The sequence below is a fragment of the Capra hircus genome, chromosome 19, assembly GCF_001704415.2.
Source record: "Capra hircus breed San Clemente chromosome 19, ASM170441v1, whole genome shotgun sequence".
Taxonomy (NCBI): Eukaryota; Metazoa; Chordata; class Mammalia; order Artiodactyla; family Bovidae; genus Capra; species Capra hircus.
Window position 1 is genome coordinate 53,906,716 of NC_030826.1, and position 143,851 is coordinate 54,050,566.

Consider the following 143,851-nt stretch of genomic DNA (forward strand, 5'->3'; position numbering starts at 1 on the left):
TCGCAAAGAGTCAGACACGACTGAGTGACTAAGACGTTCACTTTCATGATGTCAGTGGAGCCAAAGTTGATGCGGGTTGTCCAGATGACAGGAGAGGACCGAGGCCAGCCCTGGCCGAGCAGGACTCAAGTGGGGAGGTGGAGAAGGCCTGCTGCCTGGTTCTTCCCCCGTCCTTGAAGCTGTCCAGGGAACACAATGACATTCCAATGGGCTCCCTTTGGCTCTGGGAACAGCGGAGGTGTGAGGAGGCAGCGGCCAAGCCTGGAACTTGTGACTGCGAACCCTGGGAACTCGGGGTCAAAACGTCATCTCAGGGCTCCGCAGAGTGTGGGGTGACTGAGACCCAGACCCGCCCTCTCTGCTCCACCCGCCTTCATTTGTTCATCTCCTCGAAGCTTCAGAGACAGGCAGGCGTCCCTTTAACCTGATAGATATTCTCTGCCTATTTCCAGAGGCAGTGGAACCAACATTCATCTTCATTTACAAAAATCTGTGTTCCCCTTTCAGATCTGTCCTGGAAGGCGACTCTGCCCAGGAGATGGCCACCCACTCCAGAAACCCCAAACTGACCCCTAGCAACTGACCCCCAGCAAAGCTGAGCCGGATTCCAGGGAAGAGCCAGGCAAAGCTTTCCCCACTTGTCTCTAGTTTGTGTTTTCTCTTCAGCTTCCTCCTGTGATTTCTAAACTAAACAGTGCCGGGAGCCAGTGTGAGGAATCCCACCCGTGACAAGGTCATGAGGAAGGAAGCTGACATACGCAAGGCGTGCTCAGACTTCAGGGACCCCTCTGGAAATTCCTAAGCATGTACCCCAACAAAAATCTGCTGGCTTTTGTGCTCTGCTTTTCCACTCTTCTGACATTTTCTGGAAAAAGTCAATTCAGGGCTTTAGTCTTCTGCATTTGAAAGAGTGTTTCAATCCAAAAACCCCTCTGATGGCTTTCTAGCCTGCCTGCAGGACTCGTATGGCTGCGCATGTGATTGTTTGAGGCCTCCTGACCAGGAGGCACAGGAAGCTTAAAACATCCTAGGAATGTAGGAGCTTCCTAGGAGTCAAAATCTTTAGAATAGGACTGATTAAAAGTTTCATTTGTTGAGTCAATGCTTGCTGCTGAATTTTCATATCCTTTATTTTTAGACATAGTTGGTATATAGGAAAACAAGCAGTAGACCTGGTATTAGCAACATTAGATCTTTGAGTTAAGTACCTTCTTTGTTATAACCCACTGCACCTTTGTTCTATAGAGATGTAACTTTAGCGCTTTAAGGAGATGTAGATTAAAGAAAAACACTTCAGGGGAAACAAAATTAACATTCATTAAGGAAGAGCCAAAAAGTGTTAACAAGCCTCTTGGCCAGAAGATAATGTAAATCACCTGAGACCTTTTGTATACAAAATGATGTATAGAAAGAGTCTGGGCTGCGAACGCTACATAATTTTGTGTTACCCATTGATCTCCATATTTTATCAAAAGTATAAAAGGCCTTCTGAACAATAAAGGATGGGACCAGCTTCTCGGACCAGTTTCTCGAACTAGTCTCTCGGCCTGGTTTCTTGGGAATCTGGCTCCCCCCGTGTCTTTCTCTCTCTTTCTTCTTCTCTCCCTTTCCCTCTCTCTGCTCTTTACTTTAACTTCAGGCTGACTCTCCACCTGGGGCGCGGAGGCTCGCCAGGTCTACTTACTTGCCCTGGCTGTTAAGACCCGCGCGAAAGGGAGCTTAAGGCGAGGCACCCTTAGATATTCAAGCGGGCGCCGGTGGCCCAACGTAGATGGTGCAAATTCCTTGTCTGGAATTTTATTGGTCTCCGCGTAAACCAAGCTAGTCAGCCCTCTTCCTCCACTTAATCTTCCTACTACACTATAGTTTCTTAGTCTAATCTTACATTAATAGATAAACAAGTCTTTCCACGCCAACGCTGTCCACCCTTCGAATTCCCTGGATCCACCGGGGCTGGACCCCGGCAAAACAGCTTCCTAGGACGCACACTGAAGTGTTTTAAAATGAGGCAATGAAAGAAATCACTTGTTCTCTGACCACAGCTGGTTGGTTATTTTAACGCGGGTTAAAGTCCCGCGTTTTTTGGACTCAGCGCTGACTTGGGAATGCTGCCTGCTTTGTGTCCACACGAGGGCGCTCTTGACCGTGTCTGCTGGGTATGGATCGTGTCCAGGGTCAACACTGGAGCCCCTGGAATCAGGGCATCCATTTTCCCTTTTTTTCTTTCTTTGTAAACTATTTATTTATTTATTTGGCTGCACCAGGTCTTGGTCGCAGCAAGTGGGCACCTTGATCTTCACTGTGGCATGCCAGATCTTCAGTTGCGGCATGCAGGACCTAGTTCCCCGACCAGGGATCAATCCCTGGACGCCCTGCCTTAGGGACATAGTTTTAGCCCCTGGACCACCAGCAAAGTCCCAGAGCTGTGATTTTTCAACCCTGGCTGTTGTCTGATTGTCTATCAGCGGCTGCTCAGCTGACCCTGGCCCTCTGTGAAGACCTGCTACTGTCCACCTCTCTCTCCACATCCTTCCCACCCATCACTCGGCACCAGTCCCTAAAGGATTTCTCATAAGGGTTCCAAAAAGCTGGAAGTGAGCTTGGTTCTGCAGCTGCTAAATCTAGAGAGAGAAGATGAATCAAAAGTCACTACACAAAAACCAACATCGGGACTTTCCTGGTGGCTCGGTGGATAAGAATCCCCATGCCAAAGCAGCGGACATGGGTTCGATCCCTGGTCGGGGAAGATTGGACAGGCCGCAGAGCAACTGAGCCCATGCACCACACTGCTGAGCCTGAGCTCCAGAGCCCTCGAGCCACAGCTACTGAATCCACATGCCCTAGGGCCAGCAGCTCTCAGCTACTGAGCTGGCACGCTCCTGAGCCCGTGAGCCTACAGCCTGCACTCTGCAACAAGAAGCCACCACAGTGAGAAGCCTGTTCACTGCAGCTTGAGAGTAGGCCCCGCTCTCTGCAGCCTGGTTGCAGCAATGAAGACCCAGCGCAAACAAAAATTGCTGTTCAGTCGCTCAGTTGTGTCCAGCTGTTTGCGACTCCACGGACTGACTGCAGCACGCCAGGCTTCCCAGTCCCTCACTGTCTCCCGGAGCTTGCTTAGGCTCATGTCCATCGAGTCAGTGATGCCATCCAACCATCTCATCCTCCGTCGCACCCCTTCTCCTGCCCTCAACCTTTCCCAGCATCAGGGTCTTTTCCGGTGAGTTGGCTCTTCGTGTCAAGTGGCCAGTTTATTGGAGCTTCAGCTTCAGCATCAAGATAAACAAAAATAATTTAATTTAAAAAAACCAACATCTGATGCATCAGAGATTAAAGTATTAAAAAAAAAAGTAAAGCCATGAAAGCAACTTAAGAATGCAGCGAAATTTTTGTTGTTTTTGTCGTGTTGTGTGTGGCTTGCAGGATCTCAGTTCCCCAACCAGGGAGTGAACTCGGGCAACTCCAGTGAAAACTTGAAATCCTAATCACTAGGCCACCAGGGAATGCCCCCAAAATATAGGAAAACTTAGCATGGGGAAATCCTTTCTAAGCAAAATGTAAAACCCAGAAACTGTTAAGGAAAAGAAAATAGAGTTGACCTCATAAAGACTAACAGTTGCCCCATCTCATTCAGAGCTTAAACCAAAAAGCTGGTGGCCTCGCAGGACCCATAAGGCCTTTGGGGACCTAGCTGATCCCCCCGCCCCCGCCTCTGACCTCCTCCCTGTATCTGTCAGGACAAGCCCCTTTCTGCAGTAGTGACGGATAAACCCTGACGTCACGTTCAGTGGGGACTTACTCTCACTGTAGTCCAGTGAGAGGCAGGCAGAGGCCACTTCCCATGGTGACTCAGGGATGCAGTCCATCCTGGACATGGGCCATCACCCTTTGAGTTTGTCCAGGGGCAGCTCGTCTCCTCGGTACCAGGTCCCTGTCCCCAGCAGCCAAGTCCTGCGGCGGCAGAATCCAGGCACAGGTGAGGGAGGTGCCCGGCCACACCTGATGCCCGTCCTCATTCGGTTTGCTGAGCAGAACTCAGACTTTCTCTATTTCGCTTCTGAACACAAAGGATCTCCCGCTTGCTCGTCTATCCGTGGGTCAGCAGAGAGCGGTTCTGAAACCAGGTGACCAGGTCCCAGAGAGCTAAGCATCACCCCTACCCCTGCCCACTGGCCACCAGGGACCCTGCCCCTCCTCCAGGCTTCTCCCACACTGTTTATACTGCATGGATCCCCCAGACACCTCCGCAGTGTCAACACAGACCCAGCACTCACACACATGCACACATTAGCATGCCTACACACGCCAGTGCCCGAGGGGGTGCAAGGGTGGTGACATCCTGTCCGAGAAGCGCTGGCAGGGACAGAGCTGCCGGGCAGGGCTCAAGGCATACCTGTCAGTGGGCGGCTCCCGACCCAGGATTTCAGGAAAGTGAGCAGGTGCCTCACCTTGCCCTCGGGGCCACCCCACAGCTGGGCCAGGGCCACCTTCCCCACCAGGCCCTGAAGGCCGGCTCAGGATTCTTCTGGGGGCCAAGAACATATTTTAATTTCTCCTAAACTCAGAAGGAAACATGAGCAGTGTCCCTCGATTTCCGGGGTGGGGTAGCGGGTCCAGGCGCCCCTGTGGAGCCCTGATCCAGGGCATCCAGGGGACACCTGGGCTCCACAGCCACGGGTTTCAAGTCCTCAGATTCGCCCACCTGCGGCTCGAACCAGCCACGGTCAGTTGAATCTGTGGACGTGAAACCTGTGCCTACGGGGGGCTGACTGTCTCAGTGCTGAGTGTATAGTGAGTCCAGACTGCCTCTCATGCACTTTTATGCCTCCAGCCATGAAACATCCTCGCTCACGTTGTCTGATGGAGAAAGACAGCCTCCACCTGGAGCTTCCCCGGTGGCACTGGTGGTAAAGAACCCGCCCGGCAATGCAGAAAACGTAAGAGATGCAGGTTCAGTCCCTGAGTGGGGGAGATCCCCTGGAGGAGGGCATGGGCACCCACTCCAGCAATTCTTGCCTGGAGAATCCCCGTGGACTGAGGAGCCTGCCAGGCCTCCATGGGGTCTCAGGATCGGACACGACTGTGATGGCTTAGCACACACGTGAGGCCAGAAGTGAGGAGAACTCCATTTCACTCCATAGATATTTTGGGGTGTCTGCCCTGAGGCAGGTGCTGTCCTTGGCCCCGGCGGGGACAGAGCCGTGGGCCAAGCACACACACACCCACTGTGAGTGCGGGAGCTGTGCCCCCACCCCGGGCCTTGTGCTCAGCCCTGCACAGCGGGTGATGGGTGAGGGGTGGACAGAGAGAAGGTGCTGGAAGGCCCTGAAGCAGCTGTCCCCAGCAGCCACCTCCCTCCACAGCAGGCTGTCTGTCCTCCATTTCCATGGTCGGCCGAGCAGGGGGATAGTCAGCGACATCTAACCACCCCCGTGGCTCTCATTTCCTCCTTGAAATGGGAGGAGACGGTGATGCAAAGCTTTCTTGTTTTGTGTGCCCTGCCTTCTGATCTCGCCTTTGGCAGCTTGTCCTCATCCCAGAGGACCCTCCCCGGCAGGTACTGGTGTCTCCTCAGACCTGGGCCCCGGCTGGGTCCCCAAGTCCTTGGAGCGTCCCAGCTGTCCTGCACCCCTACATTAGCAGACCGGCTCTGATAACCACTTACTGGCTGTATCTTGACAGCAACCTGAGGAGATAACCTGCTTCCTCCCATTTTATCATCAGCAACAGCATTTTATCATCAGTGACAGCAAGCAGGTGAGAACCGGGGCTGTGGGAGCTCCTGGCTGGACTCAGGGCCGCTGTTCAGGGAGCACCCCTTCCCTTCTCTGAGCTGCACCTTCTTAAGCTGTAAGAGCTTGTGGCTCAGCCGGTAAAGAATCCGCCTGCAATGTGGGAGACCTGGGTTCGATCCCTGGGTTGGGAAGATCCCCTGGAGAAGGGAATGGCTACCCACTGCAGTATTCTGGCCTGGAGAACTCCATGGACTGTATAGGCCATGGGGTCGCAAAGAGTTGGACATGACTGAGCAGCTTTCACTTTCAGATCAGTCTAAGCTCTTTGCCCAGCTCTGACAGCCTGGAATTTCATTCTACGTAAAATAAAGAAGGATAAACCTATAGAGGGGAAAACCCAAATCAAAACACACACACACCCCAAGGAGAGATGATTCCAGATAAATCAGGCTTTTTGTTGTTGTAAGTGGTAAATGTCAAAGGCTTTGCAATGCCAGGACTGGAGCAAACTTTCTGCAATCTATCAAGTTTCCACAGGATGTATATACATAATAGGATGTATTTGTACAGAAAGAGGCTTGGCGTTAGGAACTGGCTCATGTGATAATGGAGGCTGACGAGTCCTGGGACCTGCAGTGGGCGAGCTGGAGACCCAGGCGAGCTGACGGCCTGACTCCTATCTGAAGGCAGGCAGATGGCAGACTCAGGAAGAGCTGGTGCCCACTCCAAAAGAGAAATAGCCAGTGTCTCAGATCAAGGCCACTGGGGAGGAGGAATCCTCTCTAACTTATGGGAGGGTCAACCTTTTCGTTCTATTCAGGCCTTGAGCTGATTGGATGGGGCCCATCTGCTTTCCTCAGTCTACCCAGTAAATGTTAATTTCATCTAAAAAAAAAAAACAAAAACACCCTCACAGACACACTCAGAACTGTATGGTGACCAAATAGCTGGGCCCCACGGCTCAGCCAAACCACCCACAGAATTAACCATCACACCTCTTCCAGGCAAGATTTTAGCAGACGTGGGAGTTTTCTCCCATAGCTGGGACTCCAGGGGCAGAGATGAAAGCAGAGACGCTCGCTGCCACCTCGATGACGGGCATGCACATCTTCCTCATGGCCACAAGGTGGCGCCCACGGACGCAATTCCCTGGATGGAGCTGTGACTAACCTTCATCGGCCGGAAGGGGGCTCCAGCTGGGGGCTGAGGATGGGTTTTGCTCTCTGACTGTAACGCAGGGACTCTGAGCAGGGATGCAGACCAGCCTGGCAAAACGGAAGGAGCAGGACTCGGCAGCCCGACAATTCCATGGGAATCTGGATGCTTCTACAGGAGCAGCTGGGAGGGTCCTACTTTCTGGAGCTAGGCACTCGCCTCTCTTAGGTTCCCAGAAAGAGCCCAGAGACTCCCCTGCCCTTGTGTCTCACTTTGACAAAGGGCGTTTGGGGCTGGTGCACAGAGGCTCAGTAATTTGGATACCCCAGGGCTCATAACTGGCTCTCTGTCGCTGTCAAAACAGGTCCCGGTGACCGACCGCACTCTTAAACCCAAAGGCAAGGTCAGAGTGGGAAAGTCTGGTTGCTTCTATTTGAAGGAAGAGAAAGGGCAGGTCATAGGCAGCACTCAGCAAGGGGTAGAATTTTACAGGGACCAGCCTCCGATTTTCTCCTGGAAGACCCCAGGGGCCCGGCTGTCACTTGCTGCCAGCTGGCTGGCACTGCTTTGCTGTCCTGGGCACAGACACCACAAATGCAGGGTACGTCCCCGGGCTCGAAACTTGGGCCGTGGGTGCCAGCAGCCCCCACCTTGTGATCTGGGTAAAAGGAAAGCAGAAGTGTTAAGTTGCTCGGCTGTGGCCAACTCTGCAGCCCCATGGACTGCAGCCCACTAGGCTCCTTTGTCCATGGGATTTCCCAGGCAAGAATGCTGGAGTAGGTTGCCATTTCCTTCTCCAGTGGAACTTCCCAATCCAGGCACCCAACCGGGGTCTCCTGCATTACAAGCAGATACTTTACTGAGCCACCAGGGAAGTCCAGGTAAAAGGAGGAGATTCCCAATGAAAGAACCAGCATTACTTTCCTTGTGGTGAAAACAACCCACCTAAAACCCTAACTAAAAAACAACAATAAACCTTACTATAAAACAGAGACATGGAAGAGCATAGTCGAATCCGCAACTCGGTGGAAAGACCGCCCCACGCCGCCCATAACCTGGGCTGCATCCCCAGAAGGAACCATCACTTGGCTATGTGCATCTCTAGGTAATACTGTTTGGTCTTGCTTGTTAAGTGAAAATCTCTTTAATTTATGGGACTCCCCCACTTCCATTCCTTTCTTCCCCGCACAATTTATTTGTTGAAGAACCCGAACCTCTTGTTTCCCGTAGTGCAGTTCTGCTGTTGCCCATCTTCTATACTTCCTACAAATCGGCAGCCAGACCCAGAGCCTGGCTTAGGCTGAAGAACCCACAGGGCTGCAGTTCTCCAGAAGACCAGAATATGCAGTTGTCCTTCTGTGACCTTAGCAGCTGAGCACCGAAGAACTGATGCTTTTGAACTGTGGTATTGGAGAAGACTCTTGAGAGTCCCTTGGACTGCAGGGAGATCCAACCAGTCCATCCTAAAAGAAGTCAGTCCTGAATATTCATTGGAAGGACTGATGCTGAAGCTGAAACTCCAATACTTTGGCCACCTGATGTGAAGAATTGACTCATTGGAAAAGACCCTGATGCTGGGAAAGATTGAAGGCAGAAGGGGATGACAGAGGATGAGACAGTTGGATGGCATCGCTGACTCAGGGGACGAGTTTGAGTAAACTTCAGGAGTTGGTGATGGACAGGGAGGCCTGGCGTGCTGCAGTTCATGAGGTCGCAGTCAGACATGACTGAGCGACTGAACTGAGCAACTGAAGATGCTGAACACTTATATCTGTTCACTCATGCAAAACGGCATTGTTATTCCTTTAATTAATTAGCTTGGTTACTTTCATGGGTACTGCTCTCCTGCTTCTGTCCATTTAGGAAAGGCAGGATAAATTCACCTTGTTTACTTACGAGCTTTCAAAATTGGTTCCTTATCGTCCTCCAAAGGGGATCAGTTCTATATGAAAATTACTTAGAATTATGAATTCATGGATTTTAACAGTCAGGGGGTTGGAAGTTGATTGCAATCTAAAGTGCTCCATTCTATTTATTTGGCTGCACCAGGTCTTAGAAGTTGTAACCATAATCCAGATGCTAGGGATTCTCCGTGTTTATGGGCTGCTCATGGTTTCAAGCTTGTTTATTATTCCCACTGTCCGAAAGTACAGTGGTCCTATGAAACCCTTCGTGAGTCAAAATAGCATTAAGGGAAGAAGCAATTACCTTAGGGTATGCTCTGGTAACCGGTTCAAAGAATAAACTGAGATAAAGCACAGATACTGAGACAGGGTTCACAGCTGCGGTGGCTGCGTGTTGAGATGCTAAGTGTGGTTTCTGGGAAGGAGCCTGGGGGGCCCTCCCTCACTACTCAGGAGCACTCCCTCTGTAAAGGCTGCTGCGAAACCAACACTGAACGCTATTCTCACTCCGCCTTTCACACAAGCAAAAATCCTCTTCGGATTTCTGTTACTGAAAATGGGTGTTAATGTAGGTCTTTCATAAAAGGAAAATGGTGTAAGGTGCATTTTGGAAAAGCAGGGGATAAGTGTGTGTGTGGGCACCCGGGCGTGCTCAGTCACTTCAGTCGTGTCCAACTCCATGGCTCCATGGACTTGGAGCCCACCAGCCTCTTCTGTCCATGAGATTCTCCAGGAAAGAATCTTGGGAGTGGGTTGCATGCCCTCCTCTAGGGGATCTTCCCAACCCAGGTCTCCCGCACTGCGGGCGGATTCCTTACCACTGAGTCAGAGGAAGAACCTGGAGTGTGCGTGCACACTATATATCCACGTTATACATGTATTCACACATATGTAACATCAATGCAGATCAATGCATGCTAACGACTTGCTGGCCTGATACAAACACCCACCTCCCACTGCTGATGCCCATTTCCCAGAGGCTGAGGACAGGGACGGGCGGCAGGGGCAGGTGCTGCCGGCCGCATCCGCTTTTCCTGTTGCTGCAGCCGCCACCAGAAGCGGCCGCTACATTAATGGCTTGTACAGTGGGCCCAGGAGACAGCAGAGCAGGAAGGAATCCGTGGCAAAAGTCTTCCCTCCCCTCGGGGACAAGCTGGCCGAGTGAGCCAGCAGTACTCCACTTGGTGCTGCTAACTGGAGCCTGTCTTGAACGCCGGGGGGAGGGGGAAGGCAGGCTCGCAGCCCAGGCCGGGCTGCGGGCGTGTGGGCCACCTGCAGGCCTTACCTGCTCCCGCCCTGAGGCCTGGGCAATCTGTGTGGGCACTCCCACTGAGCAGGCCTCCCGCAGGGTCAAACGCAGGCGCTGGCGACCAGGCCGCCCAGGCTTCTGAAGGGACCCATTTTGTTACTAAAGAAATCTCCCAGTTTCTTCCAAAGCCTTTGTAAACTTCATCACAGATGATAAGTGAAAATGCAAAGTATCATATGTGTCTTCTTGCCTGTCAACTACGTAAACATTTTTGTACAATGAAAAATACTGGTTTGATAGTCCATGTGAAACTATCGGCATGTTCAGTTGCACCACGTGTAATGTAGACAGAATCCATTCAGTTGCATCACGTGTAATGTAGACAGGATCCATCTGATCGTGCGTTCTGGGGAGCGATCTTTAGCTAACAGTTTTAATCTAGTATATATGTAAGAGAGAAACATGGTATCGGGTGTCCAGCCTGAGTCCTGTTTGACTTCCTGGAGTTTGAAGAAAACTGCAGCCTGTTCCCCATGGCGGGGCGGGGCGGGGCGAGGCCACTGAGCCGTGTGTACTGGGCCTCGATCCGCGCCAGCCTCTGGCTCCAGTATCCCCCCTTCCTCTAACCTCTAGTCTCCTAAGAACGTCATACTCTTCAAAGGAGGTTGCCATTCACAATGAGAAAAAGACTTTTTTTTAAACAGTTCACATTTATTATTGATAATAATAAAAAAATCTTTTAAAGACTATCAGTATTGTATTACCAAGAGTGAGGTAATATGTTTACAAAACATTTACAGAATTTGATACGTAAATAATGACATTAGGAAAGAAGGTGAATTAAGACACTAGTAACAGAGGGGAAACCAGAAGGACCGTTAGTGCTGGAGAAAGGTGGCATGTCAGCAGCATCTGAAACAGGGCGCAGGGCGCTGAAGGCGGGCTGGGCGCCGCGTGAGCCTGCCCGCCTGCCCCACAGCCCCTCCCGAGGAGACCGGGCGGGCGGGCGCTCCGGAGGGAACCCTGGAAGGTGTGTGCAGGGATGTGCTTTGAACTCTTAAAGTTACAGTCAACTCTGGGGATAAAATAGTGCCACTTCTGAGTCAACTTAAAAAGAACTGGTCTTCAGCCTGGGGGAAGGGGTGGCTGCAATTCAAATAGTTCTACAAACATCCCTGGGCTGAGGTGGACTGTCGAGTGAAGCGTTTTCTTGGCAGCTGTCAGCAAAATCGCCATCTGAGACACAGAGAGACAGAGAAAGAGAAAGAGAGAGGGGACCATCTTCAGGTCCTTAGAATCTGGAAACAGGAAGCACCGACAGCAAGCAGCGTGGATCCACTAACTAGCCCTCCTGTGCTTTCTGGAAACAAGCCTCTAGGTGCCAAGGCTCGGCTGTGCTCCACACAGGCCCACGGCCCTGGGAGCGGCGGAGAGTCTCAGCGCGCGGCACCCACTGGGGCACCTACTGGAGAGCCGCGGCCAGCGGAGCGCGGCTCCGCCCCTCCCAGCCCTCCTGACCCCGCCCCCCGGCACGCCGGGTCCACACAGCAATCCACCCAATGCCTCCAGGGCAGATTCGTAACAATGCCACTCTGAGGCCCGGATTTCTTCACGCTGAAGATGGCGCCTGGCTCCTGGCCCAGATTCTTAAAAAGCACAGCCTCTGCCACACACACCACCACGTGACACGCCTTCATTCATCGTGGGGACTGACCCAAAGCAGCAACTGGACAGACTCACAGAAAACCTGCTTTTCCCATAAAAAGATGAGAAAATGATGGGCCAATAAAAAAGGTAGACCAGGCTTGGCGATCAGAACCATAAAGAAAAAATCAAAAGCAAACCAACTTCATAATCTGATCTGCTTCAAGGACATCGAATCCTCTCTTACTTGAGCCAAGTTTCTACTCATCCCATTCCCTGCTGCCACACACCCACCCCTGGACACAAGCTTGTGTGCACACACATCCACAGCTTCCTTTCACAAAGAAGCCGGGCTCCTCAGGCCACAGGCGGTCCTGGCACAGCCATGTGGTGAGAACGCTGGTCAGCTACAGCGAACGTGGGACCGTTTCAAAACGGCAAGTGGGCCTCGCTGCCCCTGAAACACCTCCAGTGACAGGAAGGACCACCCGGGTGCTGACGCTACCCGGCTGTGAGGGGCCCAGGGAGGCAAGTGGAGGAGCTCAGAAGTGACCCATGCAGGAAGGAGAGCGGCACACCAGGAGGAAGAGGAAGAGGAGGCCCTTGGCCCACATTCACGGGCAGAGAAAGTGTGTGCTCTAAGGACCAAAGATTTGAAGGGAGGAGAGAGAAAATAATGTTTAATGATGGTGGTGTTCTTCCTGGCGTCATGGGAGGTCCCCGAGAGCCCCAGCCCCCAGCACCCACTTTACAACAGCGGGTCTGTTTGGTCCCAGAGCTGGGTCTGAGTCCTTCCAGTTAGGCGGCGACTACTCAGAGGAACAGGAACCCGGAGGGCGGTCACCGCCCTCGGAGGGAGTGCATCGACCACCGGCAGGGAGGAGGTGGGGGCCAGCTGCGGGCGGGGGACCAGTTGGCAGCTTCTGCTCCACGGAGGAAGGCGGGTCACCTCGGAGGAAGGCGGGTCACCTCGGATGGGTGGTGGAGGGACTTCATCCACTAAGGGACAGTGAGGAGGTGGCTGGAATCGCTTTTTTTTGCATCCACTTTGAGACAAAGTCAACCTCTTAATTGGTATATAAACTACTTTTCTCTGAAGAGAGCCCTTGTGCTCTGATTGGATTTTGTGCACACTGTATACAAAATCTATGGCTATTGAGTGAGAGTTACAACTACCTGTCGAGACAGCTTCGGGGTCAGTGACTACGTTTACCATCTGCAGAGCTATCTGCTACCTAGAGGGCCAGAGCAGTTCACACAACGCGGCCGCTCTCGGGCGGGCGGGCGGCGGTCCGAGGTGGTGGGCCGTCCCCTCCGCGCACTGGGCACTACCTGGAGATCATGGAGCTGGAGTGGGACTGGCTGGACGAGGTGGTGGCGGCACTGAGCTGCGAGAACCCGCTGTGGCTGGACTCCAGGCTGGTCATGGAGCCTCTGCAAGCAGCACAGGGAGGGGAGGCGTGAGGGCCCATGGTGGCCGCCCACTGCCTTCCGGCTGGACCCTGCCCCCTCGCTACCCCCCGCAAGGTCCCACACCCCCTCATGTGACGTCACGAGCTGCCCCGGCCTGGAACCCGGCCTCCGGTACCTGAAGTCCTCGGAGCCGATCACCTCGGTGTAGTACATGACTTTGCACTTGTGGGAGGAGACCTGCAGGGAGGCCAGCACGTCGTCCACGCGGGGCAGGCTGGTGGCAGCGCAGGCCGGCGTGCTGTGGAACTTCCACTGCAGGATGTAGAAGCCTGGCCACCGAGTCACGTGGGAGCCCTGGAGTGAGTCAGGGGCACAGCTGAGGACCCCCTGCTTCCCGGGAGCCCCCACAACAGGGACAGACACCGAGGGGACCACATCCCTGTCCACTCGGATCCAGTGTCGATCACCGACCCTCTCGGTGGGGGAAGGGGCCAGCTACCCTGGTTCGTGATCGGGGCCAGTCCCACGCTGCCTCCAGGGGTGGGCCCTGCAGCCAGGGCCCCATCTGCGGAGGAGGAAGCAGACGCCCACAGGGTGGGAGCCCCTAGGAGGGTCCTCTGCTTACCCTCGAGGGGGTGGGGTCTAAAAAGCTTTGCTAGACCAGCCAACACTCTGATGTGCTTCCAGTGACCTTACCAGCATATCCTGGGTTAAAAGGATGTCAGTCTAAAGTAGAATGACAATCTGTGAAAACTGCTCTCTCCCCTAATTGTGGAACTCAAGACTGTGTGATACAGCTTCAAATGTTCATTATTTTTAAAACTGAATATTCTCTTTCAGTGCTTCTAAGACTACCAAAACACTGACAGGCTTATCCCTGAAAAGTGTGAAGAGAGCAAAATCATGCATCCTATGTGAAGGCCGGAAGCTCCTGAGAACTACCATTCTGAGCTCAGGCACTCAGAATAACTAGCCAACGTTTTAAATGAACTGATGGAACACTGCAAAGAAATGAGAATGCTTGGCAATGACAGCTAACAGTTCCCTATGTCCTTGTTTATCTCACTTCTATTCGGAGTGATTTTCTTGAAGGCGACCAATGCCACTGAGTCAAAGGTCATCTTGACAGCCGCCTGAATCCCAGCAGTACATGCACTGACTGCCCTCTCCTTCCTTCCGTCTGCTTCTGTGAAAACATCTCCAGAAATAATTCATGGCTCTAGACACAAGTCATGGATTCTGCTGAGCTGAGTTCTTCTGAGAGTCACTCGGTTTCCTGAATCACCCTAAGAGGACACATTGAACAGCCCGGCCAACACCCTAAGACTTCCTGCTCCAGACAGAAAACCCAGGCTGTGGGCAGGCTCAGGGGACCCTACCTGCACGCTCTCCCCTTCTTTGCAGATCAGGGGTGACTCCACCATGCTGTAGTCCCGGCCCAGCTGCCAGACTCTGTCTATCAGCTGTACGTTATTCCCTCCTGGGGAAGTGATGCTGTGCGCCCCCAGGGAGTCCTTCTTGGGTGGCTGTGGCGACCGCTTGGAGTGATAGATGTTAAAGACAATGTCCCCTTTGCACACATCAAAATCCCACGTGATCACTGATGAGGCGTCCACGATCTGAATGAGAATCTGGAAGGAGAGGTTGGCTGCATCAGCCCGCCACGGTGAACAGGAGCCTGTGAGCCGGTGCCGGGGCAGCACATCCCCACCGCCCCCCAGCTCTCCTCTCAGCTGGGCGAGGGGGGTCCCAGCCCCCAGCCTCTTCAGCCAGGCTCCGCACTCCATCAAGCTCCATGCTCCGTTAGCTCCCCCTGCAGCCTGAGCGTCCCGCACATGCGCTTTAGACGCCATTCTAAGCTAACGGGTCCTGGCTGTAAGAAAGGCCTTGATACAAAACAGAAATAACACTCAACACCACAGAAGCGGTTCCGAGGATTGCTCTGGGCTGAAGGGCACAGGGAAGGTCCCAGAGTAAACAGCCCAGGAAGGACAGAAAGAACCCCCTCGGGGAGGAGCGGAGGCGAGCATAGGCTGAGGGGTTGTTGCCAGCGGCCGCCAGGCTGAGTGGGAAGAGGGAGCCACGTGGCCTGGGTGGAGAAGGCCCCTGGTGTCGAGTGCCAATCTAAAAGCTGAATTTCATGCAGCGCCCATATAGCTTCTCAGCAGGGAACGATCAAAGTTATAGTTTCCAAAGATTACTGTGAGAATTAAAACCAGCTGCAGAAAGTTATGTATTCACTAAAAAATCTCGGCAGAAGCCAACCCCGCGCCCCACCTGCCCTGGGAGCCGCTCGCTGAGCGCTGCAGGCGGTGTGTCCGCTTCCCAGCCAGCAGTCTCTGGCCCCCACCGCCGCCACTGCTCACTGCCTTGGCTCTATAGCTACAAAGACTCTCCCAAAAGAGCAGATTCCACACGCACACGAGCCCTGTCCCAGCACAGTGGCGGCACCGACACCAGGGGCTCCACAGGCCGAGCTCCTTGGGACGTCAGGCCCCTCTGCGGACCGGCCCCTCGCGCCTGCGTTCACTGCAGGGATAAGGAACTCAGTCCTCGTTTCACGAGACCCCCGTCCTTGATGTGTCCCCTACTGAACCCCGAAACCAGAGCCGAAGTTTCCAGTGTTCTGACTAGAAATCCTCTCACAGATAACCCTGCGACCCACAAAAACACACCGCACACTGAGCTCCCGACCCGGGACGATGCAACTGTGACCTAAGCAGAGACGAGAACGCAGCCTCCAAGTAAGAAATTAATACAAATAATCCTTGAGACGCAGTTGTCTCCCCGCAAAGAGGCTGGGAGTAGGACACCTCAAGCCCGTCACTGCTCATTCAAACCACAGCACCGTGTCCGCTCACCCCGGGAGGCGCGGGCGGTGGTGAGGGAGACACCCCAGCCAGGAGCATGGAGGAGCAGCACAGGGGAGCTCGGCCAGCTTCAGCCCGGCTGGATCCCACGGCCCTGAGCCCCAGACCTCGGCCCGGAGCCCAGGATGGGCCGAGCCCACTCAGTGCACTAAGCCCACTCAGTGCACTAAGCCCACTCAGTGCACTAAGCCCACTCAGTGCACTAAGCCCACTCAGTGCAGAGACGCTCATGACACCAGAGCACACGCGTGTGAAAACAGGCACAGCCTTGCTCAGGCACCGCCGCAGGACAGCAAGGAGAGAACGCACGCCTGTGAGCTTCTCCTCACTCCACAGACTAGGGAAACGGGCCAACTCCTTAAAAATAGTGAACAACCAAACCCAGTCAAGAAAAACAGAAAATGCCAAAAACATTAAACTGAAAAGGTACAGACCTCTCCCCCCAGGGGGAGACCTGCGAGGCACCCCCGTGTGTCAAGGGTCTCAGGTGAACCGGACGTGGAGACGCCTGCCTACTGTCCTCCTGGGGGCCCTGACCAAGGGCAGCCAAGGTCTGCTCTGCAAGAGCCTGCTTGCCAGCATCGACAGTTACCTTCACTGCAGACCAAGTGTCAACAAGACCCTAAAGACCAAGACGGGGAAAAGCACCTGATTCTGCTAAACGACCCCCTACTGGGGAGACCCACAGAAGAACCCCTGTGGGGACGGGAGACCCAGGCCCCGTGGCTTCAGCCGGGCACCTACCTCGTGCGGGGCCCCTTTGAAGACGCTGGCGGACTGGTAGATGGTTTCGGTCCAGAGCTTGAGGTCTTCGTTCTCCAGCTCCTCCGCGGTCCTGTACAGGGACTTGGGCACCAGGCCCCCCTCCGGCACCTCACACTGGAAACGTAAACACGGCCGTGAGAGCTGTGCCCACGGAGGCCGAGCCCGAGAGCCGCACGCCAGCCTGACATGCACGACTCCGCGGAACCGCTTAGGAAATGGGAAACACCAGCCGTGTCGTAAAGTACCCTGAACTACTTAGGCAAAATAATTGAGGAAAACCACTTAAACACATGTGTCTCACTTTAAGTAAATGAGAACAAGCTGAAGCTGATTGGCCACAACATTCACAGTAGTACGTGTGTGGGATAGCATCCAGTTACTGAAGCTGGTTTATGTAAGAAGCGCTGGGTATTATATTGTGCTGCAAAGGAAAAACATTATGTGAAGGAGAGTTTTATTCTCTACAGCTACAGGCATTATTTCTATCATATGCAAGTATGGGCAAGATATATAATTAAGGGAGAAAATTTAGTGTCTACCTCAGGTCAAATGATCAGTCCACAACACCAGCCAAAAAACCAATAAAGAGCGGCACCTTTTGAACTTGCTTGAAACAGGCTGAATTAGAATTTGCACATTCACGAATGTCCTAATTGACCCGGATATAACGACTTAACCCTCGAGTTCTTAAAATCCAAGCATCTCCTGTGTTATCTGCCCTGGGAGGTGACTACAACAGGGAAGAACCATGGCCATCTCCGGCAGGCAGGGCAGCAGGACTCGGGGAGGCCGATGCGGTGACGGCAAGCGGCAGCCCGACGGTGGCACAGAAGAGCCGAGCCGAAGCCTTAAGAGCCTGAGTGGGTAGATCTCTGCTCTTACGAGGAGAAATCTCTGCTCCTATGGGATTCTTACCATTGCTAACAGAGCACCCACTCCAGCCCCGCTGCTTTCATCGCAACTGGAAGAACCACCTGAGTTGTGCTCTGATATACTGCATCTATGTGTCTCCACAGATCTGACCCCCAAGCTTTAATCTCAGGGGCGCTGGGTGGGGGTCCCGGGCTCACTAGCTCCCTGCACTGCACTGTGGTTCCATCCGCGACTCCTCAGAGTGGGACTGAAGGCCTGAGAATTGAGTTCAGCTCTAAACTCCTCTAAGAATCCCCCAAGATCCGCCCAAGTTCCCATCAGCAGCTGAACACGAGAGCCAGCCAGGGTGGTGGCACCTCCACATCGCACAGCCTTTACTGTGAAGGGGAGTGGACTCCCCGCTGGCATCACCTGCTGTGCCAGCAGGGCGAGTAGACCGTGCCAGGCTTGTTTCCTGGCCCTCACGTCAGGCCATCCTGCCCCCGGGGCCATGCGGTCTTCAAGGAGCTGAGCTTCTCTGGCCCATCACATGCCCCACTCATCCAGTACAGGGGCAGAAGTGGAGCCATCTGCCTGCTAACCCAGCCACGCAGTGTACTTCAAATCTCGCATCACGTAGAAGAGCTCCCTTAATTACCCTTTTTAAGATGTGTTCCTGACATTGTCCAAGGGGCAACCTTTTTGGAGAATCAGTTTGATTTTTTACCGTTTTAAAGAAATGCACAGCTGCTCTAAAACGGTTGAAGAATCTAATTCACGCAAAGCTGAGCGCATAAAGGAAGCTGCAATCACACTGATTCTAAAACAAGCTCTCGTTAGTATTAACAATGAAGAATGTGTATGTTATAAAAAATTACCTAAATGGCTGTTTAGTTTAACCCAGGATCAGACAGATGCCAGCCAAAACCCCCAAACTGCAAGACAAATAATCCAAACGAAAAGTTCTGAAAATCATTTGTGTCAACCACACCCACCTTCCCCTGCCCTCGTGAGTAGTCAGACGTGTTACCTGCCTACGTAGGTACGTACCATGCACTCTCCACTCAGGAAATCCGGAATGATCTCTTTGTCGATGTAATCCAGCAGGCCTCCAGGCCCCTGGTAGTCATTTCCTGCATAAATCAGGAATTTCCTTCTGGTGTTGTCATCAATGAATGGACTAACCTATAAATATTTGGAAAAGACCACGCAGTTATACTTGCTCTGCTGTCTGTACTTCAAGGGTGAAAATTACATGCCAATATTGGAGGGGGCGGGATTCAACTTTGATACGCTCTTTCTGTAAAGTCTAAAGTCTAAAGTGTATGACATGAGGACACTGGGGAAAACTTTCTTCCCTTAAATAATCTGAGACACTTTGATCTCTCCATGCTTGTCTTATTTCTTAACTAGTTATACAACTTGGAGTCACAGACACACACAGGGACATGAACACATGCGTGCACGCCTTCTGGGCAATCACCCGCCACAGAGACCCACCAGCGTCCAGAGCACGGGGAATACGCGAGGGGCGCGCAGGATCAGCAGGCGGCCCAGCGTCTCGGGGTAGTTGGCCTCCACCACCTCGATGATGCGCAGCAGGGCCTTCACGCCCGGCCTCCACAGGTGCCGCATGTTCAGCCCCTCCAGGTCCACCAGGCAGGTCCAGGAGCTGCAGGTGAGACAAGCTCCGTTCAGCGCGCGCACACTCGGCAAACCACAGCCCAGTGTGACTGGCTTTCCTTTTTCATGTTCTATACAGTTACTAGTGTCCGTTTCCAAAAATACACCGTTTTAAAAATTACAGTGTAATGAACTCTACTGCTATCTGCCTGTATTAAGACGTGGGCCGCGTGTAGTAGGACCAATCCCCGAAATACCAAAGCCACCAAGGGCTAGAGAACCAGGATCAAAGGTGCAGCCGTCCATGAAGGGAGGCCACGTGCTGCCCTGGATCTGCTGAGCCCCCTCTACTGACCCAGCGGGCCGTGTGTACGGCGTTTAAATACACGTGTGACTGACCGGCAGTATCCTGGTCTTCGACAAACATTAATGAGTTAAGCACTGTGGCAGGGGCCGGGAACATAGGAGTGAACACAAGCCCTCCGAGTCCCTGCCTTCCTGGAACTTATGTGCGGGTCAACCATCCAGACCCTTCCCAGGAGCCACCTCTGAACCACTGCACATCTTCAAAGCAGTCCACCATAACTGCAAGTTTGGTTTAAGAGCAGAGAATCATTTTTTTCTGTCCCACCTCCTCAGCACCAAAAAAACAGCAAAAACCAAGCAACTGTGACCCTGGACTCCCAAAGACCATGAAACTACCGCAGGCCGACCCTCGCAGGCCAAGAGGACAGCAAGGCCTGGGGCAGAAACACCAAAACCCAGCAGCCGCCCCGCAGGTGACTGCAGCACACGCCCCACGTGTTTATCTGTCTACCTGCTAGGACACCATGGAAAACAGGAACTACTCAGACTTGGTCCTAAAAACCAAAGCAGAGTCTGGCTTTTTAGAAATCAACTAGAAATACGTGACTCCTATTTCCAACAAGCTAGGGGGGAGAAGCAGCTACCTGATAGGCCGGCCGAAGACCTTCGTGTTCTCTTCACACCGCCGCAGGCCTTCTTCGTTGATGGAAAGAACCTGTGCACAAGAGCCAGAGACGTTCCCCATCAACCTAAGGGGCTGACACGGCTGCATCCAGCTGCGTGGGTGACGGCAACCCCGGGTGCCTCAGGGAAGCGTGTAAGCCAAACGTCATCTATGTCCTGACACAGTCGTGTGCACAGAACATAGCGCGGAAGCAGCAGCTCGCTCTCATGGGGCACAAGCGCTGTCCTCTGCGGACCAGGGGGCAGCTCCCCGAGACGACAGGGGTGACCGGGCAGGCGGGGAGGGCGCGACCTGCTGACGCACGTCCAGAGCGAGTGCGTCTGGAAGAGTCGGAGGTGAGTGTCGGCTGAGTGGCAACACTGTGAAGCCTCACGCACCAGCTAAGAGAAAGAGCAGTGTGACAACCGGCCTCAAGTCTGGCTGAAGGGACCCCTTTGAGCTGGAGTAACAAGCCCTTCCCCGACAGACGCAGTCTGTCCGCAGACCTGTGTGCATGTGTGCGGAAGCGCCCACGGACGCACACGCACAGTGCTGGGCACCACAGAAGAGGCAACAAAATGCCCAGAGCAGGTAATTCAGGATGGTGGCTTCTCCATGTGCCTTTTAGGGTTCTGCTTGCTTGTTTCTACTTTAAGGCTAACATTCCTCTCTTTGTGACTACCCACGCTGTGCAGGCTGCCTGGAGGGTTCAGGAGACAGGGAAGGAGGTGCTCACGGCCCTAACAAAGGGCGCTCAGAGCCAGGGCCACGCTGTGCTGGCACAAAGAGCACTGCTGAGAGGCCTGCTCTGAGGCAGCCCCAGAGCAGAGCGAGGGTGCGGGCAGGGCCCGAACCAGCCTGGGGGTGCAGGTCGGGGGCGACAGCGCCCGTGGCTGTGTTCGTGCTGCCCCACCGCGGGAAACATTTCCTTAACTTTTGGGCCCTCTTCTGAAGTCTGTAGGATTTATGAATAGATCCTCCTTTCTAATTGTGAAAGTGATACAGATTGCGGTGACAGGACCACGGTCCTCTCCCACGCCCGCCGACAGAGAAGAAGTGAAGCCAGCGGGCAGCACTCACGTATCTCAGCAGGGCCTCCTCGCCGAGGGCCCTCACCAGGCCTTTGGTGTCCATCTGCCCCAGCCGGAGCACGTAGAGGGGCCGGCCGTCTGCAGGGGAAGGACAAGCGGCGTGAGCGCTGCTCCTGACCCGAACCGGGGGATGGGCACTCCCGCGGGCCAATGGGGCCCCACACACTCTCCCGCTCTGGGAAGCAGCAGCTGGCTTTGGCGGTGTCCGCAGGAGGCCCACCCGGTCTTTTCCCACCAGGATTGTCAAAGGAGAAAACAAAAGCCAACTGGCGGAGCAGGTCATTAGCAGGGCCCTGGAGACGCCCCACCGGAGTGACAGGAGCCCCACGGAACGCGGCCTCTGGCTCTACCCCCGCGCACTGACTGCACCTCACTCCACCTGCCACCAAAACTGAGCCAGGAAGCCTGTCCTGCCTGGTGTCATGTGCAGAGCAGTCTGATCAGATGGCCTCACATCTGATCATTCATTTAGGGATACTGCTCTTGGTTCACGTTTTGTTCACTCCCCAGGTAGAGCTAAAAATTCTCCTGTTGTGATGTCCAAAATCTGGCTACACATTGTTGCAGACACTGCATGGGTTAAGTCACTGGAAAGTACCTTTACTAGTACCCTGCTCCTGAAAAAACTCAGCCTTCGAAGTTTTTAAAAATAAGTCAAACAAACATTTCCACCTGATTAAGGAACGAAGTGGAGCAAGCTGCTGGGCGGGGGGAGTGAGTGGCCAGGAAGCAGCGGCCTCGGGCCCTCCCTCTCCACTTGGCGGGGCACGCCCAGGGCAGCGGTGATAAAACAGGCGCCCACTCGTTTACTCAGGGAGGGGAGGGACAGCACACCCGAGTCCCCTGTTCTTCTCAGTGCGGGTCCCGACACCAGGCTCCCGGCTACCTTTGTCGTGATGGTGCCAGCCGCCTGCGTAGTAGTCCTGCAGGACTTGGGGGGGGTGCCAGGTGTCGAGGATGTAGTCCACCTGGTGCTGCTTGCGCCAAGTCAGAGACTGACACATGGTCTCTCTGGCCTTGTCGATGTTGAAGTCCCGGGCGCGTAAGAACCGGAGAATATGCTCATCTTTCGGGATCTATTGAGAGAAGGATATGTTTCTAAGCAATGTGAAAAGCTGCTAAGGGGAAAAAGCAAGTTACCAAGGGAATAAGACTCTAAAAAGTCTCACTTCTTACTGACAGCGAGCTGCATTATTACACTATTTAAAATTAGCCACTACCAGAAATACTTTCCTTAATGCTTTAGAAAATCTGCATTATTAGTCTGAATAATCTTTAGACTATTCCCGTTTTAGTTTCAGCAAAGGAGAGTGAAGGCGTAGTAACTTCTTACACACCAGCTGCTTTGACTCACTGAGTAACCTGCCAGCTTCTGCGGCCTGGGCACCTTCCGGGACAGGTATTACACGCGACAGAAATGCAGGGCGCAGAGCAGTGTTGTTGGCTGACAGTGGTGCTGGTGTCCTGACACACCGGAACCTTCTTCAGGTTCCACTCCTGGCAGTTGACAAGTCTGACAGATTTCCCTCAGTAAAACACAAGGCTAAGACCGTGTCTGGGTCTCCTGTGGACCAGCTGTCCTCGTCCCCAGCCACGTGCCCACGCTGCTGGTGCACAGATGAGGGGGGCATGCGATTGGCACCCGGCTGCCCCACCTTGGGAAAATAAAGTACCGAGATGGCACGGTCTCAGAAAGGACTACCATTACATGGGAGTGGCTGGGAATGTTGGTCCCAGAACCAAGTGGCCCGGCTTCAAAGACCGACCCCAGGAGGCACTAGATGTTAACGCCCCCAGCAAGTTACTGAAATTTGTGTGCACAACAGGGATGATAAAAATAGCACCAGCTCACAGGGCCGTTTGGAGGATTTAATAAAGATCTTAAACCGGAGTCTAAAGCATGGTCAGTGCTCAACGATGGCAGCTCTGACCACAGGGGGTGTGTTCTTGCGAACAGATACAAACGGTCCTTGGATATTGGACGCTGGAGACCAAGATCGACAGAACTAGACACGAGCCCAGGGCAGGAGGCCAGGAACTACCCAAACACAGGGACCTGCCTCTGTCCTATACTGGTCCCCCGTGAGATTACAAAAAACCTAATTCCTTATGAGGCCACGTAAGAAAAACCTCAAAATTAAAGCTCAGGTAATTTTTTTAAGAGGACCTTTTTTTTTTAAAGTATTGAAGTTGTAACAATACTGTTTCTGTTTCATATTTTGTTTTTTTGGCCACAAGGCACATGAGATCTCAGCTCCCTGACCAGTGACAAACCTGTGGCAGATGGCAAATTCTTGACCTTAACCTGGACCACCAGGGAAGTCCCGAAGCCCAAACAGTTCTAATCTCTGAATAACCTGTGAACTACTTCCAAACCTTCTGAAAAGTAAAATGAATGAATATTTGTAGTTAATTCTTACAATATTGCTTTGTAACTTGATATGTAGTTGTTTTTAAGGCCATTCTCTGTAACATCTACAAATACACAGCTATTTATACACAGCAGGGCGTCCTAACTTGCTATGAAGGACTCAGATGCCGCACACGGGGTCACAGATCCAGTGCCTCTTTGACTGAAGGGACATTCCCACCTACGGCCATCGGGCACATTGACTGCGAGTCACTCGAACAGGACCAGGCATCCGAGGTTGAACAACGGCACCCCTGCACACGTGCGTGGATGCACACATGCACGGATGCACACTCAGGCAGATGCTCACTTTGCCCTTGTGGGTCTCCTGGAGCCACTGGCGAAGCCGGATCAGGCAGCTCTCCTGCAGTGGGGTCAGGTCACCCAGGTATCTCTTGATGTAGTCTGCGTCTAGTTTGTCTGGAATATAAATTACGGACGTTCTTAGTAAGAACATTGGGGCTTGAAGGCTTCCAAACTGCCCCACTCAGTGACGTTCCCATGTGGTCCTGGAGTCGAAGAGATAAATGACCCATGGGGGACGGTGGACTCTAACCAACCACCAAAGGGACCCCCAGTGGCTGTCTTTAAATCCAGGCACTGCAAAGCCACACGGCAACGTGCGCATTCCAAGACACACCCAACTGCCACCAGGTTACCTCTATTTGCCAAGTATCAACTCTATTCATGATATCACGGCTGTTATCGATATTTAATATTTAATTCAGAGGGCAAAGCTGAGCCACAGAGAAGGCAGGAAAAAATACATGCCAACGATTCAACAGAACTTCTGAGGGCAGGATTTTCTTGTACTGTCTTACTTTACAATGGGCATGACACTGAGCAATCAAAAAGGATGTGTGTGTGTGTGTGTGTGTGTCTGTGTGTCTCTGTGTGTGTGTGGGTGGTGAGACACACAAGAAAGGCGTGGAGCCTGCCACCTACAGCTGTGTCTCTCCATGAAAGTCATTTGGTTCCTCTGAGCCTTAGTTATTAACTCAGTTATAAAACTAAGACAAAAGCATTTCTTACCTAAAAGGGACTATTATTAAACGAGCAAACATTCACAAAGTGCTCAGAAGAGTGCCTGGCATCTAGGAAGCCGAAAATGGGTATGCTGATGATATAACTGTGTTAACCCCTTCCTGACCATTAAAAAAAAAACTCTTGTTTCTTCATTCTAAGAAAAAAATAAAATGAATGTGTTATATAAGCCAGAGGCAAGGGGACAGTGACAAGATCCATTTTTTGTGTCATAGCTATGTGTCCCAAGAGGCAAGGGTTCCAGGTCAGCCTGGAGTCTTGCCCTTAGAATGAAGCCCCTTGCAGACTCACCGTCCGGGGTCCCTGCGGTGGGCTCGGGTGCCCCGCTCGGGGTGCTGAGGGGCTCACTGCTCAGCCCTTCCTTGAGCGTGGGGTCAGGCACGACGACGGTCAGGGACGCTGCTGGTTTCTTGCAGGACAAGGACGTCTCCAAAGAGGGGGCGGCGGCAGGTGGAGTCCAGCGGGGCACGAACGTGACGCCTTCTTCCTCTAACTGGCGAAGGTAGTACTCGATGATTTCCTTGCCCTTGGGAGCAAAGCCAGCTTTGAGGTCAGTACCATCACACTGAGCTTTCAAGTTACTCACTCCTCATGGGTTTGAAAACCATGATGAAAACGGAGTGACTACACAACAAATAGGAAAAAGAAAAGCCAAATGCTTTCGTGGGTCTTTTCCCCCCATAATTTTACTCCCCCTTCTCTAGAGGTCTAGGAAACCGTGTCTCAGATGGCATTTTTATGGGACGAGTCACAAGCACTGGTCTACTACCCCGTGCACAGTATGTGCTCTGTGTCTCAATCCAAACGCTTTCCAGCACCTCTGAGAACAAGCCTTGGGAAAGCACCCCCTAATCCCATATGATAACATTTGACACCAAAATGCCACGCTGATGGGCAGCAGCAGGAAAACAAGAAGGAAGCTTCTTCCAGGGAAGAGGCACCTCACCTCCCAAGGCCTGGGACCCGAGAGGCCTCCCCCAAAGTGCCTCTTCAGGACAGCAGGGCCTCCCCCAGCGGGCCCCGGACTCTGGTCCCCATCTCTCCCTGCAGTTCCGAGTAGGAAGCGCCTCAGCCAGCGGCTGCACACTCGCCCCTGACCTCCACCAGCAACCAGTGCGGTCTGCAGCCCCCACCCTCCCCTTTCACTCACCAGGACCCCTGACTAACCCACCCTCCACCTCCTGAAGGCACCATCTTGGACCATATCTCAAGAGACTCCTGCCCACCCCTCTCCATGAAATCCCAAGGGACACTTACTTTTTTAATGTTGCTGGTATATTGTTTCATTGCAATTTTTTCTACTGTACTTTCAAAACCAAAGAAAGATTTAATATCTAAACTTGCTGACTGTTCAAAACAGGTCCAGTCTTCATTTTCAGGGTGAACCTGCAGGTAAAAGAGAAAGTATTTTCATTAATTATACTGACAACTGAGAATATTATTTGCTCCTCAGTTCACTGGTACCAAGGGGAAGAAAAAACACTTATTTTACTAACAATGTTATTATCATGAAAACAGCAGATGGAAAAATTACAGAGAGGTTCAGAATTATGAAAAGGCTCACATAATATTTTTAAAATATTCTGAAGATGACTATTAAAAGGAGAGCTTTATTTTCATGCTCGGTAGCGTCATTCATTTATTCACTCATTCACCACATTTATCAAGTAGTGTTCTCTGTCACAAAACCGAGATCCCTGCCTCGTGAAGGTTACAGTCTCGCAGAAGACGACTGGCAGCTGGCCATGAACACAACAGGCAAGAAGTTACTTCAATGCTGCCAGAGAAGCGCTATCGGAAACAACAAAGTTGGCAGCAGGGTTAAAAGGACGGGAGGGCAGTTCACAGAATCAAACAGGGCGCTCAGGGCTGGCTTTGTCGAGAAAGGCAGACCTGAGCGAAGCCCGTAGGAGGTAAGGATGGGCCTAGAGCGGAGATCTGGGGGCAGAGGGAGCAGAGAGACCAGGGGCCCTCTGGGAAGTACGCTGCCGCGAGACAGCGGGCAGGCCTGTGCACGAGGCAGGCAGGACACAGAGGAGCGAGGAAGGGAAAATGCAGGGCCTTGTGAGCCACTGTGAGGCTTGTGGGCTTTTCCTGAGTGAACTGCAGACCCCGCAGAGCTCTGAGCCCTGAGAAAGCATGGCGTGGTCTGCCACACTTTAAAAGGGTCACTCTGGATTCCGTGTCAAGGACCCATTATAGGAAGGTGAGGGTGGAAGCGAGAGACCTACTGGGTTCTTCCATTACTCTGGCCAGAGAAGTTCTTGCTCTGGGTGGTGAGCAGGGAAGACAGGAGGCAGATAAACGCACTCAAATCTAATCTCAGAGGGACACACATTTCAAAAGTGTTAGCGTGGGCCCGAAACGATGTGGCGTATTCATATTAAAGAACAAACCAGGGCATCACTTGGCCACCTTAACTGCCACAACAATGTAGTCCATTCTGCAGGACACCCCAGCTGCCACCCTGCTGATCCCACACATCAGAAACCAGTAACTGTGTGAGGGAGAACTGCCCTCTCAGACAAAGACACACACTGCCTACCGCCAGGGCTGGCCGGCTCTCGGAAGACCACGCCCCCACCTCCCACCTCGCCGGGCGCAGCGACTCACGCTGTAGCAACAGTGCTCGTTAATGATGACCCGGTTAGAAAACGTTTCGTTATGGGCCTCAATGTGCAAAGTACGTTCCCGGGAGTTCAGTGAGTTTTTCTGGATAAAATAAACGTAATCAACTCCTGCAATCTTCAAAACAGAAAGAAAAAAGGGTTAATGAATAACACCCAAGTGCAACCAACAGAAGCAATGAACACAAATTCATTTTGGTTTTGGGGGGATTGCCTTTTAAGGTGTCCTTTCCAGTTACCTTTTTTAGCAGCCGAGGAGCATCTATATCCAGCTTGCAGCGCCTTTCTATAACGTGAATGGCCCCATCTTCACTCCTGAATTCATTCACAGTGTCACTGTCCACAAACATTGGAATCAAAGGACACGTAGGGAACCTCCTTTCATAGGCCTGTGAATACAATTTTGAAAAAAAGGAACTGAACAAAGATATAGCCTGGCAGTCTGGCATTGATGGTCTCCCTGGAAGAAAGGCATCTCTTCATACATAACAACAGTTACATCACAGCTACCTTCATCTTTACACCTTAAACTTTCATTATTTGAAAAAAGAAAAAGACATTCTGTGTGCATGGATTGGAAGACTCAACATGGTAAAGATGTCAATTCTCCCCATATGGATAGAGAGGTTTAACATAATTCCTTTAAAATCCCAGCAAGATTTTCTTTTATATCTTATGGACAAGAGTACTTTAAAACTTACGCCGAATGGCAAAAGAACGAAAATAGCTAAAGCAATTTTGAAAAAGAAGATTATGTTCAGAAGCTCCCCTTCCCATCTCAGTATGAATCCTCGTTCTGCGGCTACAGGAATCCAGACTGTATGCACGGGTGGAGGGAAAGACACAGAGCTCCGTGGGCGGAGCAGGGAGCCACAAACTGACCCACACAAATGTGCCCCCAACTGGTGTTCCCCCAACAAAGCTGCTAAAGCAATTCAGTGGAAGAAGGATGGCCTTTTCACAAATATTATTGGAGAAATTACACATCCACAGGGAAAAAAAAGGAACCTGATGAACCCCATACTTATAAAAACTATCTCAAAACGGATTATGAACTTAAATGTGTTTGTCACGTTGTTTTAGAAATTTATTGTCTTACTGCCTCATGCAGCTTCTAGGATCTGAGTTCCAGGACCAGGGATCAAATGTGAAATGTGGGCCCCCGATAGTGGAAGCACAGAGTCCTAACCAGTGGACACCAGGGAAGTCCCTGTAACATTCTTGAAATGACAAACTTACAGAAATGGAGAACAGGTTAGTGGTTGCCAGGGGGCGAGAGGGGAGTGGGTATGACTGTAATACGGTAGCAGGAGGGGAACCCTTGGGAGACGCTCTGTCTCTTGGCTGTACTGTGTTGATATCCTGGATGTGATGCTGAACCATCATATTGGTTGTGATGCTGACTGACAGTCTTTTTGGATGTTACTATCGGGGGAAAGTGCGTCAAGAGCATGTGGAATTGCTCCATATTTCCTGGGAATAATATGCTATTAATATCCTATAAGTCTATCATTATTTCTAAATACAAAAACTTAAAGGAAACACGATTTGCTATATAATTTGTCCAAACGTTTAGAAAATGCACACAGGCACCAGATTTGGTTTGCTCTGTAGCCATACGTGAGAATTACTGATCTGAAGATAACTGAAGCCATCCAGTGGGTGGCAGGTGTGGATAAGCAGGAAACCCCAGGACACGGCGGTGAGAAGACACCTGAAAAAGGAAGCCCAGGGCTCGCCTCTCAGCTCTGCTCCCCATAAGGACAGGCACCGAGGTGACCAACAGATGCCACTCCCCTCTGAGGCTGCAGGAGAAGCAGGACTGGGGAACCAAGACATCCCACCTGAAAACTAATGACAACCAAGCACAGATCTGAGGAAGAACCTTACCGTGCTGAAAAGATTAATCAGTGTGGAAGCGGCACACACTGCCCTGACCTTACCTCTAAAACAGTGGGAGCAGTTTCGGAGCACCATCATGCTAAAAAGTCGGCCTTCCTGGACAAGTTCCACAAGCGGTCCCAAGAGACCCCATGAAACACCAGCGCAACTGGGCAGCTCCCCCACCCAGGGTGCTCAGGACCATCTCATTCCAAGTGACTCGGTTTTCTGTATGTGTCTCATCTTCTCTCGGTCACATTATCAAGGTTCCCCAGTCTGAAATATGTATGCCGCACTCCTGCTGTCCACGTTATTTACAAGGCACCAAGCTAGGCAACAAGCGAGGGAGGGGAAGAGGAAGCAGACAGTTCGGGAAATGGAGTCAGGGAAACACACAAGTGTCCTAAGAATAGGCAAGCACTCTAAGGGCACAAGGAGAAAAGAGTTAACAGCTTGGAGGTGTGGAGGCTCCGGAAGGCTTCAAGGGAGAGGAGGCATGAACACGGGGCCTTAGCATGGAAAGGTCTGTGCATGGTCAGTGATGAGGGGAGAGCATTTTCAGGACAGAGAACCCAGGAGTGGGACTTTGAGGAAACCTCAGGGTGAGCAGGGACCCACAGCCAGCAGAGGAGGGAACTGGTGACCTACACTGTGACATCGCGACTGTCACGCTCTTGCTCAGCACCAACCACGTGGCCGGGCCCCCAGGGTGTGTGCATGTATGTATGTGTGTGTGTGGTGGGGGGGGACCAGGACCAACAGAAGGCCCTGCCTTCCTGGAGCTGCCCTCCTCGTGGGAAAGGAGCGGATGCCACCATGTGACCAGATGGTCTGGAAGGGAGGCAGAACTCACGTGGTGACCAACTGTATTTGCTTTTTAAACGGTTTTACTTTGGGACTTGAAAATACATTCTTCGTACTTATCTACTCCCCTTCATTCAAATATATTCTGAATCCCATAACTGCTAGTGTGGGATATAAATCACAGGAAAATTCTCTTCATGCCTTTTATAATAAACAACATTTAAGAAGTTTATTCAACTGCTGAGATCATACCTCAGATAATTTAGGCCTCAATGAGGCCCTAAAATTTCTTAGTATTAGGCATTGCACACACAACTCTAGAGAAAAAAAATGCTGAGTATCCTTTGTTCTACACACTATCATTGTCTAAACTGACTTCTAAATTTTCCTACATTAAAAAAAAGGCTTTGTACCTTTCAGCACTATGACATGTCAAGAAACTGAGGGCGCAAGGGCTTCAAAAAGAAAACAGTTCTTCTTAAGTGACATAAAGGGTAGAGTAAGTGCTTGGCAAGAAGCAACCTAAACTTGGTCCTCTACCACTTAAGTACCTGTTATATCATTTGCAAAATACCCACAACATCCTTTCAATTCCTGAAATAGAATGGTCAGCATAAGGCATTACCCACACAGGCTAGCCCTGAATTTAAAGGAGAAAAAACTTTCCATTCCCTGTAAATCTATCCCTCCACATAGACTCGTATTCGCTGAGACATCCATTTTCACCTCGGTATGCCCCAGCCAGACGGTGTTTGAGGTGTCCAGGCCAAAGAGCCACTAGCACAAGAATCGTCATGTTCCTCTCCAAAGCTCGGTCCGTGTGGAAAGTGGTGACTAAGCATCTGGCCTCCTCCCTCCACTCGGCTACAGGGCAGAGACCAAGCCCTACTTCTCTTTGATTATCCAGAAGGACCTTACTCAATGTCTGAAACAGTCACTGCTCAATAAGCATTGTTTGAAATACGGAATAAGAGCTTCCTAAATAAATCAATGGATCCAGCTTTGTGTTTCTGTGCTCACTTACCCTGGCTTATCTTTAGGAGATAAGTGAGGCTATTGAATTTTGTGTACTGTTAGCACAGAAAACTCTAACTTTCTAGAGGATTAAGGGAAAGGAAGACTGAAAGAAGCTGGCAAAATTTTAGTCTCTGAAATTGCTCAGGATATCAGCAGTATTCTTGCCTGGGAAATAAATCCCATGGACAGAGGAGCCGAGCGGACTACGGTCCATGGGGTGGCAAAGAGTAGGACATGACTTAGTGACTAAACCACCACCACCCTAGCTTTTCAGCACAAACTAAAACCTATAAAGTTTCTGAAGCCTCTGAAAATTAGAAGCATTCTAATTCTATTAAAATATTTTATTAAAAGCATTTACGTTCTAGCTCTATCTGGAAGGGCCTGGAAGATACGACACCTCAGCCGCAATAAGCACACTTGGCATCCGGTTCCTGTTTTCCAAATACCACTCCCTACTAAAAAGGAAGCTGTGCTCCTTGGAGAAGAGGCTGATTACAAGTCTGGAGCAAAGAAAGGTCACGGTGAGTCTGAAGCATTTCTTACCAGAAACCAAGAAAGTGCTCAGTGACTGACGGGGAACCTGCCCGAATGGGTTCCCCTTATCAATCCTCGGACAATTGGAGCACCAGAAAGAAAAAAGGTGGTAAAGCATTATAAACCATATAGAAATACTCAAGAAAAACGGGCAGGGAAGGAAATTTAACAGAAAAAGATAATCCAATAATCACAGAAGGAATGACATAATTAGAAAAACCACATTCTGCAACCATCAATTTATAACAACAGACTCAAGCAAGGATCATCAAGGGATTCTACAGAAAGGGAGCTGATGGAAGACACCACAGCCTCAAAGTATGATCCTGCTGGTTGTGAGTGACGCAGGCACATGAGAACCACTGTCATGGAAAGATCTAGAAGACACCGCCTTTACCAAATGACTGTCTGGGACCAACCTGACAATCTGTGGGATGCAATGGAAGCACACACAAGCATGGGTCTGCATGATGCAAAAGGCGAACTGAAGCTAATCAGGAGGAGCAACAAGGCAAACCTGACCTGTGGAATGTTCTGCACAACAACCAGACCTTTAAAAGAGAAAAACTGTCCATTTCCCTGATGAGTCCAGTGGTTAAGACTCCGCCCTCCAATGCAGGGGACGTGGGTTCAATCTCTGGTCAGGGAACCAACATCCCATATACCATGGGAGTGGCCAAAAATTTGAAAAAAGGAAAACTGTCAATGTCTTGATGAACAAAGCAAGCAGGGGAGTGTCTGGAATTAAGACAACTGAAGAGACAGGATTATCGAATGCAATGCTGCCCTGGCTCCTGGACTGGAATAAACATCGCTCTAGGAAATAGTTAAGGAAATGTGACCACATTAATAGTATTAATTGCACATTAAGGAGTATTATTCTATCAGTGTCAGATTCCTCAGTTGTGATAATGACAGTTACATAGGAGAACATCTATTCTTCAGTATTTAGGGCAAAAGTGTTAAGATAGACACAGCTTACTTTCAAGTGGTTCTACAGGAAAAAAATATGGTGTATGTGTGGCAAAGAACAAAGTAAAACAAATGTGTTAGTTTAGGTGAAATGTGTACAGGTACTCACTACCCTTTATCAACTTTTTTAATATAAATTTTTCAAAATAGAAATTTGGGAAAAATATTACCAGGGAAAATTCACATGAAAACCAACGGTGCCTCTGCACATAACTAAGTGCAACACTGTCACATTTTACCCATGAAACTGTTTACAAGGTCAGGTGCGCTGACAGCCCCAGCCCAAGGCAGAGGCCAGGTGTGCAGTCCAGGGGGCCCTCCTCACAGGGCCGCCTCCCCTGGCGGCTTGCTGTCGCTCGGAGGTGAGACACAGGCCCAGGGAACTCAAGCTTCTGGTTTCTAAATCCCGATTTTACGAAGTGACCCTATTTTTAAAACCCTGTTTGGGACAAAGAGCCCACACTTGCAGGCCTTCAATTTTATTTCTGCAGGAGGAAATCTTCAGACGTGAGGAAGAACCCCACGTTTTAACCACCACCAGGTTCCAATCACTGCATCAGAAAGAAGAGCCAAGGGAACTTTCAAATGCCTTTTTTTTTTTTTTTTTTGCCAACTATCTGCAGTACTATCAAGTCATTTCCTAATCACACTCAATATTTATCTAATACAAAAACCAAGAAAGGCTGAAGGAAAGTAACTCTTCCAGAAGTAATTGCTTCAGAGGGAGAGGCATGTTCTTTGATGTTTCCTCTTAAAAGGAAAAATTACTTTTGGAAGAAAAATAACCACTATAGTCATTTGCTGCCTCTCTCTAACACAGCGGTCGTTTCGACAGTAAACGCAGCCCTACGGCCTTTTCCACTCGCCTCTGGGAGGAGGGCTGCTTCTCGGTGACAGCTCCCCTCCTACCTTCCGACACCCACCCTTCCTCTTTCAAAAGGGATTTCTGAGCCTGCAATTTGGGAGCTTGGCAACAGTACTTTCAGTTTTTAACCAACCTTTGAATGCAATTGTGACATACTAAAAGTTAGCACTGTGCTAAAGAAAGCCATATTTCAGTGTAGACATTTCAACCTGTAAATTAATAAGCTTAACACTGCGTTCTGCCAGGAAAACCCATCTGAAAGAAATTCCATTTTAAGAACCCACCTTTAAATTGAACTCTGTTCATACTCAATTTAGCCAACAAACTAAGCCAGCTGCTTTCCATGGAGAAACTTGGCTATCCTATGGCACCAGACATGACCTTCATAAACGGGTCGGGTTTACACTGGAAGAATCAGTGAGTGAAAAAGTTAACTGTCGCTTTAGACTCTCTCAGAAATTGAAGTCATGAAGTGAACTGTTAGTTGCTCAGCGGCGTCTGACTCTACGCAACCCTGTGCACTGCAGCACACCAGGCTCCTCTGTCCATGGGATTTTCTGAGCAAGAATACTGGAAGTGGGCTGCCATCTCCTACTCTAGGGGATATTCTCGACCCAGGGATTGAACCCGGGTTGCTGGTGCTCAAAAAAATATGCAACCCATCAAGAAAATGTGACAAATTGACCCTAGTCCCTCAGGGTTATATTTCTATTAATTCTGCCTCTCAGATTACACATATGTAAAGAGGGCCTGTATATGCAGCCCCATGCCAAGGTTCTAGAGAACACACAAGAGGGAGACACAGGAACATGCGCCTGCACCCAAGGCAGCAGGGGCCCCCAAGAAGAGGCGAGCAGCACGGGGTGGGCTGACAACGCCCTGGCCAGGTGGCTCCAGAGGCTTCACGGAGGCAGTAGTCTGCAGGGGGTCTTGAAGGGCGGGCAGCTTTAGAGAAGTAACCTGCAGAGAAGGGGACATTCCGGGTTGGGGGGAACAGGAGTAGAACCAAAAGTCAGCCAAGCTGGAACTCAAACACAGGATGTCCCTCTAAGCCAACCGCAGATATGAAAAGTGACAATGAACCAGGGAACCGAGGGGCCCAGTGCGGTCACAATTCAGCCCTGGGTGGGCCCTCACACTCTACCTGGAAACTGAGGTTCCAAATCAGATGCTACTTGTGAATAACTGCTCATACTTAACAAGATAGTAACAAAACCAAAATCTGTGGATATCTGTGCCCTTTGAAGGAAAGGAAAAGTTATAATTCAGTTAGTCATAACATACTTCATTCATACAATTACTTACTGACAACCCAACCAGATTAGCTATCTTCAAAGCATACAAGAGTAGCAAATGAACCATGGTAAAATGGCACACACAACTCTATTAGGTAAGTTCTCTATTTATCCCAAGTCACTTCCCTCCATTCCCAGTCTTCAGATGGACCAATATATCAAGTCACAGCAACAGGACTGGAACCTGCTAATAAGATCAAACCAGAAAATATAATGAATATACTAAAACTACAAAGATACATATAAAAGTTTAATCTGCCTCAAGCTATTTCCCTCTCAGTTCAGTTCAGTTCAGTTGCTCAGTTGTATCTGACTCTTTGTGACCCCATGAATCGCCAGGGGACATGCCAGGCCTCCCTGTCCATCACCAACTCCCGGAGTATACTCAAACTCATTGGTCCTTCCTGATTAAGCCCCAGTCTCCACTCTCTCAGTTCAGTTCAGTTCAGTTGCTCAGTCATGTCCGACTCTTTGCCACCCCATGGACCACAGCATGCCAGGACTCCTTGTCCATCACCAGTGCCTCAGGTCCATTGAGTCTGTGATGCCATCCAACCATCTCATCCTGTTTTGTCCCCTTCTCCTCCCACCTTCAATCTTTCCCAGCATCAGGGTCTTTTCCAATGAGTCAACTCTTCACATGAGGCGGCCAAAGTATTGGAGTTTCAGCCTCAGTATCAGTCCTTCCAATGAACACCCAGGACTGGTCTCCTTTAGGATGGACTGGTTGGATCTCCTTGCAGTCCAAGGGACTTACAAGAGTCTTCTCCAGCACCACAGTTCAAAGGCATCAATTCTTCAGTGGTCAGCTTTCTTCACAGTCCAACTCACATCCAAACATGACCACTGGAAAAACCATAGCCTTGACTAGACGGACCTTTGTTGGCACAGTAGTATCTCTGCTTTTTAATATGCTATCTAGGTTGGTCATAACTTTTCCTCCAAGGAGTAAGCATCTTTTAATTTCATGGCTGCAATCACCGTCTGCAGTGATTCTGGAGCCCAAAAAAATTAAGTCTGACACTGTTTCCACTGTTCCCCTATCTATTTCCCATGAAGTGATGGGACTGGATGCCATGATCTTAGTTTTCTGAATGTTGAGCTTTAAGCCAACTTTTTCACTCTTCTCTTTTACTTTCATCAAGAGGCTTTTTAGTTCCTCTTCACTTTCTGCCATAAGGGTGGTGTCATCTGCATATCTGAGATTATCGATATTTCTCCTAGCAATCTTGATTCCAGCTTGTGTTTCTTCCAGCCCAGCGTTTCTCACAATGTACTCTGCATATAAGTTAAATAAGCAGGGTGACAACATACAGCCTTGACGTACTCTTTTTCCTATTTGGAACCAGTCTGTTGTTCCATGTCCAGTTCTAACTGCTGCTTCCTGACCTGCATATTTCCCTCTAAGATCAAACATATCTGAAGCTTAAATTATGAATTCATCTTACACAACCTCAGATTCCATGATCCCAGTAACACACTTTTTCCAGAGGTAGTATTTAGTCTGAGAAAGATTTCAGTTCAACCCATGGTGCCATAGGTCCAAGGAAAGGGCATTTAAGAGACTCACGCAACCCAACAAAGGAAGCTGATTTCTTTGCTAGAGCCTTCTCACTGAAACGTGATTGTGTGACGACTGCGGAAGGCACAATTACGGCTGAAAGAACAGATGGTGAGAGCACAGCTCGCACACAGAATGCACCAGAACGCTCGCAACTACAAATATTTTAGACAATTTTTTTTTAAACCAGGAACACATCCTTTTCTCCCAACACCTACCCTCACAGTTAGCACACAGTGATTTAACCAGCTCTGTTTACTTTTGATAAAGGAGCCATTTCATCGTGTATTACTCTACACAACAGAGGGGGACGGGCAGGCCCTGGAAGAAACGCTGAGGGATTTTGCATCAACACATCACAGTTCCTTTTACTCACGTCTACCCCTTTGCTCCAAGAGTTCTAAACATGAAATGTTTTTGTTAAAGGAGAAGAACTTTTGTTAACATGCTTTAACAGACTGACAGAGCTACTGGATTTTCAAATAAAACTCAAAGGATAATCAGTATGCTTGACTAGCTGCATCTTGCGCATGTTAATTTAGATTAGAAACTATGGCCCATACTTGTCCAAACTGCTTCGTGTTTCTGAAAGATCTCAAGACTGACATTTCAGACAACAGCCTGGGGGCTCCATACTTCCAGTGGGCTTATTATCTTGAAGACAACCATGCATGACATTTCTGATAGGCTATCTGGAGTCATCTGTCCTTAAAGCACTGTCACTTGGTGCAGAATGCCAGAGGTTCCCAAATTTGGGTTCATGGCACCCTTGGAATCTCGACAACTTTTTCACGGTGCCCAAGGCCAAAGGAAATACCACTTATTAGATTATGGGGTCCAAACAACTTAAAAAGCATTTGGGTCTTAATAATTTAGTAGCCACTTGAAAAATAGTACACTTCTTAAGTTGAAGGAGAAAACATTTCTGCTTCAGCCCTAAATAGCGAGAGAGATTTGAGGACGTGTGCGCGCTCCTCTCAGACTCACGCTGCCGCTGTTCTGAGCTCCTGCTGCACGTAGTCGGTGTACACGGCAACCACCGCAGCCCCAGCCGCGCAAAATTCAGCACCATCGAAGGAAGCGCAGTGTGATCCCGAAGCCGTGAGCTACCCTGAACCAAGAGTTTGCAGTGTTTGTGAAATGTGGAGTATCATGGTGCTTCCTCAAAAACGGAAACTGTCCTATAGCCCACAGGTGCTCTGGGGTGCCTCAGAACACACTTTGGGAACTGTGGCTCCAAGGGCTCTAAAATTTATTCATTCGTTCACAAATTCCTCCGCCTATAAATACATTATTCAAAATACAAACAGGGACTTCTTTGGTGGTCCAGTGGTTAAGAAATCACCTTGCAAAGCAAAGGGACAAGGGTTCGACCCAGATCAGGGAACCAAGATCCCATATGCGGCAGAGCAACTAAGACCACGCGCCACGACTGCCGAGCCTGTGCGCCACAGTGAGCGCCCAGGTGCCACAGCTGAGACCAAGGCAGCCAGGTAAAGCAGTGACTGTATTTTTAAAAGGAAAACAAATGAGCTTCAATCCAACTGATCATCCTCTACTATCAAACCTTCTATCAAATACAAATGGTCCGGTGTTCAAGTTAAATTTCCAACTTCTGCATAAAGGCCTTCAAAAATCTAAGAGGGGTGAGCAAACTTTTCACATAAGTGAAGGGCCAAACAGTAAATATTTTCAGCTTTCTGGGCCAGACAGTGTCTGTGACAAATATTCAACTCTGCCTTTTGAGGACAGAAGCAGCCACAGACAATATGTGAACAAACTGAATAGAGCTCGGTTCCAATAAAGTTGTATTTATAGAGACTGAAATCCGAATTTCATATACTTTTCACATGCCGTGAAACAGTCGAGAATTTCTCCCAACCACTAAAAAACATAAAAGACCTGTTTTAGCTGGTGTACAAAAACAGACGCCGGGAAAACTGATGCTGGGAAAGACTGAAGGAAGGAGGAGAAGGGGACGACAGAGGCTGAGACGGCTGGATGGCATCATCGATGCAATGGACATGAGTCTGAGTAATCTCCGGGAGTTGGTGATGGACAGGGAAGCCTGGCGTGCTACAGTCCGTGGGGTCGCAAAGAGTCAGACATGACTGAGCAACTGAACTGAACAGACGGCAGGCTGCTGTGTGCCCACTCCTCATCTAAGTGATTAACTGTACCGGGTTCCATTTAATTATTTTCCCACACCAACCAGTCAAAACAGTGAAGGATAAAAATTTGAAATAAAACAGAAAGGGTTAAGGCCAATGGACTATCACTTGTACTTAACTGCTCTCTGTTACACAAGGGAGTCTCAACAAATGCACTTCTAACTTACACACACAAATCTGACTACGTACACTTAACCCAAGAGAGAAGTGGGGAGGAGAGGAGAGCACGAATGTTGGGTAAGGAGGGTAACCCCCAGCGTTCCACTCAACGAGCAGATGCGCTCCAGAGCCACCTCTTCCATAATCTGCAGCCGCCAACCACACATGGCTATTTACACTTAACTAAGTATGAAACAACACTGAAATTCAGTCCTTCAGTCTCACTAGACACATTTCAAGTTCAAGAAGTTGCTCTGATCTTCTTGGCTGACTCACAATGCTAACTTAACTATGGTGATGGTCTCACAGGTATGCACATGTCAAAACTCATCCAATTATATATCTTTAAAAGATATAGTTTATTATTTGTCATTTACATCTCAATAAAGTGGGGAAAAAACAATAAAAACATAAATCCATATAGTTTTAATTGGCAGGCCAACTCTGGGAAGCATTTCTAATAGTGACCAGTATTTCCTGATAAAGAAGCTTGATTTGCCGTCATCAGCACAGCAGGAAAACTCAAGGTTAAGTGAAAAGGAAAGCAGCACCAAGATATTATTCATAATTGCCAAAAACAGGAAGCAACCAAGATGTCCTACGAAAGGTGAATGGATAAACAGTCTGTGCATGGTATATCCACACAATGGAGTCTTATTCAGCAATAAAGAGAAACGAACTATCGAGCCACAAAAAGAGGTGGGAGAAACTTAAATGATTACAGCTTTGAAAGAAGCTTATGTGACAAGGCTGCACACTGTATGATCCCAACTCTCTGATAACTGGAAAAGGCAACACTACCGAGAGAATAAAAAGACCAAGGGCTGCCAAGTGTTAGGGAGAGAAGGTAGGGATGAAGGATGGGCACAGAGGAGTTTTAGGGCAGAGAAACCACTCCAAGGACACTGTCCTGGTGGACATGGGACGTTAGACATTTGTCAAAACCCAAAGGCCTGTAAAACACACAGTGAATCCTAATGGAGATGGTAGATTTTAGTTAGTAATAACATATAAACACTGGCTCACTGATGAAAGAAACACACCACACAAGATGTTCATATAGGGGAAGCTGTAGAGGGGTGTACAGAAATTCCATACTACCTGCTCCATTTTCTGTAATATAGACCTAAAACTGCTCTAAAAATTATAATCTATTAAATATGAAGAAAAAAAGGAGTCGAGTAACACCTTGGCCAAAGGGAATAGCCTATGAACTACCTGAGCTATTGGAAAATTAAAAAGTTCTTCTAAGAAGAACCTAGAGAAATTCATAACATCCTTTACTCAACATTCTCTCCCATGACAGGCACTGCAGAGCAGGCACCTGGGATGCAGGCGGGAAAGACTAGGGCCGTCTCCACCGAGAGCTCTCGCGAAGCGGCAACAAGGCAGGAGCAGCCCCCACGCCGCTCGCCCAGGGGCGCCTTCACAGCCACGGCAAGCGGGATCACAAAGGACAACGCACGCGCCAAGCCGACTCTTGCTGCGAAATGAGCTTCTCCCCACTTTAAAACGAGGAATCAGAGGCTGAGAGAAGTCAAGCCCCAGAATCGGAACCCAGAGCAGCGTCACGTCTCAGGGGATGGGCCCTGGGAGAGGAGACCCAGCTCCAGTCCCAGAGAGGGCCTTCCTTGGGAAGCTTACTCGGCATCGTTGAGTAACTCATCTTCTGCATCTTCCATTTCATCTTAGTTTCTTCATTTTTGATGCGCAGAATTGTAGAAGATTAAGAAAAAGAAAACGGAAGAGTGTTTGGCAGCCCTGACAAAGAGTTCGTACAATACTCAAAGAGAGAGGAAAAGGGTGTCTGATCAATAAGCAAAGACACTGCCACCCACAGTCCAGGAACTGATTAACTTGGCACAGAAAGAGGAAGAGAATCTAATGTGAATGGCTTAAAAAAAAAAATTTACTCTCAAAATCCTTGCTCACCAGGCTAAAATGACAATTTTATCTTCCATGAGACTTGGCTGGAAACCATTTTAAGTTTATAATTAGCCCACTAAAAAAAAAAAGAAAAAAAAGGAACCAGGTGTGAATAATATCATAGAGGCCTGCTTCTATAAGGAAAAAGAAAAAGTCAACAGAAATAAAGATAGAAATGATACCACTTCAACTTAGGGACTGAGAGTAAAATACTCCCTCTGCAGTATGAAGAAAATACAAGGAATATATTGATTTAGTTATATAACTCATTAATTCTACACTAAACTCAGTTGCTAGAAGCAGACATGGTCCTGAAGATTAACACGATCAAAGCTGAAAGAGAACTTTCATAAAATAAGTGGGGGGAGAGGGACTGCTGAGGAAACAAGACATTCCCCGAAATGTTTTGGTTACAGGGAGCCCTGAATCAGGCTTAACGCTAATGCTAGTAACATGTTCCACGGAATGAAGAAACACAACACACTTGGATGGGAAAGAACTCCCGTCAGGAAACCAATGGCTCAGCTCCCATCTCGGCCTGAATGAATGTAAACATTAGACTACTCCCACAGCCCTGGAGAGTCACCTACTGTTTCAAGGACAAAGCCCTCGCCGCCGGGCAACCTTGTATAACTGTCTAACCAAGTGCACCAGCACACATGGCCTCAAACTGTTTTAAACTCACAGCTCCTAGCAACTTCCGAGCCACTCCCTCCCCACCGCCCGCCACCCAACTGTCTGGTACTGGACTGAGCCAGCCCGCAGCGTCCCTTCCCTCCTTGCCTCCAGCACTGTCACTTCAGGACAAGACACTAACCAGGGAGCCAGAAGGCAGAGCCTGGGCTCATGTGTCAGCAGGCCCTCATTTGAATCTCAGTGGTACCACCTACAAGCGCCAGCCTTCTGTTACAGAAAAGAGGAAGACTGGCTGCGAGCCACCGAAGATGGAGCCCGAGGGGGAAGCTTACTGCCTGGCTGGGAACCGGGTCAGTACAGATCAGGCAGGAGGGAGGAGGCGGCGGGGGGAGGAGGACTGGGAGGAGCCTCAAAGCAAAGGAGGCAAAGTGGCTTTGTCCAAAGTCAGAGAAGCCCAGGGTCCGTGGCTGTCCTGCTGACAAGCGAGATCCGGGTTTTCGTGGAGGTGACCCAAGCTGCAGGTGGTCTGGGCGTGTGTGCGGCCACGCAGAACCGTGGCACCTGCACCACGGACAGTGGGCGAGGCAGTCAGGGCAAACTGCTTGCCAGGTCACTTGGCAAGCAGTTTAAATCTCAGTTTCCTCATTTGTAAAGTGGAATAAGAGAAGCACCTACCTCTAAAGTTAAGTCCCAGTTGTAAGTCCTGGGGATGTAATATCCGGCATGGTGACTCTACTTAACAACACTGTATTGTATACACCTGAAAGTTGCTAAGAGATCTTAAAAGTTATCATCACAAGGGAAAAAAATGTGTAACTGTGAGGTGATGGATGTCAACTTTTATGGTAATCATTTCACAATGTACATAAAGTATTACACCTTAAACAAACACTAAGAGTTTCCCAGGTGGCGCTAGTAAGAACCCGCCTTTCAATGCAAAAGACGTAAGAGCCACGGGTTCAATCCCTGGGTTGGAAAGATCTCCTGGAGAAGGAAATGGCAACCCACTCCAGGATTCATGCTTGGGAAATCCCACGGACAGAGGAGCCTGGCGGGCTACAATCCATAGGATCGCAGAGTCAGACATGACTGAACTGACTTAACACACACACAAACACACACAATGTTTATGTCAATTACATCTCAACAAAGCGGGCAGAGTGCGGAGAAGAGCCTACCCACGTAAGCGTGAGCCATGAGTGAGACAGAAGCACACTGAACCCCATACAAGCTCATCCTTAATCCGGGAGCTTTTAGATGTTCTTTAAGTGTTTCTTACACGGTGGTTCAGCTCTGGGACCCACAGGGGGCCTAGCAACCAGATCTCCCCAATGGGCTGTACACTGGGTTCAGCTGCCCACGGGGTGCCCACGGCCCTGCACAGAGGCTTGTCCTACCACTCCCCTCCAGGAGAAAAGAAGACCCCTGAAGGCAGAACTTGTTTGGAAATTGCTTCCCGTCCCTCTATGGCTCCAGCCCTACTTTGCCTCTGGTTATACAACTAACAATCTCTAATGAAACAGACTTAAAAGTTTTAAACTGTAAGTTCAAAACATAATACAGTTGATTTGAGAACTTCACAATCGAAAATTTCCATCATGAAAAAGAAACATGACCACGAGAATCACAAACTTCACAGAAGGACATTTCCCCGCCCCCACCGTTCTCCCGCAGGGTGATGAAGCAGAGTGTCAGTTCCCACAGCTCTAAGTCAGACGCGGAAGTTGAAGACACTGCCATCCCAAGTTTCCACTCTTAGCCTCACCAGTCAATACTCAGTTAAAACAACTGTCAAAGAGCTATCACTCATGACCCACCGTGTGGAAGGGCTGCCCACTACCCCTGAGAACGGCTGAGCCAACAAGTCACTCAACTGGAGGTTTATCCCCCTCTCCAACCTCTGGTTGGTTTCAACCTTGGTTGCGTATCAAACAAAACCCAGTTTAAGGAGCTGATGGATCTGGAATTCATGAAAGTATAGCCAAACCTCTAACTCAAAGAGAAATGGCTTGAGTAATCCCTTTTAAAAGATGGACCTTTTGACCAGTTATTTTTCATTATAATGTTACTTAAATATGTACAAACTAGGCAAAAACTCATACCATTATAAAACTCAAACTAACACAATATACATTTAACGAGAAGGATGACAATTTGTTGAAGACGAAGTCCTCCTTCAAGTCTCACCAAGGGACGCTGGCAGGCCTCACCAAGGGACGCTGGCAGGCCTCACCAAGAGATGCTGGCAGGCCTCACCAAGGGACGCTGGCAGGTCTCACCAAGAGATGCTGGCAGGCCCTCACCAAGGGACGCTGGCAGGCCTCACCAAGGGACGCTGGCAGGCCCTCACCAAGGGACGCTGGCAGGCCCTCACCAAGGGACGCTGGCAGGCCTCACCAAGAGATGCTGGCAGGCCTCACCAAGGGACGCTGGCAGGCCCTCACCAAGGGACGCTGGCAGGCCTCACCAAGGGACGCTGGCAGGCCTCACCAAGGGACGCTGGCAGGCCCTCACCAAGGGACGCTGGCAGGCCCTCACCAAGAGATGCTGGCAGGCCTCACCAAGGGACGCTGGCAGGCCTCACCAAGGGACGCTGGCAGGCCCTCACCAAGGGACGCTGGCAGGCCCTCACCAAGAGACGCTGGCAGGCCTCACCAAGGGACGCTGGCAGGCCTCACCAAGGGACGCTGGCAGGCCCTCACCAAGGGACGCTGGCAGGCCCTCACCAACGGACGCTGGCAGGCCCTCACCAAGAGATGCTGGCAGGCCTCACCAAGAGATGCTGGCAGGCCTCACCAAGAGATGCTGGCAGGCCCTCACCAAGGGACGCTGGCAGGCCCTCACCAAGAGATGCTGGCAGGCCCTCACCAAGAGATGCTGGCAGGCCCTCACCAAGAGATGCTGGCAGGCCTCACCAAGAGATGCTGGCAGGCCCTCACCAACCAAGAGATGCTGGCAGGCCCTCACCAAGAGATGCTGGCAGGCCCTCACCAAGAGATGCTGGCAGGCCCTCACCAAGAGATGCTGGCAGGCCCTCACCAAGAGATGCTGGCAGGCCCTCACCAACCAAGAGATGCTGGCAGGCCCTCACCAAGAGACGCTGGCAGGCCCTCACCAAGGGACGCTGGCAGGCCTCACCAAGAGATGCTGGCAGGCCCTCACCAAGGGACGCTGGCAGGCCTCACCAACGGACGCTGGCAGGCCCTCACCAAGGGACGCTGGCAGGCCTCACCAAGGGACGCTGGCAGGCCCTCACCAAGAGATGCTGGCAGGCCTCACCAACGGACGCTGGCAGGCCCTCACCAAGGGACGCTGGCAGGCCTCACCAAGGGACGCTGGCAGGCCCTCACCAAGGGACGCTGGCAGGCCCTCACCAACGGACGCTGGCAGGCCCTCATCAAGAGATGCTGGCAGGCCCTCACCAAGGGACGCTGGCAGGCCTCACCAAGAGATGCTGGCAGGCCCTCACCAAGGGACGCTGGCAGGCCCTCACCAAGAGATGCTGGCAGGCCCTCACCAAGGGACGCTGGCAGGCCCTCACCAAGGGACGCTGGCAGGCCCTTACCAAGGGACGCTGGCAGGCCCTCACCAACGGACGCTGGCAGGCCCTCACCAAGGGACGCTGGCAGGCCTCACCAAGGGACGCTGGCAGGCCCTCACCAACGGACGCTGGCAGGCCCTCACCAAGGGACGCTGGCAGGCCCTCACCAAGGGACGCTGGCAGGCCCTCACCAAGGGACGCCTTTGGTGATTCACCACTCCTACCACTTCTATTTAAGTCTTTATTTGTACAGCCCCGTCTGCAGAGGAACTTAGCGTACACTTGGCTCAAACACATCATTTACATATTAATTCCACCTCTATTCTTTTTGTATTTGCTTTCAACCATTAAACCAGTATTGTTAGGCAAACAACCACAGTCAAAAAATGGGCACAAGACCTCAAGAGACCTAATTTTCTTCAAAGACATATAGATGGGCGACAGGCACAGAAAAAGATGTTCAACATTGCTAATTATTAGAGAAATGCACATCAGAACCACAATGATATCACCTCACACCAGTCAGAACTGGCCTTCATTAAAAAGTCTACAAATAACAAATGCTGGAGAGGCTGTGGAGAAAAGGAAACTTCCCCGCACTGTCGGTAGGAATGTAAGCCGGTGCAGCCACAATGGAAAACAGGATGGAGGTTCCTGAAGAAACCAGAGTCGCTGTATGATCCAGCAAGCCCATTCCTGGGCATGTATCTGGAGAAAACTATAATCTGAAAAGATTCGTGCACTTCTAACGTTCACGGCAGCACTATTTACAATAACCAAGACATGGAAGCAACCTAAATGTCCATCAACAGACGAACAGATGCAGAAGATAACGGTATATCGAAATGAAAAGCACAACATTAACCAATTCCAGTTAGAAAATTAAAGGATACTAGTCAGATAACACAGAGGTACACACATCTTTCAGTAGATCTTTATACTTAAGATATCTGTCACTGTCAATAAATCTTGACGGACAAATGTTTCACAGGCCACAATTACTTGAGCCCTAGGCAAACAAGAATGTCTGGAGTGTTACGAAGGGTTTCTCTTCTCTTAGTTTTTTCAATTTACAAGTCAAGTGACTGATTCATGATCCAACAGAATCCAAAACATGCCAGGACTTTCCAAAACTATTTCTAATCCATAAAACTTTCTAATAGCAAACTGAGTGTATGTGACAATAAAAATAGCAGTTCTGCATATTCTTCTTCAAATGAAGCTGGATTTGGCAGAGCGCTGTTTCACTTTTCCAGAGTGTAAAAAATGAGTCCGTGGACTTCAGAAGAGCATTTGGTGTTCCAGGGACTTGCAGCTGTCAGCTTTTATAGATGCCATGTGTTTGCCCACATAAAAGAATGTAATGAGCTCTGGAAATATTATCCGGCCTCATGAACCAGAATAAAAGCGCCTTCGTCAGTAGGCTGATAGCAGGAGTCGGTCTACTCCATCAGGAAAGTATCTATCAAGCACCGTTTATTAAACGCCTATTACACAAGCTGGGCCTCACGGACCGTGAAGTGCTCGTTTCTCTTTTCTCTACCACATCCCTTCCTTTATGGTGGGAGCCCCCCCACAGTGCATCCCCCCAGCTCATCATTCTACACCTGCTCTCAGATGCTGTTCTTTCTTTGTTATGAACTAACGGCAAAGGCAACCGTGAGATGCAAACTAGAGCTGTATCTTGAACAGGTGGAATAAAATACAGTGATTAAATTCAAAGACAAAAAAAAAATCTATAGAGATGTGCAAGTATTTTGGCTGATATAATAAGTCAGCTAGACTTTAAACAGTAAACACAACAGCCGAACAGTGGAAACAGCTCAACTGTCCACCAAAGAAAGAATGGATACACAAACCGTAGTGTGTATGTGTGTACACACACACACACGTAAGATTACTCAACTTTAAAAAGGAAAAAAAGTTTGACATGTTACAACATGAAGGAGCTGTGAGGACAATATGCTAAGTGAAATAAGCAAGTTACAGAAGGATAAATATTGTGTACTTTCTCGTATAAGAGGTACCTAGACAGAAAGTAGAAAGGGGTGGGGATGGGGAGTCAGTGTCTAATGGGGGCAGAGTCTCCATTTGGGAAGACGAGAATGTTCTGCAGATGAATGGTGGTGATGGGCATACAACCTGTGAACATCCTTGAAAGTGAAAGTCACTCAGTCGTGTCCGACTCTTTGCAACCCCATGGACTATATAGTCCATGGAATTCTCCAGGCCAGAATACTAGAGTGGGTTGCCTTTCCCTTCTCCAGGGGATCTTCCCAACCCAGGGATCGAACCTAGGTCTCCTGTGCTACAGGCGGATGCTTTACCAGCTGAGCCGCAAAGGGAAGCCCGAGAATACTGGAGTGGGTAGCCTATCCCTTCTCCAGGGGACCTTCCTGACCCAGGAATCGAACTGGGGTCTCCTGCATTGCAGGCAGATTCTTTACCAACTGAGCTATCAGGGAAGCCAAATTGTACACTTGGAAATAGTTAAAATGGTAAACCTGATGTATATTTTACCACATGATAAAAAGATTATAAATCTTTTTTCATACTCCACCTGAAAATTAGCAAATAAAGCCACACAAATAACTCAGTTAAGACAGGCACATGCTTGTTAACGTAGTTTTGGTATCACTAAATAAACTCGCAAAGAACAGTCTGGAGAAGCACATTCAGCAAACAGCCTTTCAGTACACGCTAAATCCTTCTGAAGAAAGTACAGTGAACGAGTCTCTATTGCACAACCTGCTAAAAAATCTATCCTTTCCAAGATTTTCAAGTAAGGAAAAGCTATAACTGAAACCAATTTTCTTTCTTCCTACTCCATTCGGTACAAATCAAATTAAGGACATCTGAACCAGTGGTCCTCCAACCCGTGCAGGCATCAGAACCGGGGCTTGTGAAACCCGACTGCTGGGCCTGCCCCAGAAATCCTGACGCAGCCGAGAATGAGAATTTCGAACCGTCACAATTTACATCCCAGACCAACTCTGTGTTAAATGAAATAAAGATAGGATGTGTTTGGGGCAGAGCTTTCTAAATATTAATAGCATAAATACTGCAATACAACTATCTCTTAAATTACTTAAAATATATGCCTTGCAGCTTTTAGTTCTGAACTTGGTTTTTAAGACAGATATAGGCACTAAACTAGGAAAAGAAACACATTTTATGATTAGAATTACCTAATGTTACAGAGTAACTTATTCAATTAAGAAAAAGGGTCATGTAATAACCAACCTCCAGGTTTAAACCTATAGAGATAGAAAAAAGAAAATTAGAATACCATTCTATCAGAGTCAAGAATTTTTAAATGAATTTTATGTTCTGTAGGAGAACCACGGAAAGGAAGATTTTTGGTCGCAAAGAGTCAGACATGACTTAGTGGCTGAACAAATTCATCATTATGGGAAAAAAGCCACTCAAACACTAAGTAATACATAAAACCAGGACACATTTTTCAGACAACTATAGTAATTATAAGCTTCTGTTCACTGAACATAAACTCGATTTTACTCAAAAACCAAACTGCATCAGATTCCTTCAAAACACAGTATGAGTAGTAAGTTCAACCAAAAGAGTATGTTCCAATGCGACCTTCTGTTAAAATTTTCACTCCCGGAAGCAGAAGTAATGGCAGAAGCCAGAGTGTGCATCTCAGGACTGGCTTATTCTTCAGACAAATCAATTTCTGAGGCTTCTCTGCAGGCTCAGGAGAAAAAGCAAAACATTCTGATTCCCCCACTGAAGATGCTTGTGTGAAAGGAGAGGTGACAAGCTGCAGGGACCAGCCAGGTGACAGGAGGACTGTGGGAACTCCTCCAAGAACTCATCTGATCGGTGAGGGAAGGAGGGAGAAAGGCCCTCCAGCACGAAGCCAGCAACAGACGCACACTTGGTGAACAGCCAGTGACCCAAGAGACGCGACCGGGGAGCACGTGGGGGCCTTGCCTGTGGAGATGAGGCTACGAGGAGGCTTAGAAGCCAAGACGGAGCTAAGGATCTGAATTCATCTTGAAGGTGCGGTGCAGCCACTTGAGAATTTTAAACTAGCAAGCAATGCGGTCAGACGTCCAACTGGGAGACTCGGTGTCAGCAACCCTGAGAAAAAGCGAGTGGGGCAGACAGGGTTGGGATTCAGGGTCCAGAGGACGTGAAGTAAGCTGTGATGGAGGCTGAGCCCACACCGTCAGAGGGGACGACTCAGACCCAAGCCAAGAGACACCCTGGTCGGGCAAGGGTCCGGCCATCACTGGGGTCGGAGGGGTGGGGGCTTTCAGGGGTGCCTGGGCTCCGGGTCTGAGGGTCAGCACATTGCGGTGGCATTCCTCAGAAGCCGCAGTTCAGAGGAAAGGCAGAGCTTTTCAGAGGAATGTCATTGTTTTTAACGTGCTTGCGTGTGTTCCGTTGGGTGTGCTCTTTGTGTGGGCACGAGGAAGGGTGAGTACTGTTCAGACCTACTAAGTCTGCCTTGGAATGGCCAGGTGGGGCTCTCCAAGCACAGAGCTGGCTAGACGCCTGGAAGCGCCTGTGTGTAGGCTGAGGGTGAGCCCTGAGAGCTTTGGTTTATAAACTGACAGTTGAAGCCATGGGTTTAGATGAGGCTGGCCAGGAAGGGATGTCAGGTAAAAGAGCTGGATATTCATAATACAGCATCAACCACAAGTTAAAACTGTGACATCCAGAAAACACAAAACTAGTTGAATAACTAGGGGGTCTTGAAATAGCAAAACAAGTTATCATTAGAGGAAGAGCCCATCTGTACCCAAGGCAGCAAGGAGGCGAGTCGAGTAAGAAAAAGAGCAAGGGTGACCAGAGGGAGGGGCAGAGAGCCAGGAGGAAGAGAACCGCTGCCAGTCACCCAGCCAAACACACGAGACGCTCGGGCACCGGACGCTTCTCACTCACTCAGACTCGCACTACGCGTGTGAACAGTGCACTGGGAATATTCTAATGCAAGCCATGTAGGAGAGAGCTATGAAATGAACATGGCAGATTTCTGAATGGAAAAAGGATTCAGCACACATCACGATATATACAGCAATTATCTTACAGGGTGATAGTCACATAAATCTACAACAACAACAAATAAAACAAGGCCAGTACTCTCAAGATCAACTGTACCTTTCAAGGGAATTGTTACTGCAATACATGCCTTCTGCTGCAACATGTAAAATTATCCCACTAGAAGCATATAAAACTGTTTTCACTCATACAGACTAAAAATCAAGAAAGATCAATGATTACACCTGCCCATCAAAAATTCTCTCTTCAGTGAATCTCTGAGCACTTCCCAAACCAGACTGATATCCCCATCCAGGGCTGTAAAGCAAGAAGGATGAACAAGGGACAGGCCAGGGTGTCCGGGACCCCTCCTTGCACCTCGGTGGTCCCCAAGCTCTTACCACGGACACTACATAGGGAGCCTCTTAGTCGGATCTGCCAATAAATGAACTCCCTTCAACTGCTCTCTATGAACAGTAGATCAACGAAGTGGGTTTGGAAAGACCCAGTTTAATTTGAGAAAAAATGCTTTGCATCCTTATCTGCAACTCAAAATTACAAAGGATAATCACTGGCTTCAATATCTATCAGCAATATCAGCAAATGTTTAGACAAAGCTGCTAAAAAGTAGCTGAACTGACTGACTTGAGGTCTGTGACTCCTGCTGCCAACTGGCCGTAATGAACAATTAAATCAGCAAAATGTTAAGGTAATTGAAAAGGACAAATGACCCAGTTTCTGTAACAAAGCGATGACACGAGAGGAGACAAAGGGAGAGGAGGATGTGAGGGAACAGGGGAGGCTGAAGAAATATAAGAACTGAATGCTAAGGTTTATCTCAAGGAGAATCCAAAGAAGGTTAAAAATAAAAAAGACATTGCGTTAGCAGAGAAAGTCTGAACAAGGACTTGGCGCTGGATGATGTCAAGGAATTATTAGTCCTCCTCTCAGGTGTGATAATGACACTGTGGTTACTTTTAAAAAGAAAAAGGTCCTGGCACTTCCCCGGTGGTCCAGCGTAGGGGACGTGGGTTCGATCCCCGAATGGGGAACTAAGACCCCACAAAGTGCACCAGAACTAGAGAGAAGCCCAAGTGCCACAATGAGAGACCTGACGCAGCTAAGCCCATACATTAAAAAAAAAAAGTCTTTACAGTGCAAGGTATGTTTCAGGATGAGTTAACAAGATGCCTGAAATCTGCTTTTTATATACAGCAGCAGGAGGAAAGCGGAAAGAATAAATGAAACTAATAGGCAAAACGTTGATGCTTTCAGAGCTACGCCATGGGCAAGCGGGCATTTATCAAACCTTCCTTTCTACTTCTGCATACTTGAAGTTTCTATAATACAAGGTTTACCCTTTTTTTTTTTTCCTTGACAAAAACAGGTAAATCAAGCAGGCAAGGAGCTGAATCAGATCCTGCTTTATTTCTTGAAATATCCCCTTCTGAACCACGGCTGTCTTCACTCCAGCACATTAAAAGTAATTCAGGAGGCATCATGTGTTGGGAGAGTGGGTTTAGGAGAAAAGAAAAAGCCTGATTCTGTACAAAATAGTGTGTGATGGAAGCACAATATGATTGCTCATCGTCAAAGCTAAGTAAATTTGACCACATTCCAGGTTTTACTAAATGGAACAGAATTTACACTATGGCATTCAAAAACTTGATAAATGAAAAGAGTACAATCTCCCTCACTATTAATAAACTGACCAGGATCCTTAATGTAGCAACAGAAAAACTGGATTGTTTCTCTCCACGGAACAAAACTTTTTAAGCTGGTGACCCCCAAACGCAGACTGCTTATTCCTTTGAGTAAATATAAATTCTATTGCATACTAGGCCGACTGAAGATATAAGTATACCTCCATTAATGAAAAAGATGTATTTTAATAACACACTTAATTATCAGAAACTTGGAAAGCATAAAAAGGCTCAGGGATAAAATCTAGGGTGAGAGGCAGAGAACATGCTTCGAAAAGAAAAACAAAAGATGGGACGAAAGTATTTCATAACTAAAATAAAGCTACAAACCAAATATGCATGGGACTCAGGTCAGCGGAAGAAAACAAAATCAGGAAGAGGGTCAGGGGCTCCTGGGATCTTCGGGCGAGGAGGAGGGGCGGATGGGCACATGGGGCTTCAGGGGGCAGCCACCTGCCTCGGAGCAAGAGGACAAAGCCAGATGGGCGCCAGCAGGACAGAGGAACAGCCTGGAAACAGCTGCACGGGGGTGGGGGGTGGGCTCTACCTTTCAGATTTCTGCGCACCTCGCCCTCACCCTAGAAAGAGCAGACTAGACTGCATCTGGTGTACAGCCCCCCTTAGCGCTGCGATGCACAAGCACACCCCAGCATCCCCCACATGTCTCCCCAACTGTCCTGATGCATAAACTGAATGGATGAAGGAAGGTTTACATATAAATACAAAGGTCTATTTTAAAGAGACACACATTCATAGTTCACATGTCAACAAATGACTCTGCTGATTCATTTCACCTTGCATTTGGGCGTGGGACAGGGGCTGGCTTTCAGAAAGGGAGGGGAGAGGCCATGGATGTTTCCAGGCCCTGCCTCTCCCACTGGCACTCTATGGTCTGCTTAGCTCTCCAGACCTCCCAACAGTCTACACGAGTGACCAGCCTAGTCACTAGGATACAGAGCAAGCCTGAGACAGGGCCCAACTCTGCACCCAGAATCATAGCAAATCTTCTTTCATCCTCTAGTCTTGGTAGGAAGACATGAGATATCTGAGGAAAGAGGAAAGGAAGGGAAAAAACCAGAGAATAAAACAAACCAAAGGAAAGCAAGCGAATGAGAGGAACAGAGGCAAATGCTGCTGTGGGAGCCACTCGGTCAGCACGCTGCGAAAGAGGGCTTCTTGGTTACTCAACCTGTAAAAGCATACCACTTAAACTACCACAAAATCTGTCAAATGGGTTCTGCATAATTTATGAAGGTGTTAAAAAAAAAGCCAACTTCATCACAAAAGGGCTTTGCTCTTCCAGGAGGCATTGGTTAATTGAAGACTCACAGCACGCTACTTCTCTTCTATGGAGAAAACACAGAGCCCTTGTCTGAAGACAGATCACAGATCTGAGCTTCAACCATCAGACCTACCTCCCAAGTCCTCACACGGAGAGCTCAAGGGAACAAATGGACAGCAGCCGATCAAACATATCTGCATGCCTATGCGTGCCTGGTACCAACACTGGAGGGAACAAGGGAAAAACAAAGTCTCTCCCCTTGAGGAACACATACAATAGTTAGAGAGCAATACTCGGGCACCTTACAGAATAAAAGAAACTAACCACCTACCACTGTCTGCACCATGAAGGAGTCAGAGGAAAGGGCGAGAAACACGAAGGGCTTCTTAGCTGCCATCAGGCCAAGGGGTGGGCCAGCTAAGATCAAGATTAGATGGGGTGAACATCTAAGGCAAGGAAGGAAGTGTTGAAAGGAAGCGGGTGGGGGGCCGGAAAAGACACAGTGGCAAACAGGGACAGCACAGAATAGATGGAAACATTCACGCTGGGAAGTCGGCGCAATTATGAAATAAGCTTGAACAGGGAAGGCAGGATACGAAGGGCCTTGGAGAAAATGCAAACCGGTTTACAACAGATGTGACTGATGAGAGCGATCACTTCCCCAGAGGGCTGACAGGCGGAACCATGTCCGGCAGGAGGACACAGGCCCAAAGGGATGAGCCAGGCCCAAAGGGATGAGCGTGTGAGTGAGGAGGCAGCACTCAGGAGAGGGAGGCAGACAGCTGTGACTCAAGGGCACCATCTAGAAGGTGCGTCGGCTAGGGATCCAGACGGCCAACAGGGTCTGGGAGCCCACGACAGGATGGAGAGAACAGGGAACTCGGGGAGTGGACGTGAGCAGAGCTGTCGGGTGACAGGAAGCCCACAGAGAAACAGGGCTTGGGACTTCCCTGGTGGTCCAGCTGCTGAGATTCCACGCTCCCAACGGGGGAGGCCCGGGGTTCGATCCCTGGTCAAGGCACGGGATCCCACATGCTGCAACTAAGAGTTCATATGCCGCAACTAATGATCCTGCGTGCTGCAAGGAAGACCCAGGGCAGCCAAAGAAATTAATAAATAAAACGGGGCTGCACAAGATTAGCAGCGGGGCCTCTGCCATCACGTGTTCCAGCAGTCCAGGGGCAGCTGTCCCAGCCGAGAAAAGCACCAGAGACCTGTCCTTGCCTCCTCGCCGCCGTGACCACGGAGGCATGGCTCCCTCGGCCTCACCTGCACCCTGACCCCCCTTTACACCCCACACTGACCTCTGCTCCATGGACTCACTCTCCTCTGCATCATGCGAGAAAGGCCATGAAGGCCAGAAGGAAGGAAGCCGGACCTGAAAATGTTTACGCTCTGAAATCAGTGTTTCATCTCAGAACTTTCCAAATGAAACACTCAAATCCAAGCATCTCAGCACCATACCTGCCGCCCAAGTCCGTTATCGGAGGTAACCTCACTAGGCCAGGGGAGACCACAGATATACCAGACGGCACAAGCGACCGGAATGTCCTTCACAGATTAAGCTCTCCTCCCACAGGTTGGGCAGAGCAGCCCCAGAAAACATTTCTGGTTGAGCCTGGAAAGGTCACTCTTCAAGGACAAAACCCTCCACAAACATTCCAGGACACACATTCTAAAAAAAAGAACGGCAAACGTTACCCCAACTCCCTGCGGAAGCTCTCTCTTCTCTGAGCCTCAGACTCCTCACCGTCAAAGGGGGCTCAGCCGGGGCACTTCTCAACTCACCCAAGCACCAACCATTGTTTCTGGGCTCACATCTAACAACAGAATGCCCCTCAGATGCCACAAATGCCTGCTGAAACACCTTCACTTCAGTTTTGCTTGTTTACCATTAACTCTTAGATGATTTCTTAATTCTATCAAGTATACTGACCCCCAAACAATTGGTAGATTGTCATTAAATCAATCAAAATAATTAACTTACTTGATACCTATCGTGTACCGACTACTGACATAGGCACTTCCCACCTCATATTCTGGCAGTTCTAAGTTACAACAGAACTCTTGGTTAAGACAGATAGAGGCTTTAAGTGGACGGCATGGCGCTTCCTTCCACGGTCGTCACAGGACCCTGTAAGTCAGGACTTGGATCCCTGTGAATGCCACAAACTGGCTACCTGACGAACACGTCTGTCACTGCCACTTACTGTGGCTACCGAAGCACAGTCACTTTCGGAGGGTCTCAAAAATAGTTCTGTTCAAATTATAGTTCTGTTCTTGCATTAACTGAATGCCTCTTCGCTCACTCTGAATAAACTGAAAAGAATATTTTAGAGTAATTCTTTTGTACTTCTGTTTTTCCTCAATAAGAGAAAAATAAAGCAAGGAAAACACTGAGGATTTTTTTATATCGTACAATTACAGTGAGAAAAGCACAAGGGACACCACAAAAATCACTAGACTTTACATTCTAGTTTCTACCTATATCTGGAGGGAAAAGGGTAATATATTTCATTTTCAGATTAAAAAATAATTTCTTCCAAGTCAAAAAATTTTACTACTGATTAAAACAGAAGCGAGTGAAAAACCAGTTAATTTTAAAAGATTGAGGGGTGGCTGAGAAGTTCAATTTCAAATTCTTTTGTAAATCCCTGCATAAATATGACAAGGCAAACTATAGCATTTTGAAAACAGTAAAGAAAGAAAAATAAGGAAGCTGAACATTAGGCAAGCAAAATACCTCTTTATTATCAAGTGTTTGCCTAAGAGACTAGCCTTTGCCTCAAATGATCAGGGTTGCAGCAATATTTAAAAATCGTCCTTAACATAATAGAAAACGTAAGGCAACAGTCCCATGCCTGTCCCCTCCACCCTGGGGCATCTCCAAGGCTCACTGTCCTCCACTGCCCCACACTTATCTCCTAGCACCACCAGCCCCTGCCAACCAGAAAGGGATAGGTGACCAAGCCCCACAAGGAATCCACAGGCCAGCCAGCATCCTGGGACCGGATTGGGCGGCAGGGAGGATCAGATCAAGTATCTCTAGAATCTGAACTAGGAAATGCGAAAAGAATTGTTCACTTAGAAACTGAAGAAGGCAACCAGAAATGCCACAAAGTCAAACTGGGGCCAGAATTCTGACCAGCTGAAAAAGCATGTGAGCAGTCAGTAGCAAAGGCAGAGTCCCGGGGTGAAGGGTGAAGTTTCGGGGACAACTGCTGCTGGGAACACCCTCCCTCCCTCCAAGCCAGGTTCCTGGAGTTCAGCCCATGCAGGCTCACATTCCTGGATTTCTGCATGATCCCATCACACACAGCATGTGTTCCAACAACAATATCCCCTCCTCTTAGGCCACAGTGGGATCTCTGCTCTTTATGACCAAACAACCCACCCAGCAAACAGGAAGCAAGCCTTCCTGGTAAGCCATTAACATAAAACACTGAACAGTCCTAGGACTGAAGGAAAATACAGAAGTAAAAAATACACCCCCCCACACACAAACCTCACACCTGACAGAAAAGGGGCACCAGGGAACTTTCTGAGGTAAAGGAGGGAATGGGTCTGCATCTTGACAGAGATCCATGTCACTCCCTGTCAACACTGATCAAACTGTAAACCTAATGTGATCATTTCACTGTAAATTATACCTCAATTTAAGAAACAGACGCCCTAAATCTAAATTGTTCCCTTGAGAGGACCTGAGTTTTGTTTTCCAAAACTAAATTGATCTGGATAAATCTCACAAATGATGCTGAGCAGCCAGCCAGATGCAAAAACACTTGAGTTTTTGTACACAGAAGAGACACAGAAAGTCACCTCTGGTCAGAGTCAAAATAGGGGCTAACTACAAGGGACCAGGAGGAGCTGAGGGTCTCTCATTGGGCTGAAAGGTTCTGGTTCAGACTGGCACTTTCATCAAGGTGTATTTCATGACCAAGGTATCCTCCAGTCATATATTACATCGTAACGGTAACACAAAGAGACAGGGAAGAAAAAGGACTCGTTGTTGTTCAGTTGCTAAGTCGTGTCCAACACTTAGCGAAAAGAATTGTTCACTTAGAAACTGAAAGAAGGCAGCAAGAAATGTCACAAAGTCAAACTGGGGCCAGAGCCAGAGTTCTGAGCAGCTGAAAAAGCACATGAGCTGAAGCCACGGGGAAGGATGCCTTACAGTAATCTAAAAGAGACTGGAAAAAGTTTGTCTGGGTTTTTTTTTTTTTTTGGCCTCTAATGAAATTATTATTTCGAGCCAATCTCTTTAGGTAAATAACAAAGAAAATTAAGACTTTTAATTACCCCATTTGTGGAATTCTAATATGACTCAAGAATTTAATATTAGTGGAGGAAGCTCATTTCAGCACAGTCCTTAGAATCCTGTAAATTAAGCTCCATCCTTCAGTGCTCAGCTTCATATAGTGAATTCACCCTCAATCTAAATGAGCAGCAGAAGAAAAAAAAACACTCTTCACATCCCTTTTCTACTTAAACAAAAAAGGAGCAAAATCCAGAGGAAGAATTATTTAGTCACAATCCCACTTCTGTATTTTCAAAAGGAGAATTGACTTAAATTCACACACAACCCTGAGATAAATTTTTTTTAAAAAATGCAGATTTTGATTTTCAGAGACTTATAGTTTAAAAACAACTTCACAAACTTGCAAAAGTTCATAAGCATAAAAACAGAGTATGTAAAAGTGGAGCAACAGATAATCAAATTTGGACACCTAAGAAGATAAGATGCAAGAGAGTAAACTGCAAAGTACTTACAGCCATAATTAGTTCAAAGGGGTGTTTATACACCCTCACTGGTGACTGGTATTTTTGCACCATGATTGCGATAAAACAGCAATCCTTTCACACCTGCAAAACACAAATATTTGTGATAAATAAGCATGATATGGAAAAAATTTGCATTTACACAACATACTACAGTCTAAGGAACCTCAATAGATCACAGTTCTACGCACACAAAAGTCAAAAGATGATGCTTAATTATACAAGGGCAAGGGAAGGCAGGAAGACAGGAAGAAAAGGTGAAGAAAGGCCAAGTGGAGCGAGGGAAGGAGCACTGGTCTGAGGGCTGGAGGACTCAATTACCTTACCAGCCTCACCGCCTCCCCTGGGGCTGCCCTGGGTCCTTTCCAGCAAGTGAAATGCCGAGATTCAATTATTCTAATAACCCGTACAATTAGTTCTTGAATCATTTTCTCTTCAACTTCCATAAGAAGCCAAATAAAAATGGTGGCACTTCAAGATATTAAGCCCAGGACACACAAAAATACAAGTGGAAAAAAAAAGATACTACTGTGTCTCAATTTATGGGATACTCCTCAAAAGCTATTTTCAAAGGAAACTTGTCAATCTCCATTTTCTAACTGCACAGGCTACAACTTCAGGGATCAGTCTTCAAATGGCAGACACTCCAAGCCCTCTGGCTAGAGGCTCCACTGACTTTTTCAGCCTCAAATAGCTGTAATATCAGGACGCAATCAACTAAGTGTTCAAGCCTACTTCACCCGTCAAGAATCCTTCTCCAGGGGCACATTCAAAGGCTGGCTTCAGCCTAAACTGGATTTTTCTGAAAAACACACTTTTATTTGGAGCCCTCTATGGGACTTCACTTCCCTATTTAAAAGGGAGAAAGAAAAATAAATCCAAAGAGCCTACCTGTCCTGCTGAGGATAATCACTAAGAAAGTTATTTTATGCTAAGTACAATGAGAGGATATTCAAAAGTACAAAACGGAATATCCTCAAGGAGCCCAAAGTCTAGCTGTAATAAAAGAAAAAATTACAAAGGTATATTTTATTTCATGATTCCTACCCATATTAATTACATTTAAACAGATCTGGAACTTCCTCTGGTATGATTCACATACCTCTCAGAAAGACCAGGTTCTGGCAGCAAACAGCTATATCTGGCAGCTAAAGAAAAACTGCTAAAGAGTAACTCGGGGCAACCTCAAGCAAGTCATTTGACTTTCCCGGGACTCAGATCCACCTCTGTGAAGTGAGGTTCAGAGTGAGATAACACTGTAAGACTTCCAGCTCTAAAAACAGGAGTGAAGTGGCTCAGTCCTGTCCGACTCTTTGCGACCCCATGGACTGTAGCCTACCACGCTCCTCCATCCATGGGATTTTCCAGGGAAGAGTACTGGAGTGGGGTGCCATTTCCTTCTCCAGAGGATCTTCCTGACCCAGGTTTCGAACCCGGGTCTCCCTCATTGTGGGCACATGCTTTACCGTCTGAGCCACCGGGGAAATCTTAAAATCAGGAGACTCAGAGCCAAAACTCCTGAATCCACCACAATCAACTGGAATGCCGTCATTAATCTTGATTCTGGGACTGGCAGGTCCTGGTGCGCCGGGATAGAGTTCTGTTTAGTTTTGCCAACCTGATAATGCTGGTGCACAGCAGGAATTCGATAATCTTTTAAATTTTTAACTAGGAAAATTTAATTTTAGGGTATCTTCCACAGAAAGAGAGGATACTTACTGGGTATGTAAAGGGGTTGTAGAGACGGGGAGAGAAGTTAAAAAAAAAAAAAAGAGGAATGCGCGGTTAAGACTCCCGTAACACCCATTCGGGATTCCACTGCCTGGCAGAACCCGAAGCGACTACGCTCAAGAACCTGGTAATTCCCGAGCTTCTGAACTCCTGCCAGTTCCCAGCTTCGGATGCTCTGGTCCAAACCAACGTCCTACGTGGGAATCCAGAGTTACAACGGCCAAGCGGCACCGTGGACCAGGGCAGCCCTCTATTGCATGACAATCGGTGCTTTAAAATTAGCCAATGGCCGGACTCAACGAGTCCACCCCAAACAGGCTGGAGGGGCGGCCGGGCCCTCGGCTCCATCTGGCGGCGGGCGGGGGTGGGGAGGGTCCCAGCGCGGCGGTTTCTCGGGCCCCCAGTCCCAGGGAGACCCGGGGAGATGCACCTTGGGGGGCAGGCTGGGAACCCAAACTCCGCTTCCCCCAGGAAAAGGGGGGTCTCCGGGGCGGGAAGACAGGCGGTGATGGGGGCGGGGAGGGGGCGACTGTAGGAGCCTCACGAGACGGGGCGAAAGGAAGGCCCGCTCCCGATCCGTGCGGCGGAGCTGAGGCAAGCCGAGCGGGGCCGAGGGGCCGGGCAAGGGTGGGCTAGGCCGGGAGGCCGCCCGCAGGGGCCGGGACGGGGGCTGCGCACGGAGCCCGCGGCGGAGACGCGCGCTTACCTCTCGTCAGAAAAGCCGGGCCGGGGAGGCGGGGCGGCCGAGGGCGCTCATGCCGGCGGCTCCGTGGCGCCGTCGCCGTTCCACTGCCGGCCGGCCGCAGCTCCGCCGCCGGTTCCGGGGAGTGGGCCGGGGGGGTCGGCGGGGGCGGGAGCGGGAGGGGCCCGGCGAGGCTCGAGTGGTTGTTACGGGTGACGGGGAGGGCGGGGCCGGGAGGCCGGAAGGGGAGCGCGTGCGCGAAGGCGGCCTAGGGGCGGAGGCGGGCGCGAGGACGGTTGCTAGGGAGGTGGGCAGGGCTGACAACGGGGACCCAGCCGAACTGCGCAGGCGCCGACTCCGGGCCGGGCGGACGTGGGCGGCGCTCGGAGCCGGCGTTCGCCCAGAAGCGCGGAGGGCCAAAGGCCCCTAGCCCCGCCCAGGGTTGCGTCCGGGGGCGTGCCTTGGGTAAGGGGCGGGGCCCACAAGTAGCCCCTCGGAAGTGGCCGAAACCAAAAAAAAACCAAACCGGTGGTGAGCCGAGACCCGGGGGAGTTCCGCTGACTTGAAACTGGAAAGTCTAAGAGGCTTCAGAACAGCTGGGGCCTTCCGGCTTTGCCGGCGCCCACGGCCCTGGCTAGGCCCCCTGCCCGGAGGCCCTGCCCTCGGTCTGATCGGCGCAGAAGGCTCTCCGAGCTTCCTCGTTTTTTGTTGACTTCTGCAGTGCCCTGACCACATTCTCGCCGAGTAATGCAGATGAGGCAAATACCAGGGCTGGGGAGGGGCTGGGTGGGACCCAGCAGCATCTTGTCAACACGTCCAGGCTGTGCAATGAAACTAAGCCAAGCGGATCTGGCGTTTCAGCGAGAGCTCCAACTTCGAAGCACAAGTGTGATACACATTGAGACCTTTGGGGATTCTTAAGAAGAGCTAATCACTAGAGAGGGACTGCACGCACGTCCACCCACACAACAAGGCTGGTTTTACAGCCAACATACAGTTTCTCCATCAATGTCACTGTTGTTCCGTTCCCATTAGTCACCCTGGGTAGCTGTGCATTTGACGCAGCCAGGGCAGAGCACATATTTGGAACTGTTTTAGAATTCCCTTCAGGGCCAGTTTACCAGTCACACAAGAAAATCATTCATTACTTGATCACACCTTGTTTTTCAACTCAAACCATCATTCTCCAACATGATCACCTACCCTGCTTACTAGACTCATCTAGGAACTGGCTTTTGCCTGTTTGTAAAAATCACATCCACTTTCAAAAGATGCTGGGAAAAGAGACAGCCCAGTAAACAATAGCACTTATGAAATGGTCTCACCCCAGAATTGACCTCATCTGATAAGGCTCTAGATGCAACCAGAAATTTACAGGAAATAGAGAACAGAGCAACATGTTAAATGACACCAAGGGGGAAATTATCAGCCAAGCATTCATCATGGGAAATGCTGCGTGACAAATATATTGTTTATCAAAGTACAATGGAAAAAAATAGGATAAAGGCCACACTATAGATCAAAAGAAACCGAGGAATTTATTAAGTCATACACTTATAGTTTGTGTGCTTTGTATGTATATTTATACTTCAGTGAAATTTTTTTTACACATAAAATTACTTTCTTGAAAAATCCCAATTGTAGAAATCTTCACGTGGACTTCCCCGGTGGCCCAGAGGTCAAGAATCCACCTGCTAAAGCAAGGGACACAGGTTCAATCCCTGGTCGGGCTAGATCCCACAAGCCTGACCTAGATCACATGCCCACCCTTGAACCAGTCTTTTGATCCAGAGAGCTCAGTGTCCAGTTCTGGGTCACACAATCCCAACAGCGAAACCAGGGATAAGTCTCCAGCGAAACCTGGTGCACGTACAGTGACAGAACGTGGTTTAAAAAAAGAAAAAAGATACATGAACTGTATCTTTAAGCAGTATCATCAAGATACATAAACAGATTCCCAAGGTGAATAGACTCGGGAAGGGAGCAACACTCCTCTAGATGCATAAGGTATGGTGTGTTTGATTGTTTTAAAATCAGTTCCATTGGGCAGATATCCAAAATCTATAAGAAACAGCACTGAACACCACGCTGCAGAGTTTAGCAAAAAGATCCAGTCCTTTTAACACACGTGCACAGAGTTCTTATTATGTGTCAGACGCTGGGTGAGGCGTAAAGGTGAGCAGAGGAAAAGTATATCGGGATCAGGTTTGGCTGCCAGTGACCAAAAGCCAAAGTAAAAGTGCCTTGACAAGATAAGTCTGTGTCCCTTGCACATGAATCAAGTCCAGGAAAGTCCAGGGTGGGAATGACACCTCCCTGATCACTGTCAACTGCCGACTCCCTCAAGACCACCTGAATGTGGATGCAGGTGGCCTCTGGTCTCGTCATCAGGGACATAGGTTCCTTCTGTCTTGCTGCTTTCCCATCATGATGATGTGTCCTCTACCCGAGGTGAGCAGGAGGAGAGGATGAAGACCAAACATCCTTCCTTGAAAGATGCTTCCTTGGAAGTAGGGTGTGTGCGTGCAGTAGTGTGTGTGTGTGTGTGTGTGCAGTAGTATGTCTGTGTGTGCATGTGTGTGTGACAAGCAGAGCAAAGGACAGGCCTGGCGTAGCAGCAGGGCCCCACCAAAGACCATCCTGCTGCTCCTATCTTCCGGTGCACACCGGCTCTCTTCCTCAGACAGACTCTTTAAGGTCATATTATGAGAGTCTCTGAAACACCTTGACTGAGTCCCTAGCTTGAGGAGCATCTGTGTCCCTCTTACTTGTTGGATGGAAGCCCTGATGGGTGCTTTGTATAGGCCATTTATCAGATGCCTTTGGAATGGAGACAGAGGATGGCCGAGCTCTGGCATCCACAACGAGACACTCTGGTTCCCTTGGGTAACTCAGCTGAGTCCCCACTAGGAGCCTGAGTCTGAAATTGCCATTCCTGGTGGTCACCTCTGGCTGACAACAGGATGTGGCATCCACAACCTGGACACAGACCCTCTGGCCCGTTACATCTTCCCCAACAGGACTAACCTGAGCTGGGGACATGGTTATTGGTCCCTCTGACCACATCTTCTCCACCCATCTTAGTGCTCTATCAAGAGTCATCTCAAGAAAAGATCAGGAAGTTGTTGACACCTAAGAGGATTGGGGGTATGGATTAAAGGAAGGGTCATTGCAGAAAGGACACTGGGAGGCAAGTGATTGTCTTGGCTAACATTTCAGCCTGCTGAGCCCAACCTCTTGCCCACAACAGTGAAATAAACAGGAGGTAAGTCTGAACGAATCCTTTGAACGTTACTGAATCTCAAGGTCAGTGAAATATTCAGGCTGTGCTGAGAGCACTTAGGCTTCCCTGGTGTCTGAGTGGTAAAGAATGCCCCTGCTAAGGCAGGAGGTGCAGGTTTGATCCCTGGGTCAGGAAGGTCCCCTGAAGAAGGAAATGGCAACCCACTCCCAGTATTCTTGCCTGGGAAATCCCACGGACGAAGGAGTCTGGTGGGTTACAGTACACGGGGTCGCGAAAGAGTTGGGCACGACTTGGTGACTAAACAGCAACGCGAGCACTGAGTTCTGATTCTCTGGTGGCCCTACCCACCTCGGCATATACGATTTCTACTTTGGTCAGATCCTGGGACGTGTCGGGTCTCTTCCACTTCTGGAAGCGATCACTTTCTCATTTGGCAATAAAAGGGTAAAAGACAACCTTGCAAGGCATGACAGTTTCTCCTGACGTGGACCATCTGGCAAAGTTTCTGGCCTGGAAAAGTACAAAAAATATAGGTTACCCTACAGGCACAGTTTCTTCGTTGAGCACTGGCAGTCATCCCACGGTTTTGAGCTAATATCATTGCATCACTCCCAACCTGGGAAAACTTCAAGCCAAGAAGACAGATCTGCAAAAGCTATCATCCAGCCTTACATTTTTCTAAAATATTTCATTTCAATCTGGAGAGGCAAAGCTCTCCATATCTTAATTGGCTTCCCCCTCCTCCAAGTCTTCCCTCTTCCAAGACACTCTCCATGCTACTGGCAAATTTCTCTTTCAAACACACACGCACACACACACAGACTCTCACTCATTTGCTCAAAATCTAACACTGGCAATAGAGATAGATTTCAGCTTCAAAGCTTGCCATCCGAGATCTTATGTAAATCTTTCTTTTGTTCAGAATGACTTTACTTTCATCTCCCCTTTATCTGCTCACTTATTCATTCCTTTGTTAACTCAGCAAACATTTATTCAGCCCCGTAATTTATTCAGACACCGTATTTAGCACAGGAGTGTGGGAAGATCCTCTCTGTAAAACCAGATTTTCCTTCAAGGGGCTCAGCCTACTGCATGGGACTGACAAGTAAACAGTGACAACACAGCCTGTTAAGTAAGCTCTGTTCAGTTCAGTTCAGTCACTCAGTCGTGTCCAGCTCTTTGCGACCCCATGGGCTGCAGTACACCAGGCTTCCCTGTCCATCACCAACCCCTGGAGCTTACGCAAACTCATGTCCATCGAGTAAGCTCTGTAACCCGCCCCCCCCACCCCCACCAAAGCCTTTCCTTTTGCCTCTTCTCCTCTGTGTCTGTGTACCTGGCACTTCCATTATAAGGCACTGATGGAGCGTCCCTGGTGGTCCAGTGGTTAAGACTCTACACTTCCAATGCAGATGTCTCAGGTTTCATCCTTGGTTGGGAAACTAAGATCCCACATGCCTTGTGTGGCAGCCGGTTGGGGGAGGGGGGTGGTGGTAGGAAAAGGGCACTTGTAAAAGAATTGAGTCTTTCTCTACCCTCCGCTTGTAAGTTGCTTGGTTCTTGGGATCACATCCACTCATGTTCTTCTGCCTCTGCACTTGGCATTTTCCAGAACCCTGTTAAATACTGGTTGGGTTGAAGTGATGAGTCTTAAATTAAGCCTTTATTCTGAGAGCGTTAAACATGTCTCTCTGGCCGCTGCACTGAGCTGATGCCTCCTTGGGAACGATGCTCTCAACCCCTCCCCCTGTTGAGCTGTCTCCTGTGTCACCCAGTAAGGACATGGAGCTTAGAGAAGCAGCCCAGCTGAAGAAAATTGCTTAGCCGTGTGCCCTGGACAACCTAGCGCTCATCCGATGAGATTTAGGACAAGAAAAGATGACCTGAGGCCTTTCAGCTTCCGGCTCAGAGGAGTAAAAATAGGCACCCCAATCAGACTTCTTTTGGGTTTCTTTCTTTCAAAAAATATTGTCCTTGCTTCTCCTACCCGGGTGCAGCTGTGTGGTGCTTTCATAGACCAGATGGGGACTTAGATTAGCAAGTCAGCAACTTGCCCCCAGCTACTTCACCTTGGGTCAGCTCGGGTGGAGTGGGGTCAGCTCGCAGAAAGGAGTGCTAACAAGGGACAGACCAAAGGCCACAGAACAAGGTGGGACCTGGTGAGGATAAGATGCAGAGCACCCAAATCTGATTAGTAAATCATTTTCCCCAGGGCTAAACAGGGAAGAGAGTATTTCCACCTTCAGTTCTGTGGGTGGAGACTGGACCGCACAGGGAAGAGACAGACAGGGGCTGTCAGGACCCAGAACTCCCCAATTCCTCCTTGATGTGGATGATAGACAGGGCCACTTCAGACCCCCAAATCTCCTGCCCCCTGATGGCTTTTTGTCCAGGGTTTGTGCTTGCCTGCTAAGTCACTTCAGTCATGTCCAACTCTTTGCAACCCTATGGACTATGGCCCACCAGGCTCCTCTGTCCGTGGGATTCTCCAGCAAGAATACTGGAGTGGATTACCATGCCTTCCTCCAGGGAATCTTCCCGGCCCAGGAGTGGAACTCCTATCTTTTCTGTCTCCAGCATTGGCAGGCAGATTCTTTACCACTAGCGCCACCTATCTGTGGGGGGAGTATTTATTCAGGGATGTATTCCACAGCCAAGTAGCTTACAGCTCTGCCTCCAGGTTATTCTGGGACCTTCTGCTGAGAATCACCCTTCTGCTCATTTCACACCTGCAGAAAATCCATCTCCAATCACTTCCTACCATGGCAGATCCTGTGTGCCATCTCAGTAGCCCAAAACAACTTTTCTAAAGGGGAAAAAGAAGCACTATTTTTTTTTTAATGGGAAGTTGATGCAGTTTGGTGTCAGAAAACTATCTCACAGGGTTGCTAAGCCTGGATAAGAAAATGTTTGTGAAAACATTTTGGAAATGATTAGGCTGTTTGCAAACACTGCCCACAGCCGGCATCGTTCACAGCTCTGCCTCTGAAATATTCTCTAGGCACAGATTATTATTCTCCTACCTACCACTGTGATTGCTTACTAGCATCGTCCTCTACTATTTAGAGAAGTCCCTCCCCATCTTTGGGCTTCCCTGGTGGCTTAAACAGTAAAGAATCTGCCTGCAATGCAGGAGACCTGGGTTTGATCCCTGGGTCAGGAAGATCCCTTGGAGAAGGGAATGGTTACCCACTCCAGTATTCCTGCTCGGAAAATTCCATGGAGAGGAGCCTGGTGAGCTACAGTCCGTGGGGTCACAAAGTGACTAACACTTTTTAACACACTTCCCCATCTTCAGTTTCCCCAAATAGAAAAATAATATGAAGAGTATTGTTCAAAAGAACAGTCCTCTCTTGAATTGCTGTAAACACAGACATGCTGAAAAATACAGGGGTCTTTCTTGGGAAACCACTTGCTAAAATTACCTCGGACTTGAAGAGATCGGGGGATGCATGCAGAGATGATCATCTTGCTTGGCTGGACGCAACAGCCCCTGCCACCCTCCGGCCTCACAGAGCTCACTGGACCAAATGCCAAAGTGTGAACGCATCACTGATGCTAACAGGGATGTGCCTGCCAGCCCTTCTCCCGCTGTTACCTCTGACAGGCACCGTGCTCCTGCCAAGGCATGACCCTTGGCTGCCTCCGGGACACCAGCTGGCCTTCTGCTGCTCCCCAGAAAGGCGCAACCACTACGACGCCAAACCAGGAGCCTGCTTGCCCTGGGACACAAGCGACACCTCTGAACTTCACACAGCAGGTTCAGCACATGGACTCAGGAAGCACCTGGCACTGGAGTGATGGTTTTGTGGAGCTGTCATAACAAACTGCCACAGATTGGGGGGCTTAAAACGATAGAAATGTATTTTCTCCCAGATCTGGAGGCCGGAAGTTCTGGAGGAAACTCAAGGTCCAGCTACAGTTGTGTCCCTCCTGAGGCTCCAGGGCAGCTGTGTCCTGCCTCTTCCGGCTTCTCAGGGCCCCGGGCATCCTGTGCCTTAGGGCTGCATCTGTGTCTTCCTGTCTCTACCTCTGCCTTTTCCCTGCATTTCTCCGAATGTCAAGCCTGTCTCTCCTTTCTCTCTGAGGACTCTAGTCATTGGATTCAAGTGTTGAAAGTGTTAGTTGCTCAGTCATGTCCAACTCTCTGGGACCTCTCTGCGCCCTCTCTGCGAGGGCTATGGACTGTAGCCCTCCAGGCTCCTCTGTCCATAGAATTCTCCAGGCAAGAATTCTGGAGTGGGTTGCCATACCCTCCTCCAGGGGATCTTCTCAATCCAGGGATAGAACCTGGGTCTCCCACATTGTAGGCAGATTCTTTATCGTCTGAGCTACTAGGTCCCCCCAAAATCCAGGATGATTGCCTCTCCCCTCCAGACCCTCAACTGTGTCTGCCAAGACCCTATTTCCAAATCAGGGCATCTCCCAGCTACCTGGGGTCGGGACTTGGACACATCTTTTGGGGGCACCCCCATTCCACCCTGTGTAGTTAGCTAGAATGGAAGTCTACTTGGAGGGATGGGGGCACTTACTGCTCGCTCCCCTTCCACCATCATTTTAGCCCAAAGGTGAGAAGAAGGTGTTTGCAACCCACAGAGTCGGGGGGCACCAGGACCCCAAGGGCACGTGCTCTTGCCTGATCCCAACAGCTGTGGCCTCTAAGGAAAGTGAGGCCAAAGGAAGGACAAGGCAGAACTACTGTCCAGTTTAGGGCCCAGGCCCTGATAGAGTCAGAGAACAAAGACCCTGCTGTCCTTGGCCCTCAGGGGCAGCCTCTATGTCAGCCAGGCCTTGCTTGGAGGCTCACCATATTCATCTGCAAAGGAGCTCACTTCCTGGGACCCCTTTGGCAACACAGGGGACTTTTCTGCAGACCAGCCTCTTGACAGTTTAGAGGAGCCTCCTAGGAACCCCTGTGATGCTGGCGACCTAGGCTTATTCTACACCCAGGGGAACTGAGGTAGTAGAAGGGTTGCTTGCTTAATCTCTACAGAGAATTCTGATCTTTGGAGCCAGGGGGCGGTACCTCTCACCTGCTCTGGTAACTGAATATGGTGCCCTATTTAATTTATTCTGCGTTGGGTTTCCTTGAGGGTTCATGCAGCAAAGAATCTACCTGCAATGCAGGAGACCCAGGTTTGATCCCTGGGTCGGGAAGATCTCCCAGAGAAGGGAATGGTTACCCACTCCAGCATTCTTGTCTGGGGAATTCCATGGAAAGAGGAGCTTGGTGGGCTACAGTCCAGTAACTGAATATGGTGCTCTTTTTAATTTAGTACGGCTTCCTTTGCTGTGCTAGGCACTTTACATGCGACATCACAGGTCCTCATAAGAGCCCATTTTGCAGGTGCGAACACCAAGGCACACACATGGTAAGTAACTTCCAGAGCAGACTGTGACCCTAACACTGATTCCAAAGCTCACAGGAGTATTTCCCTTGCATTAACCTCTCTCTGCTTCACCCCCAGTTCTTGTGGTTTTGCTCTTTCTTCCAGCTCACCAGGATCAAAATCTGAATGCCCAGGTGTCTTGGTGAAAAGCCCATCACCCCTAAGCATGCAGGCATGTGGATGCCCAGGTGTAGTCCAACTGGCCATGTGGGAGCATGTGATGGACAGAGGCACCTGTGTATCCCAGGACATTCTACTGTGCCCATGAACCAGGAATGTATCTGGCCTTAAGGTATTTCCATATGGCCTCTGTAGCAGTCAAATAGGCTTGACTCATAAATTCTTTAAATAGCCAGTGGCAATAACCTGTATGACTTTTTAATGTTCCATTTATTCTTCCATCCACTCATTGTTCTGAGATTTATAATCATCAAACTCCCGAGTTCCTAGAACATGACGTAATGGAGGCAAAAAAAAAAACACCTTGATAAAGTTCAATGCTGAATGAAATTAAAGGTACCCTTAACTTGGTGAAAAAAATGGAAAGTTTTTTTCCCTGTCTTTTTCTTTAAATCTACTTATTTTCATGCATCAAGCAGCAAAGACTTTGAGGTCAGTTTGGGTCTCGATACAAAGCAAAGCTTATTCTCTGATAGAAGACATTGAGCCCTCTGTCTTAATTTCTGTGTCGCTTGCATTAAACAGTTTAGCTACTGTGCAACAGCCTGAAAGGAACCGATGACTTCTCTGCAGCTGGTTCAGACTTGCTGCAAGCAATGCTGTGAAAGTTATGGACGCAGGAAAACCCGAGGTTACCACAAGTTGCTCATCATATCCCTGCCCTCAGATTTTCAATGCTGGAATCCAAGTCATCTTCAGGACCATTTCATTCATCTTGTCCAAGTCCTTAAATGTTTAAGAAGACATGACTGGGTTAAGAAGATCACATAATATTACTCAATAAAATAAAATAGTACTCAACCATATAAAAGAATGAGGTAATGCCATTTGCAGCCACATGGATGGACCTGGAGATTATCATATTAAATGAAGTAAGTCAGACAGAGAAAGACAAATATATTGTTAGGTAGGTAGAATAGGGAAAAAGAGTCCAAAATGGCAGTGGCTAAAAGACAAGGAAGGGCAAAGCCCGCGAAAATAGAACAAAAGAAGGTCCAAGGACCAGAGTGAGGACCTCAGGTAAAACAAAGAACACTCCTGGCTGGCCCAATTTACATAGGACAGGCTCAGGGAGAGAAAAACATACAAAAAGAGGAGCCGAAGCTAGCTCTCTCTCTCTCTCTCTCTCTCTCTCCCTCTCTCTCTCTCCCGTGCACTGGGGCGCTCCTCCTCGTGTCTTTGGATCGACGTGCCCTCACGTCTCGAAGATGGATTTTCCTGCTACCTTCTGAATAAAATAGAGCTGTAACACTGAGCTGTAACACTGATTTGTCTAAGAGCTATAAGATGGTCCATTCGAGACCTGAGAGCTATAACACGGTCTATCCAAGGCCTGAGAGCTATGACACCTCAAGGGGGCTTTAATGTCCGTCACTCCAAATCTTTGTTGTGACGAGACAAAGAACCGAGGAACATACACTCGCATGACAATATGATATCACTTATATGTAAATTCTAAAATAATGGCACAAATGAACTTATCTACAAAATAGAAACAGACTCATAGACATAGGGAACAGGCTTGTGGTCACCAAGGGGGTGGGAAAGGGATAGATTAGAAGTTTGGGGTTAGCAGATACAAGCTATTATATATAGAATGGATAAATAATAAAGTCCTACTATACAGCACAGGGAACTGCCTTCAATACCCTGTGATTAAATCATAATGGAAAATAATATGAAAAAGAATATATATACATACATATATAATATATATATAACTGGATCACTTTGCTACTTTGCTATACAGCAGAGATCACACAACATTGTAAATCACCTGTACTTCAATAAAATAAATTTTAAAAAATTTAGATGTTTAAGAAGTCTACATCAAATACCTTCTGATAAAAACTTAGGACTTTTCATAGTTAAGGACAAAACTTAATTTTGAGCCATGACACCTTAAGAAAAAAACTTTATTAGCAAAGTAAGGAGCCGCAGTTAGTGGTCTGGCTGGTGTGACCTAAGTGAGGGACACACCCGAGGAAATCCCGGCCCTATAATCACTGGCTGGGACCTGTTCAGTTCTTGATGTCCCCAGAAAAAAACAATATCCTGAAGCAGAAAGAGAAGAAGGCTTTTGTTCCTGCCTAGGACATGATTGCTCTTCATGAAGGAGCAGAAACCTTTCATAAACAGCAGAGACCCATCAACATCAGTTTAGTTCAGTCGCTCAGTCGTGTCCGACTCTTTGCAACCCCATGAATCGCAGCACGCCAGGCCTCCCTGTCCATCACCAGCTCCCAGAGCTCACTCAGGCTCACGTCCATCGAGTCAGTGATGCCATCCAGCCATCTCATCCTCTGTCGTCCCCTTCTCCTCCTGCCCCCAATCCTTCCCAGCATCAGAGTCTTTTCCAATGAGTCAACTCTTCGCATGAGGTGGCCAGAGTACTGGAGTTTCAGCTTTAGCATCATTCCTTCCAAAGAAATCCCAGGGTTGATCTCCTTCAGAATGGACTGGTTGGATCTCCTTGCAGTCCAAGGGACTCTCAAGAGTCTTTTCCAACACCACAGTTCAAAAGCATCAATTCTTCGGCGCTCAGCCTTCTTCACAGTCCAACTCTCACATCCATACATGACCACAGGAAAAACCATAGCCTTGACTAGACAGACCTTAGTTGGCAAAGTAATGTCTCTGCTTTTGAATATGCTATCTAGGTTGGTCATAACTTTTCTTCCAAGGAGTAAGCGTCTCTCAAATTCATGGCTGCAGTCACCATCTGCAGTGATTTTGGAGCCCCCAAAAATAAAGTCTGACACTGTTTCCACTGTTTCCCCATCTATTTCCCAAAAAAGATGGGACCGGATGCCATGATCTTCGTTTTCTGAATGTTGAGCTTTAAGCCAACGTTTTCACTCTCAACTTTCACTTTCATCAAGAGGCTTTTTAGTTCCTCTTCACTTTCTGCCATAAGGGTGATGTCATCTGCATATCTGAGGTTATTAATATTTCTCCTGACAATCTTGATTCCAGCTTGTGTTTCTTCCAGTCCAGCGTTTCTCAGGATGTACTCTGCATATAAGTTAAATAACCAGGGTGACAATATACAGCCTTTTCCTATTTGAAACCAGTCTGTTGTTCCATGTCCAGTTCTAACTGTTGCTTCCAGACCTGCATACAGATTTCTCAAGAGGCAGGTCAGGTGGTCTGGTATTCCCATCTCTTTCAGAATTTTCCGCAGTTTATTGTGATCCACACAGTCAAAGGCTTTGGCATAGTCAATAAAGCAGAAATAGATGTTTTCTGGAACTCTCTTGCTTTTTCGATGATCCAGCGGATGTTGGCAATTTGATCTCTGGTTCCTCTGCCTTTTCTAAAACCAGCTTGAACATCTGGAAGTTCATGTTTCACGTATTGCTGAAGCCTGGCTTGGAGAATTTTGAGCATTACTTTACTAGCGTGTGAGATGAGTACAATTGAGCAATAGTTTGAGCATTCTTTGGCATTGCCTTTCTTTGGAATTGGAATGAAAACTGACCTTTTCCAGTCCTGTGGCCACTGCTGAGTTTTCCAAATTTGCTGGCATATTGAGTGCAGCACTTTCACAGCATCATCTTTCAGGATTTGAAATAGCTCAACTGGAATTCCATCACCTCCACTAGCTTTGTTCGTAGTGATGCTTTCTAAGGCCTACTTGGCTTCACATTCCAGGATGTCTGGCTCTAGGTGAGTGATCACACCATCGTGATTATCTGGGTCATGAAAATCTATTTTGTACAGTTCTTCTGTGTATTCTTGCCACCTCTTCTTAATATTTTCTGCTTCTGTTAGGTCCAGACCATTTCTGTCCTTTATCGAGCCCATCTTTGCATGAAATGTTCCCTTGGTATCTCTAATTTTCTTGAAGAGATCTCTAGTCTTTCCCATTCTGTTGTTTTCCGCTATTTCTTTGCATTGATCACTGAGGAAGGCTTTCTTATCTCTTCTTGCTATTCTTTGGAACTCTGCATTCAGATGCTTATATCTTTCCTTTTCACCTCTCTTCTTTTCACAGCTATTTGTAAGGCCTCCCCAGACAGCCATTTTGCTTTTTTGCATTTCTTTTCCATGGGGATGGTCTTGATCCTTGTCTCCTGTACAATGTCACAAACCTCATTCCATAGTTCATCAGGCACTCTGTTTATCAGATCTAGGCCCTTAAATCTATTTCTCACTTCCACTGTATAATCATAAGGGATTTGATTTAGGTCATACCTGAATGGTCTAGCAGTTTTCCCTACTTTCTTCAATTTAAGTCTGAATTTGGCAATAAGGAGTTCATGATCTGAGCCACAGTCAGCTCCTGGTCTTGTTTTTGTTGACTGTATAGAGCTTCTCCATCTTTGGCTGTAAAGAATATAATCAGTGCTATGACCAGTGCATTTTCTTGGCAAAACTCTATTAGTCGTCAACATAGTGCTTGCCAAATTCCTCAACTGTGGTTCTAACCATAAGAAGGGTAATTTATTTCATTTATTTATTTAGTACTTGGCTGTGCTGGGTCTTCTTGCTGCTCGAGGGCTTTCTCTAGTGGCAGAAAGTGGGGGTTGTGGTATGTGGGCTCCTCATTGCTTGGCTCCTCTTGCTGTGGGCACAGGCTCTGGGGCTCAGACTCTGCAGCTGTGGTTCATGGGTTTAGTTGCCCTGCAACAAGTGGGATCCTTCTGGACTAGGGATCGAACTTATGTCCCCTGCATTGTCAGGCAGATTCGTAACCACTGGACAACTAGGGAAGTCCAAGTGTAATTTAAACCTTTTAAATATCAATGAGATTTTTAAACAATTATAAAATAGTATATGTTACAGCAGACTGTCTACACAGCATCCGCTAACCATGTCTTCCTTCCCAAAGCCAGGTTCTGTTCAGGTACCCACTGTCCTCCAAGTGCAGGGGGCTTCAGGGGAAGCTGGCTTTTGCCCCAGCCCCAGCAGGTAGACCAGGCAAGTCTAAGGCAGTCCTTCTCCCAGGGACTGGGTTAGGAGTGGGCTTGTAACCCAGTTCTGACCAATGAGCCCCCAAGGAAGTCTGGCAGGGGTTTTGGGAAGGACTTCTGCATTCTAAAAAGGAGACATTGAAACAAACTGGGCCCATTTCTGTGTCTGGACACTGCTGTGTGCACTCTGATTCTTGGGACTGTGACAGCTGCACTGTGCCCACAAGGGGAAGCAGCCTTTGATGAGGCGGAGGTTGGGGGGCAGGCCACAGAAAGGAGAGATGGAGGGAGCAGAGCAGATCACTGGTGAATGTACCTCTTGCCTGGGGCTCCCTTCCTGCTAGATTTCCCATCACTTGCACTTGTCAGTGTCTGCGTTGTGCAATCCAGCTTGAGGAAGGGTTTTCTGTTCCTTGCAGCTAAAAGTAACTTGAGTCCATGCTCATTTTAGAAATATGTTTAAATGCAGAAACGCATAAAGAAGAAAATAAAAATCCCCAATCATCCCATCATCTGGTAACAACCTCAATTTATGTTTTGTTGCTTTCCCATCATTTGTTGGGGGTGCTAATTGTGATGTATAGCTACAAAAGACACACAATTTGCTTTTTGTAAAAAATTCAAATTGCACAGTTGTTGAATACAGCAATAGCTGCTGTAACCCCAGCCCCTCAGTGAGGGACTCTTGGCAGTTTGTCGTCTATTATGGAAATTTCCCCCACTATGTCAGTGTTTTCTAATGTGAGTGCTGTTCCAGAAGAATGAATGGCCTATCTAACCTTTTGAGCAGAGACGCAGGTAAACTGCAGAGTGAGTCAGCCTTGCAGAACATCTGGGCTCTGAGAGTGGGAAGCAAAGCAGAGGAAAAGGAAAAGGAAAGGACCTCCCTTCTCCTCCTTTCTGCAAGCAGAGCTGGTCTGGGCAAAGGGAAAAAGTGGAGAGATCTTGAGCCTTGAGCACAAAGGATCTGGATTCAAATTCCTGATTCACTGTTGAAGGCTTTGGGACCTTATGCAAGTTGCTTAACCATTCTGAGCCTAGTTCCTCAGCTGTGGGCTTCCCTGGTGGCTCAGCGGTAAAGAATCCACCTGCAATGTAGGAGATGCTGGTTTGATCCCCAGGTCAGGAAGATCCCTTGAGAAGGAAATAGCAACCTGCTCCAGTATTCTTGCCTGGGAAATCCCATGGACAGAGAAGCCTGGTGGGCTACAGTCCATGGGGTCACAAAATAGCTGGACATGACTAAGTGACTAAACAACAAGGTCTGACACAGTTGTAAGGGTTGGAAATAAGGCACTTGGTACAGACACAGAAAATGGTAGCCATTATTTGAAATATTTGCCAACTTTCCATATCTCTTTCTAGACTCTTCTACTACGTCAGAACATTTCTTCCCACCCCCTACCACTCTCCCCACCCCCATCTCATCATCCTGTTATCCCTCTACCCTCCCATCCCATCTTAGCTCCATCTGTATTAGCCAGGGGGGTTAACTGGGGACAACAGTATCCACTCTAGTTAGTTCAAGCCAAAGGGGATTTCTGAAGAGCTGGAGAGTGCACGGAATTGTTGAGGGGACCAGAGCTGCAGGTACCAGGCAGGCTTCCAGGAACAACAGTCTCCCCGCGTCACCCTGGCTCAGCGACAGAGCTGCCACCTCTCCAGGATCAGGAAGCTGCCGACTTGGCTGGGTCTCCAGAACCAGGCTCTCTCTGCCACAATCCATGCCAGCAAAATGAGGCACGGCTTCCCGTCTCCGTCTCCACGCGTCAGTTCTGAGTCAACCTCTCCTGCAGGAGCACGTGATTGGATGAATCTAAATCGTCCATTTGAACCCCAGGTTTTACATTTCTGCGTTGGAAAGGAGATACCTGCAGTCTGGTGATCTGATTACGATCAGAATGGGGAGAGGAGGTTCAAAACCGGGGGGCAGCTGAGATTTCTGGGCAGGCCAAGGACGCATGCTCGGAAGTCCTGTGCTTCTGTCCTCATCCATCAGAGATAGCACTGGGGGATGCTCCGGTTATTAATACATTCCCCTGCCTGAGCTCAAATGTGAGTGGCAAAGCCGCGTGATTCAACAGTCCCTAGGGGCACAGTTTAATGAGTACTTCACATTGCCCTTTTAAGAAGATGCTTAGGATGTGGGGTTCAGAACATGTTCCCCCATAATACGGCCCCTTGGTATAGTGAATATTTTAATTTGAAGGCATTTGAGAAAATGGCAGAAGCAGGAAGTTCACGCTGATCTTCCCGTACTTCTCCCCAAGACAGGTCCTAACACCCTTATGGAAGTGGTACCCTCTATATATACCCAGAGGAAAGGAGCACCCTTCTCTACAAAGACAAAGGGATGCCAGGAAGGATCCAAACAGGACTTGCCAAGCTTCCACCACTCACTTTATACTCTGACCTGTCATATTGCTTCATAGGAGCTTCCCAGATGGCTCAGATAGTAAAGAATCCTCCTGCCAACGCAGGAGACATGGGTTTGATCCCTGGGTCAGGAAGATCTCCAAGAGAAGGAAAAGGCAACTCACCCCAGTATTCTTCCCTGGGAAATCCCATGGACAGAGGAGGCTGGCAAGATACACATGGGGTTGCAGAGAGTTGGACACAACTTAGTGACTAAACAATAATGACAGCTTCCTACACGGATGTCCACCCCATCAAGCCTAGCAAAAAAATACTCAGGTTTAACTGGTTTTTTTGGGTCTTCATTTCCATATGAAGTCTCTCATGTTACATAAAATTTGCATTACATATATCTGTATGCTTTTCTATATGTTCATCCATCTTTGTCAGTTTAATTTTCAGGGCCAGCAAGGAACTCAAAGAGAGTCAAAGAAAACATTTTCTTTCCCTACGTATGTCACCTCTAATCTCCGGTTCATGAAATCTCAGACAGTATAACAAATGAGCTGAAATTGTATCCAGTGCAATAAAAGAAAACATTATGAGTAAGGGCAAATGCAGCCTGAGGGTCAGAGCAGTATGTAAGAGTCCCCACAATCATAGTCCTGAAATTTTTCCTGCTTTTTTTTTTTTTTTGGCTGCATGGCTATGTCATGTCCGACTCTTTTTGACCCCGTGAGTGAACTGCAGCCCATCAGGCTCCTCCACCCACGGGATTTCCAGGCAAAAATACTGGAGTGGGTTGCCATTTCCTACTCCAGGGGATCTTCTTGACCCAGGAATTGAACCCGAGTCTCTCTTGCATCTCCTGCATTGGAGGCGGATTCTTTACCACTGAGCCACCAGGGAAGCTGTTGCATATGGGATCGAACCCTGACCAGCAGGACCAGGGATCAGACCCTTGGCACCTGCATTGGAAGTGCGGAGTCTTAACCACTGGACTGCCACAGAAGTCCTGTTCCTGCTGTTTTGAGCTACTGCCTTTTCTGTGGAAAACCAGATCAGAACATATCTGTGCTGGCTCTGATTTTTCTAATAATCCCAGCCTTTGCTCCTGGAGCAAGGGGAGCTGTGGGTGTGAGCACAGGCTGGCTTATGTAATTCAGGGATTACACACATGATCGGAGTATGAACTGCTGGAGTGTAAGAACCCTTTGAGGCAAGCCAGACCATAGCCCTCGTCTTATAAATGAAGACGTCATTCATTGTCTGAGACTGTAGATGCTATTGTGAGTTCACTCATCACAAACAATTTCATCAAATATTGACTCTTTATCTGATAGGCAGATAAAAGACATGTTGCCTGTTGTCCTACCAGAGAGCTATTATCCTCGACAACAACACAGTCTGCTTTTCCAGGGGATTGTTGTTATTTAGCCACTAAGTTGTGTCCAATTCTTTTGTGATCCCATGGACTGTAGCCCTTGAGGATCCTCTCTCTATGGGATTTCCCAGGCAAGAATACTGGAGTGGGTTGCCATTTCCTCCTCCAGGGGATCTCCCGGACCTAGGGATGGAAACTGCGTCTCCTGTATTGGCAGTCAGATTCGCTGAGCTACTAAGGAAGCCCCTCCAAGGGAATAGCAGCTCCTTTATGAGGTTTTCCTCCAGCTAATGACATGATTTGAAACTCTTCCTTTTAGCTCCTGAAAGAAGTAGGTATTTGTTCCAGTGTAGGACAGAAGCCTTGAAATCACTTACAACTTCTAAGGAAAGGCAACTTACTGATTTTCTGGACTATTTGTCTTCCCCATCACTACCTTCAGAGGTAGTTCTTGGGACCCTGCCTATAAAGCCAGCAAAGCCAGAGCTGTCATCCTCTTGTTGAAGATGGTGGGATGGTTACTGGAAGGTACTAGTTATTTCTTTCTTGTTCTAACCCCCCTGGGATTACACTGCCAGTCAAAGCCTGTGCTCCCTGCATAATAAGATAGGAATGCTGTGCAGAGGCGATGCTAATGGCAGCTAAATATAGACGGCAGCTTCTAGGTGCTTGAGTGCCTGCACGCACATTAGAACAATTACGGGAAGGAGGCTTCAGGGCTGCCTAATTATAACCTTGACTTTAGGAAAGAGTGAACTTCTCTGGCTGCGGCCAGGGCTCTCCTGCTGTTCAGTGGCATTCATTCCTGGACCTTGGCTGAAAATGCTCTGTCCTTTGTTATCTTTGGACTTGGTGGTGCCCGGGGTGGTATTACATAACAGGAAAGTGTCCATGGTCACTCAGAATGTGTGAGGCTCAAAGGACAGTCCTATATGGGTAGAGATTAATAGGCCTCATTCATGAGTCACATTCCTCGTCCTCTCCATCCCTTATAATTAGGGCGTCAGACATCCCTGTTGGCCTGAGACAGTCTCAGATGATGCCTAGTGACTCAAGGGAATTATCAGTAACATCCCTTTTCATTCTCTGAAGCGACCTGGTTGGGTGATACATTTCTGGTTTAATTTAATTTTTTAATTGAAGTATAGTTGATGTACAATGCTGTGTTCGTTTCGGGTGCACAGCAAAGTGATTCAGTTACATACATACATATACATTCTTTCTCAGATTCTTTTCCATTATAGGTCATTATAAGGAATGCTGCTGCTGCTGCTAAGTCGCCTCAGTCGTGTCTGACTCTGTGTGACCCCATAGGTATAACCTGTGCTATACAGTAGGTTCTTCTTCATCTATAAGTGATAAGTTTCAAGATCACTGACTTGCAAAATCTCAAGGAGAAGAGGGAGACAACACCTCTTTGTAGGTGTGAATTCCCCCTCACCACTCCCCCCTACCCCTCGCCACCGAGAGCCAACCTGGGTAAGGGGGCTTTATTTTATTTCATTTTTTTAGTGTTTGTTTATTTGGCTGCACCAGGTCCTAGCTGAGGCATGTGGGATCTTCAGTTGTGAGGAGCAGGCTCTTAGGTCTAGCATGTAGGATCTAGTTCCCTGATCAGGGATTGAACCCAGGCCCCCTGCCCTGGGAGCATGTAGTCTTAGCCACTGTACCACCAGGGAAGTCCCTAAGAAGACTGTAGAGTGAAGAATGAATAGGGAGAAGAAGCACTTCCAAACCCTTCTAAAGCAGCACTTCCAAACCCTGTCTACTGTTCCCATTCTCAATGGCCCTAAGCAGCCACACACACCCCTAGCTTCTGGGGTGATCAAAATAAGCCAGAGGGAACTGTTGACCAGGGCAATATGGTCACACTGGGAAAATCAAATGGTGCCTGCCATCTGACCTTGGAGCTGATCAAGATGAAATAGTTGCCTTGCTGTTGGCCTCCAAGCCTTAGGCCTTTAGGTCATAGTTCAAGAGAATGTCAGAACCAGGCTTATGCAGGGGTGTTGGCCATCTCTGGGGATGGTCCTGTTTGTAGGGTCTTCTTCTCGTGCTGGGTCATTTTAAAGCCCATTGTAAAAAGCCAGACCACTCTCTTAAAAATTTTTTTAATTAATTAATTTGCCCTTTCGAGGTCTTAGTTGCAGCACTTGGGATCTTTGATCTTTATCATGGCATGTGGGATCCAGTTCCCTAACTGGGGATTGAACCCACGCCCTCTGTGTTGGGATCACGGAGTCGTGACCACTGGAACACCAGGAAGTCCCTCGTTCCCTTTTCTACATAGATTCTCACCGAGAGTGATGAGAATGAAGGGGGAAGGACTGGATGATAGCCTTAAAGGATTCCCAAAGATCTGACACCCCAAATTAAACCCTTTCCCCCCAACTCCACTGGTATGAAGGGCTTTCTTGCCCTCAGCCCTTCTGCATGTTTCTTCCTGCTGGAGATGGCCAGGGCCAATAGGGGACCGCATTTTCTTGGGCAATCTGTTGGTGACAGGCCAACTCCATGGGGAAAATTCTCATCCAGGGCTTGATCTTGAAGTTGCTCTCTAATTCATCATCTCGGTCTAAAAGCTGTAGAGCACATCGATCACCATTAGGCTGTCAAAACATTCGTTCAGCCGATGAGAATAGCTTATTAGGGATTTTAAAATTACCAATCTTTTGCAAAGATGTTGGTTGGGTTGCTGTATGCACCCAAAAAGTGCCTTTGCATACAGATTATTTCAGTAGCATTTACTGCAGAGAATAAAGACTGGAGACTATCCAGTAGGTGCTACTCAACAGACCCAGAGATAAACAGTTATGGCAGATGAAAGAATGCTCAAGGTTTAATTTTTTAAAGATGGGGTGTTGGGGGGCTTCTCTGGTGGCTCAGCTGGTAAACAATCCGCCTGCAATGCAGGAGACCCTGGTTTGATTCCTGGGTCGGGAATATCTCCTGGAGAAGGGAGAGGCTACCTACTCCAGCATTCTTGGCCTTCCCTGGTGGCTCAGACAGTAAAGAATCCACCTGCAATGAGGGAGACCTGAGTTCAATCCCTGGGTTGGGAAGATCCCCTGGAGGAGGTCATGGCAACCCACTCCAGTATTCTTGCCTGAAGAATCCCCATGGACAAAGGAGCTTGAAGGCTATAGTCCATGGAGTCACAAAGAGTTGGACATGACTGAGCGAGCCTGGAATCACGGTCCAAAAACTCCTCCTACCTGCCAATCACGATGATGTGGTCACTTACCTACAGCCAGACATCCGGGAATGTGAAGTCAAGTGGGCCTTAGGAAGCACCACTACGAACAAAGCTAGTGGAGGTAACGGAATTCCAGTTGAGCTATTTCAAATCCTAAAAGATGATGCTGTGAAAGTGCTGCACTCAATATGCCAGCAAATTTGGAAAACTCAGCAGTGGCCACAGGACTGGAAAAGTCAGTTTTCATTCCAATCCCAGAGAAAGGCAATGCCAAAGAATGCTCAAACTATTGCACAATTGTACTCATCTCACACGCTAGTAAAGTAATGCTCAAAATTCTCCCAGCCAGGCTTCAACAAGTATGTAAACTATGAACTTCCAGATGTTCAAGCTGGTTTTAGAAAAGGCAGAGGAACCAGAGATCAAATTGCTAACATCCACTGGATCATGGAAAAAGCAAGAGAATTCCAGGAAAACATCTATTTCTGCGTTATTGACTACGCCAAAGCCTTTAACTGTGTGGATCACAAGAAACTGTGGAAAATTCTGAAAGAGATGGGAATAGCAGACCACCTAACCTGCCTCTTGAGAAATCTGTATGCAGGTCTGGAAGCAACAGTTAGAACTGGACGTGAAACAACAGACTAGTTCCAAATAGGAAAAGGAGTACGTCAAGGCTGTATATTGTCACCCTGCTTCTTTAACTTCCATGCAGAGTACATCATGAGAAACACTGGACTGGAAGAAACACAAGCTGGAATCAAGATTGCCAGGAGAAATATCAATAACCTCAGATATGCAGATGACACCACCCTTATAGCAGAAAGCAAAGAAGAACTAAAGAGCCTCTTGATGAAAGTGAAAGAGGCGAGTGAAAAGTTGGCTTAAAGCTCAACATTCAGAAAACTAAGATCATGGCATCTGGTCCCATCACTTCATGACAAATAGATGGAGAAACAGTGGAAACGGTGGCAGACTTTATTTTTTTGAGCTCCAAAATCACTGCAGATGGTGATTGCAGCTATGAAATTAAAAGATGCTTACTCCTTGGAAGAAAAGTTATGATCAACCTAGACAGTATATTAAAAAGCAGACACATTACTTTGCCAACAAAAGTCCATCTAGTCAAGGCTATGGTTTTTCTAGTAGTCATCTATGGATGTGAGAGTTGGACTAAAAAGAAAGCTAAGCGCCGAAGAATTAACACTTTTGAACTGTGGTGTTGGAGAAGACTCTTGAGAGACCCTTGGACTGCAAGGAGATCCAACCAGTCCATCCTAAAGGAAATCAGTCCTGACTCTTCATTGGAAGGACTGATGTTGAAGCTGAAACTCCAATATTTTGACCGCCTGATGTGAAGAGCTGACTCATTTGAAAAGACCCTGATGCTGGGAAAGATTGAAGGCAGGAGGAGGAGGGGATGACAGAGGATGAGATGGCTGGGTGGCATCACTGACTCAATGGACATGAGTTTGAGTATACTCCGGGAGTTGGTGATGGACAGGGAGGCCTGGCGTGCTGCAGTCCATGGGGTCCCAAAGAGTCTGACACGACTGAGCGACTGAACTGAACTGAACCTGCGAACCAGCCCCTATCACACCCACAGCGTTCAATGAAATGGGATGAGGAATTCTTCAGTCGGCTACTGGGTATCCTGCCAGGCAGCTCCTCAGAGGAATGGAAGGAGTTTGCAGAAAAGTTTGTGAAATTGTTCAAACATGCTGTTACTGATAAAAACGTGCTTTCAAATCCCAAGTCAAATGCCCTGACTTTTAAGCAGATTTATACCTATGCTGGGCTTCCCAGGTAGCAATAGTGTTGAAGAACCCATTTGCCAGTGCAGGAGACATAAGAAACTTGGATTCGATCCCTGGGTCAGGAAGATCCCCAGGAGTAGGGCAGGGCAACCCACTCCGGTGTTCTTACCTAGAAAATCTCAAGGACAAAGGATGCTGGGGGGCTAGAGTCCATAGGGTCACAAAGAGTTGAGCACGACTGAAGTCACTTGGAACACACAGCATGTCTGCCTATGCTAGTTCTCAGATTCTTAAAACACAATACGGAAACGATGATAAAAATATGATACTTTAGTTTTGCTGTGTGCCAAGAGCCCAGGGCTGAAAACATGGCCCATGGTGCTGCCTGAGAGCTCATTGTCTCAGGAGCACATGCCTCTCTAGGATTTTGATTCTCTCCCATCTAAAAGGTCTCTCCCCATCTCTGCTCTCTGAAATCCCAGCTCATCCCTCAGATGCAAAGTTCAGAATTCATTCCTCCTTCCTCTGGATTCTGATCTGGTTTTGCTCACACTATTACTGAAGCTCTCGTAAGATTTCATTTGCACATGGATCTCTCACACAAACTTCCTCCAGCAGCCAGAACCCAAAACAGCCATGCGAATTTCTGTAGCATTTCAGAATGTGTACAAGTCCCAACTTTTCAGTCCTTTCTTTTCATTTTCTTTGCCACACAATGAACTGACTTCAAAACCAGCCTTGATAAAGAGGATTTTCAATATTAGTGTTCTTGCTTGATTTGGCCAAATACTCTTAAGAGTCTTGGAAAACATCTCCTACTGTCACTCCCGGTGCTGATTTTGTTCCTTTCCATTTAGCAGACAGTGGGTTGTAAAAGCAAGAGAACATGCAGCTTTGGCTGCAGTAACTCACCAGGGTAAGACTTCCCTGGTGGTCCAGTGGTTCAGAATCAGCCTGCCAATTCAGGGGACACGGGTTCGATCCCTGGTCCGGGGAGATCCCACATGCTGCAGAGCAACTAAGCCTGTGTGCCACAACTACTGAGCCTGTGCTCTAGAGCCTGGGAGCCGTAACTGCTGAAGCCCGAGCGCCTAGAGCCTGTGCTCCGCAACAAGAGAAGCCGCTAATGGGAAGCCCCTGCACCATAACTAGAAAGTACCCCTCGCTCTCTGCAGCTAGAAAAAGCCTGAGCAGCAATGAAGATCCAGCCCAGCCAAACATAAATAAATAACATTTTAAAAGAAAAAACAATTCATAAGGTAGTCAGAGCAAAATGTCCCTTTTCTTGGAGGTGGGTAACATCAGGAAAGGGCTTTAGCCACCTGAAGTAAAGGCCCCAAGATCCTCTTCTCCCCCAGTACCCACCCCGCAGCCAAGAGCAAGGATCTGTCTGATCCCAAAAGGGCCTGAAACAAGTGGAGTCGTTGGTGAAAACACCTGAACCCAACTAAGCTGCCACCAGCAAACCCAAAGGACAAACAGAAGCTGCAGGTGTGCTCAGACTGATTGCTCCCAGTGTAAAAACCCCACATCTGTGTTTACCAGTTGAAACTGGTGGAGGGTCAGACCCAGACAGGAGCTGCCAGGGGGCAGTTTTCTGGAGTGAATGATTAAAATAAGTGGCTGAAAGTCTGCCCAATATTCTGTAATAAATGGGAAAAGATGTTTAAAAGAATGGATACATATATACATATAATTGAATCTCCTTGCTATACACCTGAAACTAACACAATATAGTACATCAACTATACCCCAATATAAAGCAAAAAAATTTTTAATTTAAAATATTAAAATAAAATAAATGGCTGAAGATAAAACAAGAGCACAGCTCTGCACCTAGGGACTGAGAGGACCCACATTCCCATGGTTCACAGCCAGAAGATGTTCTGAGTTCCTCATCTCTTGTTTCAAGTTTGTGCCTGACCCCTGAATCATGGTGGGGGGGTTGGGAGGAGGGACTCCTAGGATCCCTGGGATATTGTTTTTTATCACAGATATCCAGGTGGTCACCCAAATTGTTGTTGCTGTTCACTTGCTAAGTCATGTCCGACTCTTTGCAATCCCATGGACTCCAGCACGCCAGGCTGCCCTGTCTTTCACTATCTTCCACAGTTTACTCAAACTCATATCCATGAAGTCGGTGATGCCATCCAACTACCTCATCCTCTGTCGTCCCCTTCTCCTGCCCTCAATCTTTCCCAGCATCAGGGTCTTTTCCAATGAATCAGCTCTTCGCATCAGGTATCCAAAATATTGGAGTTTCAGCTTCAGCATCAGTCCTTCCAATGAATATGAATATTCAGGGTTGATTTCCTCTAGGATTGACTGGTTTGATCTCCTTGCAGTCCAAGGGACTCTCAAGAGTCTTCTCCAGCACCACAATTCAAAAGCATCAATTCTTCAGCACTCAGCCTGCTTAATGGTCCAGTTCTCACATCCATACATGACCACTGGAAAGACCATAGTACAAATAGTGTTGTAAAAAAGGGTGTCACTTGGGTGGAGGTGGCATGCTGACCCTTGCATCTCCTTCCATGAGGCAACCTTTGCTGATCTTGTTTGCACCTACACTTAGCAACTGGAATCTCTCTCCTGAGACCAGAAGGCATGTGCCTGGGAGCATGTTAGGCCTCTGAGTAGGATAAGAGATTGTGTTTATTAGAGCAGAGTTGGGAGCAACTACGGCAGAAGGTGGGAACACTAAGAACTTGTGTCTCATGTGTTAACTCCTTGGGAAGAACTAGACCTTAAGGATCCTCAGTTTTGAATTGTTATTTGCCCCAAAGGCAGTGATAACCTCAAACTGGCAGTATTTCAGGGGTGGGTGAGCAGAGAGACAAACTGGGTTGGCATTTCTTAACTTGTTCTTTATCGAGATTGTGACTGCAGATGTGTTTTGGGGTTCATTCACCCTGTGACCTAGAAAGTACACAAGAGAGGAGAGCTGGCAAGGAGGGCAAAAGGGTGACTTGGAAGAAACCTGAATTGACTTCACACGCTTTGTCGTCCTGTGGGCAGAGGTGGTGCTGCCCCTCACAGACCCCAGAAAGTGACCAGGCAACCCCCCCCAGGGAAAGGAATGTTAAGGTACCATGGGTAAGTTACCAATACTCCATTCCCGAAACGTAATTCGCTTGTTTCACATATTTTCAAAATTCTATAATAAAGCATCCTTTTACTTCAAATTTTCAGCCTTAAAGTTCAATCAAAACTTTAAGCAGAAAAGCTGTTTTTCTGGATAAGGAGATTGCTCAGCACGCCTGGAAGCAAGGGTGGTGATCTGCTCAAGGCTTAACTGCTTTTTGATTTTTCCTTCTAATTTTATAGTTTTTTCTTTTGTTTTTAAATTGAAGTAGGCATCCCTGGTGGCTCAGATGGTAAAGAGTCTGCCTGCAATGCAGGAGACAACGGTTTGATCCTTGGGTTGGGAGGTTCCCATGGAGAAGGGAATGGCAACTCACTCTAGTATTCTTGCCCGGAGATCTCCATGGACAGATGAGCTTGACAGGGTTACAGTCCATGGGGTTGCAAAGAGTCAGACACACAATTGAGCAACTAACATTTTAGCTTTATAGTTGATTTGCAATGTTTCGGGTGTACAGCAAGGTGATCTAGTTACACACACACACACATACCCTCTTGTGCTTTTTGACTTATCCTTTCAAATGTTGAAGGCTCAGGTACACTATTACCAGCCAAGATGGTCCTGGCAGGTAGACTGACCACACCTTGGAAAGACACCATCCCTATAGACAACTGAGATTTAATTCTTCCCATCTCAGAATCAGTAGCTGTATTCCCAGGAAAACTTATGAAGATAATAGATAAGGAAGCTAACATTCTTAACTTTGTATTGTATGCCTGTGGATGGCAGAAGGAGGGCTCCCAAAGACATCTGCTTCTAAAACCAGAACCCATGAATTTGTTAGGTCATGTGACAAAGGGGAATAAAAGTTGCAGATGAAATTAAAGGTGCTAATCAGATGACCTTAATAAAAGGAGATTAGCCTGGATTATCCAGATGACCCAGTGTAATCACAAGGGGTCTGCCTTCAGCTCGATTTCAGCTCAATGACACACCAGTCACACTTCTGACCTCCAGGACTGCAAAACAATACATTTGTGTTACTTTAGGCAGCTATAAGTTTGTGGTAACTTGTCATAGCAGCCACAGGAAATGGACACAGTGCCCCTCCTTTTAAGTTTTTTCTTTGCATATGTATTTTCAACCCCCTCCCACAAACAGACCCTACTGTACATAATATTTTGAATGAATATTTTCAGATAATCTTTTATTGAACGACAGCATCCAAACGGAGAATCACAGATACGCAGCGTGCAGCTGACAATCACAGAGAGAAGACACCTGTGTGACCACAGCTCCAGTCAAGAACTGTAACACGACAGCCCCCCCGGAAGCCCCCTTGTCCTGCTCCCTCCCCAAACGCTGCGCTTCTGGACTTCTACACATGGCCCAGTTTTCCTGTTCATGAACTTTCTAAATGAAACCACATCAGTATGTACACAGTGCTCTCTTTTCTATTGTGGTCAGACTTACACATGGGATGTTCCAGGTGGCTCAGTGATAAAGAATCCACCTGCCAAGTAGCAGACACAGGTTTGATCTCTGGGTCAGAAAGATCTCCTGGAGAAGGAAATGGCAACCCTCTCCGGTTTTTTTGCCTGGGAAATCCCATGGGCGCAACAGCCTGGCTGGCTACAGTCCATGGGGTCACAGTAGAGCTGGACAGGACTTAGCGACTAAGTGAACAACAAACTTATACATAGTGAAAAGCACATATTTTAGGTCTGTTTTCACGTATGTAGATGCTCAACAGCCGTGTGGATGGAGATAAAGAACACTTTGCGTTCCCCAAACTCCCTTTCCTCTGCCCAGCGCGTGCTCAGTTGCTCAGTTGGGTCCAGCTGTTTTTGACTCCATAGCCTGTAGCCCACCAGGCTCCTCGGTCCACGGCATTTCCTAGACAAGAATACTGGAGTGAGGTGCCACTTCCTACTCCAGGGGCCCCGTGCATGTACCCCTCTCCCAAATAACCACTCTCCTGACCTCTATCACCATAGCATTATTAATACTTTTGCCTGACTTAGGGCTCTGTGGCTGTAAAGGTCGGGGAGATCTATTGGAGAAGGGATAGGCTACCCACTCTAGAGCTGTAAATGGCACCACACAGTATGCTAAAACCTGCTTTCTTCCTTGCTCATCAAAATATCATAAGTAACTTTCTGATGTACAGCTGGACCATAATTAGTTTAATCCGTTTTCCCCTTTTGTCAACGGTTGCTTCCAGTTTGGGGATAATTTTAAGAATTAATTATCAAAGATGCATCAGGTTTCTTTTACTCAAGGAAGTAGGTGGACCAGGGATGAAAATTCACACACACACTGCGTTCTAGCTGGATCTTCACAAGTTGTGATCACTGGACCCACTTCTCTAACAGATCCTTGCAAGACCCAGGCTTTCCGGAGGACACTGAAGACTGTCCCTGCTGAAACAATTGTTTTCTTTTTTTTTCTCCCTTGCTACTCCATGAGGCATGCAGGATCCTAATTCCCTAACCAGGGTTTGAATCTGTGTCCCCTGTAGTGGAAGCACTGGACACCAGGGACGTCCCTGAAACAATTGTTTGTTTTTTTTTCTTCAGTTCCCCAATACGGCCACTTCCTCTCCCTGCAACCCAGCAACCAAGAAGGTATTTCCTCTCGGAGTTCAGTCAACTGTCTAATTCCTCCAGCTGACAAGCCACTGTTCAGAACCTCATGTTCTAGACAGGAACACTTCCCTGTATTCCTTGGAAGATAAAGAACGTTCCTCAGCAAAAACTGAGTAAACAAGTCCACACCTCTATTCTGGGTAACATGGCAAAAGTTAAAACCGAAGCAGTTGGCCTGAAGTTGGTTCCAGCTATTATACTGTTTGCACAGACATCACGGAATCAAGAAACACAGGGGAGCCCAGAGTATTCCAAGGAAAATGTTTGTAGGCTGACAAATTATGACGCCACTTTCCAAAAATGTACATATTAGGATATTGGCATTTTCTGCGTTTAGCTAATGTAGTGGATAAGAGCCTACTCAACTGGAGTGCAACTGGGGACTCTGATGGCTGGAAATGATTAGATACTAAGCACTTGTGGATTATTTCAGTTCTTTTTAGAATATATGGAACAGTATAGGCTTCCAATGCCAGGCACGAAAAGCAAATGGTACAGAAGGGAGACAGAACATAGACTTTAGGGATTTTCCTGGTAATCCCGTGTTTAAGACTCCACACATCCACTGAAGGGAGCGCAGGTTCAATCCCTGGTCAAGGAACTAAGATCCCGCATGCCATGTGCCCAAATAAATGAGTAAATAAATAGATTTAAAATAAAATTCTGTTATTATCTTTACATTTGGTTGGCTTAAAAACCATACAAACGAGACTCTTCACTTCACGTGGTTGTGAGAGTTGCACACGACCCACATTCAAGCTCCAAGTTCACCAGCTGCAAGGCTTTCCCTGTGTCCCAGGCCCTGTCTCTACAAAGCAGAGAAAAGAACTTTCAGTTTCAGAGACCTGTTTCCAGGAGGAAATGAAATCCCGGTGCTACAGCGAGCCCAGCACCAGGTGTGGGCTAAATGGTCGTTCGTTACTGTTTGCGACCCCATGGACTGTAGCCTGCCAGGCTGCTCTGTCCATGGGATTTCCCAGGCAGGAATACTGGAGTGGGCTGCCATTTCCTTCTCCAGGGTATCTTCCCGACCCAGGGATCGAACCCCTGTCTCCTGGGTCTCCTGCATTACAGGCGGATTCTTTACTGCTGAGCCAGTGAGGAAGCCCTAAGTGGTCCTTAGGTGGAAGCTGTCTTAGGTTTGTGGCTTTTGGTATCTTCCCCTGTGGGTCTACAGTGCAGTTGGTTGAATAAATAAGATTCTTTATTTCTGCTCCAGAATCTGAAGTCTTTAAAACCCCACACAGAGCAGCTGTTTCCCCCTACTTGGTAAGCAATCCCCTGATAGTAAATGCACGCCTAGGGGAACAAATGAACCCTGTAGGTGACGCATGAGCTGCTGACCTTTCGCAGAGTGGAACTGTTACCAAGCAAGGACTCACAGGTGAGTCAGCTGCTGGGAGGTGAGGGCATAGCATGGGGACACTCAGAACAAGGGCCCTGAGCCTGACCCCACCTGCCTCTAGAGCGGATCTGAGTCATTTCAATTTCCTCTTACTTGGGAAAAGGGAAGTAAACGGTGATTTCCTTGATTTGTACCAAAATTAGAGAAGAAAAAGGTTGCTGAAGGGATCCAGAATAAGAGTTTGTCATTGTTTTATTTTCTGAATTCTCCCTTATATGCCTAAGCAGAACTTCCCTCAAAGAATTCAGTAGTCACAAATCCCCTCCCCAGGCTCTGATCACAACTCGGAAAGACTGACTCCTCTTTCTGGAGAAGAGATGTCCACACCCAAATGAGAATTTCCCAAAAGTTAAGTTGCTTCAGTCTCATCCGACTCTTTGCAACCCTGTGGACTGTAGCCCTCCAGGCTCCTCTGTCCATGGGATTCTCCAGGCAAGAATACTGGAGTAGGTTGCCTTTCCCTTCTCCAGGGGATCTTCCTGACCCAGGGATCAAAACCACATCTCAAACCCACATGTCTCCTCTTTGGCAGGTGGGTTCTTTACCACTAGTATTACCCGGAAAGCTCCAAAACTACCATAGCTCTCGTCTGTTCTCCTAAAGGCCCATTTGTCTTTCCGAAAAAGTCCTTTTTTTCCCATAATTGTCCTTCCCCTCCCCTGCCCCTTCCCTTTTAAGATGGTTTGCTGTTTTTGTCCAGTCTCTAAGCTGTGTCCGCCTCTTTACGACCCCATGGACTGCAGCACGCCAGGCTTCCCTGTCCTTTGCTACCTCCTGGAGTTTGCTCAAACTCATGTCCTTTGAATTGGTAATCCAACCATTCCATCCTCTGGTTTACAAGCCCCCAATTCTAACTATCTCCTTGAGTCACATTTTTCGTGAACTTCTGCATACCTGGGTGAATTTTAAAAATATGCCTTTTCTCTCAATAAATTGTCTTTAATTTGCAGGACCCCGAGCAATAAACATAAGAGCGTAGAAGAAACATTTTTCATCCCTGACACTGGAGTTCATGTCTTTACTGTTAGCTGTTAAAAACAATTACTCAATAACCCTTGTTAGACATGGTTAAGAGAACTGATTCCAGACTATCACGGTGGGTATGAGACCACAGCAAGGGGATTTTACAGTGGGGGAGAGAGACTAGGCTCAATTAGGAATACAGTGTGGGCAAGTGGGAGTGTATGGAAAATTACTAAGAGTAAAAACTATGTCAGGTACAGGGGGGTTCTGGCTGAACTGACTTAACAGGTTTCTTACTGAAGGCAGGCCGGGTGGGTGTGGGGTCAGACATCACCTAGGGGTTGGTGAAGGGTCAAGAATCTGATCACGGTATCAAGATGTGGGGTGGGGGTGGTTCTGGTTAAAGTAACTCAGCAAGACTTTTGTTAAAACTAGATTTTACAGGGAGGTGCAGCCTAGGGGATGGTCCAGGGCCTGAGGAAAGTTTGGTCAAATGAAGAATCTTTGTCAAAACTTACCCTCGGGGGCTTCTCAGGTGGTCCAGTGGTTAAGACTTCATGTTCCCGATGCAGGGGACGTGGGTTTGATCCCTGTTCGGGCAACTGGATCCCACAGACCACAACTGAGAGCCCACATGCTGCAATTAAGACCTGGTGCAAATGAATAATTGTTTTAGAAGTGAAATCCATTGTTTTTTTAAAAAAATTACCCTCATTTAGTCCTTTTTTTTTTTTTTTAAAGTATTTATTCATCTAGCCAGGTCGTGTTTCTGTTGCAGCACGTGGGATCTTTCGTTGCAGCCAGCAGGCTTGTCTCTAACTGTGGCGTGTGGGCTTAGTTGCCCTGCAGCATGTGAGATCTTAGCTTCCAGACCAGGGATAGAACTCATGTTTCTTGCATTGGAAGGCAGATTCTTAACTACTAAACCACCGGGGAAGTCCCTTCATTTAGTCCTTTTGAGGCTTAATTGGAATGTTCTCTAATAAAAAGATATTATATAATGAAAAGAGAAAAGTAGATATTATATTGTGAAAAGAGGATAGTAAGCATAATCTATTACAGGCCTTGTAGGTCCCAAGTGCTTTGCAGATGTCACCTCCTTGAGCCTCTCATGTTCCTAGGAGGGCATGGATGGATTCAGTGAGGGCCGGCGACTGCCTAGGATCCCGGGCTAGTGTCCACCTGTCACTCACAAATGTGGGCTGCACACTCAGGCACTGTGCCAGGCACTGGGTATAGAGAGGTAAACAAGACAGTCACCACCACCCTGGGACAGACTGGCTGGCTGAGAGAAGACCCCTTCTAAAAGTAAAACACACAAAAATGAGGCCTTCAAGGAGAGCTCACGGGGTCCCCACCTTTGGAGGAGAGGGGAGGGGACACTGGTGGGGCCGGCACTGAGAGCAGAATCACAAGGAGCACCAGGTGGAGGAAGGTGGAGCGAAAGGCACACCGGGGGCCGGAACAGCAAGAGCAGAGGCCACACGCAGGACGGAACGATGGTGGTTCTGTGGTCCAAAGGCAGTGCCACCCAGCTCCAGAGTCCACTCGACCCCACTGAGGCCTCTTTGCACCTGTAACCCAATAGAACTGGGCCTTTTGGCTGCCTGGTGTCAAGCTCAGTTGCTCAGTCATGTTGGACTCTTTGCAACCCCATGGACTGCAGCGTGCCAGGCTTGCCTGTCATTCACTATCTCCTGGAGTTTGCTCAAACTCCTGTCCATTGAGTCAGTGATGCCATCCTCAACTAACCAGCACTGAACGAGGACACTTTCATTTTGCTCCTAGAATAAAAACATAACCAGATGGGCCTTCTTGATCAAGTCAGGTGTTTAACCAAAATGAGTATGATGCCCAGGCCAAAAAGACAAAAAGAGGGACTATTTTTTAAAAAAATTTGGTCTGAACCAGACTTGAGACAGAGGCTTTTAGCCTGATATAATTCACGCCCTCCTTCTCAGGAGAGATTAGTGTTCCTGATGAAATTCATAAGGCTAGTTATCTGGGAAGCCAGTTATCTACCCACCCACCTGACTGCCTGGACCTTTAGCCAGTGATTCTTATTTAGCCTTATGATGATATTTTCTTAGAAAATATACCTACCTAAAAATGAGCTTCTTTTTTTAAAAAAATTGAAGCACAGGACTTCCCTGGTGGTCCAGTGGTTAAGAATCCTTCTGCCAATGCAGGGGACACAGGTTCCCAGATCCCTGGCCTGGAAAGATTCTGCATGCGGTGGGGCAACTACGCCCATGCACCACAACTACTGAGCCTGTTCACCCTAGAACCTGTGCTCCACAGCAAGAGAAGCCACCGTGATAAGAAGCCTGCACCCTGAACTAGAGAGTAGCCCCTGCTCGCCACAATTAGAGAAAGCCCTTGTGCAGCAGTTCAGTTCAGTTCAGTTCAGTTGCTCAGTTGTGTCCGACTCTTTGCGACGCCATGGCCTGCAGCACGCCAGGCCTCCCTGTCCATCACCAACTCCTGGAGTTTACCCAGACTCATATCCATCGAGTCGGTGATGCCATTCAACCATCTCATCCTCTGTCGTCCCCTTCTCCTCCTGCCTTCAATCTTTCCCAGCATCGGGGTGTTTTCAAATGAGTCAGCTCTTTGCATCAGGTGGCCAAAGTGTTGGAGTTTCAGCTTCAACATCAGCCCTTCCAATGAACACTCAGGGCTGATCTCCTTTAGGAAATGAAGACCCAGTGCAGCCAAAAAGAAATTAATTAAAAAACTAAAAAGATAGAAAAAAGTAAAATTGGGGTATGGTTGATTTACAATTGTAAGTTGTATTAATCAGTGCTGAACAGCAAAGTGATTTAGTTATATTTACATTCTTTTTTAAATATTTGTTTTCCGTATGGTTTATCACAGGATATTGAATACAGTTCTCTGTGCTATGCAGTAGAATCTTATTCATCCGTTCTATATATAAAAGCTTGCGTCTGCTAACCTCAGCCTCCCACTCCGTCCTCCCTCAACCTGCTTCCCCTTGGCAGTCACCAGTGTGTTCTCTATGTCAGTGATTCTGTTTCTTTTTTTGAAATTAATGATTGACGCGGGCTTTCCTTGCTCCACTGCCTGCAGGCCGGCTCTCGTTGCGGTTCCCGGGGGCTATTCTTTGTTGCAGTGCCCCAGCTTCTCACTGTGATGGCTTCTCTGTTGCAGAGCATGGGTTCTAGGCATGGGGGCTCCCAGTAGTTGCAGCTCACGGGCTTAGTTGCCCCATGGCATCTTCCCAGACCAGGGATTGAACCCATGTCCCCTGCATTGGCAAGCGGATTCTTAACCACTGGGCCACCAGGGAAGCCCTGTTTCTTGTTTCATAGATATGTTCATTTGTGTCGTATTTTAGATTCCACATTGATATCATATGATCTTTGTCTTTTTCTTTCTGACCTACTTCACTTAGTATGATAATCTCTCAGTTCAGTTCAGTTCAGTTCAGTTGCTCTGTCGTGTCCGACTCTTTGCGACCCCGTGAATCATAGCACGCTAGGCCTCCCTGTCCATCACCAACTCCCGGAGTTCACTCAGGTTCATGTCCATCGAGTCAGTGATGCCATCCAGCCATCTCATCCTCTGTTGTCCCCTTCTCCTCCTGCCCCCAATCCCTCCCAGCATCAGAGTCTTTTCCAATGAGTCAACTCTTTGCATGAAAGCTCTAGTTGCAACCAAAAAATCAACTTCTGATTTGCCCTGCAGGGGCCTCTCCCCTTGCCTACAAGATTGTAACAAAACTTTAACAGATACTTGTGACTAGATTGTTTTAAGTTTTCTTTCTCTCATCTAAAAAAAAAAAAAAAAATTAGGGACTTTCCCGGTGGTCCAGTGGCTAAGACTCTGTGCTTCCAATGCAGGGGGCCCAGATTTGAAGATCCCTGATCAGGGAGCTAGGTCTCATGTTCCTCGACTGAAGATCCTGCATGCTGCAACTAAGACCTGGAGCAGGCCAACAATAAATAAAATAAATAAGTACTTAAAAATTAGAATGCATAGATTACTTAATGTGGTTGACCTGCTTGTGTCAAGTTACGCTAAGAGGCTACTGTAAATGTAGGAAGAATCAGCAAGAGGTTCAAAGAAAGCTCAGCCAAAGAAATAGCGAGACAACTATAGGGGAACATTAAAAACTAAGAGTGGTTTTGCACATGCGCAATAGTGTAACCTCCGAATGGTGAAAACAGAGATGATATAAGATGCTTGTGCTGGGAGCGAGGGCAGAGGGGAGGCGGTGAGAGCCCAGCCTGAATCCACCAGGAAGAAAGGCAACAGGCCAGGATGAAGAAGGTGAGTCAAAAAGAGCAGCATACCCGTTATTCCGAAACAGGGAGAGAAAGGACTTCCCTGGTGGTCCAGTGGTTAGGACTCGGCACTCCCAGTACAGGCGGCTGGGTTCAAACCCCGGTCAGGGAACTAGATCCATGTGCTGCAGCCAAGGCCCCGAGCAGCCAAGTAAATAAATACATGTTTAAACAATAATAAGATAATTTTTGCAACATGCCAGGTACTGGATAAATATTAAAAAAACACAACAACAGGAAGGAACAGGCAGATGAGGGAATTCCTTGGTAGCACAGTGGTTAGGACTCTACACTTTCACTGCAAAAGGGTGTGAGTTCATCCCTGGTGGGAGAACCAAGATGCCACAAGTCACAAGATGTGGTGAAAAAAAGAAGCAGGGAGATAAGTGAACTTGGAAGGAAAATCACCGCAGATGGTGACTGCAGCCATGAAATTAAAAGACGCTTACTCCTTGGAAGGAAAGTTATGACCAACCTAGATAGCATATTAAAAAGCAGAGACATTACTTTGCCAACAAAGGTCCGTCTAGTCAAGGCTATCTGTGGGTTTTCCTTTGGTCATGTATGGATGTGAGAGTTGGACTGTGAAGAAAGCTGAGCACCGAGGAATTGATGCTTTTGAACTGTAGTGTTGGAGAAGACTCTTGAGAGTCCCTTGGACTGCAAGGAGATCCAACCAGTCCATCCTAAAGGAGACTAGTCCTGGGTGTTCATTGGAAGGACTGATGCTGAGGCTGAAACTCAAATACTTTGGCCACCTCATGCGAAGAGCTGACTCATTAGAAAAGACCCTGATGCTGGGAGGGATTGGGGGCAGGAGGAGAAGGGGATGACAGAGGATGAGATGGCTGGATGGCATCACCGACTCGATGCACATGAGTTTGGGTGAACTCTGGGAGTTGGTGATACACAGGGAGGCCTGGCGTGCTGCGATTCATTGGGTCGCAAAGAGTCGGACACGACTGAGCGACTGAACTGAACTGAACTGAAGTGAAGCCGAGTAGAGAGGGCTGTGGGAAGCAGGCAACTGCTGTTCAGTGCCAGCATTTCCATCCTATGAATTTTTAAACTAGTGCTTTATTGAGCACACACACACACACAAAACTGAACTAAAAACAAACACCCAGCAGTGCTGATATAAATCTAACATGACCAGAGGAAGTGAGGCCTTTGTTTCATTTTGACTTCTTAATATCTTCTTTTTCTTTCTCCCTATTAACTTACAAAGAGGTAATCAACTCTCAAGTAATTGGGAACAAAGACAGCCCAATAGTGAAGGGGATTTTTGGAAGCTTTGCCCATAGCTCATTACCGTAATTCGTCAGGACAGAAAGTGACAACCTAATAAAGTTTGCAAGTGGCCACAAACGTTGGAAATTTGACTCAGAGGGGACAGCCCGCACAGGTGGAATTCTAAAGGAATTCTGTCCCATAAGCAGGCGGCTTACGTAGCTGCTGATGGAAGTCAGTTATGAAAAGCCCACATCCTTGGATGAACCTATAGCCTGTTACACAGAGTGAAGCGAGTCAGAAGGAGAAGAACATGGTACCTTAACACATATATAAGGAATCTAGAAAAATGGTATTAAGTGGTATTCTATTCTCAGGGAAAGAACGGAGTCAGATAAAGAAAACAGACTGGTGGACATAATAGGGGGAAAGAAGTGGGACAAAGGGAGAAAGTGGCATCGATATACATACACTGCTGCTGCTGCTGCTGAGTCGCTTCAGTCGTGTCCGGCTCGGTGCGACCCCATAGACGGCAGCCCACCAGACTCCCCCGTCCCTGGGATTCTCCAGGCAAGAGCACTGGAGTGGGGTGCCATGCCCTCCTCCAGGGGATCTTCCCAACCTAGGGATCAAACTCGTGAGAGGATCTCTCACGCCTCCTGTATCAGCAGGCATATTCTTTACCACTTTTGCCAACTGGCAATTACGGCTGATTTGCGTTGTTGTAAGGAAGAAATCAACACAACATTGTAAGGCAATTTTCCTCTAATTAAAAGATAAATTTTAAAAGACCCCACATCTTGGTTTTGTTAACAAGGAATTTGTTGTTGAAAGAAAACAGTAGTCCTTTTTTAACTCGATACAGTAATCTCAATGTCCGACTGCCGGAGGCTGCCGACCTAAAGCGGCGTTGTATAACCATCACCCAACTGCACAGCTGACAGGCAGAAGGGACACGTGAGCTTCCAATGACTTTCTCAGCTCCACTTGAATTAAATTTGCAATAAAGACCTCCTTTTCTGCTGTAGCTGCAAAACTGATTGGAAAAAAAAAATCAGAATGACTAATTGTTTTCAACGCATTCATTATGTGTATCCACGGACAGCCACAACCAGCCTGTACACTTGTAACTATCATAAAGGGATATGCTTTTTCTAGTTTTCTGGATGGTCAAGTGAAAGTGTGTGTGAAAGTGTTAGTCTCTCAGTCGTGTCTGACTCTTTGCGACCTCGAGGGCTGTAGCCTGCCAGGCTTCTCTGTCCTTTGAATTCTCCAGGCAAGAATATTGGAGTGGGTAGCCATTCCCTTCTCCAAGGGGAATCTTCCAATCCAGGGATCAAACCCAGGTCTTTGGCGTTGCAGGTAAATTCTTTACCATCTGAGCCATTTTAATGGAATGATTTAAATGACACACTTCTACACTTTGGTCAAGAGACAAGCACACCGTTCCTATGAGGTGGAAACAGGCAAAAAAACAATCACAGAGCACTTGAGCTATGGTGGAAGCTGCATAAGTGACCTGGGACCAGGATCCTTGCTGATGAGATGGGCAGGCGTTCAGGTAGCCTCTGACTTCATCTACAAGGGGAAGGGCAAAGGGTGTTCATTTGTGAAGAAGGTCATTTGTCCCAGGAACTTTACTCATCACATCTAAACATTTTTCCATGTCACTCATCTCAGGACACCAAAGTTCAAGTTCAACAGAGCCAAGAGCGAAAGACTCCTCTAACTGCCCAGGCAAAGATAACTCTCCCTGATCTGGGATCAGCTTAACAGGCAAATTTGTTAGTACGAGAACAAGAAATACGTCTAAAATTAACTACTTTATTGGGTGCAGGGGAGCAGGAAAGGTCCCTAAAAAATGAAAAGAGAACGTGTGAGCTACTGATACTCATCAGAGTAAAAGCCAAAGTCTCACAATTTCCTGCAAGATCCTGCAAGACCTGGTCCCCAGCTCCCTGCAGTCCTGCTCATAAACCCTTCTTGCCCACCGTCCATTGTACTGGTGGCTTTGGCTGCTTCCACACTGGCTGTTCCTCTGCCTGGGATGTTCTTCCAGGGTGTCCCGTGATCCACTCACTTCTTTTCGGATTTTGTTAAAGATTAAAGATTCAGGCCCTTTCTGAACACCCTAACTAAAATTGCAGGGACCTCCCTAGTGGTCCTGTGGTTAAGACTCCTTCCTTCCACTGCAGGGGGCATGCATTCAGTCCCTGGCCGGGGAACTAAGATCCAACAGGCTGAGCAGTGTGGGGATGGGTGGGGAATAAATAAAAAACAATAAGTGAAATTGCAAACCTCACCCTCCACTCCTTCCTAGCCCGGATTTCTCCCCATCCCCCACGCCCCCTTCGCAATCACGTGACCGCAGGACTCTAATGATTTCACTATCTCCCCTGCACTAGAATGTCAGCTCCGCGAAGATGAGTTACCTCGGTCTTGCTTTCTGTCCTGGCCTCACTCAGCCAGCAGTGAGTGTTCCATATTTGTTCAATCCATCAGAAAACTGTCACCAGGTTCATAAACCAGAGAACGTGTAGTACTCTACTTAAAATTACACTTTCAGAGTTGTAACTTTTTTTTTCCAGATCAACAGCATTTTTCCAGCAGATATTAATCAGCCATCTGAACCACACGGGCTCTGTACAAACTTCTTTTGGCCTTGATTTGTACCTTTCAATGTCAAATATGAGCAATGTTCTGGCCAGAGATACTTCTGAACCCTTAACACCCTATCTGGGACTTCAAATTCTGGTATGTGTTGCACTGGATTCCTCATCAAAGAAAATCTTTCATGCTGAGCAGAACCACCTGTTGTCACTGGGAATGACTCTGGCCAGAAAGTTTCATTGCGATGTGCTCTGATCCCCAAGCGCCAAGTGTTCAGCTGGCCTGTGACATGATGAATGCTTCCCGGGGACTCTGTGCAGCTGGGACACCCTGGCAGATTTCTAAGAAAGAGCCTAACCATGCAGGTTAATTCTTCTGCATAACTTTCTGATGAAATCAAATCTTGACTAAATTCCAAAAAAAAGAAAAAAGAAAAAAAAAAAAAACACCAACCCCCAAAATAAAGTAAATAAGTAAATGAAACAAAGAAACTCCCACAAAATAAAAAAACCCTCTATACCAAATTACAAAAGAGAGCACAGTCTGGTGTATGATTTCACCCTCTAGTGGACGAAGAAAGAAGCTCAAAATCTTGACTTGATTGAACTACTCTTTAGCTCATTTTTTATTGTTTTCTGCTATAGTCCCTTGACTTCCCTGGTGGCTCAGATGGTAAAGCATCTGTCTACGATGCGGGAGACCCGGGTTCAATCCCTGGGTTGGGAAGATCCCTTGGAGAAGGAAATGGCAATCCACTCTAGTACTCTTGCCTAGAAAATCCCATGGACAGAGGAGCCTGGTGGGCTACTGTCCATGGGGTCGCAAAGAGTCGGACATGACTGAACGATGTAATGTAATGTATAGTCCTTTTGGGTCCCAGGGCCATTTTTAACATAAGAAAAATGACTTCTCAGAGTCCACATGTTTAATTATGCATTGCTACTATTATTCAATCCCTGGGTCAGGAAGATCCCTTGGAGAAGGAAAAAGGCATTCCACTCCAGTATTCTAGCCTGGGAAATCCCATGGACAGAGGAGCCTGGTGGACTACAGTCCATGGGGTCACAAAAGAGACATGACTTAATGACTAAACAACAACTATTAAAGTAGCATCTTTTTGGAAAGACTGGACACCTACCTGCTTCAACCCTCTTACATAATCCAGAGGAACAAACATCATAAATGGTAAGGCTCATCCACAGGGCGGAGCAGCCTGTTATATATAAACACATGTATTCTTTGGGGAAAATAAGCACGTTGTCACCACGCCTCAACCAGCGGAGGCCAACCCCACAGAGGGGCTGGAACGGAGTGATCAGGAGACAGCTGGGGGACATTCCAGGAGCCATGTGCAGGCGTGCCATCAGCCACACGGAGTGTTCTCACGAGTCTCCTCCTGTGGGTTCAAAGTTTCCCTCCACCACCTGCTCAGGTGCCCAGCACACTTGTCGCGTAGGAGAACTAGCGAAGACTGATGTCGTGGGAATCCCTTGGTAGTACAGTGGTCAGGATTCGGCGCTTTTGATCTTGGGTGGCCTCAGCCTGCAGCGGCTTGAAGCAGGGTTTCAATTCCCAGGCAGAGACTGAAGTCAGGCCACAGAAGTGAGAGCACTGAATCCTAGCCCCTAGACCACCAGGAGGGCTGCCGTGGTGGCTCAGATGGTAAAGATTCACCTGCAGTGCAGGAGACCGGGATTCAATTCCTGGGTCAGGAAGATCCCCTGGAGAAGGGAATGGCTACCCACTCCAGTGTTCTTCCCTGGAGAATTCCATGGAGAGGGGCCTGGCGGGCTACAGTCCATGGGATCACAAAGAGCTGAGCACAACTGAGCGACTAACACACACACACACACACACACACACACACACACACACAGACCACAAGGAACCAGCAGGCCAGTGACAAGGCCCTGGCCTGTACGGCTTTGCAGAAATAAATTCCCACAAAGACAGAAAGAAGTAATGAAACTGTCAAGTATTTATTAGGAGGAAAAGAGTACATGCAGATGACCACACTGGTAGGCTCAGAGGGAGGGAGTCGCGCCCTTGCGGTAGTTTGAATCGCTTTCGTGGGGCATTTCTTCCAGGTTTCCTTTGTCCAATCACCGTGTTTTGCCTTGTCTGTATTTGGCACATGTCAGGGTCCCCCCATGTGTGTGCATCTCTCAACCAGCATGGATTCTACAAAGAGGCCCAGGGGTCGGTTGGCCTCACTTACTGTGGGGAAGCGCCCTTCTCCCTTTTTGACCTCCAAGGAGCCTTTCTGCGCATGTGTAGTCAGGCAAGTCTCCTTGACTTCAAGAATGAGGATTGTGTGGTCTTTCATCTCTCATCTGGGGCAGGGCCCAGCCTCCTCTCTGCTGTTACCGAGCTTCTGTCCACAGGGAATGAATTGCAGCTGCTCACCCTGGGGCCTCTCTCCTGTCTCTCTCTCACTGCCAGGATCCAGATTCGACCCTGGTCAGGGAACTAAGATCCTGCAAGCCATGCAACATGGTTGAAAAGGAAAAGAAAAAATGAAGACTGTTGTCTAGAGGTGCAGTCACAGACAAAAGCTGAAGTTTCAGTGTTAAGAACCCACATCCAGGGGCTTCCCTGGTGGCACAGTGGTAAAAAAAATCCACCTGCCAATACAGGAAACATAGGTTCCATCCCTGGTCTGGGAAGATCCCACATGCCGTGGGTCCACTAAGTCCATGCACCGCAACTGCTGGGCCTGTGCTCTGGAGCCTTGGAGTCACAATTACTGAGCCCATGCTCTGCAGCTACGGATGCCCATGTGCCAAGAGCCCTCCGCAACGAGACAAGCCACCAGTGAGAAGCCCTTGCACCGTAACAAAGAGTGGCTCCCACTCGCCACAACTAGAGAAAAGCCTGTGCAGCAACAAAGACCCAGTAGAGTAAAGAATAAATATAAATAAACAAAAAATCATATAGTAAAGAAAGAACCCACATCCAGGTAGCACTTCAGCAGATGGAAATAGGACAGGACACAAAGACGTGTTTGTTTAACGTCCAGTGTTCCAGAGACTGTTCCACGGGAGGGCCCTCTGTCCTGTCTCCCTGGGAATAATGCAGAATGATCTGGACAGTTACGTGTCACTAGTCGTTCCCGGAAACTCTATTTCCATGTAGCGTTTCTAGCACTGGGTCTCATGCAAACCTTTCCCCTGAACCATAACTTCCCCCAAGGCCAGGATGTGTGTCTGACTCTATGGATCCAGGACCTGAGAGCTGGAAGGGTCCTGCGGGTGTCCCACAGTGGCACCCTCTGCTTTCTGGGCTGTGAAAGTGTTAGTTGCTCAGTCCTGTCCAACTCTTTACGACCCCATGGGCTGTAGCCCGCCAGGCTTCTCTGTCCATGTGATTCTCCAAGCAAGAAGACTGGAGTGGGTAGCTATTCCCTTCTCCAGGGGTCTTCCTGACCCAGGGATTGAACCTGGGTCTCCTGCCTTGCAGGCAGATTCTATACCACCTGAGGTAACAGCAGTCCACAGAACTTATAGGAAACCTCTGGAACCAGGCCAGTACAAGGCCTCATGGGGCTGTCTTGGTTCCCACAGAGCATCTCCTACTTTATCTAGTTTCTTTTTTCCACAAATTCATATTCTTTTCTATTATTTATTCTTTAAAATTTTTGTTTTAGATATGTTTAAGTTTTAGAAATTGTTTAAAGATTTTACTTTCTAGTAGGAAAACTTATCTAATGAACACCCTAATGGCAAACCACTGTAAGAATGTTTCAGTTGCATTTGGGGCAGAGGAGTAGGAATTATCTTTGAAGTACCCCAGCTTTCTTCATAAGAAGGTCAGAGATATGCCGGTTCGTATTATCGTGACATCCATTAGGCGGTCCAAGTTGCTTTTCCTTCAGCAGGGACTTTATTTGTCAGAAAGGTATGATGCCTAGAGAAAACAAACAAACAAACAAAAAGGCCCCAAAAGATAAAAGGAAATTAAAAGAAGGGCTTTATGCTTGACCTCCAAATTTGGCTGACAATTTACCGATGAGATTCATAACCTTTGGGTTGCTCCGATATTTTGATATCTTTGCTGGGTTCTGAGCCATATCCCAGAAGGTCACAGTAACTTCTGGATCCTGCATGGCTACAAGAAAATCTCTGGATCACTAAAAATTCCATTGAGCCCAGGCATTCCTGCTATTCTAGGCACACTCCCTCCCATTCCAGGCATTTCTCCAGGAAAATTACCGGGCGCCCCCACCAGGAAAGCCACCAGGGAAAGAGCCACACTGAGCTCCTGATTGTCATCCGGCTTCTCCCTCCCTCTGGGCTCTCTCATGTTCTTGCCCATCAGTTCTCTTTTCAGATTTTTTGCTTCTAGCCATCCTACTAGATATGAATGGCATCTCATTGTGGTTTTGATGTATATTCCCCTGATGTCTAAAGATGCTGACCATCTCTCTCTTTTTTTATTTTTTTAAACTATCTATTTACTTATTTTTGGCCGTGCTGGATCTTTGTCGTGTCACACGGGTTTCTCTAGTTGCAGCAAGCAGGGGATACTCTTCCTTGCCGTGCACGGGCTTCTCATTGGGGCGGCTTCTCTTGTCGTGGAGCACGGGCCCCTGAGCGCCGGGCTTCCTTAGCTGTGGCATAAGGGCTCTAGAGTGCGGGCTCAGTAGTTGCAACACGTGGGCTTAGTTGCTCTGAGGCACATGGGATCTTCCTGGACCATTCCATGGATTGAATCCATGTCCCCGGCATTGGCAGGTGGATTCCCAACCACTGGACCACCAGGGAAGTCCCAACATTGACCATCTTTTCATGTGACCATCAGCCATTTGAATGTCTTCTTCGGAGATAAATTTGAATTACTTGTCCATTTTTTAATGGTTGGTGGTTTTTTTTTTTTTTTTTTTTTTGTCTTTTTGTTGTCGGGTTTTTTAAAGTATCTTTTTAAAGGATGGGGAACACATGTACACCCATGGCAGATTCAAAAAAAGAAACAATAAATAAAATAAAAACTTTATCTGTATTAACTACTGGATTTCTGAAAAATATTGCATCTAAAAACAGAGATTTGCTGATAAATGAAGGCTGGGACCTGCTGCAGCCTTTTTATGTCACATACAGAGAAATAGAGGCCCATGAGTTAAACTACACTGTAAGTAGCAAAACAGAGTCTGTCTGACGGCTTCCTCACCTCCTCCCCCCTCACTCAGCACCTGGAGTGGGCAGCACGCAGGTGCGAGCTCTGTGAGGAACTACACGTGCAAAAACAAACCCTGTCCTTCAAGACTTGCAGGATGATGAGGCTGGCTGAGCTGGGAGTTGAGGGGGCAGGGTGAGAAGGTCCCTGTAATTGAGGAAGGGAGAGCGTGGTGGCAGACAAGGCTAGATTCTGAAGGATTTGAAAGCCAGTATGTTGGGGGTTTTAGCCTGGAGACTCCCCAAGTCACAAATTCAAGCACCCTCCTGGGACCGCAGGTGGTATAAATGCGAACAACCGGTGTAAAGCAGTAGGGAGTGGAGGGGGCCTGTGGCTAACCAGAAGGCCAGCCCAGCCTAAAGGCAGACTCCAAGATTGCTGGTTACAGCATATTCGGAGTGACGTCAGTTTGGGGGGTTCCAGGTAGGTTTAGGGGGGAGACACAGTGTCCTGAGGCCGATGGTCTGGGAAGAGGCTCCTGTTTGTTGAACCTGCCCAGTTGTGGGCACAGAGAGGGCCAATGGCTTCCTGGCTGGCCAAACTTGGAAGAGTAATTCACCTTCTCTGCAGCATGGCTCTTTTCACCTGGAAAACAGGAGTGATCATTGTATCTATCCCCGGCCTCGCGATGCGGCTCCATTCCGGAAACCTAGCTGGCTTCCTGCTTCACTTGCTCTAGGGCCCTCCCCTCCAAGCTAGGGCGCTCCTCTCCAACATCTCGCGGCTGCGGCCCCTTTAAGGTGGCCATGGAGGACCCAGTTTCAGAGCTAAGGAGATCTTCTAGCTGCCGTCTCTGTGGTAAGCCGTCACTTACGGCCGGAAGTGCGTGTTCGGACCTGCTTTTGACTTTAGATTGGGAAGGCAGGGCCCCCACGTGTTCCGTGGTGTCAGAGTTGCTGTGCTCGCTCGCTCCCACCCGCTGGCCGAACCCCAAACCCGCAGAATGACGCTGATCCGCGGCGCCAGTTCCCGCCCTGGGGCGCTGACGAAGCTGCCGGCAACCGGACTTCAGGAATCATTCCCAGCATAGAAATTGGGTGTTGGACGGAAGAGGCCAAACTCAGGCACCAGGGTCGGGGTGAGGGGCTACAGTAGGAGGCGCTGCACCCCTTAGAAAAGTCTTGGATCCCAGGCTGGAAGGGCAGCATGAGGTTTAGGGGGTGTGTAAACATCCATGAAACTTATTCTGGCCGCCGCCCCTGACCTCAGACGTGGGGTTTATTCTCCTAGAGCACGTGGATCTCTTTCCCCAGGGTTTTATGAGAAGATGAGAGCTCTCTGGCCCCCGGCGGTTGGGTGAAGGCATTGCAATCTTTGCTACTCCTCTGCGGCGAGCCTAGAGCATATTCGGAGTGACGTCAGTTTCGGGGATCCAGGTAGGTCAAGGGTGGAGACGCAGGGTCCTGAGGCCAATGGTCTGGGGAAAGGCTCCTGTGTTGTTGAACCTGCCCAGTTGTGGGTGCAACCTTGTACCAGGCAGCCCGACCCTGACCTAAAGTAAATTCCTAGGAGAACTTTTTCCTGGGTTTTGAATTTGCAGTAACAGGTGTGAACATTCTAGCAGCAGTTTGATGATCATGTATGATACTGCAAACAGAACGTTCATTGAAAGAAAAATACCTATGAACAGTGTTCATGTATGTTTGTTTTATTCAATACTTTATGATACTTTGGCCAGGCACCGAGCTAAGTGTTAGGGACACAGAGATGTTACAGATCTTTTTCTCAGGAAACTACAGCCTAGTTGGGGAAATAACCCTAAAGAGAGTATAATTCAAGCTGATATTAATGCTCTGAAGGAAAGCACAGTCTTACAAGAATGTGTGTCTCAAAGAACTTGATGGAGACTGGAAGGTTTTCCTGGGGATGAGACCCTGAGTGGGCTCTGAAGGATGTGTAGGAGTTTGGTGGGAAGGCCAGGGGGCAGCATGTGCAAAGGGCCAGTGGCCTAGCTAGTATTGGCTAGTGGTGGAACTGAAAAAAGGCCACTGTAGCCCAGAACATAAAGTGGAAAATGATGTGAAAAGAAGCTGAAAAGGTGGGGAAGGGACAGGCCACACAGGGCCTGCGGCTCATTTGAGGATTTGGAGCCTTGTCCTGAGGATTATAGGAGGTCAGTGTGGGTTTTAAACAAGATGATGTGCCAAAAACTATTATTTCAAAAGATCCCTGTGTACAGAGCAGCAGTCAAGCAGAACTCTCTGTGATGCTGGAAATGGCCTATATCTGTGCTGTCAGGTGGCCACAATCCTGGAGTGAAATTTTGTTTTATTTATTTATTTTTATGGCTGCATGGGGTCTTTGTTGTGGCGCCTGGGCTTAGTTGGTCCGTGGCACGTGGGACTCTTCCTGGACCAAGGATCGAGGCCGTGTCCCCTGCACTGGCAGATGGATTCTTAACCACTGGAGCACCAGGGAAGTCCCTGAAATGTTCATTCAAATGTAAATGGCCGTGTGTGCCTGGCAGCTGCTGCGTGGAACAGTGCAGGTCTGGAAGTTACTGGAAGAGCAGTGCCACCCTTACTGGAATTGTGACACCTGAGCCCTTTCACTTCCTGGACAGAGGCCGAGACGAGTTCCACTTGGAGAGAACCCTCCTGTTGGTCTTTGCTGGGGATCTCACTCAGTAACTACTAGTGGAACTGCTTTGCACTTTTATTTCCTTGGTGTGGTTCAGCCTACTCCGTGAAGCATCGTTCCTCCTTCTGTCTTTGCCTGTTTCATTGTCAGCACACTGATGGAGAAGCGATCCTTCATCACGTTGAAGTACCTACAGCAGTCAAAGTGTTACGTCTCTGCTTTGGAGGGAACGTCAAGAAAAGCGTGGTCCCTGGCCATCCGGGGTTTGGGGTGCAGAGAGGCAGACAGCAGGAAGTGCCGGACCCCAGCAAGACGAGTTTCCAGTGGGACCCGGCAGGATGTAACCCTGTGAGGAAGTGAAGGTCATTTCCAGCTGATGAAACATGACAGAAGGCGGGAAGCATGAAAGTGAGAGGACCGGGGAGCTGAAGAGTTGGGGCCAAACTGGGGGGCTGCCCAGTGAGGAGAATGAAGGGATAGGCAGGCTGGTATTGAGTTATGGGGGTTGTCAGAGGGCAGTTTACTGTGCCTGTTGTGGGCAGGTTTCTGAGGGCCCCACGTGGTGGTGGGTGGATGCCCTGGTGTGCTTGGGGTGGTGGTGGGGGTTGTTGGGAAGTCACTGGGATGGAGCCCGTAGACTTGGAAGGAGAGGGGCGGCTGGGTCGCTGCAGGGTGGGCACCAGCCACATCATGTTCTGGGTAGAAGGTAGATTTTAGGTTTTGAAGGGTATTTTATTGTATTAAGACAGTTTTAAATTCTCTGAATGTTCAGACTTGCTGAAGTTGAACGAAGAACTGACGTACTGTACTTTCTTTGCAGGTGAGTTCACTGGAGGAGGTGTGTGCTTGCCGAGTGAACACCTGCTGAGTTTGTTTCTGCCTGGTTCTCTGTGCCTGAAATATAGTGGTTGTGTTTTAGCATTTTCTGAGTTTGTCTGATTTCATTCTTATCTACATAATTTTTGAATGCTGACCTGCTTAAGATCCTGTTTTGTTTGAATATAAATGAAAGGAGTCGGACCCCAAGGAGACTTTTCATACACCTCATGGCTTCTGCGCTCATTGACCACCCGCTGAGTGTGTCCCCTTGGCCTCCAGGGGGCGCAGTGAGCAGCTCAGTTTCCGACGGAAGAGTAGCTCAAGGTCACACACCCTCCGGGCTGCTAGTGCCCTGGACCTGTGACTTAGTCCCTGAGCACCCCACTCTCACCCAGGCTTCTCAGTGAGTGAGGAACCCCCACTCTCAGCACACACCCAGGACGCATACACATTGCAGGACCTGGGGGCTTTGTGTTAACAGAGGTTGGGGGCTTTGCTGGCACTGGGTGGGGCCATACTTCCCAGCAGAGATTCTCCCAAGTCCCAGTGTCTTCGAATATTTCTCCCTCTGTTGATGTGGAGAAGGAACACCAGCCGGTGTTTTGAGCTGTTATGGTGGTAGTGCCATCATCAGACGGTCGGGCCATCTTTCTGTTGTGCTCATAAGTTTTTTTGCGGCACAGAAAGGTCCCCAGTCCGGGCCAAGCTATAATCCGGGGCTTGCTGTCAGTGGTTGTGCACCTGACTCCAGGCTCAGGCAAATGCTCGCGATACACACGTTGTCACGTGAGTTTTATAGAGTTAACCTCGCATTCAAGGCCCTCCAGAGCCTCCTCCACCAGCCTTGTCAAGCTTACCCCGTGTCACCACCTCTGTTCCCACACGGCTTACAGAAGTCACGATCCACAGGAGGAGACAAGCCCGGGAGTGCTTGGCGGGCTGCCTGATGCTTAGCTGGGTGATTTCCGCTCATCTCTTCCAGTGTAGTGGTTCAGAGAGGCCCAGGAGAACCTGCCAAAGCCCTGTCACCTCTCTGAGTGGCCCTGTCTGTCCTCACTCCAAGGTCAGAGGGCTCGAGCAGTCCCAGGGTTCAGCAGACAGAGGCTGCCTTCCAAACCCCCCCAGCAGGACCCTTCCTTTGGGGCCCCAGAGTTTGAACACTGCAGCGCCATGGGTAGTGTGCCCCTTTGTACCTGACACCCCCAGCACACCGCCTTTGCGGGGAGGAGAGCATCCTGCCCTGGCTTTGATGGCTGTACCTTGGCCCGCTGCCGTGTCCCCACTGCCTCACAGCAGGGGAGTACTTTGGACAGGCCAGGTTTCTTGTGGCTGATCTCATCTCACCCCACAGCAGTCATGTGAAGCAGGGACCCTGATAGTCATCTCCACTGTGCAGATGAAAGAACTGAGGCCTTGAGGTTAGGGAGATAGAACTGGCAGAGGCAGACCCTGAACCCAGAGTGGATGCTCTTAACGCCACACACCCAAACCCCACTCCAGAGACGTAGTCCAGGCAGGGCTGCCGAGTTTAGCAAATCACAACAGGCTGCCCAAGTTAAGTTTGAATTTCAGATAAACGAAAGATAATTTTTGTAGCATATCCTAAATATTGCATGGGATAGAGTTTCCCTGGTGGCTCAGATGGTAACATGTCTGCCTATACTGTGGGAGACCCTGGTTCGATCCCTGGGTGGGGAAGATCCTCTGGAGAAGGAAATGGCAACCCACTCCAGTACTCTTGCTTGGAAAATCCCATGGACAGAGGAGCCTGGTAGGCTACAGTCCATGGGGTCGCAAAGAGTCGGACATGACTGAGCAACTTCACCTCACCTCATACTAAGACTAAAAAATTCTGTTGTTGGTTTGGAATTCAGATCTCACCAGGCGTTCTGTGTTTTATCTAGCAACTCTACCCAAGGCAAAAGCCTCTGCACAGCCCTGTGAGAGGAAGTGGGCATGGGGCTGGGATGGTACCACCAGCGAAACAGGATGTACAGAGCAACGGCTGGGAAGTTTGAGTCCTCAGGAGTGGAAACCTCTTGGAAAACAGGCCTTTCAGTCCCCAGGGCCGTTCACAAAGTCTCCCCAAGCAAAGATGGGGCAGGGTGTGGCCTGCAGTTCTGAAGAATTGCTCACACGTGCAGAGAAGGTGGCCTCGGGGATGATGGGGGCCGAGGTGGGGCAGAGGCGCCCAGGTGTGCTGCGTTACAGGTGCCTTGTGGTCCACTGTGTAGTATGGGCTTCAAGGAGTCAGCCTGGGGCTCTGCAGCCGTGGCAGCTGGCACACTGAGGAGCTGGGGCCGGAACAGAGTCCCGTGGTGGCCCTGAGGACTCTTGGCAGTATTGGAGGTAACGCAAGCCACACAAAACATTTTAGACTGGTGATAGCCATGTTGAAAAAGTGAAACGTGAAATTACTTGTAATAATTTATTTAACTCAGTATGCCAACAATGGCTTCCCAGTTGGCGCTAGTGGTAAAGAACCCGCCTGCCAATACAGGAGACATAGGAGGCTTGGGTTCAATCCCTGTGTCAGAAAGATCCCCTGGAGGAGGGCAAGGCACCCCACGCCGGTGTTGCCTGGGAAGTGCTGTGGACAGAGGAATCTGGTGTCTCCTTTGTCCATGGGGTTGCAAAGAGTTGGACACAACTTAAGCTACTTAGCACACACGCACACGCACGCGCCACAAATAGTTTCAACGTGCAGTCGTACAAAAATTATTAGTGAGACATTTTACTTTTATAAAAAACTGGATCTTCAGAACCCAGTGTGTATTTTACACTCGTGGCTCCTCTGGGTTTGCCCCAGCCCCACCCTGAGTCCCAGTGGTCACGTGTGGCTGCCACCACGGAAGGGGCACGTCTGAGACCCGCAGGCGAGTCAAGCCTTTGCCCTGATTCTCAGGTGTCCAGGGAGGGAAGGAGGGAGTGAGCTCACACTGTGGAGGCTGGCTTTCCTGTCTTTGGGGCCATCTGATCTTCAGTGGCCCCTCAGGGTATTACTGTGCTGCTCTTTTGCCCGAGGTCACCGAACAAATGCTAGTGGGTGTCCTCAACTGCCTGACTGCCATCACGGTCTGCAGGGATCTGGGATGTCTTCAGGGTCATTCCAGGGGCAGGACTCCCAACCAGCCATTGCTCCCGCCTTCCACCCTCTGTCTGGTCAGCTTGCTCAGGGTTCTGGCTGCCAGGAAAGCTGGCCAGTTCCAGTCAAGGCCAGCCCTGCCCTCCCAGTCAGCCTCTCCAGTTTGCTTCCAGGACGGGGCGTGAGCCTGGCTGAAAATATATCTGGAGTCTGAAAGGAGATCAGCTCCATCCTGGTTTTTGTGAAAGGAGCCACTGGGGACCGAGGCCCCCAAGTGCCCGATCTAAGCCCTTGCCAGAGAGGCAGGGGCAGCCCCACAGCCCAGGTGCTTACAAGTGTCCCGGGGACAGTTGGTGCATCACTATTAAACCTATTCATTTCGCCGGGCGCTTGAAGGGCCCCTCTGATTGCTGTGACTCTGCAGGGTGGCCGGAACCAATTTCCTAAGGATGATAGATTTCTGCTCATTTGCTGCTCTCAAGCTGTGGTTGCTTCTGTGTACAGGAGCAAAACGCTTTCAAGAGGACTTCTCCTGGGACTAACCTCTGGGGGAGGGGGCTTTGGAAGGGGAGGTGTCCTCGGCACCCTCTGCGTGGCGATAGGGGTGACTGGCCCCCGAGGAACAAGGGATGCCAGGCCTGGGGAGAGGAGCGGAGGGATGGGCAGGCTAGGGCAGAGGATGAGGCTGGGAGGGGGTGAGGAGGGGGTGGGAGTGGAGGGTGGGCTGCTAGCCTGTAGCTCCTGCTTGGATGTCCTCTGAACGGTCTGAATCACCTGGAGATTTAAACATCCCGATGCAGACTTCCCTGGTGGTCCAGTGGTTAAGACTCCAGGGGAGGGGACCCAGGTTTGATCCCTGGCCAGGGAACTAAGATTCCCGTGTGCCACACAAGGGGCCTGATGTAAATAAATAAAATATTTTAAAAAATAAGAGACTTCTCTGGACTTCCCTGGTGGTCCAGTGGTTAAGACTCCATGCTCCCAAAGCCGGGGCCCTGGTTTCTACCCCTGGTTAAGGAATTAGATTCTGCATGCTGCAACCAAGACCTGGTGCAGTCCAATAAGTAAACAATAAAAAAAATAAATATTCTGCCAGCAGGCACCACCAACAAGAGAGACAGATTTTTGAAGGGTCCGGGGTGTGGCCTGGGATCCGGCTCTTTCAACATTGCACAGGTCATTCTAACACCCTGGATCGAGGCGCTCTGTGCCCTGCAGGTTTGAACAGACCAAGACAATCCTCTGTCTAGAGAAACTGCCCAAGACTCGCAAATGGGCCAGGAGACACTGGGCGGGCCAGGTGCGGCCCATCCCCAGGGGTTGCCCGGACTTTTGTCTTTCTTTTGAAGAGGCTGTTCTGCAGCTCAGATGGGGGAGAAATTGGGCTGTAGAATATGGAAACAGTTCCTGTCCACAACGATGCAAATGGATCTCGTCCCACACAGATAGAATTGGCTTCTGTCATCTGGAAGAGACGATCTCAAACATTACCTTTTATTGCCCCATCGACCAGTTCTGCATCTGTTAGCAAGTTTGGTCTAGCGTTCCAGATTGCCTGTCTACATGGCTGATTTTCAGATTTTCCTTTCAGCTGGTCTTAACATCTTATCAGCTCCCTCATTAATTAATGAGCTGGAAACATGACTTACATATGTCCATTTTATGTGTGAAAGTGCTGTGTTCAACTTTTGAGAATTATAATTTAGCCCCTCTCGGGGGAGTGGGGTGCGCCTTCCTGCCCCCTTGGCCTCTCTGGGCCCTCCTGCTGTGTCCACCACCTGGTGCTGGCTACACCTCCCCGTCTCCCCAGCTCAGCTAAGATGTAGCCACAGGACACTGTTTATAGTTGTTAGTCACTAAGTTGCTTTCAGCTCTTTTGCAACCCCATGGTCTATAGCCCGCAAGGCTGCTCTGTCCACGGGATTTCCCAGGCAAGAATACTGGAGTGGGTTGCCATTTCCTTCTCCAGGGAATCTTCCCAACCCAGGAATTGAACCTATGTCTCCTGCATCAGCAAGCAGATTCTTTACCCCTTTTGGCCACAGCCTGCAGCAATGTGGGATCCTTGTTCCTCAACCAGGGCTTGAACCTGTGCTCCCTACGTTGGAAGAGTGGAGTTGTAACCTCTGGACCACCAGGGAAGTCCCCATAGTAGTTATAAATAACTTTGAAATGTCTCCCACATGGAGTTAAATCCCCTTTTCCATTCTTGATACGGTTTTTTACCTTTTTTCTTGGCTAAAGTTTTTCAAAGGAAAAACGTGTTTTATTGATGCTCTCTGTTTTCTATTTCATGAGTTTTTGCATTTGCCTTTGTTATTTATCTCATTTTCTTAAGCTTTACTCTGCTGTCTTTTCCCCCTGGCTCCTTGAATTGCCTGCTTGACTCATATTTTTCACCTTCCTTATTTTTAGAGATTTCCGGCGCCCTTTAAGTACCATGTTAGCTGCATCTCCTGTGTCTTGATGTCCTACTGGACACCTACACGCTGCTTCAGACTTCCATGGCCCTTCTCCAGCTGCTGCCAGCACTTCTGCCAGCTCCACCCGCCAGAGCGGGCATCCAGGTTTGAGAACGGCGGAGCTGCACACTCCATAAATCACAGCCGTGGAGATCACAGCACCACTTCTGCAGCATCCGATCGTCAGTACAAGTCACGGGGTCAGCCAGATTTAAGAGAAAGGGGAATAGACCCGACCTCTTGTCAGAGAGCAACAAAGAATTTTCTGTTCTTCTCCATCCACCATCACAATGACCATATGGCCTATTTAGTCTGTCTATATAAAGTTCAAAACAGACAAGACGAATCTACAGCAATAGATATGTGAATAGTGGTTGGGTGGGGCTGGGGCTGGACTGAAAAAGAGTACAAGGGGATTTTCTCGGGCGCTGGCAAGACTACGGTGATTGGGGGGTGTCAGTTACGTGGATGTATATGTATTTGTCAAAACTCACCAAACTGGACACTTAACATCTGTGGGTTTTAGCGCATAACATTGTGCCTTAATAAAGAAACAGGCAACAGCAAATACTACAGAGTTGTCTTAGCTCTGCTCCTCACTCTACACAACACACACGCACATGCACTCACACCAGAGCCCGAGGCAGAGGCTTGAGAAGTAATCTTCCCAAGCTTATTTGGGAAGTAATACTTATTTGGGAAGTAATCCCAGTGGGCAAGAGTGAGGGATGTGGAGAACAGGAGAGGAGGGAAACCCAGTTCAAGACGCATCATCAGTTTTACCACTGCTGGTGGTGGCTGGTGTCTGGTTTGACCAGGACCTTCTCAGGAGCCTTATGAAATGCGTCTCAGAACTGTCTGCCCGGAAGAACAAACAGGAAGCACTATTTCACTGGCTCGTGTCCCCCATGGGTCCAAGTTGACTTCTTGACATTGAGTTCCTGGTACTTCTGGGTTGTTATGAAGTACCAAGGAGTTGCTTGTTGCATTCGGGTGTGACAGCCAGCTCCCAGACGGCCCCAGTGACTCTTGCTCCTGTTTCCACAGCTCTGGGCGGTGCCAGTGTGTTCTAGTACTTGTGGACACAGCACCACGTATCTGCCATCAGTCTGATGCACCTACCAAATCCTGGGAGACAGCTCAGCTGCGCTGCAGGAGGTTACTCCTTATCAGGTAGCTTCCGTGAACCTCTGATGAGCCAGCCTCCTGCTCTCTTGAGTTCAGATGCTTCCAGATGACGGAGCATCTGCTGAGACCAGTGGGTCTGATACTATCCATCATCTGCACATTATCACATCTCATTTGCCTCCAGGAGTTGGGAGTGGAAATTTATTGAGACAGAAAGGAACTTTCTGCGGGGAGCTAATACCACTATATGGGTGTAATCACTCCATATAGTGATAGAGGTTTGGTTAAACAGTGTACAAATTTGTCAAGACACAGTGAGTGTGCACTTCAGATCTGGGCATTTCATTGTGTGTAAATTTTATCTCAAAAGTAAAAAAATATAAAGAAATAGCTCTAGCTAATGATATGTATGCTGAGTTCTTCAGGAGAAGTGTATAGATGACAGCAATTTACTTTGAAATGCATCAAAAATTAAGATGCATGGGCTGTCTCAGGCAAGTCACTGAACTTTTGTTTCAGGTTCAGTCTCTCCATGTGTGCTAGGGGTCGAGTTAGGCCCACCTTGAAGGTAGGGTTAAATGGAATCCGGTTTGTAAAACAGTTTGTGCCTGGTACAAATGCATTCTTGATAAATAGTTTTTATTCCCCTACATAGGTAGGTAAAGATACTTGCCCAGAAATACTTGATTTTGGTCTGGAGCACCATTCAGGACAATGACTGTAGGGATTTGAACTGAGAAGACGTCTCATCAAATACCGTATTTCTGATCTAGTTAGTCAGAGATCCTCTACGTCCACTGTTTCTCAGCTTCTTTGATTCTCTGCGGAGCTTGAAAAGAAAACCTACCCCATCTCACCATGTGTTACAACAGGTCGGTGTCCCCGAATTCTTCACCATGTTTGGTCTCCCGTCTTTCTTTCAGAACAGCAGCCACAGGACGAGTAGCCTGCGCATGTTTTATAAACTCCTTCTCCCTCCTGTCGATTTCTTGGCAAGTGTCTGATTCCATTATGATATGGAGAATCAACTTTGGGCCGCGGGAGGCTCACTGAGGTTGCTGTGATGCCAGGGCATCTATTCATCATCCTCTCCCACGCTGCTTCCAGCCTTGTCACCAGCACAACAAACACTTAATGGATCCTGGCTCCCGCGAGGCCCCAGATTTCACCACCAGGAGGCTCTGGAGTGGGTCTGCTGCTTCCTGCTTTGGTGGAAAAAAAAAAAAAAAAAACCCTAAACCTGGCAGAGGGGTAATCGTAAAGTTTTATTCTCCCATCTCCTTCTTCTCATTTGTAAGGGCTTGCAGACACACATGACTTATTTATATTCTGACTCTGAAAGAAGCTTGCACTGCAAATGCCTGCTGGGTAATTGAAATGACAGTCTTCAAAAATATTCTGCTTCCTGTCAGCATGCATTCGGTTATCAACAGTGGTAGTCCTGAAGGATATGCTGCTCCTATGAGCACTTGCAGAGGCTTCCCAAGAGTCTTTAGCAGCCATTTTGACGTTATTTACAGTGGCTGTCTCTTCTGGTGACTTCACGGTGATGTCCTGGGTGGTACCCGGTGGTGCAGAAGAGCCCTTCTGGATAGAGAATGATGGAAACATTGTAATAGGAGAGAATCTTTGTATTCTGAGTTCATCACTAAAGGGATGTTGCCGTTATGCCTTAAATTACAAATAATGGCCCATCTTTGGGAACCCTGCCTCCTAGGTAATGAGCTCTAAAGTAAATAACCTTTGTTTAGGGGCTTCCCAGGCAATGCTGGTGGTAAAGAACCCTCCTGCCAGTGCAGGAGACAGAAGAGATGTGGGTTCAATCCCTGGGTTGGGAAGATCCCCTGGAGGAGGGCATGGCAACCCACTCCAGGATTCTTGCTTAGAGAATGCCATGGACAGAGGAGCCTGGCGGGCTACAATGCATGGGGTTGCAAAGAGGCAGACACGATTGAAGCAGCTTAGCACACATGCACGCACCTTAGTTTAGCTCATAGGCAACATTCCAACCAGGCCCACCTGTCAGTGACTGCAGGGAGGAAGAAATGCACACCTGCCCTCCAGAGGCTGCCTGGAAATGTTTGACTTCACTCTCTCCCCTTTCAGTATAGAAGAAGCCTGAATTCTGACTCAAGATGGTTCTTTGTGATGCAAGGACACTATCTTCTTGGTCTGCCAGCTTCCTGAATAAAGTCACTATTCTTTGCCCCAACAACTCGTCTCTCGATTTATTGGTCTGTCATTTGGCAAGCAGTATGAGCTTGGACTCGGTAATATCATCTTTCAGCATACTTTTTCTTCATGGTTTTCCCATTCTGTTTCCTTTATGGGACCTCTAATAATTTGCCCAGGACAGAAGCCGGTGTAGCAGAGAGCTGAGCACACAGAGTCAGACAGCCCTGACTGCAAATCCTGGGTTTGCAACTGTGGTCGGTGAAATCTTTGCTTCTAATTCTTTACTCCCTCTCAGTATCAGAATGAGAAATTGTTGCCCTTTGGACATATGGCTGTTTAGTTCTTCTTCACTTTCTGTCATAAGAGTGGTATCATCTGCATATCTGAGGTTATTATATTTCTCCCGGCAATCTTGATTCCAGCTTGTGCTTCATCCAGCCCCACATTTCGCCTGATGGACTCTGCATATAAGTTAAATAAGCAGGGTGACAATAGACAGTCTTGATGCACTCCTTTTCCTATTTGGAACCAGTCTGTTGTTCCATGTCCAGTTCTAACTGTTGCTTCCTGACCTGCATACAGATTTCTCAAGAGGCAGGTCAGGTGGTCTGGTATTCCCATCTCTTTCAGCATTTTCCACAGTTTCTTGTGATCCACACAGTCAAAGGCTTTGGCATAGTCAATAAAGCAGAAATAGATGTTTTTCTGGAACTCTCTTGCTTTTTCCATGATCCAGTGGATGTTGGCAATTGGATCTCTGGTTCCTCTGCCCTTCTAAAACCAGTTTGAACATCTGGAAGTTTACAGTTCACATATTGCTGAAGCCTGGCTGGGAGAATTTTGAGCATTACTTTACTAGCATGTGAGATGAGTGCAATTGTGCGGTAGTTTGAGCATTCTTTGGCATTGCCTTTCTTAGGGATTGGAATGAAAACTGACCTTCTCCAGTCTTGTGGCCACTGCTGAGTTTTCCAAATTTGCTGACATATTGAGTGCAGCACTTTCGCAGCATCATCTTTCAGGATTTGAAATAGCTCAACTGGAATTCCATCACCTCCACTATGGAAGGACTGATATTGAAGCTGAAACTCCAGTACTTTGGCCACCTGGTGCAAAAGAGCTGACTCATTTGAAAAGACCCTGATGCTGGGAAAGATTAAGGGCAGGAGGAGGAGGGTATGACAGAGGATGAGATGGTTGGATGGCATCACCGACTCAGTGGACATGGGTTTGGGTGAACTCCAGGAGTTGGTGGTGGACAGGGAGGCCTGGTGTGCTGCAGTTCATGGGGTCGCAAAAAGTCAGGCGCAACTGAGCGACTGAACTGAACTGAACTGGGCGTGTGGCTTTGCAGCCCATCCTGCTAGAGTGAGCAGAGTACATGAGATGTGGGAGCCTGGTCCAGCTGAGGGCTTTAGGGTGCGGTGTGTTTGGTTTACATGTCCCCCAAATCCCTGAGAAGAAGACTCAGGAAGTTTGGTTCCAGAAGGATGCGGAGGAGCCAAGCCAAAGCCATCATGCAGCCTGGAGATGATCCCAGCCGACCCAGAAAGCTGTTCGAAAAACAAACATTGGCGGGGTGACTCACGTTCCTTTACAGGACCCGAGAGTAAATAGTCTGGACTTTGTAGGCCATCGGTCTCTGATGCAACTCCTCATCCCCACCATTGTGATATGGGAGCAACCACAGACAGTGCATAAACAAATACGCGATGCTGGACCTAATAGAATTTATTTGTTTATTTGGCTGCACTGGGTCTTAGTCGTGATTCGAATAATCTTCAATCTGAGCTGTGGCATGTGGGATCTAGTTCCTTGACCAGGGATCGAACCCGGGCCGCGTGCACTGGGAGCTCTTAGCCACTGGACCACCAGGGAAGTCTCAGGACATTGAAATTTAAATATCACGTGATTCTTGTCACAATGTATTTTGATTTTGAGGTTGTTGTTGTTGTTTTTACTATTTAAAAATGTAAAGACCATTCCCAGCCATGGGCCATGGAAAGACAGGTGGTGGGCTAGGTCTGGCCCACTGGCCATGATTTGATTGCCCCCTAAACCTCAACATTTTCATCACAAGATGGAGGGAACAATAAAGTATTTCCCTCTGGGGAAATGAAATGATGTATAGGGGTGGCTTTGATGGTAAGTATTTAATCTATGATGGTTAATCAGTATTAATTATGAGCAGTCGTTATGACTTTACAGCTCTGTAATTCTATAGACGGCGAGAGAAGTGCTCTTTGCTTCAACCCAAGCCAAGAGAGGGAGTGACTCCCTTGCAAGCAAATCTTCCACAAGTGGGGCTCCGAGGGGACCCTACAAGGAGAAGCGCGGGCAGCTCACTCCCAGCCAGGCTCCTGTGGATCTGCGATCTTCTCAGCTCCTATCTCAAGACAGACTGGGGCACAGAGGAGGTGTGCCCAGAGGAGCTTGGTCTGTGTCCTCTAGGGTTCCGGGTGTAAAACACAGAAACAGATGTCTGCTTCCACCTGGAGCACTCGAGGGCAGGAATGTGGCCGGAGCAGCTGGTGAAGGCTGGGCAAGTGGGGACTGTGATGAGATGGCCCAGGAAGAAAGGATAGAGGATCCCCCAACCTGTGTCTTCACAGGTGTTAGAAGGAGCTCTAGAGATTCTCATTGGCTCCTGCGGTTCCGTGTCAATGACAGTGACTCGAGAAGAGACGGGAGTCAGGGCTTGTCCAGGCTGCCCTCGAGTGGACCACTGGGAAAGGACATGTGGATGTTCCTTTCAGAAGGGGATAGAGATGATGTCCAGAGTGAGCCTGAACAGCACCCTAGGAAACTCAGGGGGCAGGGGAATGGTGGTCTCCATGGAGACCACCTTGAGAGCAGAAGCTGCCTGGGGCAGATGGACTAAAGACAGAGTCAATGGGCAGTGAGTCCCTTCCACTCCTGTCTCAGAGACTTGGCTGGGCTGGGCAGGAGCTGGGACCCTTGAGAGCTTTGAGCTCAATGTGAGATAGTGATTTAAAGCCAAAAGGATTTGTAATAACTGAAAGTGATGGGGAAACCGCGGGATCTGCCTGGGCCCTCGGTAGGAGACAGAAAGCAGAATTTGATAAAGTGCAGCTGACGGCATTGATTAGAGAAAACATAAAACCATTTTATGTTTATACCCCCGAGTCTGAGATGCTCAATAAACCAGCTACGCAATTGATTCCAGGCCTCATATTTTCTCTCCACCCCAGCTCCTCTACCCTGGGGGAAATGTTACAAGCCAGTTTCACCTTTTTGACAAAGGAAGATGAAAGGAGAGCTCTGCTGGATGGCTATTTGCAAGGACACACTGAGGCCTGGTGTACACCTTTTATTACTGGAACCCCCCTGAATTAGGTGTAACCTCAGTTCCCTTTCACTCTGAAGATCTGACCTCAGCTTATGCATGATCCATGTGGCTTATAAAACCAGGCGTGTGTGCATGTTAAGTTGATTCAGTTGTGTCTGACTCTTTGCAGCCCTATGGACTATAGCCTGCCAGGCTCCTCTGTCCATGGGATTCTCCAGGCAAGAATACTGGAGTGAGTTGCCATGCCCTCCTCCAGGGGGTCTTCCTGACCCAGGGATCAAACCTGAGTCTCTTGCATGTCTTGCACTGGCAGGCGGGTTCTTTACCACTAACGCCACCTGGGAAGCCCGTAAAACCATGGAAATACAGCTAAAAGAGAGAATTTATGCTTCTGAGCTCTAAGAAACCAAATGTTTGCTTCCTTTCTGGGTCTTTTCCCCTACTTTTTCTCTTAAAATTTCCCAGTTTGAACTTTATCTTCTCTACCAGTACAGTTTAAAGACCTAGAACTTAGAGGTACAGCCTTAACTAATGGAGATCTGAGGCTCCCCTAGCCTGCTTAAAATGCAAATTAAGTCACAAAAGATAAAGCCATATTCTTTGTATGTCTTAATATAGAGACATGTTCTTTATGTATTAATATATGTCTTAGGATCTTAACATATGTCCCTATATTATTTAAATGTCTTCAGAATTTGTTGACTTGAATTTATAGCCATCACACCTAGAAAGCTTTCTCAACTTTGAGAATCTAAAAGTATACACCCAGGGGCCTGGGGAAGAATGGCTATGTGTGTGTTCGTGGCTGAATCCCTACCTGAAACTATCAAAACATTGTTAATCAGCTATACTCCAATACAAAATAAAAAGTTTATTAAGAAAACAAAAATATCTACCCAGGATTTTCTTCTAGTGTTTCAGTGCTTTCATTGTTTACATTGATATCTCTGATCCAAATTGGATTAATTTGTGTGTTAGGAGGGAGATGAGAGGCATGGCTTTCAAACAAATATGTGGGGACTTCCCTGACAGTCCAGTGGTTAGGGCTCCATACTCTCATTGCTGAGGGCCTGGGGTTCAATCCCAGGTCAGGGAACTCAGATCCCACTAGCTGCATGGTGCAACCAAGAAAATAAAAATGATAAAGCATACCGTTTTTAAAAAAATTAAAAATAAAATAAATGTGCGCTTGCCTGAATCATGTGAGGCCTCAGTTACCAACTTCCCACCGCTGTCTCACACCTGACAGGCAGTGTTCACGTGGGTGATGCCCCCCTGTGAGCCTGTGCAGGACTGAGCAGGTGGCTGGAGGCTCAGGAGCACAGGTGGGACACAGACACAGAGGGAAGGTCGTTCTCACAAAGTCAGTGGAGGAGGCTGGAGGGCGGCATTCTCCAAGGAAAGCAGCAGAAAGAGCAGAGCAGGTGTTAAGAGCTGAACTCGGTGGCCTAGCTTGAGCTAGGAAGTGGGAACAGGAAGCAGGACCCTATGGATAACAGAGTGGTTTGGAGGGTGAAGGGGAGAATGGGGAAACTTAGCATAGTAGCAGTTTGGCTAAATATCACACAGAAAGACAGTCCCAACAGCTAGAATTTCCTCTGTTGCAGCCGGGATCTCATCAGCTTTGGGGGATAACTGCTTGCAGAAGCAAGAGGATCAGCTTTGGGGTGTCAGTCCTAGCCTAGCTTAGGGGAACTTGACCAGGTTAATTACCCTCCCTCAAAAGCCTCTACTTCCTCCTTTATACACCAGAAACAGTTCCTGTCTCGGGGGCTGTTCTGAGGATTACGCGAGAATATCTGTAAAGCTTGCAGGAGAGTGCCTTGTTCCCTGGGAGAGGTTATATGTTTATTAATTTTTCTTTTTCCCCGCCCCACTTTCTTTTGATTCCACGAGAGGGACGCAGTGGCTGAGGATGCAAAGATAGACACATTTCCCCAGGTGGAAAGGGTTTAAAGGCCTTCCAGATCGCTTCTCGGCCTTTTGGGTAAGATCGAGTATACACGGCTTCCAGGTGGTTGTTTTCAGGTCTGGAGATGGTGGTGAGAACGGCAGGGGTGGGTGCTTCAGGCTGTGAAGCAGAACTTCTTTATAATGCCCAGCCTGGAGGGGAGCAGAACCCTAACCACACACTGTACCTCCTCTCCTAGGTTCCGCATGTCTGTAGCTGGTATTTATTGTCTGCAGATTCCAATTGGCCTGAAACTAGAGGAAAGAAACATGGGGGTCTGAAATTGCCACCAGTACTGTGGGGGCTTCAGGAACCAACTTGGTACCAGTTGGTTGGAGAAATATAATTCCCACGTGAGACCCATCTCCTGACTCTAAAATAGAAACACACCAGCAAAGCCAGCCTGTAAAGGAGGGAGGAGGCTTACTGGAGCATCTTCTTAGCTCTCAAGTGGTACCCAGTTGGTGACATGTGGATCTGAGTCATCACCAGCAGCAGATGTCAATTTCCATAGGGGTCAATTTCCATGAGTCTTGAAGTCATCTTGTAGCTGTGAGAACACAAGTCACCTCTTCTTCCATGTTATTTTGTGATTACTGCTTGAAAAAGACAGAGACAAAGAGAGAAACTGACAGATGGGGGTGCAGGGACGAGAGAGATACAGAGAGATAGACAGTATGCATGAAGGAAGGAATCTCAATAAAAGAATCCCAAGTCTAGTTTTTGTCTCTCTAGAAGTTCTCATTTTTCAAGCTGCCATGGGGATGTTGGTGCTCATGTGCAAACTCAATTCTCCATAATCCTGCAGCGCTATGGCCCAGGGACAGCCTGAGTCTGGGGACACGTCACCCATTTGTTCTTCTGACCCTGCCACACACCCACCATCCATCAGTCATGGCTGCAGGGAGCAGAGTGTTTCCATGCTCCCCAGATGTGCGATCTCTCTCCCTCTGCTGGAGATGGCCTCTGCAGACTGGAGGCAGTGGGACTGGCCCCAGGTGGGCCCCCTTTGCCTCCTGCATCCCTTTGCCTTGGGCAGTTCTCCAAGGTCCCTGCGGCTCAGACCATCCTGAGGCTGACTGCCTTGGAATGACCTCCCAGTGACACCCATCAAGTTGTTCTGGAAATCTCCTTTATTCTGTGCTTCTAGGGTTCCAAGGAAGAGGAGCTTTCTAAGCAGAGGGGTCAGGCTGGTCTTGCAGTTATGTTGGTGATGGGGGGTGAAACATGGATGCAGCCTTGGAGATGAGGGGGCCAGCGGTGCCTGAAGAGGGAGTGGGCTCGCGGGAGTGTCAGTGGGCAAAGGACACTTGGGGCCCTCAGCTCCTTGCCCACCCGCCTCGCTCGCCTCCCCACTGCTTCCTGCCAAACCTCATTGGTCCCCCACCAGGTCCGCACGCTGACCCCGTGACAGCTCGTGCTGGGGTCACGTGGTGGGATGGGAGGGGGTGTTATCAGTCCAAAACACGCCAGCCGCCAGCGTGTTTTATGGGATTCCGAAAGCACAGCAAGTGGAAGAAAAATCTTCCCCTAAGCTTCCCTCAGAAGATAGAGGGGGAAAAAATGAGGAATGGGAGAGATGAAAAGACTTTTTTCTTGCCCAAATAGGAGCCACACTTCAGATGAAAATAACATGTCTTGAAGGTGGTGATAAGATAGGAAAGAAAATTGCTCTCAAAGCGTTTAAGGCGGTGCCTCCCTCTTATCTTCCATGCCCCTACCCGGGGGAAGACGGTGTTTTCAGCTGATTGAAAAGAACCCAGTAGGTGGAACAAAAGCTGGTCTCTGAGAACATTAGCCCATTGTTTAAAGTGTTTAATTTCAAGCCTTCAACACTTTCTTTTTTTTAAAAAACAAATCCATGAGGCAACTGTAGGGAGAAAACAAGAGCTGCCTGCCAATTAGCGCTATCTTGCTTGCTTGTCCAACTGCTCCATCTTTTGTTAAAGCCATAAATGCATTTTTCCAAGCCACTTGGCTTCTCGGATGCTGTATATTTAATCTGCCTGGAACATTCCACAGATCGGGCGCTTTTCAAAGCATTTCATTAGAGCTGTGACTGCCCCATGAGGGTGCACACCCAGCCCCTCCCAGACAGTGCGGTCAGTGCTCAGCTTAACAGGCAGCCTTCTTGGCTGGCTTTGGTCACAGAAAATGTGTCACTTGTGGTTATGGGTTGACTTGCGTCCCCTCCAGATTCACATAATGAAGTTCTAACCCCCATGGCCTCAGCATGTAATTTGGAAGTAGAGTCGTTGCAGATATAATTAGTTAAAGTGAAGTGAAAGTTTCTCGGTAGTGTCTGACTCTTTGCGACCCCACGGACTATACAGTCCATGGAATTCTCCAGGCCAGAACACTGGGGTTGGTATCCTTTCCCTTCTCCAGGGGATCTTCACAACCCAGGGATCGAACCCAGGTCTCCCGCATTGCAGGCGGATTCTTTACCAGCTGAGCCACCAGGGAAGACCAAGAATACTGGAGTGGGTGGGCTATCCCTTCTGCAGGGGATCTTCCCGACCCAGGAATTGAACGAGGGTCTCCTGCATTGCAGGGAGATAATTAGTTAAGATGAGGTCATTAGGGTGGGCCCTAATTCAATATGACCGGCGTCCTTATAAAAGGGGAAATTTGGTCACAGAGACACACATGGAGGACAGATGGCATTCCAAAAGCCACGGAGCAGACTTCCCTGGTGGTTCAGTGGATAAGAATCTACCTGCCAACGCAGGGAACGCGGGTGCAATCCCTGGTCCGGGAAGATTCCACGTGCGATGGAGCAAGGAAGCTTGTGCATCGCAACTACTGAGCCAGAGCCTGTGCTCCAAGCACAGCAACAAACAGTAGCCGCTGCTCGCTGGAACTAGAGAAAGTCTAGAGAGCAGCAGCGAAGACCCAGGGCAGCCATAAATAAATAAACAAGTACACATACGAAAAAGAAAAATGTCAAAGGCATGCCTTTCAAAACACAGAGTCAAGGAGAGGAGCCTGAGACACATTCTCCCACCAGCCTCAGAAGCAACCAGTGCTGCTGACACCTTGGTTTCAGACTTCTGACCTCCAGAACTGGGCAAGAATAAACCCCCATTGTTTAAGCCACCAGTCTGCGGCGCTTTGTTACAGCAGACACAAGGAGCTCAGACATGGTAGGAAAAGCCCCTTCATGGTCCAGAGGGTGCGGGAGGATGCCTCAGTTTCACCATGTGGCTGAGCACGGACCTGGTCTAGGGGATGGCGTCAGCTTTATTCAGTCCTGTTTCTCAGGCCTCTCCTCTTTTGCCCTCACTCATCTGACTCACTCCTGGGACCACCAGTCCAGGAGGACGCAGAGGCCCAGTCCTGCTCCTTCAGCAGCCCTTCCTGTGGACCATCAGATCCTGCTGTGACCGCCCTAGAGCTGCTGCAGGTCTCAGGCGTCCTTGCCTGGATGGCGCATCCCTGACCTTCAGGCTGTCATCTTCCCCAAGGCTCTTGGGCCCACATGGGTAAAACATTTCCTTAACATTCTAAGAGGCGGACCACCCAACCTTCCTGGCTTTCTAGGATGTGTTTTTTTTCACTGAGGACAATTGTCTGGACACTTGTCCTTTAGAGGCCTGCCAGGACCAGTCGGGTACTGAGAACATCTTCTGAGCCCCTTCCGATCATGAGAAACAGGCTAAGGGGCTGGATGCTAGAACATACTCGATGCAGCAGGTGCCTGACCACCTGCTCCTGCCAGGAGAGGGGGCGGGGGGAGGTGTGACTGAACTGGGGACACTTTGTGGGGCAGGGACCACTCTGTGGCCTTTTTGTTTTTTGGCCTTACTGTGTGGCATGTGGGATGCTAGTTCCCCAACCAGGGATTGAATTCATGACCCCTGCAGTGGAGCTGTGGAGTCTTAACCATTGGACCACCAGGGAAGTCCCTCTGTAGTCTTTTAAAGATGGGAAATGATGGAGCTGCTTGTGGGAAGTGATTTCCAGAGTGAACAAGGCTAGATGTGACCACTGTTTTGAGGTGGGAGCCAGAAAACTAAGTGGAGAGGCTGAAGTGTAAAGGAGTCCCCCTAAAACTGGCTTATTCTGTTTATGATTCCAACACTTGTTCCCCTAAAGACTGGGGAGTATCAAAGAAAAGGGGGTCCCTTGCAGGGTCCTCCTGGGTACAAAAACCTTTCTGTGTCCCCCGTTTCTTGTTTGTATGAAAAAAGCTTCAGCCTTCTCAACCTTCCCTGAGTTCAAAGGACAGATTCAGTTACTAACTGGGGAAAGGAGTGGATGCAGAGATAAAGGAGGAGCAGCCAAGAAAAAATGATGCAGCGGTAAAGCAGGGTCCTTCACAATATACTCCCAGTTCTTTGACAGGAGCTGAGCCCCCCTCCCAGGTGGAGGATGGTAACTTCAGGCTGAGCATAAACACGTGGACCCCAGACTGATTGGAACTGGAAAGCTGATGATGGCGATTCCTGGATTTCCTCTTCACCAACCAATCAGAGGAGGGTCACGGACCTGCAACCCACCTCCCAGATTTTGCCTATAAAACCTCTTCCCTGAAAGCCAGCGGGGAGTTAGGGCTTCCTGAGCACTAGCTGAGCCAGCCCCCGCAGTAAACATTTCTCTGCTCCAAGCGCTGACGTTTCAGTTTGTTTGACCTCACTGTGTGTCAGGCACAGCGGACAGCGTGGGGCTCAGGTGAGGGCTGGAGTGGAGGACATGAGTGGAGACCTGTCCTCCACTCCAAGGTAAAAAGGGAATCTGGGTAACAAGTGCTACATCTCTGAGGGTTACTGGGGGCTCAAATGTGCCTCCCCCCACCCCCATTCATGCCCTAACTCTTGGTACCTGTGAATGTGACCTAGGAAATAGTCATTGCAGATGTAATCATGTTAAAATGAAGATAAACTTAAAAATTTGTTTTTATTTTGGCTGTGCGGTACAGCTTTCAGGATGTCAGTTCCCTAACCAGGGATCAAACCTGGGTCACAACAGTGAAAACATCGAGTCTTAACCACTCTACCACCAGGGAACTCCCAAGATGAAGATATACTTGATTAAGGTAGGTTGTTGTTGTCGTTCAGTCATGTCCAACTCTTTGTGACCCCATGGACTGCAGCATGCCGGGCTTCCCTATCCTTCACTATTCCCCAGAATTTGCTCAGACTCGAAGTCTATGGAATCGGTGATGCCATCCAACCATCTCTTCCTCTGTGGCCTCCTTCTCCTGTTGTCTTTAATCTTTCCCAGCACCAGGGTCTTTTCCAATGAGAAGGGTCTTCATATCAGGTGGCCAAAGTATTGGAGCTTCAGCATCAGTCCTTCCAATGAGTATTCAGGGTTGGCTTCCTTTAGTACTAACTGGTTTGATCTCCTTGCAGTCCAAGAGAGTTGGACCATAAAGAAGACTGACCACTGGAGAATTGATGCTTTCAAACTGTGGTGCTGGAGAAGACTCTTGGGAGTCCCTTGGACAGCAAAGAGATTAAATCAGTCAACCCTAAAGGAAATCAATCCTGAATAATCATTGGAAAGACTGACACTGAAGCTCAAGTTCCAATACTTCAGCCACTTGATGCAAAGAGCCGACTCATCAAAAAAGACCCTGATGCTGGGAAAGATTGAGGGCAAGAAGAAAAGGGGATGATAGAGGATGAGATGGTTGGATGGCATCACCCACTCGATGGACATGAGTTTGAGCAAACACCAAGATATAGTGAAGGACAGGGAAGCCTAGAAGGCTACAGTCCATAGGGTTGCAAGAGATGGACACAACTGAGCAACTGAACAACCGTTCAGAACACTCCTGGCTACTGGGTGTGGCTCAGCTGGTAAAGAATCCACCTGCAATGAGGGAGACCTGGGTTTGATCCCTGGGTTGTGAAGATCCCCTGGAGAAGGGAAAGGCTACCCACCCACTCCAGTATTCTGGCCTGGAGAATTCAGAACTATGCAATCCATGGGGTCACAAAGAGTCAGACACGACTGAATGACTTTCTCTTCACCAGGTCTGGGAAGCCACTGCTGTTGCTGCTGCTGCTTCTAAGTCGCTTCAGTCGTGTCCGACTCTGTGCGACCCCATAGACGGCAGCCCACCAGGCTCCCCCGTCCCTGGGATTCTCCAGGCAAGAGCGCTGGAGTGGGGTGCCATTGCTTTCTCCGGAGATGCCACTAGATGGCAGTAAAGACCGAGTTTGGACCCAGTCTAACTGAGAAGGGGTGGAAGGGAGGAGGGAACCCACAGGAGCCCAGGAAGGGGGCGCAGCTTGAGTCAGCAGTGCTGGTGAGGGACCCAGGAAGGGGACCAGAGGCCCAAGGTATGGGGAGTGTGGGCTGGGAGCCCCATGGCTGGACCCACAGAAGCCTCCTGCTTGGAAGGATGTCCCTTGGGGTGTCCGTCTGGCCTCTCAGTTTTGAAGCAGGCTGCTTTCCAGGGCCCCAGACCTTCCTCACGGGGCCTCCAGGGCCAGAGGTTGATGGTCAGATGGGGCCCATCTGTGTGTCAGGCCAGAGGGACCCAGGAAGTTGGGGGGGGTGCGCATCCGAGCAGAGCAGAGGCTGGGAGAAAGCTGGTGCCACCACCTGTCAGCTGGTTACCCAGCCAGCCTACTAAACCTCTCCTCTGCTGTGAACTGGGGGTCCGGATGGTATCTACCTGGTCTGCTTACATGAGACAGTGCCAGGCATTCAGTCCAGCCCAGAGCACACGCCATTGTCAGCAATACCAACTCTGTCATCCTTGTTGTTCTTGATAGTATAGGGTGACCTCAGAACGGTGGGATGGGGGAAAAAAGACAAAACCAAACCAAACTTGACTCTTCTGCCTGCGTGGGCAGTCTGGACCTGGAAGCCCAGCTTTGAATGGCATTGTGGTCCACCCAGCCTTGTCTTAGACATCTTCCCAGGGTGACCCCTTCCTATGGGTCTCTTGGGCTATGTGCACAGATATACCTAAGCTCCTTGCCAACTCAGGAGCCACCCCATGTGCCAGGTCCCTATTGGGCCTGACTTCTATCTGCCATTATCTGTGATGGTCAAGGGCGATACAGGAGTTGTGTCCTGAAGGAGGGGCCCGCAGGGGAAAACCAAGGGAGCAAGCCCCAAACTGGACATCAGTCTCAGGGCCAGGCTCACTGTGGGAGCCTTGCCTGGAGTCTATTGAGAAAGGATTGAGGTGGGGCGGAAGATCTAAGAGGCCGTGTGTGTGAAGGGGCCACTGGCAGGGGAGAAACTCCAGACAGTGGTGCAGGCCAGCCTTCAGGTCCTTCTGCAGCTGGTTTGGTGAATGAGGCTGAGCAATGAGTGCCCAGAGGGGAGAGTGCAGACTGGAGCACCTTCACCAGGCTCATGGGAGCATTTGTCTGGTTCTCTGGAGGGAAGTGGGGGATGCTTATGGGTTGGGCAGGGGCCTGTGTGTCCCTCCCATGAGTCCCTCTGTGCAGAGGGTTCACTGTCTGTAAACAGAGAGAAAAGGTATCAGTATGAAGTTCTCCTGCTCACTTTGGGCACTGTTTTCTCTATTCACGTCACATACATCACACAGGATCCTTCCGGATCCGTTAGCTCCTCCAGATCTTTGGGAACCTCTGGAGGATCTTCATTCATCAGCGACTCTGGCCACATTCTGTCTCCTTGAAATCACAGCCATCCTGCAAGATGCTTCGTGGGCTCTTTGGACCTGGTGTTGACAGTGATGAAGAGGCACCAGGGAAGTTTAATGAAGATGTTTTTAGTTCTTAAAAAATAAATGCAACAGTGACAGCTAGCGTCTGTGGAGTGTGTGTGATGAACTAAGCATTTTGTGTGCATTGCTGTTGCTGCTGTTTAGCTGCTGAGTTGTGTACGACTCTTTTGCGACCTCATGGACTGTTGCTCCCCAGCCTCCCCTATCCATGGAATTCTCCAGGCAAGAATACTGGAGTGGGTAGCCATTTCCTTCTCCAGGGGAATCTTCCCTGTCCAGGGATTGAACCCGGGTCTCCTGCATTGCAGGTGAATTCTTTCCCAACGGAGTCACTAGGGAAGCAATGGTCCCCAAAGATGTCCTCCATCTCCTGGAACCTGTGAAATATGTCAGTTTCATGGTGTGCAGTAAGGGGTTAATCTGGCCCAGAGAGAGGCTCCAGGGAGGTCAGCTGAGCCCTTGAAAGGTCCTGCCTGATCAGAGTGTTTCGTTTACCTGGGCTCCTTGGCCAGCCAGGTAGTCCTTGCTAATGATGTGATTTGGTAGTGGGGGGTCAGGGCTTGGAGAGCTTGGGCCATGTGGTATCCGCTTGAGTTTTGGAGGGGTTTCAGACTAAAGTCAACCATGTGTCTATGTGACTGAAACCCATTGAAGACTCTGGGCACCAAGGCTCTGGGGAGCATTCCTGGTTGGCAATATTTCATCCGTGTTTTTGCACATTGTTGCCAGGAGAATCGAGAGCTGGCCACACGACTCCCCTGGAAGAGAACACCTGGAAACTTGTACCTGGTCTCCATGGGTGCTGCCCTGGGTATCTCTTTCCACTGCTGATTTTAATCTGTGTCCTTTCACTGTAATAAACCATAAGTATGAGAATAATAGACCCCCCCCACACACACATTCTATGAGTCTTTCTAGTGAATTATCAAAACTGAAGAAGTTCTTGGGGGTTTCCAAAGTTTGGACATGGCAAAAGGGACTTTGCAGGTATGATTAAAGTGAGAGATCTTAAAATAGGGAGATTATTTGAAATGCTTAACAAGGGGTGGGGAGGCCTAACCTCATGAGCCTTTAAAAGTAGAGATGTTTTTCTAGCTGAAGTCAGAAGAGGAAGCAGAGACATTTGAAGTGTGGTGGTCCCTCCACCTGCCGTTGGTAGCAGGAGCCCATGGAAGGCATGAGACAGAATGTCAACATCATTTGGGAGCAAAGACTGGCCCCAGCTGACAGCCAGCAAGGAAGGGGGAACCTGGGTCCTATAGCTCCACAGAACTGAACTTGGTAATTACCCGAATGACCTTGGAGACAGACTCTTCTCAGCATTTGCTGATTACAGCCTAGCCTGGCCGACACCTTGATTTTGCCCTTGTAAAACTTGGAGCCGAGAAACCAGCAGACCAACTGGACTTCTACCCTGTGAGCTAATTAATTTGTGTTGTTGTAAGTGGCTAAATTTGTGGCAATTGGTTACAGCTGCACCAGGAAATGGATGCATTCACCCTTCTTGTGTTCTTTCCATTTCTGTTTTCCAGACCAAATTGCCTGATCTCTGGCCCCCTTGCAGCAGTGTGTCCCATCCTGGGTGTCTCCACGGTTCGTTGCTCTCAGCCCTGGCTCCAAGGTTGAGGCCTGAGTGCCCAAGTTCAAAAGTATTTCTGACATTTTCAGTATGAAACAGGGTCTTGGAAGCCTGGAGGATGAGACAGGGAAGATGTGTTTGGCTCAACAAAAGCTATTTTGAATTTCAACACAAAGATTCCAAATCTAGAAACCTTCTCCAGCACACAGACTGCATGGAAAATTAAAGTTGCTTAAATATAATTATCTGGCTTTATGCTGAGTTAAAGAAACCAGACACAAAAGAGTCCATTCTCTGTGATTCCACTTCGGTAACATTCTAGAATCGGCAAAACTAATCTATGTGACAGAAATCAGAATAGTGTTAGTCTTGGGGTGTGAGTTGAGGGGGTAGGGGTTGACTGGGGAAGGACAGGAAGGAACTCTCTGGGGTGATAGAAGTGTTCTAAATTTTGATAGGAGTGTGGGATCCACTGGGATACATATTTGTCAAAAATCCTCCAATTGTGTACTTCAGATATGTTCATTTCAACATATGTAAATTATACTTTGATTGGAAATTAGAAATAAAATTAGAATAATTGCTTAGAAAAATAATTGAGTAATGCAAATAAGCCTTTCTCATTTAGAGGAGAGGAGCTGCAGCTTTGCAGATAAAAGACTTCTCTCTAGAACTTTGTGCATGTGACCCCAGCCCATTTTTAATTTTATTTTAAAAGGCATTAAAAATTGTGTTAGTCTCCTTTGCTACATGGATTTTAAATACATGCGTGTGTTAGTAGCTCAGTCATGTCCAACTCTTTGCAGTCACATGGACTGTAGCCCCCTAGGCTTCTCTGTGCATGGGATTCTCCAGGCAAGAATACTGGAGTGGATTGCCATTTCCTCTTCCAGAGGGTCTTCCTGACCTAGGGATCGAACCCAGGTCTCCTGCATTTCAGGGATATTCTTCACTGTCTGAGCCACTGGGGAAGGCACATGGAATGCAATAAATCTCATTTTATTTTACTTATTTTAAAATATTTGTTTATGTTTGGTGGTGCTGGGTCTTCATCGCTGTGCACGTGCTTTCTCTCATTGAGATGCGAGGGCTTCTCACTGAGGCGGCTTCTCTCGCTGCTGAGCATGGACTGTAGGTGCCGTTGTAGCGTGTGGGCTCCGCCCCCCAGCAACAAGTGGGATCTTCCCAGACCAGGAATGGAACTGGTGTCCCTTGCACTGCTAGGCAGATTCTTAACCACTGAGCCAGCAATGGAGCCCTAAACCTCATTTTAGATTTTATCAATCTGAAACACCCTTTAACAGGCAAACTTGGCTCTGAAGTTCAGCGGTGGTGGATGTAAGGCCGGCCCCGGGGGCCACGATGGGCCGCCCCTCCTCTCCCTCCCGCCGGCGGGGTAAGTCCCTAATGGAAGGCGCCTCCCAGATCCCGGGGACCAATGACAGAACACTTCGCCAGCTAAAGCCGCCCCACCCCAGCCACGTAGAAGGACCTGTCACCCCGCAACGCCTTGGGCTGGCGACCTATGCGAACCCCCGTCCATCTAGCCTGACCATTCCTCGCAATAAACGTATAAAAACCACCCCCAACACTGTCCGGGAGCAGACTTCCTCGACCTGCCTGGTTCGGGTCCGGGAACCCCGCCCGGGAGCGCTTCCCCATTAAAGCCTGTTAGACACTCTTTTCGGTGTCCTGGTCGTCTTTACCTAACAGTGGACAGACACTGGTCTATTTCTGCTATTCTCCACCCATGTGGGTTCTAATTGTATAAGAGGGTTATCAGTGTGTGATAGGCTGGGAAAGGACGGGGATTCTTGTTGGTTTTAGTCTGCGGGAAGTAGGGGCTGAGCTCAGGACCTGGAGGTGCCCGTCAGATGGGCTCCAGGCCCATGCCATAGCCCCACCTGCATTTGTATCCAGGGGAGGCTGCTGCTGCTGCTGCTAAGTCGCTTTAGTCATGTCCGGCTCTGTGCGACCCCATAGATGGAAGCCCACCAGGTTCCCCCATCCCTGGGATTCTCCAGGCAAGAACACTGAAGTGGGTTGCCATTTCCTTCTCCAATGCATGAAAGTGAAAAGTGAAAGGGAAGTCGCTCAGTCGTGTCCGACTCTTAGCGACCTCATGGACCGCAGCCTACCAGGCTCCTCCATCCATGGGATTTTCCAGGCAAGAGTACTGGAGTGGGGTGCCATTGCCATCTCCACCAGGGGAGGCTGTGAGTGTCTTAACCGAGTGTGTTGAGAAAACATTCCCTCGGGCACTGAGGTGTGACTCTTCTATTCTACATCCCCCAGACTTGGTCTGGCCTTGAGATTTGCTTTGGCCAACAGACTGTGGCAGAGCTGGCATGTGATAGGTGCCGTGTGCTCAGTCACATCTGACTCTTTGTGACCCCACGGACTGCAGCCTGCCAGGCTCCTCTGTCCATGAAATTTCCCAGGCAAGGATACTGGAGCAGGTTGCAATTTCCTACTCCAGGGGAATCTTCCTGCCCCAGGGATTGAACTCGTGTCTCCTGCATTGGCAGGTAGATTCTTTACTGCTGTACTACCTGGGAGGCCCCATGGCACGTGATGAGTTTTGGCAAACCATGCGCTTTGAGGGGAACATGCTCCAAAAAACTGCCCTCAATTCAGATACCAGCCACAAATTCTGGGTCCCAGGATCACACTCACTTCAGCTGGTTGTGAATTTGGGGTTCCCCACAACCACCTTCAGTTTGGATAATTCACTTAGAAAGACTCACGGAGCTCAAGAAGGTGTTATATTTACTATTACAGTAGTATTACAGTGGGTGGATGCAAATTAGAACCAACGAAAGGGCAAGGTGAAGGGCAGGTCAGGGTTCAAACGTGAAGCTTCCCATCCTCCCCATGGTATCCTCCCCCTGGACAGCGTTACCATCTCCCAGTTACAATATGTGACAGTACTCGAATCTTGCCAACCGGGGAAGCTCACAGCACCACAGTGTCCTGAGGTTTTACTGGGGTTCAATCACATACTGCTATATGGCTGATCTTCAGTTTTGTTGCTTGAGAAGTTGCAACTGATGTGGCATGTCCCAAAACCCCTTCATAAATCATGTTGTTTTAAATTCTAGGCAATGGCACCCCACTCCAGTACTCTTGCCTGGAAAACCCCATGGACAGAGGAGCCTGGAAGGCTGCAGTCCATGGGGTCGCCGAGGGTTGGACACGACTGAGCGACTTCACTTTCACTTTTCACTTTCACGCATTGGAGAAGGAAATGGCAACCCACTCCAGTGTTCTTGCCTGGAGAATCCCAGGGACGGGGGAGCCTGGTGGGCTGCCGTCTATGGGGTCGCACAGAGTCGGACACGACTGAAGTGACTTAGCAGCAGTAGCAGTAAGGCCCATCAGGCAGAACACAGCAGCAGTCTAGACGTCACTTCCAGTAGCTGAGGGCAGAGGCCACATCTCCCTTTGGTTAATATTAATCCTTCACTCAGACATCATATAATTTCTAAGCCTAGACCTCAAGAGACCTTGCAGCTTCCACTGGTGCCCTCTTGGAAAACCCTTTGTTGTTCGTTGTTCAGTGGCTAACTTTGTGACACCATGGACTGCAGCACACCAGGCGTCCATGTCCTTCACTATCTGCCGGAGTTTACTCACACAAGTCCACTGAGTCAGTGGACATGACTAGTGGAGCCCAGACTAGTCTCCTTGAGGATGGGATGCCCCATGGAGGGAGATGTCACCTGACAGCCAGCGCCAACCCCTCAACAGAGTGCATAAAGGCCAGCAAGCTGTCCAGCCTCAGAGTCTCCAGATGACTGCAGCCGTGTAAGTAGAACTAGGCTAGGTTGCCAGATAAAATACAGGAGTCCCCGTTAAATTTGAATTTTATATAATCAGTGAATGCTTTGTGTAGCGTAAATGGTTGCTTGGGACATATTCTGAAAAATTATTTGTGGCTTCTTTGAAATTAACATTTAACGGTGCATCATGTATTTTTATTTGCCAGATCTGACCATCCCACCATGAGGAAGACTGTAAAAGCCCTACCCAGTGGTGCCCAGCCTGAACTGTTGACTCAGGGAGTTAGGAGCAAATAAAAGAGTCTTGTTTTAAGCCCCTAAGTTTTGGGGTGCTTTGTTTCACAGCAGTGGATAATAGATGTGACATCTCTAATAGTGAGTCTGAAACAGGGCTCTCAGACTTCTCCGGGCATTAGAATCACCCAGAGAGGCTGTCAGCAAGCAGTTTGGGGAGGGGGGGGGAAATAACTAATAACATTTCAGGTTTAACCTAGATAGAATGTTTTTAATGTAAAATCAAGTGTTTTTCATTTTGTAAAATCGTAGACATCTTTACTTGGAAAATCTTTGTTTCCTTAGGAAACTACCTTCTGTTGAGCAGTGATTAAACCATAGCAATTATATGAGCTAATAACAAATAGTTTTAAAAATGCACTTTGCTGAGGCCCACCCCCAGAGTTTCTGATTCAGTGGTTCTGGGTTGGGGTCCAAGAATCTTCATTTCTGAAAAGTTCTCTGGTGAAACTGATGCTGCTGGTCTAGGGTCCATACTGTGAGAAGCAGGGGTCAATTTGACTCAAGGCTTAGTGGTAAAGAATCCACCTGCCAATGCAGGAGACGCAGGTTCGATTCCTGGGAAAGGGAAGACCCCCTGGAAAAGGAAATGGCAACCCACTCCAGTATTTTTGCCTGGGAAATTCCATGGAGAGAGGAACCTGGTGGGCTACAGTCCAAGGGACTGCAAAAGAGTCAGGCACAACTCAGGGACTAAACAATAAAAATGATAGTTTCACGGCCAGTGATTGGTTCAGGAATGACCACGTGACTCCCTTCTGACCAATGAGTGCTGAGAGAAAGTGCTGAAAACTTCTAGGAAAGACCTTCATAGCTCTTTTCTTCCTTTGGATGATGTTCTCTGAATTCAGTGCCTGGAGCTGGCTCAGCCATCTGGCAGCCCTGAGGGGAGCCGGCCTGGGGCCCTGGCCAACACCCTGGGGAAGGCAGAGCAGGAAGAGAGAGAAGCTGGGTCCTGTGTCCCTGCTGATCAGCTGACAGCAGCCTGCTCCCTGCCCCTCCCCAACAGCTCCTGCTCCGCAGATAGCAAACTTCTTACCAGTAAAACCAAACTGATTCAGGGTCTCTATCACCTCAGCTAAAAGTGTGTGTGTTAGCCGCTCAGTCATGTCCGACTCTTTGCAACCCCATGGAGCCCATCGGGCTCCTCTGTCCGTGGGATTTTCCAGGCAAGAATACTGGAGTGGGTTGCCATTCCCTTCTCCAGGGGATCTTCCCAACCAAGGAATTGAACTCAGGTGTCCAGCACTGCAGGCAGATTCTTTACTCTCTGAGCTACCACGGAAGCCACTAGCTGCTGCTGCTGCTGCTGCTAAGTCGCGTCAGTCGTGTCCGACTCTGTGCGACCCCATAGACAGCAGCCCAACAGGCTCCTCTGTCCCTGGGATTCTCCAGGCAAGAATACTGGAGTGGGTTGCCATTTCCTTCTCCAATGCATAAAAGTGAAAAGTAAAAGTGAAGTTGCTCAGTCGTGTCCAACTCTTAGTGACCCCATGGACTGCAGCCTACCAGGCTCCTCCATCCATGGGATTCTCCAGGCAAGAGTACTGGAGTGGGTTGTCATTGCCTTCTCTGAAACCACCAGCTAAAAGTACCTAAACCGATTTGCCAGCAAGCGATTGCCAAATGCCATGATAGATGCTAGAATGGAAATAGACTCAAAACCCACCTAACACAGACCCTTTAAGGGGCTTTTGAAGCTTTTCATGGACCGAGCCAGTGGTGATGTTGGGGTGCAGATGCTGGGATGTGAGGTTGGGAGAGGACGCGAACCTTTCTCCTTGTGCCCAGGTTTCAAGGTTAGAGCATCAGGGTAAAGGAACCGCTTGACAACCGATGTCAGGAGTGCCACGTGCATCGTCGATAATCAACTCTATCTGGGGGAGGAGAGCTGGTGAGGGGGACTCTGCAAGCTCTTTTCAGCTTCCCTGGAGTTGGGTGGAGGAAGTGGGGCTGCTTCCTAAAACACTTCATGTGGGGAGACTACAGTCTTCGAGGAGAATTAAAAGGGATTTACGCTCCTGGGTTTGGCTAAAGGAGACAAATAAACCTTCGGTTATTGGATTAGCATCGCAGAGGCCGCGACTGATTCAGCTTTCCTTTTGGGTGCTTCGTGAGCAGGACAGTAGAATCTCAGAAGTCCTTGGCCACCGTCCAAACCCTGCCTTGGGGCTGCTAAAGCGTTTTGTCTCTTTGGGGCATGGTCTAAAAATAAAAGATAAAGTCCAAAGTCCTCAGCACAAACCATTTAGATGCCACATTGTGACTGATGCCCTTTTTTTTCTGGCAAATATAGTTCCCAGAACAAACCAAAGGAAGAAGGGAGAACTGGATGATGGAGCTGGGTGCCTACAAGGCAACTTGAGGCTCAGTCCTTCAAGGTCAGAGCCTCTGAAGCAGGGCTCTGGGAAATGGGGAAAACAGGAAGTCATCTGTGACCATAAAGGTAATTTGTGTGAAAGCCAGACTTGGAAGGAGTCACTGGTATGACTTCTTTAAAAAAAGAAAATGGAGTTAAGGTTTCCCTGGTGGTCCAGTGATTAAGAATCCGCCTGCAGGGTACATGGGTTCAATCCCTGGTCCAAGAGGATCCCACATGCTTCAGAGTGACTAAGCCCGTCTGCCTAAACTAGAGACTCCGTGCGCTGCAAAGAAAGATCCCGAATGACACAACAAAGATCCTGTGTGCCAAAACTAAGACCCGATGCAGCCAAATAAATAAATATCAAAAACCAAAATGTCAGGAGGAGTAAATGAGCTAATGCGTCTTGAAGACTTAGAACAGGGCTTGTTACGCAGTACGTGTTATATATGTGTTTGCTGTAATTATAATGACTTCTGCTTATAATCAGATACTTTTTTAGAGAAAAATACTTGCTTCTTTCTTCCTTTCCTCAGGCTTGGAGCATGTGCCGTGAGAGGGTTGAGGGTGGGGAGGGTCTGGTGGGGACAGCAGGGGCTGGCTCCTTGGATGTGATGGGAAGGACAGCTTCTCATTCCTGGCGGTTGTTCCTGGTGGGACCCGGGGAGGGTGAGAATCTACCCCCATCACAGAGATCCTCATCCAATCTAGAAATTCTGCGAAGAGGCCTTCAACGTGCTGTCAACAGATCGTTGCTAGGAAAGGTGTAGCATAGCATCTGACCGGAGACAAAGTGACACCTGAGGATGGGGTTAGTCCCAGGGGAGGTGTAGCTTTCAGGTATTCAGGGAGCTCTGCCCGGTGAAAAGCACCCCAATAAAGGTTTCCTCCCCTAACACCCAGGGCCCTGGGGAGGAGTAGGAGAGTCAGCAGGGGACAGGAAGGCTGTGCTTATACCCGCTGCCTCCCACCCCCTTTCAGGAATCAGGGTCACCTGGATGCCCGGTCTCCAGATGCTTTGCCTGTGTGGCTTTGCCACAAGGGGGAGCGCCAAGCACCACAAGGAGCTTCCGTGCTCCGCCTGTAAAAGAAAAAGGAAAACCATTAGCATCTTCTCCTGGAGAGGGGCTTTAGAGGCAGTGGGTCATTTCTAAGCCAGGTGGTGCAGACAAGGCAAATGGGGAGCTGAGGGGCGTTTGGAGTCATTTCTCTGCCTGGCCTGCAGGCAGGGCCTGAAGGTGGGAGCCTGGCCTTCTGCAAAGACACTCAGTCTCCCTGAGAGAGGCTGATCTGGGCAGGTGCAGGAGGCTGGGAGGCAGGAGGCAGAGATTTGGGTGTCCAAAGGGGCCCCAGAGGGACCATGGGTGGGGGTTAGAGCCTGCCCCTCCTAGGCAAACAGCCTGGCTGCTGCAGCTTCTGGGGTTAACAGGGAACTTAGGCCCCAAAGTTCTGCTGAGAACTGAGGCCTGTCTGCTGGGGTCTCCAGAGCCTTCTGCCATGCAGCAGCTGAATATCACAGTATTGACAGAGTGCCTGGCCCTGCAGGCATCGTGGGTGCTCTGATTGCCCACAGGATGCCCGCTGGTGTCCAGGGTGGAATGTTTCTGCCGGGGCTTTCCAAGGTGAAATTCAATCTTACCCCTGCTATCAGATCCCCAGTCTCCGGCCCAGAGCTTGTAAACACACACAGGCACACGCGTGCACACTCTTGCACACACATATACACGTCCATGGGCTTCCCAGGTGGTGCTAGTGGTAAAGAACACCCCTGCCAATGCAGGAGATGTTGAGAGACGTGGGTTCGATCCCTGGGTAGGGAAGATCCCCTGGAGGAGGGCAATGCAACCCACTCCCGTATTCTTGCCTGGAGAATCCTGAGCACAGAGGGTTACAGTCCATAGCATCTCAAAGAGTTGGACACGACTGAAGCGGCTTAGCACGAGCACACACATACGCACCTCTACCGCCTGGAGATAATGCGACGAGACAGGCCAAGACGAACAGAAAAATGTAGAGGCTGACAGAAGCCAAACCTCCAGGCTGCTGGCTACCTATAAACAGCTCCCCTGAGTGTGACTGAGGCAGAAACCCAGGGATTTGCCTGCTGACATCCCGTGGACGTGCCACTAATATCATTTGCTTCTAAGTGGGGCCGGCTGTGCTTTTCTGGTGACTCAGCACCGGTGAGGGGAGTGGGGAGCTGGGCAGGGAAGGGGCCGACCTGCGCTGGGCCAGGCTGAACTGGCTGGAGATTCCAGCCCTCTAGCCCCCCAAGCTGACCCCCTGAGATGTTGGAGAGGCAGGGTGCCGGTCCCCCTCAGCTGGCTGCGGAACTGTGATCTCAGCCTGACTCTGCTCTGTTCATGACCTTTTGACCTTGACCGTGGAGCTAGGAGATTCCTGTTTCTGCCCTGAGTGCTCTGGGGCCACCCCCGCCCCCGCTCACAGGGTGAGGAGCTGCTGGGCTGACCAGCATCTTGGGTGCAGGCTTTAGATAACAGCCTCCTCTGGCTTCTGGCTGAAGGGCTTCCCAAGCTGGCTTCCACTGTCCCCTCAAATTCTGCATCTGAACCACACCCTGCGCTGCGTGTCTCTCCTGCCCCTTCCTGCCGCCCAAATTCCTTCCATCCTCTGATCCCTCAGAGTCCTGTCCTCAACTCCGCAAACTTTTTTTTTTTTTAAGGTATGTGTCTTTTTAAAATAATGAATCAATTAATTTTTGGCTGTGCTGGGTCTTATTGCTGCGCTTGGGCTTTGTCTAGTTGCTGTTTCTCCTCTCGTTGCAGAGCGTGGGCTCTGGGGTGCGCGGGCTCTGGGGTGCGCGGGCTCAGTCACTGTGGCACGTGGACCCAGTTGCCCCAAGGCCTGTGGGATCTTCCCAGACCAGGGCTCGAACCCGTGTCCCCTGCACTGGCAGGAGGATTCTTAGCCATCAGACCACGAGGAAAGTCCCCCTTTTTTTTTAAATGAGTCTTTTTTTTTTTCTCTCACAAAATGGCCTTTCTGTCCACCGCCTCCTGGGAGGGCCTGTTGGTGAGGAGTTAAGGAGAGGCTTCTCTTATGTGCTTCTCCACCAGAGTCTGTCTGCAGAGGTTTGTAGGAAGGAGGCCTCCAGCAGGATTCCAGGTAGAGGAGGGAGTGAAGAGGGAGCAGGGAGATGGACAAAAAAAAGACAACAACAACGAGGAGGGGGCAAAAGGGAGGGAGGCCAGGAGAGAAGCCCCTCCCAGTGGGATGCGGGTTCCGGAATGGAGGGAACGTTTGCATTGTCCTACCCCAGCAATTCAGCGAGAGACCTGATGCCCCTGGAAGGGACAACCTGGACCTGCCCTGGAGACGGCCTTAAGCCCCTCTCACTGAGGTCCCCCTTGGCCCTCAAGATGAAGCCTGGATTCCCTGAAGCCCTGCCTGTCCCAGGATGGCCCTCTGTGTGAGGCTGTTACCCTGAGTTCAGTACTGCAGCCAGAGTGACATACACAGAGAAAACAGAGTCAGGACATTAACACAGGCTTCTCTGAATCCCAAGCCTGGACTCCACTGCACTGGGACTTCCTCTCACTATTTGACCATGGTTGCATATTTGTGTGCTCGGTCATGTCCACCTCTGTGCAACCCCATGGACTGCAGCCCGCCAGGCTCCTCCGTCCATGGGATTCTCCAGGCAAGGATACTGCAGTGGAGTGCCATTTCCTCCTCCAATTTCCCTGTGGTTGGGTCTCCTGGTACTTGGATCCTGTGTCTTTGTCTAACTTACGTCCTTGTTTTGCTGGAGCACATCCAGCAGTACCTTCCACAGAAGGGGTAATTGGGAGGTGATGTCTTGGTGACTCTGAACTCCTTCTGTATCGAGGGTTCTACTCTGCCCAGTCCTCATATTGGCTCCCTCCATGATCCAAAGAGACAAAATCATCTGGAACCAAACCCCAGGCCAGAGCCGGGTGAGTTCCAGGTATCACAAGAGGAGGATAAACTCTGGGTCGTCAGCCTCCAGAGGAGCCTGCCCCCTGCATCTGCCCAGGGCTCAGCTGCTCTGACCTTGCAGGGCTTGTTTTCCCAACCAGCCTGCCTGAGAGCTAAGAGCTGGTCTCGTGGTCTGTAACCTCTAAGGGACCATCTGAAAGGGCTCCTGCCTTGGGTACCAGCCTGGGAGGCCCAGCCTCAGCGGCCACAGGCTTTCCCCAAACCCTGATTTTTTTTTTTTTTTGTAAAAGAGAACATACATCCTGACCCCATGTAGCCTACTTCCTTCTCCAGACTTGTGTCTATTGTGTATCAGAAGGCAGTTCAGAGGGCATCCCCAGTGGTTCAGTGGTAAAGAATCTACCTGCAAGGCAGGAGCCGCAGGAGGCTCGAGCTCAATCCCTGGGTTAGGAATATCCCCTGGGGGCGGAAATGGCAACCCACTCCAGTCTGCTTGCCTGAAGAATCCCATGGACAGAGGAGCTTGGTGGGCTACAGTTCATAGAGTCGCAGAGAGTCAGATACGACTGAGCAACTTAGCATTCATGAACACAAGGCAGTTCATGTGGGAAAGGCCCTGAGCTCAGAGTCAGGAGCCGGATTTGAACCTCAAACTACCGTAAGCAAATCACTCAGCTCCATTTTACAGATGAGGAAGTGAAGCTCAGAATAGAGAAATACTTTCCCATGGTCATGTTCAAATGAGAACATATACGAAGGGTTTATATAGTATCTCAACCCCACACAGAGTTTGGGACTGTTAGGACTCTTGAAGGAAATAAAGCCACTCCCGGGGGGCCCGTCTCTTGGTTAATTTGCCAGGTTGCTGAGGTTTTCAGGGTCCATCTTACCCGTGTGCAGGTGCAGAACTGAGCGACTTTCTTAAAGCCAGAGGGATGCAGAGTTTCCAGGGGCTCATTTTGAAGCAGAAGGAATGAAAGTGTTCAGAGCAGTGGTTCAACCTTGGCTGAACATTAGGCTTAGCTGGGGAGCTTTTAAAAAAAGATCTTGCTGCCTAGGCTGTACCCCAGGACCATTAAATCAGGATCTCTGAAGCGAGGTCCTACCATCAGTATTGTTTAACGCTCCCAGAGAATTTCAACAGTAGCCAGAGTTGAGGGGAAATCTTGCCTCAGAGATTCCCATAAAGGGGCAATTCTCAACCCTGGGCCTTCAGATCCTTCTCTTGGGAGAACCCTGATGCCCGACCTCACCACAGAGGCCTGGATTGACTTGCTTTGGGGAAAAGTACCCCAAGTGATTCAGAAATGCAGGCAGGTAGAGAAAGTTTGCTCTAACGCTGTTTTCATCCTTCTCTGAGGCCACCAGGAATTAGAAGGAAGAGGCTGAGAGTGGGTATCTTGTGATCCCCGGAGCTTCAGGACGTAAGGTTTGCTTTGCCTGGAGGAGCCAAGGGGAGCCGGTGCTGCCTTTCGACTGCTTGTCCTGCCTCCACAGCTGCTGCTGGCATTTCTTCCCAAACCATTTCCCCATCATTGTCCCCATCGGTGCAGCAGGCCCTGCAAGCCCCAGGGTGATGGAAGGCAGCTTGTCAGCTCAACTGGAAAACTCCATTGGCAAAGTGGACGGGGCCTGGGCTGGAGGGTGTTACTTCCTGAACACATGCCTGTAGAAGAAACTTAAGGTGGTTCCTTTGCCCACCAGAGTCAAGAGGTCCGCCTGAGTCAAGAGATTCCTTGGTGGCTCATTGGTAAAGAATCCACCTCCCAGTGCAGGAGACACAGGTCCAACCTCTGATCAGGGAAGATCGCACATCCTGCGGAGCTACTAAGCCCGTGAGCCACAACTCTGAGCCTGTGCCTTAGAGCCTGGGAAGCCCACACACCCTGGAACTCGTGACCCCCAGGAGAAGCCACCACGGTGAGAAGCCTGCGTGCTGCAGCTAGAGAATAGACCACACAGCGACAAAGACCCAGCACAGCCAAAAATAAACATAAATGTTTGAAGAGGTAAGCCTGGAATCTGGTTCCCTCAGAGACTACACACAGACTATCCCATCCTTAAGAATAAACCACGATGGAGGGATTGTTACTGGAAGTGGCATGTGCCTTTTCCCTGGAGAGAAATGAAACAATCTGAGTTTGTCCTTCTACAGAGAACTTGCCCACTGGGACACGGCTTCCTTACTGCCTAACGGGGTATAGAGCACTCTCATGAAGGAGGTATAAACCCAGTCGCTTCCTGGTCCACAGAGGACCAAGGCTGGCCAAAAAGCAACAGGATATGGCTTTCACTTCCTGACCATCAGGACGATACCCTGTGCTCACCCTCCTTGTGAGCTGTTGGATTTACTCTGACGCATTAACAGCCTCAGTGCCAGGCATGGTTGAGTTACCAGAATTCCTGAATGAAGACTGCAGTCCTTGCCTTTAGGACCTTCCCCCTGGTGCCCTGTCAGTGGGAACCGGGACCAGGCTGGGCTTAGAGGCAGGTGGATTCTAGGTTGGTGTTTTCACTCACCCCGTCCTTCACCTGGACTTTGGATGGGGGTTTTCTCACCCCCATATAGGATAATTGCTAATTATCAATTATCAAATAGGATAATTGCTTTACTTCAACGGATTTGGTGAGCCTCAAACATGATAATGTGAGTGCATTGGCTTTGAGAAGCATTTCCAAGGCGTGTAAACACAAGGGATTACAGGGCGAGGTCCCTCTAGCTTGGCGGTGCTGTGAAGTTGTGTGCACAGCTCACGATCCCCCATGGAATGGGGGACTGCGGAATTCACTGCCTTTGGAGCTCAATTTGCTGTGCATGCGCAGTGAAGAGAAACGGGGCGGGGGTGGGGGGCGGCCTTTGCCTTTTATGGTAGTCTGGGAACTTGAAACACTCAAACCCATCCTTCCCAAAAAGCTTTTTACAGTCCTTCAGAAGCCGATGTCTGGGCAGAGTCCACATATCACAGGTATGCGGCTAGACAGGGCTCATTAAGTCATGAGCTA

General features: G+C 48.8%; 1 protein-coding gene and 1 long non-coding RNA gene across 3 annotated transcripts; one reads left to right on the top strand and one right to left on the bottom strand.

Moving 5' to 3' along the window:
* Nucleotides 10,740-60,067, bottom strand: SEC14L1 (SEC14 like lipid binding 1). The gene is made up of 16 exons (XM_018063719.1): nucleotides 59,923-60,067; nucleotides 57,477-57,569; nucleotides 27,589-27,738; nucleotides 27,336-27,467; nucleotides 25,980-26,108; nucleotides 25,014-25,248; nucleotides 23,989-24,098; nucleotides 22,155-22,344; nucleotides 21,258-21,346; nucleotides 20,158-20,228; nucleotides 19,085-19,256; nucleotides 18,635-18,769; nucleotides 16,712-16,846; nucleotides 14,477-14,728; nucleotides 13,273-13,451; nucleotides 10,740-13,118 (listed from the first exon to the last, which is right to left on the bottom strand). The coding sequence occupies exons 2-16, from the start codon at nucleotides 57,537-57,539 to the stop codon at nucleotides 13,013-13,015; spliced, it is 2,148 nt and encodes a 715-aa protein (XP_017919208.1). The 5' UTR covers nucleotides 57,540-57,569; nucleotides 59,923-60,067; the 3' UTR covers nucleotides 10,740-13,012.
* LOC102182441 lies at nucleotides 104,567-107,302 on the top strand. 2 transcript variants are annotated; one of them, XR_001919622.1, is made up of 3 exons: nucleotides 104,567-105,116; nucleotides 106,064-106,728; nucleotides 107,141-107,302. It is a non-coding gene; the product is annotated as an uncharacterized LOC102182441 (long non-coding RNA). The 2 variants fall into 2 exon arrangements; XR_310822.3 differs by having other exon boundaries at nucleotides 106,471-106,728.

What these genes read in the sequence shown, in the direction of transcription:
- SEC14L1 (XM_018063719.1), bottom strand. Translation starts at nt 57,539, where the DNA reads ATGGTGCAAAAATACCAGTCACCAGTGAGGGTGTATAAACACCCCTTT. An exon ending in CTGGCACCATCACGACAAAG is followed by an intron (nt 21,347 to 22,154) that starts GTAGCCGGGAGC and finishes CTTCCCCTGCAG; the next exon opens with ACGGCCGGCCCCTCTACGTG. An exon ending in AAGAAGGGGAGAGCGTGCAG is followed by an intron (nt 13,452 to 14,476) that starts GTAGGGTCCCCT and finishes GACTCACTCCAG; the next exon opens with GGCTCCCACGTGACTCGGTG.